We start from the raw sequence: 144,179 nt of genomic DNA, 5'->3' as shown, positions 1-144,179 counted from the left end.
ACTCAAAAGAAGAGGGATATATTATATTTCAATCTGGAAGATATGCAAGAGGCAAAGAAATCTATGAAGGAAACAAGTATTAAAGCTGAAGATGTTAAAAATTTACCTCCTATTGACGAAATACATGGGCTTGATACACTACCACTACCTAAGGTGGTAGAGGTAAATTCTCTTATGAAATTCAATGATAATGACAATCCTCATAATATGCATCGTAGTCAATGCCTTTATGAGTTTTAAAATTATATTAGAAAACAAGATCACTTCAATGCAAATGTTATGAAACAATTGAAATACAACTCTGATATGATTGCTCGTTTGAGTGACTTGTTATTTAGAATATCAAATGATGTTAGAGGTGTTGGAAAGCATGCTTCTATGGTTCAAACTCAGTTAGAACAAGTTGCTAAATCTCAAAGTGAATTGCTTGATGAAATGAATAATAATATTCATGACTTTGCTGTTAGAGTTGCAACTAGAAGAGGTAAAATGACTCGGGAACCACTTTGTCCTGAGGGACACCCAAAAAGAATTGAACAAGATTCACAAAGAGCCAAAACTAGTGCACCTAGTTCTTCTAAATAGAAAAGGAAGAATAAAAGTGATAGGACTTTGCATGCTCCTAGTGAACCTGAAATAGAGAAACCTCTTGATAATGATAATGAAACTTCTATCTCAGATGCTGAAACTCAATCTGGTAATGAACACTCACCTAGTGATAATGAAAAACATAATGTTGATTTTCATGAAGACTCTCAACCAAATAATAAAGAACCAAACAATTATGTTGAGATAGAACCACCTATTGATCTTTATAACCCACAACCTAAGAATAAAAGGTATAATAAAAGAGACTTCATTGATAGAAAACACGGTAAAGAAAGAGAACCGTGGGTTCAAAAACCTATGCCTTTTCCACCTAAGTCAACTAAAAAGAATGATGATGAAGAATTTGAACGCTTTGCTGAAATGCTGAGGCCAGTCTTTTTGCGTACTCGCTTCACTGGTATCTTGAAAATGCCTCCTTATGCAAAGTATATGGAAGACATCATCACAAATAAGAGAAAAAAATACCAGAAGCTGAAATCTCCACTATGCTAGCTAATTATACTTTTAAAGAAGGAATACCTAAAAAACTTGGAGATCCGAGAATTCCAACTATAACTTGCTCCATCAAAAAGAATTATTTGAAAACTGCTTTGTGTGATTTAGGAGCTTGTGTTAGTGTTATGCCTTTCTTTTTATATAAAACACTTGATTTGAATAAACTCACACCTACTGAAATATCTTTGCAAATGGCTGACAAATCAACTGCCATACCTATCGGTGTCTGTGAGGATGTACCGTTTTGCTGCTAATGTTACTATTTTGACTGATTTTATTATACTTTAGATGCCCGAGGACGACAACATGTCGATTATCCTTGGTAGACCCTTCTTGAATACTGCAGGGGCTGTTATTGATTGCAATAAAAGCAATATCACTTTTCATAGCAATGGTAATGAGCATACAGTGCACTTTCTAAAGAAATAATTCCAAGTGAATGGTATTAATGTTATTGGAAAATCTTCGACAATCACTGTTGGAAGCTTTCAAATACCTCTACCTACTATCAAAAATAAATATGAAATTCTTATTGTTGGGGACATTCATATCCCCATTGAGGTAACTTAGTGACATACGAAAGTTCTTCGGTTTCATGCTAATCGAAAGTGGTTGTTAGTAAGACTTGATCAACCTTATTAATGGATCATTTTTGAACGGTATGAAGTTGATGAATTTAGTAAGCACTATCTTCTGTCCCTACTTTTTATTCTTTGTTTTAATTAGTTAATAAAATAAAATGCCATGTTTTGCCTGTTTTCTGATTTTTCCCGTGCAATAAAAAATGACCCAAAAATAAAAGTTCTTAGAATGCTCTAAAAATTTAATACGATTTTTTCTGAATATTTCTAAATCTTTGGTGCAATAAACATCAGAGGGAGGTGCACCAGGTGGGCACAACCCACCTGGGCGCACCAGGACCCCCAGGCGCGCCGTGGTGGGTTGTGATCCCCACGTGGACCCCTCACTTATCACTTTACACCACATCATCACCTACCTCCAGAAAAAAATCTCCATTACTCTCTCTCCCGTGTTCTTGATCTCAAACCCGTGGATTTCCATCTCTTTGCTCGAAGCTTCGTTTCCGAAACTGTTTTGGGGGATTGTTGCTTGGTATGTGACTCCACCTTTTGTCCAATTAGTTTTTGTTTTAATGGTTTATATTTTGAATGATTAGCTACTCTTGGTGCTATTATAGATGAGCTTGCATGTTGAATTCTTAGTGTTCTAAGTAGTTCGAATGATTGCTATGGCCTCTATGTATCCCTATGAGTAGTTGCTATCAATCTTATAAAGTTTTGTTGACAAATTTTTGTCACCCAAAATTTTTCAGAAAATTGTACGCGGACATGATGAACCTCTTTGGAAGGAGTTCTTCGAGAAAGCGATCCTCGGAGGCATCTTCTAGTGACAGCTCCGCTCGCCGGTCATATGTTGAACCAAGTGAAAGTTCTACTCGAGATGCCGCCACCAAAAGATGCTTATGGCCTTGTGATGAGTATATGATGCATGTGGGCATTAAAGAAGAATTTGAGTAATATGTTCACAATGCTGGTCTCGGTCACTACCTTTTAGAAAATTGTGAACAACGCCACCTTCTCACCGAATCATTGGTCAAAGGATTTAAATTCTTTCCCCATGAGTGTACGGTGTCATTTATGCTTTATGATAACCCATTTACCATATCACTAGAGAATTTTGCTTACCACTGCGAACTCCCGTATTGGGGTTCGCTTGACGAACCACCAAGGACTGAGTATCAAACATTCTTGTCTAGTCTTTGTTACAGTGAGACGAGGGAAGTGACACAAGGTAGAATAAAGAGCATTCATTTTCCCACAATTCACTACTTTGCATTATTTAACGGTAAACACTACTAGGAAAAGGGGTATAGATGATATGGACATTAATGGCGCACCATGTATGTGGTGTGCCATTGCTATATAGCAGTGGCGCACCAGATACAGGTGCACTATTATTGACATATTACTAATGGCGCACCTGGTGTGTGGTGCGCCATTAGTAGTTTTGAAAAAAAATGTTAGTAATGGCGCACCATGGGATAGTGCGCCATTATTAGTTGACATAGTAATGGCGCACCACACCCACTGTGCGCCATTAGTAGTTTTGAAAAAAAACTAGTAATGGCGCACTGTCCACTGGTGCGCCATTACTAACAATTTTTTTTTCAAAACTACTAATGGCGCACCACACACCCCGTGGACCGCCTTTTCAGTTAGAAAAAATAAAAGAAAATGCTAGAAATGTCAAAAAAATAAAAGAAAATAAGTTTCCCATGTGATATGTGGTCTAGTTGTTGGGAAAATTTACAAATATGAATTTCGACTTTATTTTCAAAATCTCTCTTGAATTTAGTAAAATGGGCACAACTTTTGCATATGAACTCGGATTAAAAAGTTTTTTATATGAAAAATCATCTACTCGAAAAGTTACATACGAATTGAATCGGGGGATCCTTGTTCAACCTCTTCAAAATCCCCAAAAACCTAACAGAACAAAAGATACAAGGCTTTTAAGATCTAGAGGGGGGGAATGAAAAAAAATTCAAACTTACTAGTGGCGCACCATTTGCTAAGTGTGCCACTAGTAACAGAAAAAAATGATTTAAAAAAAATTGGAATTTTTTTGCAAAATATTATACGTAATATGACCGGGAAATTTGAAATATTTTTTCAAAATTTCATCACACTCATGAACATGAACAAAGTCCTAAACATCCACAAGGTTTAATAGGATTGATATGATATATATATCAACAAGTGCGTGTGAAGTGAGCTGGTGCTGGGGTTGGATAGAACTGCGAAGTTAAGCGTGCTCAGGCTGGAGTAGTGTGAGGATGGGTGACCTTTCAGGAAGTTTGACCACAAAGTGCGATTTGACTTGAGATTAAGCATATTGACCCAAGATTAAGCCATAGTGACTCGAGATTAAGAAAAAAAGAAAAAAAATTGAAAAAAAAATTCTGAAAAAAAATTGAAAAAAGTTGTTAGTAATGGCACACATCTATGTGGTGCGCCATTACTAAGCCAGATAGTAATGGCGCACCGTGGGATATACTAATGGCGCACTGCATGGTGCGCCATCAGAATACCAGATACTAATGGTGCACCTGTGGTGCGCCATTAGTAAAAAATTCTAATGGCGTGATGCTAGTGGCGCAAATGTAGTGCGCCATTAGTAGCCAAAACAGGTTCGCCACTAGCAGACATTTTCCTAGTAGTGAAATGTATATTAGGCAAGCAAGATTGTAGTACACTCTATGCTCCAGACTTGAGCCTCATCCACACCGCTCTCACCGGTGAAAGGAATTATAACCTTGGAGCGATTGTTGCACGCGGACTTCAGCACAACGCTAACAGTGGCTATTTCTATGGTGGAATATATGCCACACATCTAGCACGAGGGCTGGGTGTTTCACCTTTGCCATTTGATCCTATCCTACCCACGCAGTATTTAGATTTTGGCACTTTAAAAGAACATAAGAATCTCAAGGGAAAGGTTGACAACTTCACTTATAATCTATTGTTTAACCAAAAATATGTTGCACACACATATTTGCCTGCGCCTACTGTTTTTGATTATCACAGCAAAGGAAGATGTTTTGTTCTTGAGAGCGAGGCCCGATCTCACAACGCAGCAGTGGAGGTAGCACGACATGCTGAGGCATCCGCACCGAGAGCCTCCGTGAGCTACCACGCCAACTACTATCCAGACTACTGATCGACTACCAAGTTAGGCCAAAAGCCTAAGCTTTGGGGAGTACGTGTTTCTCACCGACATTACATTCATGTTCACTTATTCATCTTGTTGGTGTTCACACTTTTTCATTGTATCATCCATGTTTAAATTTTATTTTTCTTGCATTCTTCTTGTGTGTTTGAAAAACTTTAGAAAAACAGAAAATTCATTAGTTGTAGTTAGTTTATTTTCCATGCATGCTTAGCTACAGTATTAAAACAGTACTCCTACTCGTTTCTTCTCGCATTCCCATCACAGTCAGTATTCTGTGGTGCCACGTTTACGATGTGCAGCCCATCACAAACGGTTCACTATTATAGAACGTGTATGATGCGCGGCCCATCACAAACGGTTCACTGTTAAGAAGATTAGCTAATCATCGTACGATTGTCCAACGGGATTACGAAATGTCGGACCGTCGTAACGTCATCGTACACGACAACTATCGAACATGCTATCTTGTGGTGCAACGTTTACGGTGCATACTTCATCAGAAACAGTTCATGGTTGCGAATCATATATGATAAGGCAACTAACACAAACGTTTAGTTTGCCCGCACCGTTTGTGATATTGTCTGACATCACATACGGTTCGCAAACGACAACTGTGTGCATGCTTGCACATGTTTCCTCTTTGTGGACCGTCTCATATTATGGTGCATATCACAAACATTTGTGTTTTACCAACCGTGTGTGCCGTAGCAACCTGGAGAGCGTAATTTGACCCCAATTTAATTGCTGCTTTTCCAAATTGTACCGGATTTGGATTTGAATTTGAATGTATGCTACAGCTTTACTCATATCCATCAGGTTCAAACAACCAATGCATTATTCGATTCATAGGTACATATGTTCAAGAATTACATAAGAACCAAATAAAGAATGATGAACAACAGTTGTATACTTGTACTATTAAAGACGGTAAAGAAAGATGCGAAATATATTCTGGTTGCTGAACAACGTGAAGTAGAATGCCCATGTTGTGCCCTCCTCCATGCAGGAGGCACGCACGACTCTAATCCAACCCATGGTGATGGCCGACCACCCATCCTTCACGGTCTTCATGAAAACATCTAGATAATCACCGTGTTCTGGTAGAAATACTTTAACCTTTACATGCCCACCAATCATGTAGTTTGAGAGGTAATCTTGAGTAAACTGCTTTGGCAACCACTTCAAAGGAAAATGATTCCGACATTGTCATCTAACACAACTCATTATTGGCAGTAAAAAAACACGATGCAGGTGTGTGAATTGACAGAGGCGTGCTTGCTGCATAGTGTCATCGGGAGGTGTGCGAGTAGCTGTGTGAAACTTTGGTAGGCATGCCAGTAGTCCTGTGTGCAGGCTCACCAGGAGACGAGCCATCGATTTGACCGCCACCCGCCTCTCTCCCACAACTCCATATTAATGGTGCGCCTGAGCAGCCACACCCCATCCCCGCTACGCACACACAATCATCTCTCTCCGCTTGCATTCTTGACGCCGCTCTCAGTCCTCAAAGTCGTTGGTGTATGAGGATGCCGCCGAAGCGCCTCATCGAACGGAGTGGCGACTCCGGGGCTGCTAATGGACCGGAGCACGGCATGGAGATGGAGACAGAGGTTGCCGTCATCACCGGCGACTTATCGCTGCACCCTGATATCGTCGAGATTCCATAGCCGGAGGCGGAGTTCCACACCGACTCTGACGACCACTCCGATGACCACTCCGGCGACGACTCCGACAACGACGAACAGCTGGTTAGTCATCTATACCCATTTATGTGTCAAATAAATCATAGGGTATCTCTCGTTACTCCTGCCTCCCCCTTTTTGGAATAGAAATACTATGGTTATGTTCTCCCAATCCATGAAATCTGAGTAAGTTTCGTTAGATCCGCGTAGTGTATTGATTGTTTGAATGGTATAGGTGATAAGTGATTAATTGTTTCATTTGTGCAAATGATTTCTTCTAGTAATCCGACTAGGGTTAATGTTTGCGCTAATAATTCCTAACCAAGGCTTGACAATTGATTTTCAATGACCTACATATGTTTGTGCCATTATTATATTCAAGATTGGTCTGTACATAGACGACTGTGCTTAAAAATCGAACCACAATATCTGGATATGTGTAAATAAATAGCCATAAATTCCTAATCCTACTTCACGGCATGTCATCATTGATTTGATGCCAAATTTGTTTTACTATTTGTATAGGTGATGTCTGATGATGTGGACAGCGAGGATGAAGATGTCCAGAGGAGGTACAACAGGCATGTCCTGAGGGAGCTTTATGCGGGAATGCATAACAGGCGTATTAGAACCTGGAACGGTGGCTATGGATGCCCATTTTACAACCAGAAGCTTCATGACATGTATCTAAGTGTTCTAGCGCATGCAAGAGGACGGGCCGTTGGCTCCTTCAAGCAAAAGTATTCAAGCAGTGTGGCGCACGACGCGTACACCGAGTACTTAGAGAAGCTTTAGGATCGTGTCGTCCTATGAGATGAGATGTGGGATGGATGGAACTATATATGTACGCTTGAGTATGCTTAATACTGTTGAACAATGTACTACATATGGTTGAACTATGATTATCTACATGTACGCTTATTATATATGTCTGAGTATGTTAAATATTTCTCCAAATTTTGGTAAAAATTACAACAGGGGACCAATAAACCAGGACGGAGGTAGTACGTAAATCACACACGGTTCCCAAAATTGGAACCGTGTGCAATGACTTCCATTTTTCCTGCTTTGTCAATCACACACGGTTCGCTCTAGCAGACCGTCGCCCCCAAAATTCTTTATGGGACAGAAAACCCTCACCACACAAATTAAAAAAGAAAAAAGGAAACCCTCACCATCCCCACATCACAAAAACCATCACCCCGCCTGCCACTCCCTTAGCCCCTCCGGTACATTCCCCATTAACACCTGCACAAGCTCCTCCGCGTCTATGCCATGGCACCGCCTATCGCGGCGGTAAACACTTAGGCTGCCGCCTGCCGCCGCTGCCAGGCTGCCGGCAAAGCCCATCGCATTTCACCACTTCCGCTTGTCGCCGCCTATCGCCATCAACTTTCTCGACGCTGCTCGCGGTCGACCCAGCTCGGCTCGGTTGGGGAATCTGCCTTACTAAGAGTTCTTTCTCATGGACGACAAGGTAACTAGTTTAACGAGATATTATCTCATCTCTTATCCTAGTTCACCTGCCTCCTTTAATCACTCGGCGGAAATCACCGTTAATTCATTTTTATTCGAGCTGATTTGAGGGTTTTCTTTCATCCATAGAATGTATAGTGCGCTGACACTTCAGGACCGCTGCCAGAGATTCCATCTCTCCGTACCAGATAACTTGAGCACGCGCGTAGTATGTTCAATCTCACCCTATATCGGTTGTCATGGCCTACTTTCCTAAACATATTCTCAATATTGCTACATTCGGATAGAAGGTGCCACATGCACCATATACGTCAAAAGGTGTCTTTCCCCTCATCTTTCTATATTAGGTAAATTAATAATGTATTGTTATTTCGATTACTCTCATTTTTTCATGACATCATGTTTACCCTATCTATTTAATTATAGATTTTTGTCCTTCGGTTTCAACTGCTGTACAGTTCTTTCAATTTGGGCCCATATTTGCATGTTACCACATTTTCTTTAACAATCCTACCATTTTCTGTAGAACATCCCTCGCTATGCAACAGAATATGTAGTGCACACTTTTTCCCTTTAAATACATCAAGGCTCCATGGATGTCATACTGCACACAAACCATGGATCTATAATCGTTGCTACAATAAGACTTGATGAATGTGGTGACTCCTATTTTGGCACTGGCTTTTGGAATGAAATTGCAAAGTTTTATGTACTGAAAGCTGGCACTAAAATTGCACTTCACATAAAAGGGCCTGGTCATGAGGTATATGCTAGCTTCCCCGACAAAATCATCTGTCCAGACTTTGTTCGAAGTAAGTTTTCTTTTCAACTATCTGCATATGTTGACTTACCCCGCAATGTCAAATAAATTGTGTCGTATTTAAGCAACCAATTTTTATTCCCTTTTCTTACTATATTCCTACCTAATAACTTCTAGTTACCAACACACTTTTCTATTGACCTGTTTTAACTAAATATTTCCTGTACTCCCATTTCTATCAGAAAGTGCCGCTGACAAGGAGACTCCAGAGGTGGAGAATGGGGCTGCCAACAAGCGGAGGCAGGGCGAGCTAGAACCGCAAGTGACTCCAGCAGGCCTAGACTTAATTAGCAACCTCCGTGACACACTTAGCAAATATGGGGCACGTACAACCCTCCTTTCCTGGTGGTGGCGCCCCCTATGGAACTCCAGCACTCTCGACCTCATCGACACCGATGAGCTCTGCCATGGCTATCGCAAAAGCTTGGATGCATTCTCCAAGATCCTCGGTAGTCACCTTGGCCCAACCAAAGGCCTTAGAATGGGCAAGTTCCGTTCCAACGGCTAGGACCGAGCCAAGCTTGACGAATGGTTCCGATCCCCCGCCATAGATTAGCTCGAGGAGCTCACTTTTGATGATGGGCATATGCGGTCATTGCCAACGTCCCCACTCTGCCTCCCGCCCACGCTGCATGTTGCCAAGTTCTGGAACGGCCATTTCCCGCCCTTAATGACGCGCCCGCTCTTATTCTACCACGACTAAAGCACCTCGAGCTCATCGTCGTCTGCCTCTCAAAGGGTGACATGGAGCGCCTGCTCCATGGCTGTACTACACTCGAGTACCTTCGTCTTCAGGTGATCAATGGGTTGAGTACCTTCCACATCACCTCCATGACTCTCCGGACTATTTGCGTGTGTTGCTGGTGCGGCAGGAAGACATAACAAGATCTGTACCACAGTATGGTCATCCAGGACACACCTGCACTTGACAGATTACTTGTAGTTGATCAAGAAGACCACGATGAAAATGTTGAGTGGCTCTCATATGAATAATTGTTGAACTAATAAAGAACCCATTTTACCTTGTCTTCTCCTGTTGAATAAAATGTTTTGCGTATTCCAGCTTAGTCCATGGCACTCTTGCACTATTATTGTTTTCATATCGTTCGGTCGTGCAAGTGAAAGGCAATAATGACGATATTCGATGAACTGGTCGTGGCAGAGTGAAATTGGTATGAGCTCGACTTGTTTTGTTTGTGTAAATATGTTTAACCTAGTATCCATGATTCAGCCCATTATGATTAAACATGTTTGCAATGACAATAAGAGATTATAGTTTCTCATGCCATGTATAAGTAGCTGGGAGTGGATAATAATTTATCTTGGATATCAACATTGCATTAAAATGATTGTGATGTAGTATGATGATATGGTATCTGATACATCTCCAATGTATATATAAGTTTTGATTGTTCCACGCTGTTTTATTATCAATCTTGGATGTTCTATAATCATTTTATAGTCATTTTATATCATTTTTTGGTACTAATCTATTGACATAGTGCCAAGTGTCGGTTGCTATTTTTTCCATGTTTTTTACATCACAGAAAATCACTATCAAACGGAGTCCAAATGCCACAAAACTTTACGGAGATTTTTTATGGACCAGAAGGAAGATGTTGGGCCCTGGTTCACCTGGGGGAGTCCCGAGGAGGAGACAAGCCACCAGGGCGCGCCAGGAAGCCCAGGCGCCTTGGTGGGTTGTGCCCACCTCGGGCGCCCCCCGGACCGTCTCTTTGCTCTATAAATACCCCAATATTCCCAAAACCCTAGGGGACTGGACGAAATATTCATCCAGCCACCGTAGAGTCCATAACCACCAGATCCAATCTAGACACCATCATGGAGGGGTTCACCACTTCCATTGGTGCCTCTCCGATGATGCGTGAGTAGTTCTTTGTAGACCTTCGGGTCCGTAGTTAGTAGCTAAATGGCTTCCACTCTCTCTCTCTCTCTCTCGCTGAATTCTCAATACAATGGTCCCTTGGGGATCCATATGATGTAACTCTTTTGTGGTGCGTTTGTTGGGATCGATGAACTTTGAGTTTATGATCAGATCTATCTTTTTATATCGATGAAAGTAATTGAGTTACTTTGATATATTTTATGCATGATCTCTTATAGCCTCGTATTTCTTCTCCGATAATTGGGTTTTCTATTTATCTTGCAATGGGAAGAGGTGCCCGCTAGTGGGTTCGATCTTACAGTGCTTGATCCCAGTGACAGAAAGGGAACCGACACGTATGTATCGTTGCTACTAAGGATATAAAAATGGGATCTATATCTACCACCATAGATAAATGGATCTCGTCTACATCATGTCATTGTTCTTATTGCATTACTTCGTTTTCCATGAACTTAATACAGATGCATGCTGGATAGCGGTCGATGTGTGGACCAATAGTAGTAGATGCAGGCAGGAGTCGGTCTAGTGATCTTGGATGTGATGAATATGTAATGATCATTGCCTGGATATCGTCATAATTATTTGAGGTTCTATCAATTGCCCAATAGTAATTTGTTTACCCACCGTTTGCTATTTTTCTCAAGAGAAGCCACTAGTGAAAGCTACGGCCCCCGGGTCTTCTTTCTCATATATTTGCCTTTGTGATCTACATTTTATTTTCTTTTATTTTCAGATCTATTGAACCAAAAATACAAAAATACTTTTCTGCACTTTATTTTATTTGTGATCTATTTATTCAATCTATTCACAACTTTCTCCCGTCCATGCACCATTTGAGGCGCCATTACCCGAAAGGGATTGGCAACCCCTTTAACACGTCGGGTTGCGAGGATTTGTTATCTGTGTGCCGGGGTTGTTTATGTTGTGTTGCTTGGTTCTCCTACTGGTTCGATAACCTTGGTTTCATATCTGAGGGAAATAGCTACCGCCTCTATGGTGCACCATCCCATCCTCTTCGGGGAAATACCGACGTAGCTTCGAGCAACATCAAAAGTAGTTTCTGGCACCGTTGTCGGGGAAGATCTTCAACATAACCAGGTTCCTAATCACAAATTTCATCTCCTCGCAAGTTACATTATTCATCATTTGCCTCTCGTGTTCCTCTCCCCCACTTCACAAAAAATGCCGTTTTATTCGCCTCCCTTTTTCCGTTCGCCGTTTTCTTCTCGGATCTGTTTTTGTGTGTGAGATCTTGTTTGCTGTTATGGATAATTCCTCCTTTATTGCTTCCACTCCCGAGAATGAGGTTCTAAACTTTAAACAAAGGGTAGGAGAAAGTTTAAAATATGCTTGGTATAGAATTTGCAATGCTTATAATAGATCTACCTGTAAGCAATCTACCATTGTGCTTCTGCGTTGTTTTTATGTTGGCATCACTACTTGGTATAGATTCGTCCTTGATACGATTACCGGTGGAAATTTCTTAATGAGTCCTCCTTTTGATGCTCTTAATGCTATGGGAAATTTAGTGGGCTCACCACCTCTTATGGTTAATGAAACAATTTTGACTTTTGAGCATTCTATGGAAAGACTAGATGCTATCGAAAGGAAAATACTCACTAAAGATCATATGGAAATTATACATAAAAAGATGCATAATTTTGCTAGTAATATTGGGTCAAAAGTAGGCAATATTTTTAAGTTGATAAAAGAGAGGGATACCTTAATCCATGAAAGAATAGAAGAAAGTCCGTCTCAGATCGATAAATTGGAAGAAATCTTTAGTATCTAAGCACGGCTTTTACTACCACTAAAATTATTGAGGAAACTCCCGTAAAGAGTAGGAGATCTAGAAACAAGGGTGCAACTTCTAGTGATAGCAATAAAGGATATCTTAAGATGATTAGTATCCATCCTGATTTTGTTGAAGTGATAAGAGATCCTTTTTGCAGGAATGAAATCTTTAAATTAACTCCTAGAAGTATTGCTATTCAAAATCTTTATGTTGAATCTTTGAAGGATTCTAAGTGTTTGATTGAAGAGTTGGACAAAGATGACAAAACTTAGATCCTTGCTTTATGCCTAGCTAAGGCGTAAAACTATAACGCTTGTTGGGAGGCAATCCAATGAATAAAATTTATTTTTCCTTTTTGCTTCCTATTTTTGAGTGTTAGCACAATTATGATACTGTTATGATTTTTGTTTTTTTGTGTTTTAGTTAGTGTTTGTGCCAAGTAAAGCCTTTAGGATCTTCTTGGGCAATAGTTGTTTGATCTTGCTGAAAAAACAGAAACTTTTATGCTCATGAAATTAATTTTCATTTTTACCAGAGAGCGATAAATTACCCATTCCAATTGCAGTAGATCAATATACAAATTTCTCAGGTCGTCCTATTTTATAGAGTTTTTTGAGTTACAGAAGTATTCGAAATAGTCAGATTTCTATAGACTGTTCTGTTTTGACAGATTCTGTTTTCTTTGTGTTGTGTGTTTACTTTGATGGCTCTATGGTTTTCTTTGATGAGTTTTTGCCATAGAAAATTTGGAATATAGTAGATATAATACAAAAACAAAATATGAATTGGTTTGATACATCACTTATAGTAGCTATATATTATTCTTATACTAACGGATCTAACGAAGGCTTTGTTGAGTTTTGTGTGATTGAAGTTTTCAAGTTTTGGGTCATCTTATGATGGATGAAGGAAGGATGTAAGAGCCTAAGCTTGGGGATGACCCAGAATCCCAAGATATTATCCAAGTATGAGCAACCAACTAAGCTCGGGGATGCCCACGAATGGCATCCCCGCTTTCTTCCAACAACTATCGGTATTTTACTCAAGACTATATTTTTATTCGTCACATGATATGTGTTTTTCTTGGATCGTCTTGTATGATATGTGTCTTTGCTTGTTTTATTTTGTGTTTTAAGTCATCAATCCTTTCTAGACACACCTATTTGAGAGAGCCAAAATTATATCTTGACTTGTTAGAATTGCTCTCTATGCTTCACTTCAATTTTTATGAGAAATGGACTTTCTCTAGTGCTTCACTTATATATTTTTGAGCACGGTGTGCTTGTTATTTTTGAAGAAATGCTCTCTTTCTTCACTTAGATTAATTTGAGAGTTACTAAAATTTTGAAGAAATTCTCTCTTGCTTCACTTAAATTATTTTGAGAGAAAGAAAATTTGTTATGCTCATGATCTTCACTTACATTTGTTTGAGCTTATGAAAAGCAACACATTAAAATTATTCCCTAAGTGATAGATATCCAAGAAGGATAAATAAAAAAAGTGTCATGAAGATCATTGGACAAAATAAACTTGATTCTAAGCAATAGTTTTGAGATATGATGATGTGATATGTGAGTCATGTTGATGAGTAATTATGCTTTAGTAAGAATATTGGTGTTAAGGTTTGTGATTCCCTATGCATGCACGAAAGTCAATAATCATCCAATGAAAAGTATATTCTACTTGTGGTGTATTATTCGGTGTTAATTATGCTTAATGCTTGCTTATGAGATTATTCATTTCTTGGTTGGTTGCTTCCCAATCTTTTGCTAGCCTTCATTTTGCACTAAGTATGACCTCTACTTGTGCATCCAAAATCCATTAAACTAGTTTTGCCACATGAGTCCACTATATCTACCTATGTGCGATTTTCTTGTGCCGTTCTAAGAAAATTTACATATGCCACCTCTAATTTTTAAAATAAATTTCTCTTTTGTGTGTTTGTTTCTCTCGCAGAGCAGTGAGGGGTGGCTAATTTTTTCCATGCTAGATGTGTTATTCTCAAGATGAGTGTTTATTCACTTGTCATTGCACGAGAGTAAGGAAAATGTATTAGGGATGCCCAGTCCCGAAATGCCAAAACAAATGAATTTACATTATGTTGTCAAACAATAAATTCCTTAGGAAGTGTTGGTATGGAGGGCAACCGTGGATATGGCTAGCCTTGAAAAGTGAAAGTTATGATGGAAAAAGGAATAATATTTATTTTCTGTTTGGGAACCGCCTATGATATATCTATGCATGGAAAGTATTGGGAACTCTAAGTCGTTTTCGTTGGTGTGATGGATAAACCTCCCAAAATGTTTTTATCTCAAATTTTTCACTTTGAGCTTGAGCACCTCTACAAATCCCTACTTCTCTCTGCATAGGGCCTATATTTTACTTTATGCAATTTTTATTTTGAGTCTCCATATTCTCTTATAAAAGCACCAACTAGCAGGCAATATAATCATTCTTAACTATTGGCTGTAGTGAATATTCAAGTGTGTTGGTGGGTTGTGCCCACCTCGGGTGCCCCCCGGACCGCCTCTTTGCTCTATAAATACCCCAATATTCCCAAAACCCTAGGGGATTCGACGAAATATTCATCCAGCCGCCGCAGAGTCCAGAACCACCATATCCAATCTAGACACCATCACGGAGGGGTTCACCACTTCCATTGGTGCCTCTCCGATGATGCATGAGTAGTTCTTTGTAGACCTTCGGGTCCGTAGTTAGTAGTTAGATGGCTTCCTCTCTCTCTCTCTCTCGCTGAATTCTCAATACAATGGTCTCCTGGAGATCCATGTGATGTAACTCTTTTGCGGTGTGTTTGTTGGGATCGATGAACTTTGAGTTTATGATCAGATCTATCTTTTTATATCCATGAAAGTATTTGAGTTACTTTGATCTCTTTTATGCATGATCTCTTATGGCCTCGTATTTCCACTCTGATATTTGGGTTTTGTTTGGCCAACTTGATCTATTTATCTTGCAATGGGAAGAGGTGCCCGGTAGTGGGTTCGATCTTACGATGCTTGATCCGAGTGATAGAAAGGGAACCGACACGTATGTTTCGTTGCTACTAAGGATAAAAAGATGGGATCTATATCTACCGCCATAGATAAATGGATTTCGTCTACATCATGTCATTGTTCTTATTGTACTACTCCGTTTTCCATGAACTTAATACACTAGATGAATGCTGGATAGTGATTGATGTGTGAAGTAATAGTAGTAGATGCAGGCAGGAGTCGGTCTACTAATCTTGGACGTGATGCCTATGTAATGATCATTGCCTGGATATCGTCATAATTAGTTGAGGTTTTATCAATTGCCCAACAGTAATTTGTTTACCCACTGTTTGCTATTTTTCTCAAGAGAAGCCACTAGTCAAACCTACGGCCCCCGGGTCTTCTTTCTCATATATTTGCCTTTGCGATCTACCTTTTATTTGCTTTTATTTTCAGTTCTGTTAAACCAAAAATACAAAAATACTTTCCTGCAATTTATTTGATTTGCGATCTATTTATTCAATCTATTCACAACTTTCTCCCGTCCAAGCACCGTTTGGGGCGCCATTACCCGAAAGGGATTGACAACCCCTTTAACACACCGGGTTGTGAGGATTTGTTATCCGTGGGCAGGGGCTATTTACGTTGTGTTGCTTGGTTCTTCTACTAGTTTGATAACCTTGGTTTCATATCTGAGGGAAATACCTACCGCTGCTATGCTGCATCATCCCTTCCTCTTTGGGGAAATACCGACGTAGCTTCAAGCGACATCAGTATCCTCCTCTGAATGTTCTAGTGGCTTGACTTGGCACATGTTCATGCATGTAGTTGAATCAAAACCAACATAGCTGTGACTCCCCGAGACCGATGCTCTAGTTACCTTCCTTTTATTTCGTCGAGGTTGGGTGTTCCAATTGTTTGTTGCCGTGATCTTGATGGTGCCTTTGTCATATTTTGTTTATTTCATCATGGTCATCTTTGGTTATATTGCATTGACATGCTCACCATTGTCACATTGCATTTGTGCCTCTTGTCATTTTTCATTCATCATGTGCATTGTGGTATCCATCTCGTTTTGCTTGCATTATGTTTGTAATGTTGTTTGGCTTTGCATTTGACCCATGCATCATCACCTCCCCCATTACTTCTTTTTCCTTCCTTGGTGCAAGTGCCATTTCTCCCTTCTCCATTAATGTTCAATCTTTGTCAATGAGTCATGCACCATGCCTTATACCGCTATGTCAAGATTCAGCCTTTTTGGAGTTGTTTTGGTTAGGTTCAAAAATGCCTCAAGTTTCAATTTTATTCAAACTTGTTTTATTTTTCTACCTCTAAAAATTCCCAAACCAATTTTATAAAATGGTGCTTAATTCCAGGAGTCCATATGTATCCTTACTTCTTTCTATTTCTTACCCAATATCCCTGGCCTTTCCCTTTTGTTGGCTGTTTATTTAATAGGTAGATAGATATAAAAAGGAAATAAGGGAGCCCAACAGGCCATTTAAGCCCAGCTGCACCTAAACCTAGCCGGCTCTAAGGCCCATCTATCCGTTCCTAGCCCAGCCGGCACCCCTTCTCAACCCTAGCCTCGACCTACCTCCTCCTCTCGATCCCTTCCTCGTCCCCTCGCGCCGCCACATGCACGCATCGAGCGAGGAGGCCGTGCTCGATCCTCCCCTCCTCTCTCTTCGATCTCCTAGCACTGCCACAGAGGCACACACATACACCGTCGCTAGGAAGTGCACCCGATCGGCCAGCCTCGGCTCCCCATGTCAGCACCTCCCCGTCCTCTCCTTCTCCTTGCCTCACCGTCTGAGCTACTGCTCAGCCCCGCTGCTCATGGATCCCGTGCCTCCTTGCACCGCTCGAACCAGACCCCGCACCGTGGGCTGAAGCCGGCCATGGAGCCATCATGCTTCTCATCCCCTCTGCTCCGCCCCCCTCCTCTGCTTTGCCTCCGTCGTGCCAGGCCGAAGTCATCCACTTCGCCTCTCACCGAGGCTCGACCTCGACCCCGCCAGCTACGCTCTTCGCAATGACACGACCTTGCGGATTGGTCACCGGAGAAGTCCCGCTGGAGCAGCTCTTCTCCCGCGCGCTTCTCCTCCCGTTTCTCCTAGTCGCCACCAAGTACCTCGCCACCGGTAGCAGCAGCAGCTACTGCACCCTCTCGACACGCCCTTGGTCCTACTTCTCCTCTGGACGCCATGGCCTTGGCCCCACTACTCCGCCCGTCGCCTCTGCTGCCCTCCTCGACGTCCAGCTCGACCTCTCCGTGGTCCACAATTGTGTGATGTAGCCTGCCTTGCTGCTGCCCACCCGAGGCCTCTTTGGTCTGGTTTCAATTTGGCTTTGACCAGCAAGTTCGTCTTCACTGAATGTCCACACGACCGCAACCGGGGCCTTGTTCTGCTACGTTTTGGACAGGCCGAGTTCCTCGAAGGCACCGATGCCTAGTATGTCTCAAGACCTGGATCGACAAGTACCACGACGTCCGGAGCCCTCGGATCCGTCAAGTTCGTCTACCCTCGTGTGTACCACTACCGTTGCCCCGAAGACGTTGGAGTCATCAAGTACCTCTTCGAACGAACGGGACCGGCAAGTCCGAAGACCCCAAGTACCACGACACCGATGACATGAACATCTATGGAATATGTCCGTCTACGCGTTGTGATGCCAAGTTCGATGACGACCGTGTACCACTACCACTCCTCGAACATGAACGACCATTTCCTCTTCGACTCGTGAACCACTACTTCCACTACCATCGAGGACCGATAGTACCACTACTTCTACTACCGTCGCGGAACGCCTACCTCCTTTACTTCCCTCGACGAACTCAAACCGCCTTGGAAATGCATGCTTCGCAGGTATAACCACCGAGACGACTCCCGTGAAAGAACACATGTGTGTTGTATGATATGCTCGCGTTCGCACCATGCCCGACATGTTTCTTGCATGTTCCCCGTTCCCATACCGTCGTCTCGTGGGAACCCGGTAACCGGGAGCACCCCACCATTCATCGCATGACACACTCCCGCCACACTTGTTCTTTTCCACCGGCATCTCAATCGAGTTTCTGGAACCAGAACGTTGTCGTGGCACCGTTTCCGTTATCGTCGCCGTGGCACCCTTTTTTCCGCCACGATGACAAATGCTCCATTTTATGCTCATGTCAACTTTTAATAAAAACTGCATAAAACTTGCACATGTCATTCGCATCATGATAATAAAATTTAAATGTTTAAAATTGTTGTTGCACCTAATTGCTAATGCATACGGGGAGTTACCGGAATTGTTGTTGTTTCCGGACTCATTTAAAATGTCTAACTATGTATTCTACTCATGTTTCACCTCTTGCCATGTTTAACAACATTTAATATTGTTGAGTACTTAAACGGGAGAGAACTAAATAATTGATGTGGTGTTTTGTCAATATGCATCCCGATGCATATTGAGCTCCACTTAACTTGTAGTTTTGTTCGTGCTCTTGCTTTGCCATGTCATGCATCATTAAACCGGACATGCATCATATTTGATTGTGGATCATGCCAAGTTTATGTGATGTTTGTTTACTATGTGCTTGCTTCTTTCCGGTGTTGCTTCTTCGGGTTAGTTCCGATAACGTCACGTTTGTGAGGACCCGTTCGACTACGTTTGTTTGTTTCTTCTTCATGGTCTCGTTCTTCTTCCTTACGGGATCTCAGGCAAGATGACCATACCCTCGAAATCACTTCTATCTTTGCTTGCTAGTTGCTCGCTCTTTTGCTATGCCTATGATGCGATACCTACCACTTCCTTATCATGCCTCCCATTTTGTTAAGCTAAGCCTCTAACCCACCTTGTCCTAGCAAACCGTTGTTTGGCTATGTTACCGCTTTGCTCAGCCCCTCTTATAGCGTTGTTAGTTGCAGGTGAAGATTGGAGCTTGTTCCATGTTTGGAACATGGATATTTTGTTGGGATATCACAATATCTCTTATTTAATTAATGCATCTATATACTTGGTAAAGGGTGGAAGGCTCGGCCTTATGCCTGGTGTTTTGTTCCACTCTTGCCGCCCTAGTTTCCGTCATATCGGTGTTATGTTCCCGGATTTTGCGTTCCTTACGTGGTTGGGTTATAATGGGAACCCCTTGACAGTTCGCCTTGAATAAAACTCCTCCAGCAAGGCCCAACATTGGTTTTACCATTCGCCACCTAGCCTTTTCTTTCCCTTGGGTTCTGCAGACTCAAGGGTCATCTTTATTTAAACCCCCGGGCCAGTGCTCCTCTGAGTGTTGGTCCAACCTGTCAGCTGTCGGTGGCCACCAGGGGCAACTCTGGGCTGGCCTACTGGAACCTTGGACAATTCGGTGTGCCCTGAGAATGAGATATGTGCAGCTCCGATCGGGATTTTTTGGCACATTCAGGTGGCTTTGCTGGACTTGTTTTACCATTGTCGAGGATGTCTTGTAACCGGGATTCCGAGCCTGGTCGGGTCTTCCCGCTAGAAGGAATATCCTTCGTTGACCGTGAGAGCTTGTGATGGGCTAAGTTGGGACACCCCTGCAGGGATTTGAACTTTTGAAAGCCGTGCCCGCGGTTATGGGAAGATGGGAATTTGTTAATGTCCGGTTGTAGAAAACCTGAAGTTGATCTTAATTAAAATGCATCAACCGCATGTGTAACCATGATGGTCCCTTTCCGGCGGTGTCCGGGAAGTGAACACGGTGTTGGAGTTATGTTTGACGTAGGTTGTTCTAGGATCACTTCTTGATCATAGTTTCTCGACCGTGCTTTGCCTTCTCTTCTCGCTCTCATTTGCGTATGTTAGCCACCAAATATGCTAGTCGATTGCTGCAACTCCACCTCATACTTTAACCCTTCCTATAAGCTTAAATAGTCTTGATCGCGAGGGTGTGAGATTGCTGAGTCCCCGTGACTCACAGATACTTCCAAAACCAGTTTGCAGGTGCCGATGATACCGTGCAGGTGACACAATCAAGCTCATGGAGGAGCTCGATGAAGATCTTGTCCTTTGCGTTGTTTAATTCTAGTTGATCAGTAGTTGAGCCCAGTTGGGGTCGATCGGGGATCTGTGTAGCATTTGGGGTAGTCTTCTTTTATTTTGGTTCCGTAGTCGGACCTTGTTTGTATCTGGATGATGTAATGCTTTATTCACGTATTGTGGGAAGTGGCGATTGTAAGCCAACTATGTATCTCTTTCCCTTATGTATTACATCGGTTGTTGCGAAGATTACCTCACTTGAGACATTGCTTTCAATGCGGTTATGCCTCTAAGTCGTGCTTCGACACGTGGGAGATATAGCCGCATCGAGAGGGTTAGAAGTTGGTAATCAGAGCAATCCCCGACCTTAGGAGCCCCCTGCTTGATCGAATCATTGGCGTTGTTGAGTCTAGAAAAATGTTTTGAGTCATTTAGGATTATATATATCAGAGAGTTAGGAATTATTTTTACTCCTCAGTTCCTTCGTCGCTCTAGTGAGGCATCCTGACGTAGAGTTTTGACTCTTCTCTTCTCAAATTTCACTAGAAGTTTTTTTAGGATCACGCGGGTATCTTGGAATCGTTTCGATGGTTTTGTGACGAGAACATTGTTCTTGGTGCCTCCTGATATTTTGGGGTTGGCACAGTGTCCCGGGGAGTTGAGCTCCGAGGTGTTGTCGTCACAATTTTATCGTTGCAGTTCTGGAATACCTGAGATTAGTTTCGCCGACATCGAAAATCTCTTTTATGCAGTTGTTGGTGAGATAACCTCGACGCCACCCAGTACTGGGGCGGGAGTTCGGGAGTATTTCCATAACTTGTATAACAAATGCTTTTCGAAGGTTGAGGTAAACGATTTCCGAAGGTTTCTTGGTTATGTGTTGAAGGATGGATACAGCTGAATGTAGGATTTGCAAGTTTTGGGTTGAGATATTATGCTTCCCCTGTATCCCCAACACCTGATTGCATAACCGGAAAGTTTTGGGAGTTTATAAGTGGAAATTCAAGTAGCTCTTAGGATATCTTTCCGACGGATGTATGATATGAAATTGGGGTTCGACGTCTAGTGGTCCGCCTATTCACGGTTGGTTTTACAGTGGTCTGGTTGTGTCTTAAAGAGTCCTTGGCTATGCCGACTCGGGGACGCTTCGTATGTCATGTGCACTGCCTTGTACATGATGGTGCTGTATGATAGAGCCCGTGTAGGCCCCACCACGAAAACTTCAGACGAAATCTCTATCATATGTTTGTTCCGGCTTATTCTGCAAGCCAATCCTTTGTTTTGTTTTCAGTTGTGGTATTCGAGTTTCTTCGAAGTCAAATGTTGATTCCATACCTTGCCTAAGCGGTGTTCTCATGTTCCAATGTGAATACAAACCCTTCATGATAATCGAGATTGTCATGTCAATCCTTTTCAACCGGTATGTCTCTCGTCAAGCGGATCCGTTCATTTTCAAAATCCGCAAGATTCAATCTCAGCTTTCTAAGCGGTGTTCGTTTCATCCATCCCAAGTTGTCTTTGTTGTCCCTCCCTCCCACCCTTGTTTCTTCAAGGACTCATATTTCTTAATCAAGTATCCATCTTATGGATGTGAAGTCTCTCCATTCTTTTCCGTCAATATTCTTACCCGGTGGTTCACATGAAGATGCTCTTCTAGTTCGTCATTCCTCATTCCTTTTTCTTCTCCGGTGGATTCAATTCAAACTTTTTGGATCATATCCCTTTTAACTCGTTTCAAATACCTTCTCATGCCGGTGCTCATCATATTCATTCATTTATCGCTATTCAATTATTCCGGAGTGCTAAAGATATCTCGGAAGGCTCGTCTTTTCCTTCAAGATCCGTTCAAACCTATTCCAAGGTTGTTATCTCATTCAAGCCATTTTATTCAACCGGCGCTATCTATCTCTCTTCAAATCTTTTCAACGGTGTTCCTTTTGAGTGGGCCCTAACCCACAGGTTTTTTTCCCAGGATCTTACCTGACTCTTCTTATTTTTCTGGAGCATCTCAAATTCTTTTCTAAAGTTTGACTTAAGAATGTTTTATCACCAGTCAAATGTCTTTCTCCAAGATCTTTCAAATTCTTTTCACCATTGGCTCAAACTTTCCATTCTTCATTCCGGAGTGTCTCAACAATTTATGGTGGTGTTTCTTCTCGTAATTCTCAGATTTTGAAGATCGAAGAAGAATTTTCTCTCAATCTTGCTCCATTCTCTTCAAGATTCGTGGTTCTAGTTCAAGGCCATCCTCTCATAATTGTTTTGATTGTGATAATTCCTTTCACCTATTTGGAGTCCATCAATTCAGGTTTATTCATTCTCAGCTTTCAGTTATCATTCTCCAATCTTACTGGTGCTTTGTTCAAGTGATATCTAATCGGCTCGTGATCTCTTTGTTCTCATGTATCTAAATCCTCTCAAGCATCTTCATTCATTTTATAATTCTTCTCGGTGTTTCTTTATCTTCTCTTCGTTCATTTTCAATTCTTACGGTGGTTCGTTCAAGAGTTCCTCTTCCTTCGTTTATCATATTAATTCATTCGTTGTTTCAATCCTACCGGCGGTTCATTGAAGACCTTCCCATGTTTACGCTATATCTCTCTTAATCCTTCCTACGAGAATAAGTAGTATGCCAAATCCTTTGGTTGTCATCAATTTCATTGATGAAGGATAAGCACAATGTAATTATTATTCTTGTTTCATCGACTAAATTCAACTCCCTATTCCGGAGGTTCTTCAAATTCTCAGTTTCACTTGATTCATCTTTTCTTTTCCAGAGTTCCAAGTTTCAACTTATCTCGTCGCAGAGCTTCATGCAATCATCGCAAGGCTTCACCTTGTGTTCTCTACTTATCTTTCCTTTCATTTGATCATCCTTTCATTATCGGAGTTCTTCGAGAGTTTCTTCATGATGGCTCATCAAAGATTTAATTCCTTCTCAAAGGGTTCATCAACATTCTTTTCAGAGGAGCTCAAGCATTCTTCATCTTGCAATCCGGAGTGCAATTCTTTCTACCGTATCATCGGAGGTGTTGTTATGTCATTATTGATAATTTTCCTTCGTGTTTCATGATTCACAAGTTATCAAGTATTAGATATTTTAAATCCATCAACCTCTTCGATGGAATTATCTTGGGTTATACTTCACCTAAAGCTTATCCTAAGGATTGTTGCTATTTATGGTGCTTTATAAAGGACCCAAGCTCTTCTTTATAATCCCGGTGAAATACTTTCTCATCTCCTTGTTCATATCATTCCCATCTATCATTTCCGTTAGTGGCAGGTTGTCACCTCATATTCTGAGATGTTTCCATAAGCCCACATCAAGCTTACTATTTTCGTTGTTGGTTTTCCAACAACTCCGTTCTAGCATTTGTTGTAAGCGCGCTCTCTCAAGATCCTGTTTCCCTTTGTTCATTCCATTCCATTCTTACTTTTGTTCCGGAGGCATTGTGATGTTGCTCTCTTCAACCCATCTTCTTGTTTTGTCAGGATCGTGTTCTTTTCTTGGTTTCTCCATTTAACCGGAGTGTTGTGTCCTTTGCTCAAGTTCTTTCCATCTTATCAAGTTTCATATCACTTTTCAACCGGAGTGTTGTCCGAATTTGTTCTTCCTTGTTACTCTTCCCTACCGGAGTGCTTTCAACTTTGTTCTTCTTCGTTGCATTCTTTCTTTCAATTTGTTCAACCTCTCAAGGTTCGTGGTTTCACTCGTTTGTCGAAGAAGCAACTTAGTTTTACCTGTTCTCTTCCTCTTCCGTTTCCCTCCGGTGCCATCCTAGATCTCGGGACGAGATCCTCTCGTAGTGGTGGAGTTTTGTGACGCCCCGAGACCGATGCTCTAGTTACCTTCCTTTTATTTTGTCGAGGTTGGGTGTTCCAATTGTTTGTTGCCATGATCTTGATGGTGCCTTTGTCATATGTTGTTTCTTGCATCATGGTCATCTTTGGTTATATTGCATTGACATGCTCACCATTGTCACATTGCATTTGTGCCTCTTGTCATTTTGCATTCATCATGTGCATTGTGGTATCCATCTCGTTGTGCTTGCATTATGTTTGTAATGTTGTTTGGCTTTGCATTTGACCCATGTATCATCACCTCCCCCATTACTTCTTTTTCCTTCCTTGGTGCAAGTGCCATTTCTCCCTTCTCCATTAATGTTCAATCTTTGTCAATGAGTGATGCACCATGCCCTATACCTCTATGTCAAGATTCAGCCTTTTTGGAGTTGTTTTGGTTAGGTTCAAAAATGCCTCAAATTTGAATTTTATTCAAACTTGTTTTATTTTTCTACATCTAAAATGCCCAAACCAATTTTATAAAATGGTGCTTAATTCCAGGAGTCCATATGTATCCTTACTTCTTTCTATTTCTTACCCAATATCCATGGCCTTTCCCTTTTGTTGGCTGTTTATTTAATAGGCAGATAGATATAAAAAGGAAATAAGGGAGCCCAACAGGCCATTTAGGCCCAGCCGCACCTAAACCTAGCCGGCTCTAAGGCCCATATATCCCTTCCTAGCCCAGCCGGCACCCCTTCTCAACCCTATCCTCGACCTACCTCCTCCTCTCGATCCCTTCCTCGTCCCCTCGCGCCGCCACACGCACGCATCGAGCCAGGAGGCCGTGCTGGATCCTCCCCTCCTCTCTCTTCGATCTCCCAGCACTGCCACACACGCACACGCATACACCATCGCCAGGAAGCGCCCCCGATCCGCCAGCCTCGGCTCCCCACGCCAGCACCTCCCCGTCCTCTGCTTCTCCTCGCCTCGCCGTCTGAGCTACTGCTCAGCCCCTCTGCTCACGGATCCCGTGCCTCCTTGCACCGCTCGAACCAGACCCCGCGCCGTGGGCTGAAGCCAGCCATGGAGCCACCATGCTTCTCATTCCCTCTGCTTCGCCGCCTCCTCTGCTTTGCCTCCGTCGTGCCAGGCCGAAGTCGTCCACTTCGCCTCTCACCATCGCTCGACCTCGACCTCGCCAGCTACGCTCTTCGCAGCGACACGACCTTGCAGACTGGTCACCGGAGCAGTCCCGCCGGAGCAGCTCTTCTCCCGTGCGCTTCTCCTCCCGTTTCTCCTCGTCGCCACCAAGTACCTCGCCGCCATTAGCAGCAGTAGCTACTGCACCCTCTCGACGCGCCCCTGGCCCTACTTCTCCACCGCACGCCATGGCCTTGGCCCCTCTGCTCTGCCCGTCGCCTCTGCTGCCCTCCTCGATGTCCAGCTCGATCTCTCCATGGTCCACAGTTGTGTGTTGTAGCCTGCCTTGCTACTGCCCACCCGAGGCCTCCTTGGCTGGTTTCAATTTGGCTTTGATCGGCAAGTTCGTCTTCATTGAACGTCCACACGACCGCAACCGGGTCCTTGTTCTGCTACGTTTTGGACACGCCGAGTTCCCCGAACGCACCGATGCCTAGTATGTCTCAAGACTCGGATCGACAAGTACCACGACGTCCGGACCCCTCGGATCCGTTAAGTTCGTCTACCCTCGTGTGTACCACTACCGTCGCCCCGAAGACGTTGGAGTCATCAAGTACCTCTCCGAACGAATGGACCGGCAAGTCCGAAGACCCCAAGTACCACGACACCGATGACATGAACATCTATGGAATATGTACGTCTACGCGTTGTGATGCCAAGTTCGATGACGACCATGTACCACTACCGCTCCTTGAACATGAACGACCATTTCCTCGTCGACTCATGGACCACTACTTCCACTACCATCGAGGACCGATAGTACCACTACTTCTACTACCGTCGCGGAACGCCTACTTCCTTTACTTCCCTCAACGAACTAGAACCGCCTCGGAAATGCACGCTTCACAGGTATAACCACCGAGACGATGCCCGTGAAAGAACGCATGTGTGTTGTATGATATGCTCGCGTTTGCACCGTGCCCGACATGTTTCTTGCATGTTCCCCGTTGCCATACCGTCTTCTCGTGGGAACCCGGTAACCGGGAGCACCACACCGTTCATCGCATGACACACTCCCGCCACACTTGTTCTTTTCCACCGGCATCTCAATCGAGTTTCTGGAACTGGAACATTGCCGTGGCACCGTTTCCGTAATCGTTGCTGTGGCACCCTTTTTTCTGCCACGATGACAAATGCTCCATTTTATGGTCATGTCAACTTTTAATAAAAACTGCATAAAACTTGCACATGTCATTCGCATCATGATAATAACATTTAAATGTTTAAAATTGTTGTTGCACCTGATTGCTAATGCATACGGGGAGTTACCGGAATTGTTGTTGTTTCCGGCCTCATTTAAATTGTCTAACTATGTATTCTACTCATGTTTCACCTCTTGCCATGTTTAACAACATTTAATATTGTTGAGTACTTAAACGGGAGAGAACTAAATAATTGATGTGGTGTTTTGTCAATATGCATCCCGATGCATATTGAGCTCCACTTAACTTGTAGTTTTGTTCGTGCTCTTGCTTTGCCATGTCATGCATCATTAAACCGGACATGCATCATACTTGATTGTGCATCATGCCAATTTTATGTGATGTTTGTTTACTATGTGTTTGCTTCTTTCTAGTGTTGCTTCTTCGGGTTAGTTCCGATAATGTCGCGTTTGTGAGGACCCGTTCGACTACGTTCGTTTGTTTATTCTTCATGGTCTCGTTCTTCTTCCTTACGGGATCTCAGGCAAGATGACCATACCCTCAAAATCACTTCTATCTTTGCTTGCTAGTTGCTCGCTTTTTGCTATGCCTATGCTGCGATACCTACCACTTCCTTATCATGCCTCCCATTTTGTTAAGCCAAGCCTCTAACCCACCTTGTCCTAGCAAACCGTTGTTTGGCTATGTTACCGCTTTGCTCAGCCCCTCTTATAGCGTTGTTAGTTGCAGGTGAAGATTGGAGCTTGTTCCATGTTTGGAACATGGATATTTTGTTGGGATTTCACAATATCTCTTATTTAATTAATGAATCTATATACTTGGTAAAGGATGGAAGGCTCGGCCTTATGCCTAGTGTTTTGTTCCACTCTTGCCGCCCTAGTTTTCGTCATATCGGTGTTATGTTCCCGGATTTTGCGTTCCTTACGCGGTTGGGTTATAATGGGAACCCCTTGACAGTTCGCCTTGAATAAAACTCCTCCAGTAAGGCCCAACATTGGTTTTACCATTCTCCACCTAGCCTTTTCTTTCCCTTGGGTTCTGTAGACTCAAGGATCATATTTATTTAAACCCCCGGGCTAGTGCTCCTCTGAGTGTTGATCCATCATGTCAGCTGCCGGTGGCCACCAGGGGCAACTCTGGGCTGGCCTACCGGAACCTTGGATAATCCGGTGTGCCCTGAGAACGAGATATGTGCAGCTCCTATCGGGATTTGTCGGCACATTCGGGTGGCTTTGCTGGACTTGTTTTACCATTGTCAAGGATGTCTTGTAACCGGGATTCCGAGCCTGATCGGGTCTTCCCGCTAGAAGGAATATCCTTCGTTGACCGTGAGAGCTTGTGATGGGCTAAGTTGGGACACCCCTGCAGGGATTTGAACTTTCGAAAGCCGTGCCCGCGGTTATGGGAAGATGGGAATTTGTTAATGTCCGGTTGTAGAAAACCTAAAGTTGATCTTAATTAAAATGCATCAACCGCATGTGTAACCGTGATGGTCCCTTTCCGGCGGTGTCCGGGAAGTGAACACGGTGTTGGAGTTATGCTTGACGTAGGTTGTTCTAGGATCACTTCTTGATCATAGTTTCTCGACCGTGCTTTGCCTTCTCTTCTCGCTCTCATTTGCGTATGTTAGCCACCAAATATGCTAGTCGATTGCTGCAGCTCCACCTCATACTTTTACCCTTCCTATAAGCTTAAATAGTCTTGATTGCGAGGGTGTGAGATTGCTGAGTCCCCGTGACTCACGAATACTTCCAAAACCAGTTTGCAGGTGCCGATGATATCGTGCAGGTAACACAATCAAGCTCATGGAGGAGCTCGATGAAGATCTTGTCCTTTGCGTTGTTTCATTCTAGTTGATCAGTAGTTGAGCCGAGTTGGGGTCGATCGGGGATCTGTGTAGCATTTGGGGTAGTCTTCTTTTATTTTGGTTCCGTAGTCGGACCTTGATTGTATCTGGATGATGTAATGCTTTATTCATGTATTGTGTGAAGTGGCGATTGTAAGCCAACTATGTATCTCTTTCCCTTATGTATTACATGGGTTGTTGCGAAGATTACCTCACTTGCGACATTGCTTTCAATGCGGTTATGCCTCTAAGTCGTGCTTCGACACGTGGGAGATATAGCCGCATCGAGGGCGTTACAATAGCCTCTATGATATTTATGTTCATGGTGTTCATATCCTACTCATGCTAGTGTCCAATGTTACTTATGCATAATGCATGATCATGATGGTTGTTGCTCTCTAGCTGGTCGCTTCTCAATATAATTGCTAGCCTTCGCCTGTACTGAGTGGGGATTCTGCTTGTACATAAAAAACCCAGAACCCAAAGGTACTCCAGATAAGTCCACCATATATAGCTATACGTGGTATTACCCTGCCGTCCTAAGTAAATTTGCATGTGCCACCTCTAAAAATTCTAAAAAAATATCTGTGTTGTGTGACTGGATCGTTCATGGAATGACAGGAGGTAGACGATATCTTCCATGCTAAGCGGGTTATTCTCAGGTCGAGTGTTTATTCACTCGCCATCGCATGAGAAAAGGGCGATAATAGGGATGCCTAGTCCCAAAATGCAAAACACAAAAAGAGTTAATTGCTCAAATAATCAAACAAAAACTCCCCATGGAGTCAAAACATTTACTTTTTATCGCTTGGGAACTGCCACTAGCTTGTTTAGCATGGGAGATATTGATAACTGATAGTCATGAAGTAAATGAGAAGGGTGCATGTCTCAAAATATCATTTATCACTGTTTTAAAAACTTGAGCTTTGGCACCTCTGCAAATCAATGCTTCCCTCTGTGAAGGGACTATCTATTTACTTTTATGTTGTGTCATCACCTTCTAAAAAAGCGCCAGAACCTGAGAGCACAGCTGTCATGACTTATGCATTGTGTGTAGCTAATGTTGGGTGCATCATGACTTGATCTTTTCTACCATGAATTACAATGTTTAGTCGCTGCTTGGACTTTGGAGGTGCTCTACATTTATGTTTTGCGGTCTTAGAAAGTGCTAGCGAGATACCACTATTGTCATATTATATCATGGTTGTTTTGACACCGTGTTGCCGTTTGAGATGTCTTATTATTGCTTGCTAGCTGATTATGTCATTGATACGAGTTAATATAATCTTTAAGAGTTATTGTCGACATGGTTAGTTATAATGTTGGCTGAAAAACTGGGTGCTGTTTAAGCTTATTTATGCAATCAAGATCAAAAGAGTTCGTAAAGTTTTTCTTTTTCACTTTCAATTTATTAACTGAATTGCTTGGGGACAAGCAAAGGTTTAAGCTTGGGAGAGTTGATACGTCTCCAACGTATGTACTTCTCCTCACGCTTTTCCTCTTGTTTTGGACTCTAATTTGCATGATTTGAATGAAACTAACTCCGGACTGACATTGTTTTCAGCAGAACTACCATGGTGTTGTTTTTTGTGCAGAAATAAAATTTCTCGAAATGGAACGAAGCTTTGTGGGGAATTTTTATATAATATATAAGAATTTCTGGAGCCAAGACCTATCGAAGGGGTGGCACCTAGGTGGGCACAACCCACCAGGGTGCGCCCCCCTCACTAGGCACGCCCAAGTGTGTTGTCCCCACCTGGTGGCCCTACAGACCCTGAAACCAATGCTATAAAATCCTGTTTTTCCAGAAAAAATCAGGGAAAAAGAGTTATCGTGATCCATAAGACAGAGCCGCCGCCAAGCCCTATTCTTCCTCGGGAGGGTAGATCTGGAGTCCGTTTGGAGCTACGGAGAGGGGGGTCTTCATTCTTCATCATCACCAACCCTTCTCCATCGCCAATTCCATGATGCTCCCCACCGAGAGTGACTAATTCCTTCATAGGCTCGCTGGTCGGTGAGGAGTTGGATGAGATTCATCATGTAATCGAGTTAGTTTTCTTAGGGCTTGATCCCTAGTATCCATTATGTTCTTAGATTGATGTTGTTATGACTTTGACATGCTTAATGCTTGTCACTCTGGGCCCGGATTCCATGATTTCAGATCTGAACTGTTTATTTTATCGCCATTATATCCATGTTCTAGATCCGACCTTGCAAGTTATAGTCACCTACTACGTGTTATGATCCGACAACCCCGGAGTGACAATAGCCAGGCCCACTCCCGGTGATTACCGTAGTTTGATGAGTTCATGTATTCACTATGTGTTAATGCTTTGTTCCGGTTCTCTACTAAAAGGAGGCCTTAATATCCCTTAGTTTCCAATATGGACCCCGCTGCCACAGGAGGGTAGGACAAAAGATGTCATGCAAGTTATTTCCATAAGCACGTATGACTATTTACCGAATACATGCCTACATTATATCGATGAACTGGAGCTAGTGTCGTATCGCCCTAGGTTATAACTGTCTCATGATGAATATCATCGAACAAGTCATCGATCCAATACCTACGAATTTATCCTATATTGTTCTTGATAAGTTACTACTTCTATAATCACTGTTACACTGGCTACCAAATTACTGATATCATTGTTACCGTTACCGTTACTGCTGCTATTATCAAAACTATCATACTACTTTGCTACTGATCACTTTGTTGCAGATAATTAATCTCTAGGTGTGGTTCAATTGACAACTCAGCTTCTAATACCTTAAAATATTCTTTGGCTCCCCTTGTTACGAATTTATAAATTTGGGTTGAATACTCTACCCTCGAAAACTGTTGCGATCCCCTATACTTGTTGGTTATCATGCCGCTGCTGCCTGGCATCTTGACGATGTTGTAGCTCGGATGGGTCACTGCCATGAACTTGGCGAGGGCCGGATACCCCAGGATGGCGTTGTACCAGAGGACAATGTGCGTGACATCGAAGTCGATGAGCTTGTGCCAGGGGGTGGCCAAGCCCTTGACCACCCCTGAGAAGGGCTTGGTGGGAGCGAGTTGGTCATAAGGCACCTGGAGCAGGTGGAAAGTCTCCACGGAGGGGACGTTAAGGCTGGCGCCACCGTCGATGAGGCTCTCGGTGACTGTGACATTGTTGATGCAGGCATGCATAGCATGTGAAGCGTTCCTGCAGCGACCGTGGTCTTGGGATGATCCCTGAAGTCGAAGGTGATGTCGACCTCAGGCGCCACGTGGCCTCGAGGAGAGTCATGCCGCGGACGAGTAGCATTCGCTCGACGAAAGAGCTGCTTGATGTGTTGGCCAGAAGTAGGCGCCTACGGCCTACCGATGATGCATGTGACTACATGGGGCACCAGAGCCACGAAGCGCGCAATAAACTGGTCGTAGAGCTCCTCCCAGGAAGAGATCGAGGCGTCCGGGAGGCCGCGAAGCCAAGATTGGGGGGCCTCTGTGAGGGCCAGGGGGAGCCAGTTTGTCATGGCCTTGTCATTGCCCCCCGCCACATGGATGGTCTGCGCATACAATCGGAGGAACTCCTCGGGGTCCACAACACCATCTTACCGCGGGGGCAATGCTGGCCTGAACCGCATGGGCTAGTGCACCCGGCGTAGGCCGGGGGTGAAGGCCGGGAAACCCACAGCGCTCCCGTACACCTCGGTGGGCCATGCCTGCAGGGTGGCACGCGCCATGGGGACGATGGAGCAAGGGTGGAGCCTAGTCAGTGAAGAGGCGAAGCTTCGACACACTCCTACCTGACGCACCAAATGTCGCATTCAGGGCTCCCAGACCCAGGAAGGTTGGAACTCTGGGGCATGTGCAAATATCCCCTCCAACGCTAATCTCAAGCTCACCACCTTATGGCCTAGACTTGTCGAGTACGCGCAAGCGGGAAATAAGATGAACACAATAGTTTACCCAGGTTCGAGCCACCTTGTGATGTAAAACCCTAGTCCTACTTTGTGGTGGATTGGCCTCACAAGGAGGCTGAAGATGAACTATTATAGTGGATGAGCAGCCCCATGAGGGCTCAGGAAGTGAGGGTGCAATGGATCCAATCCCCTCCTATGGTGGAGGCTAGTCTCTCTTTATTGTGGCCTTGGTCGTCTTCCCTCATAACTTAGGCGGGAAGGGACCCCACAACGGCCAATTTGAAAGAGGACAAGTAGTACATCTTATTCTAACAAAAGGTGGTCTTCCCCCGCAACGCTTCTGGCCATGACGCAGCAGTAGGCTCGGCGATGACATCCGTCCTGCCGAGATCATGGTGTTGGTCTTGTTGCACCGGAATGGAAACCTTTGGGGGATTCCTTGCGAACCCCCGTTCGTCCTTGTCTCCTTAGCACCAAAAAGGAAATTGTCTCCTCTGCACCCGCTGGTGCCCGCCTGGCCTTGGTAGTCATGGCTCACGTCATCGCAGCCTCGTGAGGCTGGGTGCCTGCATAGAAATCTCCACTCCTCGGGAGGCAGGCTTGGAGAGGTCTTGGTGTCACCCACCTCGCGAGGCTAGGGGGGCTCATGACGGTCTTGTCTTGGGGGGTCTTGCAGCTAGGCCAAACCAGGCCGTCGAAGGAGGCACACCATGGGCCGCAGGCAGGCAGATCTGGGTACCCCCGATCCCATAATGCCGACACGTTGAGACGACACCATATGTACTCTGGTTTGGCAAGAAACCTAAGTTGTCGTTTCTTAAAGTTTGGGGATGCGACGCTTATTTCAAAAGGCTTCAACCTAATAAGCTCGAATCAAAATCAGAGAAGTGCATCTTCATAGGATACCCTAAGGAAACTATTGGGTACACCTTCTATGAAATATCCGAAGGCAAGATCTTTGTTGCTAAAAATGGGTCATTTCTAGAGAAGGAGTTTCTCTCGAAAGAAGTGAGTGGGAGGAACTGTTGCCGTGATGCCTACACCAACTAGAGAGGAAACTAATGATGACGATCATGAAACTTAAGATCAAGTTACTACTGAACCTCGTAGGTCGACCATAACACATTCCGCACCAAAGTGATATGGTAATCATGTCTGGAGGTCATGTTGTTAGACAACGGTGAACCTACGAACTATGAAGAAGCTATGATGAGCCCAAATTCTGGTAAATGGCTTGAGGCCATGAAATATGAGATAGGCTCCATGCATGAGAACAAAGTGTGGACTTTGGTGGACTTTCCTGATGATCAGCAGGCCATTCAAAATAAATGGATCTTCTAGAGGAAGGCGGACATTGATGGTAATATCACTGTCTACAAAGCTCAACTTGTTGTGAACGGTTTTTAACAAGTTCAAGGGGTTGACTATGATGAGACTTTCTCACTCGTAGTGATGCTTAAGTCTTTCCATATCATGTTAGCAATTGCCGCATTTTATGATTATGAAATCCGGCAAATGGAAATCAAAACTACATTCCTTAATGGAAATTTTAAAGAAGAGTTGTATATGATGCAACCAGAAGGTTTTGTCGATCCTAAAGGTACTAACAACGTGTGCATGCTCCGGCGATCCATTTATGGACTGGTGCAAGCATCTCAGAGTTGGAATATACACTTTGATAATGTGATCAAAGCATATGGTTTTATACAGACTTATTGAGAAGCCTGTATTTTCAAGGATGTGAGTGGGAGCTTTGTTGCATTTTTGATATTATATGTGGATGGCATATTGCTAATTGTAAATGATATAGAATTTCTGGATAGCACAAACGGATACATGAATAAGAATTTTTCAATGAAAAACCTCGGTGAGGCTGCTTATATATTGGGCATCTAGATCTATAGGGATAGATCAAGAATCTTAATAGGACATTCACAAAGAACATACCTTGACAAAGTTTTGAAGAAATTCAAAATGGGTCAGTCAAAGAAAGGGTTCTTGCCTATGTTGCAAGGTGTGAAGTTGAGTAAGACTCAAAGCCTGACCACCGTAGAAGATAGAGAGAGAATGAAGTCATTCACTATACCTCAACCATAGGTTCTATAAAGTATGCCATGCTATGTATCAAACATGTTGTGTGCCTTGCCATGTGTGTGGCAAGGGGGTACAATTGTGATCCAGGAGTGGATCATTGGACAATGGTCGAAATTATCCTTAAAGAGGACTAAGGAAATGATTCTCGGTTATGGAGGTGATGAAGAGTTCGTCGTAAAGGGTTACATCGACGCAAGCTTTGACACTGATCTGGATGACTCCGAGTCTCAATCTGGATACGTATTGAACATGGGAGCAATTAGCTAGAGTAGCTAAATGCAGAGCATTGTAGACATAGAAATTTGCAAAATACATACGGATCTAAATGTGGCAGACTAAACCTCTTTCACAAGCAAAACATGATCACACCTTAGTACTCTTTGGGTGTTAATCACATGACGATGTGAACTAGGTTACTGACTCTAGTAAACTCTTTGGGTGTTAGTCACATGGCCATGTGAACTATGGGTGCTAATCACATGGCGATGTGAACTATATTATTGACCCTAGTGCAAATGGGAGACTGGTGGAAATACGCCCTAGAGCCAATAATAAAGTTGTTATTATTATATTTCCTTATTAATGATAAAGGTTTATTATTCATGCTCGAATCGTATTGACCGAAAACTTAAATACATGTGTGAATACATAAACAAATACCATGTCCCTAGTGAACCTCTACTAGACTAGCTCATTGATCAAAAGATGGTTAAGGTTTCATAACCATAGACATGTGCTGTCACTTGATAACTGGATCACATCATTAGGAGATGGATGTGATGGACAAGACCAAACCGTTAGCATAGAATATGATCGTTCAGTTTATTGCTATTGCTTTCTTGATGTCAAATACATGTTTCTTCGACCATGAGATCGTGCAACTCCTGGATTCCGGAGGAATACCTTGTGTTCTATCAAATGTCACAACATAACTGTGTGATCATAAAGATGCTCTACAGGTATCTCCGAAGGTGTCTATTGAGTTGGCATGAATCGAGATTGGGATTTATCACTGCGTGTATCGGAGAGGTATCTCTGGGCCCTCTCAGTAATACAACATCACAAGAAGCTTGCAAGAAAAGTCACTAAGGAGTTAGTTGCAAGATGATGTCTTACGGAATGAGTAAAGAGACTTACCTGTAACGAGATTGAACTAGGTATGAAGATACCGATGATCGAATCTTGGGCAAGTAACATACTGACAGAAAAAGGGAATTATGTATGTTGTCATAAAGGTTCAACCGATAAAGATCTTCGTAGAATATGTAGGAACCAATATGGGCATCCAGGTCCCACTATTAGTTATTTTCCGGAGAGGTGTCTCGATCATGTCTACATCATTCTCGAACCCATAGGGTCCGCACGCTTAATGTTCGTTGACGATATGGTACTATGAGTTATGTGAGTTGATGACCGAATGTTGTTCGGAGGCCCGGATGAGATCACAGACATGACGAGGAGCTCCGGAATGCTTCGGAGGTAAAGATTGATATATAGGATGATAGTATTTGGTCACCGGAAAGGTTTCAGAAGAATCATGTATTTAATAGAGTGCTAGAAGGGGTTCCGGGAGGCCACCAGTAAGCAGCGGGCCTTATGGGCCAACGGGGGAGCACACCAGCCCACTAGGTAGCTGGCAGGCCCCTCCGCTCCTACCCACGCACCAAGGAGGGAGGGAAAGGAAGGGGGACGCGCCATAAGGCAGCCAACCCCCTTTCCCGTCCCCCATGTCCAAATATGGAGGGGGGGTGGCGCTGCTAGGCATGCCTCTAGGGTAGCCGCCGGCCACTTGGGGCGCCCTAGGGATGCGTCCTCTCCTCACTCCACCTATATATATGAGAGGAGGGAGAGGGGCAACACATACCATGATTCCAAGGCCGTGTGCAACACCCCTCTCCCTGTAGTTCATCCTCGGTCATATTTTCGTAGTGCTCGGCGAAGCCCTGCGGAGATAGTTTGCATCACCACCGTTACCATATTGTCTTGTTGCTGGAACTCATCTACTACTTTGCCCATCTCACGGGATCAAGAAGGCAAGGGTGTCATCGAACTGAACGTGTGCTGAACGCAGAGGTGTCGTGCGTTCGGTACTTGATCGGTTGGATCATGAAGGTGTACGACTACATCAACCACGTTGATAAACACTTCCGCTAAACGGTCTAGGTACGTAGACATACTCTCCCACCTCATAGTTATGCATATCCATGGATAGATCTTGCGTGTGCGTAGAATCTTTTTGTTTTCCATGCAACGTTCCCCAACACATCGTCCACATCTATGTTGTCTACAAGGCCGAATCACCCCGGATCGCTGCTGCATCGACACCATCGGGTCGTTTTCTCCCCTTCGACCGCCACCACCATCACCATAGATCTGCACACCTCCGGCTTAACCCCGGCCTCATCGGGCCCTCAAGCTTCATTGTGAGCTCACGCACTTCCCCCATCTTCCCGTTTTTTTGCACGCGTCCCCTAGCATCTTGCCGTCCGTCCCATGATCCGGTCACCGCTGGTCATCATCGTTCCCATCGAACCCAACCATCGTGACTCGCGGTAGTGCAACTAATGGACGTGGCGCAACATGCTCGTTCAGTAGGGCCTTGCACCATCCGTTTAGGTCATCGAAGACGGCCGTGCGAAGACCAATGCTGACCCACAAGTATAGGGGATTGATCGTAGTCCTTTTGATAAGTAAGAGTCGAACCCAACGAGAAGTAGAAGAAAATGACAAGCGGTTTTTTGCAAGGTATTCTCTGCAAGTGCTGAAAGCAATAGTGATAGATAGTTTTTATAGCAAGATAATTCGTAACAAGTAGCAATAGTAACAAAGGTCCAGCAAGGTGGCCCAATCCTTTTTATAGCAAAGGATAAGACTGGAAGTTCTCTTATAAAAAGCAAAGTGTTCTTCAGGACACATGGGAGCTATTGTCTAGTCACTTTTATCATGTCTAATTGATTCATGTTCCTTACTTTGATAATTTGATATGTGGGTGGACCGGTGCTTGGGTGCTATTCTTACTTGAACAAGCAACCCACTTATGATTACCCCCTCTGACAAGCATCCACAACTATGAAAGAAGAATTAAGATAAATCTAACCATAGCATGTAACATATGGATCCAAATCAGCCCCTTACGGAATAACACATAAACGAGGGTTTAAGCTTCTGTCACTCTAGAAACCCATCATCTACTTATTACTCCACAATTCCTTCCCTTAGGCCCATGTATGGTGAAGTGTCATGTATTTGATGTTCACATGACACCACTAAAGGAAGCAACAACATACATGTCATCAAAAATATCGAATGAATACCAACATCACAAGATTACTTATGACAAGACTTCTCCCATGTCCTCAAGAACAAAAGTAACTACTCAAAAATCATATTCATGTTCAAGATTAGAGGTGTATTGAATATGCTTGAGGATCTGAACATTTAATCTTCCACCAATAAACCAACTAGCATCAACTACATGATTTAATCAACACCACTAGCAACCCACATGTACCAATCTGAGGTTTTGGGACAAAGATTTAATACAACAGATGAATTAGGGTTTGAGATGAGATGGTGCTGGTGAAGATGCTGATGAAGATTGGTCCTCCCATGACGAGAGGATCGTTGGTCATGTCGATGGCTTCGATTTCCCTCTCTCGGAGGGAAGTATCCCCGGTGGAGTCGCTGCACCGGAGAGCAAATGTGCCCCTGCCCAGGTTCTACCTCGAGACGGCGCTTCACCCCGAAAGTCTTCTACTTATTGTTTCTAGGTCAAAACCCCTCATATAGCAAAATATGGGCACCGGAGGCCAGCTGTGGGACCCATAAGGCATCAGGGCGTGCTTAGGGGGTGGCCGCACCCTGTTGCCTGGTGAGCAGCTGGTGCCCCCCTCTTGTATTTCTTTACTCTGGTATTTTTATATATTCAATAAAAAATCTCAGTAAAATTTCAGGTCATTTGGAGTTCTGTATATAGGTATCTCTGTTGTAGCTTTTTCAAGTTCAAAATTCCAGCTGGAGGTAATCTCCCTCTCAATGTAAAGCTTGCAAATTAAGAGAGGAAAGGCATTAGAATTGCATCAGAAGGTGAAATAATGACCAAAAACAATATAAATAATAGTAGGAAATCATGATGCAAAATGGACATATCAACTCCCCCATGCTTAGACCTCGCTTGTCCTCAAGTGAAAGCCAAACTCGATAATCATGACCACATGTTTAGAGAGAGAGAGGTGTCAATAAACACAAAATTCGAATATAATAGCATGCTGATCTTTATCATAGCAACAACTATTTGCCATATAGCTTCTCATAAAAAACAATTCATCGATACTTTAAAGTATGAAGTATAAACGTTCTTGAAAACAAACAAACTATGTTCTCGTTCATTGAAACAATCACAATTCATCATATTTCGAGGAAGATTCTATGTAAGATCTTTTCTTTTAGCAAGTCCACATACTCAACCATCATTTAGTCTTGTATGATTGCTAACACTGAATGTAAATATTTGCGAACAAACATTTCTATCAGACACATAGGAAGATACATGCTTATTGTTTTCTCCTCCCAACTTGTTTACCTCAAGGTTAATGTCAACAATAATAACTCATGATCACCTACATCCGACTGGACATATGTGCTTGGATCTTTCCCCACCACATGATGCTTGCCAACTAGAGAATAAATAGAGCGGTATGGGGATGAATATTATTGACTCTTGCATAAAAGAAAATACAGAAAAATAAAAGATATATGCCCTTCGCAGAGGGAAGCACATGTTGTTGTGTGCTTTTTATTTTTGAATGTGCAAGCTTTAAATGGAAAGGAATGTCACTTTATATAGCCCCTTATGATAGTGACTTTTATTATGAAGTCCATCGCTTTTATTTCATCGCCATGAAAAGTTCGTAAAATCTTAGTTTCCCTTCCAATAAAAGATCATACATATTTAGGAGCAATTTTTATTGCCTTATGCAGCGATGACAACTTACTTGAAGGATCTTATTCAATCCATAGGTAGATATGGTGGACTCAACAAGAGACTGGGTTTAAGGGTTTTGGATGCACAAATAGTATCTCTACTTAGTGTGGATTTTGTCTAGGAAAAGGTTCTAAACAAGCACCACATGTTAGGGGATCCATGAAAATATAACTTCTATGTGAATGTAAACAAACATAACTCATTATGTTGTCTTCCTTGTCCAACATCAACTATTTTGACCATGCGGAAAATATTTGATGGGGGCTCACAATCATAAAACATCCAAGATAGTATATTTATATGTGAATCTCCTCTCCCCTTACTAATTTTTCATCAATTGAATCCATGACCAACTATGTTTGTTAATTTCCAATAACTTTTATCAACAATACTCTTTCTATGTGAAGTTATTATTCCCCTTGGGATTAGCATATGATCTTTTATTCCTTTTTATTATTGACATTGGAACAAGAATGTAAAGAAGAAAAAACTCAAACTACTCTTTATTATATAACTCCCACACTCAGTTACATACATAGGACACAAAGCAAGCACTCGAAGCAAAAACTTTACTAAACCTTTATTCTTCTAAATCATGAAATAACTAAGGATCGAACTAATATATATAAAGATGGTAAAAAGCTGATGATGATACAATACCAGGGCACCTCCCCCAAGCTTGGAACAAGCATGGGTGGTGCCCATACCCATGTACTTATGTGTCATTCTTTGGTGATGTTGGAGATGAGGTAGTGGGCTTGTCCTGCCACTTAAGAATGCGATTTTTCGTCCTTCGGCCTATTGATTTCCTGCTCCACTTCCCACATTTTGTGGTGCAATTTGTCCTCTTCTCCCTGCACATGACGGAAAGGAGTAAATTGAAACTTAGAATATTCATTGTGTTTGGCAGGCTTGACTTTTTGAACCCCATTTGCGTGTCCCATGGTTGAGGTAGAGGGACATCTTCTTCTTCTCTGCTCGAGCAATCTGCCTATTCAAAATCGGCCTCTAGTTCCTCATCTGTGGACCACCCATAAGGATCTACATCACCATAGATCCTTGGGTTGGCAACATAATGGGAAACATAGCTCTCTCCATCCGAGTCTTGGGATGACATGCTGTTAGATCTGCTAGAAAAACAGCCCGAAACAAGAACAAAGGAGAAACTTGCGATGCGGTGGTCAAAACATATGGGAGTATATATAAATAAATTTTATCTCGCGAAACTAGTATTCTGGAAGAAAAGGAGTTGGGAAGGCACACGAGGGGAAGGCAACCCGACATGCCTAGGTGGTAAGGCGCGCCCTGTTGCCTTGTGACCTCCTCGTGGGTCCCCTCTGCTGGTTATTCTTATTGTAATTTTTTCTCATATTCCAAAATGGACATGAATATTTCTTATGGAATTTTTGGAGTCGGTTTACTTACCGTATTACATACATACTTCTTTTCAGGGTTCTGGAGTGTTCCAGAAGGTCCCTCTTATGTGCTCCCCCGGTGTCATAGTTTGAATAATATTAGTTTCAACATTAACGGGCATCTCTGAGATATAATGTTTAATGCTTTGCCCATTAACCACCCTCGGATTAGTGCCTTTGCCATTCTTGATTTTGATAGCTCCAGAGTGATAAACTTATCTATAGTGTAAGGTCCTTCTCATTTGGAGAGAAGTTTTCCCGCAAAAATCTCAAACGAGAATTGTACAATAGAGCATGCACACGTACTTTAAATTTCCGTTTTTGGATTATTTCGTCATGCGAGCTTTTAACTTTTTCTTTGAACAACTTGGGATTTTCATAAGATTGTGCCCTCCATTCATGTAGCGAACTAATATGAAATAACCTCTTTTCACTGGAAAGTTTGAAATCATAATTAAGTTCTTTAATTGCCCAATAAGCTTTATGTTCTAACTCAAGAGGTAAATGACATGCTTTTCCATAGACCATTTTATATGGAGACATACCATAGGATTTTTATAAGCAGTTCTATATGCCCATAATGCATCGTCAAGTTTCATAGACCAAGTATTTTTAGATCTATTAACGGTCTTTTGCAAAATCAATTTTGTTTCTCAATTTCTTAATTCAACTTGACCACTATACTGGGATGATAAGGTGATACAATTCTATGGTTGACATCATATTTAGCAAGAAGTTTACAAAATGCACCATGAATAAATTGTGAACCACTACTACCTCTTGAGCATGTGTTGGTTTTCCCTTGAAGAGGAAAGGGTGATGCAGCAAAGTAGTGTAAGTATTTCCCTCAGTTTTTGAGAACCAAGGTATCAATGCAGTAGGAGACAGCGCACAAGTCACCTAGTACCCGCACAAACAATCAAGAACCTTGCAACCAATGCAATAAAGGGGTTGTCAGTCCCTTCATGGTCACTCGCAAAAGTGAGATCTGATACAGATAGTAAAATAAATATTTTTGGTATTTTTGTTGTATAGATTGGAAAGTAAAGATTGCAAAATAGTAAACGAGATGTGATGTAAATAAAAGAGATGCAATATAATAAGAAAGAGACCCGGGGGCCATAGGTTTCACTAGTGGCTTCTCTCAAGATAGCATGTATTACAGTGGGTGAACAAATTATTGCCGAGCAATTGATAGAAAAGTGCATAGTTTTGAGAATATCTAGGCAATGATCATGAATATAGGCATCATGTCTGTGTCAAGTAGATTGAAACGATTCTACATCTACTACTATCACTCCACACATCGACCGTTATCCAGCATGCATCTAGGGTATTAAGTTCATAAGAACAGAGTAACGCATTAAGCAATATGACATGATGTAGAGGGATAAACTAAAGCAATATGATATAAACCCCCTCTTTTTATCCTCGATGGCAACAATACAATACATGCCTTGCTGCCCCTACTGTCACTGGGAAAGGACACCGCAAGATTGAACCCAAAGCTAAGCACTTCTCCCATTGCAAGAAAGATCAATCTAGTTGGCTAAACTAAACCGATAATTCTAAGAGACTTGCAAAGATATCAAATCATGCATATAATAATTCACAGAAGAACCAAATAATATTCATAGATAATCTTGTTCATAAACCCACAATTCATCGGATCTCGGCAAACACACTGAAAAAGAGTATTACATCGAACAGATCTCCAAGAACATCAAGGATAACTTTGTATTGAGAATCAAGGAGAGAGAAGAAGCCATCTAACTAATAACTATGGACCCAAAGGTCTGTGGTAAACTACTCATGCTTCATCAGAGAGGCAATGGTGTTGATGTAGAAGCCCTCCATGATCGATTCCCTCTCCGGCAGATCGCCGGAAGAGGCCCCAAGATGGGATGTCAAGGGTACAAAAGGTTGCGGCGGTGGAAAAGTGGTTTCGTGGCTCTCTGCGATCGACTTAGGGTATAAGAGTACATATAGGCGAAAGAAGTACGTCGGTAGAGCTACGAGGGGCCCATGAGGGTGGAGGCGCGCCTACCTCCCTGTGCGCACCCTCCAGCCTCGTGCCTGCCTCGCGGAATTCCAGACTTCCACTCCAAGTCTCATGGTTTGCTTTCGGTCCAAGAAAAATCATCGTGAAGGTTTCATTCCATTTGGACTCCATTTGGTATTCCTTTTTCGTGAAACTCTAAAATAGGCAAAAAAACAGAAACTGGCACTAGGCCTCCGGTTAACAGGTTAGTCCTAAAAATAATATAAAAGAGCATATTAAAGCCCATTAAACATCCAAAACAGGTAATATAATAGCATGGAACAATCAAAAATTATATATACGTTGGAGACATATCAAGCATCCCCAAGCTTAATTCCTGCTCGTCCTCGAGTAGGTAAATGATAAAAATAGAATTTTCGATGTGGAATGCTACCTATCATAATTATCAATTTAATTTTCTTTATTGTGGCATGAATGTTCAAATCCGAAAGATTCAAAACAAAAGTTTTACACTGACATAAAAATAATAATACTTCAAGCATACTAACAAAGTAATCATGTCTTCTCAAAATAACATGGCCAGAGAAAGCTATCCCGACAAAATAATATAGTCTGGCTATGCTCTATCTTCATCACAAAAAATATTTAAATCATGCACAACCCCGATGACAAGCGAACCAATTGTTTCATACTTTTGATGTTCTCAAACTTTTTCAATCTTCACGCAATACATGAGCATGAGCCATGGACATACCACTATAGGTGGAATAGAATGGTGGTTGTGGAGAAGACAAAAAGGAGAAGATAGTCTCACATCAACTAGGCGTATCGATGGCTATGGAGATGCCCATCAATAGATATCAATGTGAGTGAGTAGGGATTGCCATGCAACGGATGCACTAGAGCTATAAGTATATGAGAGCTCAAAAAGAAACTAAGTGGGTGTGCATCTAACTCGCTTGCTCACGAAGACCTAGCGCATTTTGAGGAAGCCCATCATTGGAATATACAAGCCAAGTGCCATAATGAAAGATTCCCACTTGTATTTGACAGTGACAACATACGAGACTCTCTATCATGAAGATCATGGTGCTATTTTGAAGCACAAGTGTGGAAAAAGGATAGTAGCTTTGTCCCTTCTCTCTTTTTCTCTCTTTTTTATAATTTTTTTATTTGGTCCTTTTCTCTTATTTATGGCCTCTTTTCCCCCTTTTTTCATCTGGAGTCTCATCCCGACTTGTGGGGGAATCATAGTCTCCATCATCCTTTCCTCACTGGGACAATGCTCTAATAGTGATGATCATCACACTTTTATTTACTTACAACTCAAGAATTACAACACGATACTTAGAACAAAATATGACTATGTGAGTGCCTCCGGCGGTGTACAGGGATGTGTAATGAATCAAGAGTGACATGTATGAAAGAATTATGAAGGTGGCTTTTCCACAAATACGATGTCAACTACATGATCATGCAAAGCAATATGACAATGATGAAACATGTCATAATAAACGGAACGGTGGAAAGTTGCATGGCAATATATCTCGGAATGGAAATGGAAATGCCATAATAGGTAGGTATGGTGGCTGTTTTGAGGAAAGTAAATGGTGGGTTTATGGTACCGGCAAAAGTTGCGCGGTACTAGAGAGGCTAGCAAGGGTGGAAGGGTGAGACTGTGTATAATCCATGGACTCAACATTAGTCATAAAGAACTCACATACTTATTGCAAAAATCTACAAGTAATCATAACCAAGCACTACGGCATGCTCCTAGGGGGATAGATTGGTAGGAAAAGACCATCGCTCGTCCCCGACCGCCACTCATAAGGAAGACAATCAAAGAAACACCTCATGCTTCAATTTTGTTACACAAGGTTACCATACGTGCATGCTACGGGACTTGCAAACCTCAACACAAGTATTTCTCAAATTCACAACTACTCAACTAGCATGACTCTAATATCACCATCCTCATGTCTCAAAACAATCGTCAAGCATCAAACTTCTCATAGTATTCAAGGCACTTTGTATAAAAGTTTTTATTATACCCATCTTGGATGCCCATCATATTAGGACTAGTTTTATAGCCAAAGGAAATTACCATGCTGTTCTAAAAGACTCTCAACATAATATAAGTGAAGCATGAGAGATCAATAATTTCTATAAAATAAAACCACTACCGTGCTTTAAAAGATATAAGTGAAGCACTGGAGCAAAATTATCTAGCTCAAAAGATATAAGTGAAGCACATAGAGTATTCTATTAAATTCCGATTCATGTGTGTCTCTCCCAAAAGGTGTGTACAGCAAGTATGATTGTGGTAGAATAAAAATCAAAGACTCAAATCATACAAGATGCTCCAAGCAAAACACATATCATGTGGTGAATAAAAATATAGCCTCAAGTAAAGTTACTAATAGACGAAGACGAAAGAGGGGACGCCTTCCGGGGCATCCCCAAGCTTAGGACTTTTGTTGTCCTTGAATTTTACCTTGGGGTGCCTTGGGCATCCCCAAGCTTAGGCTCTTGCCACTCCTTATGCCAAAATCCATCAAATATTTACTCAAAAACTTGAAAACTTCACAACACAAACTTCAAAAAATCTCATGAGCTCCATTACTATAAGAAAATAAACTACCACTTTAAGGTACTATAATGAACTCATTCTTTATTTATATTTGTGTTAAACCTACTATATTCCAACTTCTCTATGGTTCATACCCCCCGATACTACTCATAGATTCATCAAAATAAGCAAACAACACACGAAAAATAGAATCTGTCAAAAACAGAACAGTCTATAGCAATCCGGAGGTTTCGAATACTTTTGTAACTCCAAAAATTCGGAAAAATTAGGATGACCAGGATAAAAAGTATATTGATCTACTGCAGTTTGAATTAGTATTTTATCACTTTGGTAAAAAAATGATAATTATTTTTGTGAGCGCATACTTTCTGTTTTTATCAGTAAGATCAAACAACAATCACCCAAGAAGATCCTAAAGGCTTTACTTGGCACAAACCCTAATTAAAACATAAAAAACACAATTATAATAGAAGCTAGATGAATTATTTATTACTAAACAGGAACAAAAAGCAAAGAACAAAAATAAAATTGGGTTGACTCCCAACAAGCGCTATCGTTTAACGCCCCTAGATAGGCATTGAGATTTCAACGACGCTCACATGAAAGACAAGAATTAAATCACAAAGAGAGCATCATAAAACATATGGCAAACAAGTTTAAGTCTAACATGCTTCCTATGCATAGGGATTTCATAAGCAAACAAATTATCAAGACAAGCAAAAACCACCATATGCAAGGAAGAAGAAAGAAACAATAGCAATCTCAACCTAACGAGACAAGCAAAAACCACCATATGCAAGGAAGAAGAAAGAAACAATACCAATCTCAACCTAACGAGAGGTAATTTTGTAACATGAAAATTTCTACAACCATATTTTCCTCTCTCATAATAATTACATGTAGGATCAAAATCAACTTCAACAATATAACTATCACATAAATTTTTCTCTTCATGATCCACATGCATTCAAAGTTGACACTCTTCCGAAATTGTGGGATTATCATAAAATAAAGTCATGACCTCTCCGAACCCACTTTTATCAAAAACTTCATAAGATTGATCATTATACAAATATGTGGGACCTAAAGTTAACACTCTTCCAAACCCACTTTCAGTATTATTGCAAGCATTATTATCAATCTCATATTCATCATGGGGCTCAAATAAATTTTCAAGACCATAAGAAGAATCACCTCAATCATGATTATTGCAACAAGTAGTAGACATAGCAAATTAGCATCCCCAAGCTTAGGGTTTTGCGTATTATTAGCACAATTGACATTAATAGAATTTATAGTAACATCATTGCAATCATGCTTTTTATTCAAAGATCTATCGTGAATCACTTTTCAGATTCACGGATTTCAAGTAAAACTCCATAAAGATAATCTAGTGCACTCAACAAACTAGCAATAGGTTCATCATAATTGGTTCCTTTAAAAAGGATAGCAAGAGGATGGGGATCCATAAACTCTTAGCAAGCGAAGATGCAAGCAAAAAGAAGGCACATGGTAACACAAGATCGAATGGAAGAAGGGCGAAAGAAAAGGGAAAATCTTTGTGAAATGGGGGAGAGGAAAATGGCAAATAATGTAATGCGAGGGAGAAGAGTTTATGATGGGTACTTGGTATGTCTTGACTTGGCATAGATCTCCCCGGCAACGGCGCCAGAAATCCTTCTTGCTACCTCTAGAGCATGCGTTAGTTTTCCCTTAAAGAGGAAAGGATGATGCAGCAAAGTAGCGTAAGTATTTCCCTCCATTTTTGAGAACCAAGGTATCAATCTAGTAGGAGACAACGCACAAGTCACCTAGTACCTACACAAACAATCAAGAACCTTGCAACCAACGTGATAAAGGGGTTGTCAGTCCCTTCACGGTCACTCACAAAAGTGAGATCTGATACATATAGTAAAATAAATATTTTTAGTATTTTTGTTGTATAGATTAGAAAGTAAATATTGCAAAATAGTAAACGATATGCGATGTAAATAAATGAGATGCAATATAATAAGAAAGAGACCCGGGGGCCATAGGTCTCACTAGCGGCTTCTCTCAAGATAGCATGTATTACGGTGGGTGAATAAATTACCACCGAGCAATAGATAGAAAAGCGTATAGTTATGAGAATATCTAGGCAATGATCATGAATATAGGCATCACATCCGTGTCAAGTAGATCAAAACGATTCTACATCTACTACTATTACTCCACACATCGATCGTTATCCAGCATGCATCTAGAGTATTAAGTTCATAAGAATGGAGTAACGCATTAAGCAAGATGACATGACATAGAGGGATAAACTCAAGCAATATGATATAAACACCCTATTTTTATCCTCGATGGCAACAATACAATGCGTGCCTTGTTTCCCCTACTGTCACAGGGAAAGTACACCGCATGATTGAACCCAAAGCTAAGCACTTCTCCCATTGCAAGAAAGATCAATCTAGTAGGCCAAACTAAACCGATAATTCAAAGAGACTTGCAAAGATAACAAATCATGCATATAAGAATTCAGAGAAGAACCAAATAATATTCATTGATAATTTTGTTCATAAACCCACAATTCATCGGATCTGGCCAAACAAACCGCAAAAGAGTATTACATCGAATAGATCTCCAAGAATATCGAGGAGAACTTTGTATTGAGAATCAAAGAGAGAGAAGAAGCCATCTAACAAATAACTATGGAACTGAAGGTCTGTGGTAAACTACTGATGCTTCATCGGAGAGGCAATGGTGTTGATGTAGAAGCCCTCCGTGATCGATTCCCCCTCTGACAGATAGCCGAAAGAGGCCCCAAGATGGGATCCCATGGGTACAGAAGGTTGCGGCGGTGGAAAAGTGGTTTTGTGGCTCTCTGTGATCGATCTAGGGTACAAGAGTATATATAGGTGAAAGAAGTATGTTGGTGGAGCTACGAGGGGCCCATGAGGGTGGGGGCGTGCCTACCCCCTGGGCATGCCCTCCTACCTCTTGGCCGCCTCGCGGAGTTCTAGACTTCCACTCCAAATCTCCTGGTTTGCTTTCGGTCCAAGAAAGATCATCGCAAAGGTTCCATTCCATTTGGACTCCGTTTGGTATTCCTTTTCTGCGAAACTCTAAAATAGGCAAAAAAAACAGAAACTGGCACTGGGCCTCCGGTTAATAGGTTAGTGCCAAAAAAAATATAAAATAGCATATTAAAGCCCATTAAACATCAAAAACAGATAATATAATAGCATGGAACAATAAAAAATTATAGATACGTTGGAGACGTTTCAGCCACCATGAGCCATTAAATATATAGGGACTCCAAACCTCATTAAAATAATTTCCTTAAGCATTTTAATATAAGTGTTATCATCAACACTACTATTTGGAATAGTTTCTACCCACTTAGTAATGTAATGAACAACAACTAAAAAGATGAGTATACCCATTAGAGGAAGGAAAAGGTCCCGTACAATAAAAACCCCATACATCAAATGGTTCAATAACAAGTGCATACTTCATAGACATTCCCCGATGTCTTCCAATATTGCCAATTCTTTGACATTCATCACATGGAAGGACAAACTTACAAGCCTCTTTGAAGAGAGCAGGCCAGTAAAAACCAGACTGTAATACCTTATGTGCAGTTCTATCTCCAGCGTGGTGCCCTTTGTATGCCTCAAAATGACACTTCCGTAGGATTGTTCTGTTCATCCGCAGGCACACAATGTCTAATTACACCATCTACTCCTTCTTTATATAAATGTGGGTCATCCCAAAATTTATATCATAAATCAAAGAAGAACTTTTTCTTTTGTTGGTATGTGAAACTAGGTGGTATATATTTTGCAACAATGTAACTAGCATAGTCTGCATACCAAGGATTATTATGGGAAAGCATTTATAACAGCTAATTGCTCATCAGGAAAACTATCATCAATAGGCAGTGGGTCATCAAGAACATTTTCCATCCTAGACAAATTATCTGCTACGGGATTCTCTACTCCTTTTCTATCAATAATTTGTAGGTCAAACTCTTGTAATAATAAAACCCATCTAATTAATCTAGGTTTAGCATCTTTCTTTTGCATAAGGTATTTAATAATAGCATGATCAGTGTGAATAGTAACTTTAGAATCAATGACATAAGGTCTGAATTTATCACATGCAAACAAAACTGATAACAATTCTTTCTTAGTAGTAGCATAATTTCTTTGAGTATTGTCTAGAGTTTTACTAGCATAATGAATAACATTCAATTTCTTATCAACTCTTTGTCTAGGATAGCACAAATAGCATAATCACTAGCATCACATGTAATTTCAAAAGGCAAGTTCCAGTCAGGTGGATGAACAATGGGTGCAGAAATTAAGGCTTTCTTAAGTAATCCAAAGGATTCTACACAATCCTCATCAAGAACAAAAGGAACATATTTTTGAAGCAGATTAGTTAGACGACTAGAAATTTTATAGAAATATTTAATTAACCTTCTATAGAAACCAGCATGACCAAGGGAACTTATTATATCTTTAATATATTTAGGGCATGCACTACAAAAAAACACTTCCATGATGATACATTTTTGTCACAGTAGGTCAAGTTTTTTGTCATGCATGTACATCCATGACGATTTTCTGACAGAATCAAGATAGTCATAATTGTGCTGTCGTAGAAGTGTTCCATGACAATATTGAAATTATCATCATGGAAGTGCCACTTCCATGACGATAAATGCCACGTCATGGAAGTGTTTTCGTCAAGGGTAATCGACACGTGGCAGCCGCTATAACGGGTCACCATTAAGCTATCGGGTCCGATTTTGGATCCGAGAACCCGCTAACAGCTCGGACAAATGGCAATTTTCCATGTGTAAATTTGCCATTTGCTGGAGAATCCACATCTCAGCTCAGCGTTGGGAGAGATGTCATCCTTACAATTGACCAAACGAGCCTATGATACGTTGACACGTGGCATGGCCCAACAGTAGCCCATTTAAGGTAAAAGGGTTGGCCCAGCCAAAGGCCCACAAGATTTTGTCATACAGTACTAGGTCGGCCCATTAACAGCATGCCATGATTTGGACCAAACTGCAGCCCACATCATATCCGACCCATTAGATGTTTGCCATGTTTTGGGCCAAATAAGAACCCATATCAGATCCGACCCATTGATAGTATGCCCTGTTTTGGGCCAAATGATGGCCCATATCAGATCCGCCCCGTTAACTACCTGACATATTTTCGGCCAAATTACGACGCATATAAGATCCGGCCCGTTAACAGGCACTGTGCTTTTGGCCCCATTAGGGGTCCATTTGAAATACGACCTCCTAAAGGCCCATGTAATATTTTGGCCCGATAGTAATTTCAGCCTATTAGTGGCCCTTCATACACATGTGCCATTGTCGGCCCAGTTTTACTTTCGGCCATTTGGTGACCTATCTTGCATGTGGGCCTATTTCTAGTCCGAAGCGACTTTTGGCCTCTTAATGGCCCATAGTCTTCGTGGATACATTTTAGCCCAACCTGACTATTGGCCGGTTAAAGACCCATTATATAACTGGGTCTAATTATGGCCCGCTTTGCATCGTGCCTGCTTATGACCCATCATGTTATTGGGCCAACTATGGCCCGACACATATTTTCCGATGTTAACGAACCGTCTTGTGGTTGGGCCAATCATGGGCCGACGTCACAATTCAGGCCCAACCTACTTTTCAGGCTATTAAAAGCCCATTTAATTTTTCGACCCAACTTAGGCAACTGGTTTACTGAGCCTCTTAAAGGCTCGAAACTAATAGTTGGTGAGTTTACATCTAGGCCTGCTATGGCTGGAGATGGTTGTAGGCCCACATTTTGGCCCATTTAGAGCGATTGGCGGGCCGACCAGTTTTCGTACCATAATTTCTTTATATAAACTGAATGTTCAGGCTCATTATGATTTGTTAATGTTTACGGATTTTTCAGAGAGCGAAGAAAACATATACAGAAAATATATTACAGCATCATGGTGAAGAATAAATCTATACTATACAATAAAGAAATTACTACATAATACATGCACTGGGCATAAAAGTTTAGCACTAGTGATAATAAAGCGCAACCAGACAACATATTACATTTACTAGGCATTAAAGGTCACACCAATGAAAATAAACACACCATGAAAATTAATATACAGAATCGACAACACTTCAACGCAGTTCAAGAAAGGTTAGCCCTGCATGGGAGCTGCAGTGCAAGCAGCTGAGCAAGATGATGAGACTACGCTTGTTTGATGCTTATATCCAATTCTAGCTGCATAGCATCAATAGACGTCCTATAATTATGCTTAGTTCTTCCATATAGATGGGATTTCCAGTAGGAGTTGAGCTTAATCATGTCATTCTGCTTGATTTCGAGACTCAAGAAGTCAAACAGATTCAGGTGGCAACTTTGTCGAGCTTGTGTCACTACTATTAGCGAGTACCTTCTACACTACATCAAGACATGACTTTGGCATTGTATAGCTATCCCCAAGATGTGTTCTTCCCCACAATATATGTTAGAGGGACAAGCAATGGGTTTGTCTCACTATCATTGTGGTAGTTCCTCTTGGTGTTAGTGATATCACCCTAAAAGAGAAGAAAGCAGACTGGTAACAGGCTTTGCATGTATAAGCATCATTGTTGTCGATTCATCCCATTCCTTAGTGGAAAATAAAGAGATCTAGCTGAAAATAGCATTAACATTGTTCATAGTTAAGACATGGCAGGAAATGGCATTGTGCAGGAGTGGCCAGCTTCACCACACCACTATATTACAGATCAAGAACACCAGCATACATGCAGTGCTAAAGAATGTATAAGCATCGATGGTGAGTGTACTGTCAATTTACCCCATTTGAGATTGGTAAATAAAGAGACATGATTTAAATAACATGAACATAATATCCATTATTCATAGTTAAGACATAGCAGGGTATGACATATTCCTGGAGTTGGTAGTTTGACCACACCACTTGATTACAGATCAACAACACAAGCATACATGAAGTGCTAAAGAAGAGCACTTGCTTTGTTTAGTTTAATTTACATGGTATGAATAAGGAACTAGGTTGTGCAACTAAAAACTGAAATTGAGGAGGAGAAACTTATGTTTATGAACTTCTACATAATAAACTTTAAACATGCAATTTGATGCAAATGGCAAAGATAAATAGTAGCGGGAGTCATTGCTATCCAAATATACACATCAACATTTGAAGACTCGAGAAAGACAAACTTACGTTAGTAATGAAGACTAGCTCTATAAAGCCCGTTTCCATGTTGATGGGGCGGCAATTCCAGAAGTTTACCACAAAGTCGTCTTCATAAGCATTGGCTTTATTCTTCATTTTTAAGAGTAAATATTGGTGTGATAATATAGGAACAAATGAAGATTATTTAAGCTAAGATGCAGAGTGATGCTACATAATCAACTAGATATAGATGTAGGTACATGATACATGCAAAAGGCACTAACAAGAGTAATGCAGAGCTAACCATCTTCAGTAGCATTAGTTTTATTCAACATTTTGCTAAGAGTAAACATAGATATGATGTGTAGAAAATGGAGGCCACGGGAAAATAAGCTGCAAAGTTATGGTACATGAACAACTAGCTGACAATATAAGCACAGTGATAAAGGACAAAGTTACTTACAAGAACAATGTAGAGCTAAACTTCTTCATAAGCATTGGGTTTATTCTACATTAATGTAAGCATTAATATAGATATGATAATTAGGAGCAAACAGTGGATGCAGGTTATCATGCACACTGATGTCACATAATCAACCAGGTATGAATGTAAGGACAATGATACAAGACAATATGTACTAACAAGATCAAAGCAGCGACCATCATAGTTGTGATATCCTCACTACTAGGGAAATGCCTATACACAGGAGCTTAGTAGTAGCGCTTTTTATCAGAAACTGCTACTACTAATTATCAGTAGCGCTTGCACACAGTAAGCGCTGCTACTATGCACTTACCAGGAGCGCTTTGTTCATAAAACACGCTACTACTACAATTACAAGACTGTTGCCGCTAGGCCAGGCATAGTAGTAGCGCTTGTGTGTAGGAAGCGCTACTGCTATTGAACGTGGAAGTAGCGCTTTCTACATACAAGAGCCACTACTATGGGCTCCTTATCCACACTCCAGCCCGCGCTCGACCTCACTCTCCCCCTCACACACTCTCACTCGCGCGCCTCCGCAGCACGCCGTCGCTGCCGCCGTCCACCATGCCGGTCTTCTCCTGCCGGCCACCCTTGCCCACGCCGGCTCTCCTCCCCGCCGGCTGACCACGGGCCAGCAGTCCTACACCGAGAGGTACTCCTCCTCCCTCATCCCTGTATGTTAATTAACTTAGGTGAATTTAGTTCATTTGGTCAACTAAGTTCACTAAGTGAACTAGCTAGGTTAATTTAGGTAAACTAGCTAGGTTAGGTAACTAAGTAGGTGTTAATTAGGTTAGGGTAGTAGTGGTACTGTTAATTAGATGTTTTTTAGTTAGGGAAGTAGGTTAGGTAACTAAGTAGATGTTAATTAGGTTAGGTAACTAAGTAGATGTTAATTTAGGGCAATAGTTTTTAGTTTAGAGAAAAAAATTCAATATAGTTTTTTTACTGTTTTTAGTAAGTGTTTAATAGAATAGTAAGAAAATTAATAGAACTAGTTGAACTAATTTATTTTTAGTAAGTACTAATTTATTTGTATTTATAGTAAGTGCTTAGTTGAACTAGTTGAATTAATAGAACTAGATTATTTTTAGTAAGAAAATTAAGGTATATGAGATTTGATGATCTAATTACAATTTTACTATAGAACTAGTTTATTTTTAGTAAGAAACTTAATAGAACTAGTTTATTTTTTAGTTAAAGAAATTATTCTTGCATCAATGTCGATGATGCCTATCCCGCATCGTCTTCGTTGACACGACGAAGGAGGCCTGCTTGATTAGAAGGGCAATGTCCGGGACTGGGCTCCGTCGGGCTGGTACTAGGAGGTGCTACCTTCCGGGGGGTGCAGCTTGGTGAGGAGACAGCCCGTCGTTGATTCGAACCTTCTTTGGTGGCGGTCGCGTGGGCAGTGACGGTGTAGAGGCTTGAGGAACCCGCGGAGGTGGTACGCCACCATGTCAGCGAGGAGAATGAGCACGCCCGTCGCTACATGGTTGCGTTGTAGGGAAGGTTCTCCAATACCTGGCTGGTTCTTCAGGGATCTCACTGGAGCTATGATCCTATGATGGTTCCTTCTCTTTGGGTGTCCATCGCCTGCGCCAATACCCATCGTTCGCTAGGGTTTTAGCTGTATTAGTGATGTTATATGTATGTTACTATTCAAGATGTATTAGTGATAATATTCGACAATGTACGAACGTAAGAGATGATTTAGTTTTGCTTATTGAATGCATGCTAATTTGAATACTAACTTATTTTATCATTTGGTTTTGCTTATTGAATGCTCAAATTGGAGAACTACTTCTATTTTGAATGCTCAAATTAGAGAGTACTATGCAAGGCATGTGCATTTGATGATTTGATAGCTTATAGGGTTTTTGTTTTTGCAAAAATCAAGGAGCCCCTCCATCATCCCCGCCGTCATCCCCGTCACCGACCCCCTCCAACCTCGAGGTGAGACCAGCCAAATCTCCATGTCAATATGAGTCCTATGTTTTTGTTCATATTTTCAACCATTGAAATGCAATGACCATCAACTTTGAATGTGCATATGATGTAGATATAAACATGTATATCTTGTGTTGCTCAAATAGGATATGTTCTTGCCCAAGTTGCTAGCCATGTTTACAGGTTACACCTCTGAGTGGTCTATGTTTTGCCAAAGTGTTGATTAATTTCCATTTCAGCAAATTTCAGGCGCTCGATATGTCCTTTTATAGCAAAGGTCATGCCAGACTTTTCCATGAATTTTGGCATGACTTGTGCTAGAATATGTAAGAAATATCGAGTCGCCTGGATTTTCTAGAAAGATCATTAAACGACATTTCGGGTTGACTTTAAGTCTGTCGAGGCTCCATACATGACAGTCAACAAATGAGTGAGGGAGAAAGTCTGCACCATATATGAGAGAAGAAGAATCCCGACTGTTGTCGTGTGGGTCTGTTTTCCTTCATCTCCTTGCGGTAGACCTCTGTTACGCACTAGGGGAAGGAGGAATTACGACCATCACTGACCGTCGAAAAATCAGTGGGGGAGTGTATCCACCATATATGAGAGAGGACGAAGAATCCCGATTGTTGTCGTGGGGGTCGTTTCCCCTTCTTCTCCTTATGCTAGACCTTTGTTATGAACTAGGGGAAGGAGGACTAACGACCATCACCGACGGTCGCAAATGTCAGAGAGGAACCAGTGAGGGAGAGTCTCCACCATATATGAGAGGACGAAGAATCCTGACTGTTGTCGTGGGGGTCGCTTCTCCTTCATTCCCGTGTGCTTGACATTTTGGTGTAATGCACTCGGGGACGAAGGGAGGAGCGACCATCACTGTCGGTCGAATATATACACCACTTGAGCTGAGTGTTTTCAAGAAAAGACTCAGCAGACCGATAGTTAACCCGTGATGAATAATAATGATCTAATTTAGTTTTTTAGTACATATATTTAATTGTACAAGTTTAATATTTGAATTATGAACCTAGGAAATGTCGTCATCGGACAACGGAAGTCTCCCGGGGGAGTGCGACTGGTGAAATGAAGACCGGGGTCTGTGCGACAGGCCACACCTGGGCGAAGGTCGGCGCTTCAGCATTAAGCTCCAGGACACCTTCGATGTTGAAACGGTACGCAACAACGACAAGTATTTTTTTCGTAATTAAGCACAACTTCAACTACTTCAACGTGTAATTTTCGTCTTTTGCAATTCAACTAGCTTATCCCATGCCATGCAAGACGCTATGTCTTGGAGAGGATGGAAACAAAGAAAATTCGCCTAAGGAACCGTCATGGTATGGATTTTGATTTAAATCTATACAATTCTAAGAGCATATCCCATTTTGGTTGCCCGAATTGGGAAGCACTTTGCAAGATGTACGATTTTCATAAGGGTATGCTTGTCACCATGGATCTTGGTGATCCTAACATCGCCCAAGATAATATGGACATTTGGATCCTTGTTGATACGCTTCCAATTCTACCGCTATGTGAGTTTCTCAAACATAGTTATTAAGTAATTTATATAGTTTATTTCGAAATAGTTGACAGCTTATTTCCATTGATAGCTTATTTTCATTCTTCAAAGAATGTGCGAAAGATGGTAGACAGAACCTACTACACCGATGGCTCAGAATTAACTTATCAGGAGAAAAATCATATGATCTCATTTATTACTAATCTTGAGAAGTACAATCTATTATCAAACTCCTCCACATTATGGTCAATACGTGCCACTAGTGCACGTGTTGAACTATGGTAACATCCATCGAGTTGCCATGGTAAGATTTTTACTATTACGACATCCATGTATCTTTTGCATAAATTCTTCTAAAACTCAACTACATTGCTAACTACGTAGTCATTACTTTGTTTTCCAACAGAAAATCCCGAAGGATTGTGTGCCTCATCTGATGTTTTGGAAAGGTCGCCTTGATGTTTTGAACTTATGGCTAAGTCACCCTATGAATCACTCCTATCTATTCTAGATTTCTAAAACCGATGAAGACATGACAATCAAAGATTGGAAAAAATGTATGGTAAATCATAGGGAGCTACTTGGAAGTAACATTGTGCGAAGGGCAAGAATTGGAGACAGGATAATCTCCGTTCTCCATAATGGAAAGCCAGGGCCTATCTTGTTTTGTGCTATTTTACCTTAGAGTGGGTATTTAGGTCCTAGCTAATACTCATGATCATGTGTTAAGAACAATTAAGTGGGATTGGTTAGATGACTATGATGATGATCAGTATGACTTGTTATTATGATAACGAGTAGAAGTTGTATGATCGATGATGATGAATAGGACTTGTTATTATGATACCAATGATGAGTTATTTATTATTATAATCGATGGTGCATGATGCTAAGTTGTTATATGAGCATGGTGAGTTATTATATATATATATATCAGTAGGTGAAGTAAACATGGATTAGATTCAAGTGGAGGCAACATGTGGTGAACATCGAAAGTACTACTAATCTAGTAGTACTTTCGGTGTGCACTTGAATCTACTCCACGTTCATTTCACCCACTGTTATATATAATAACTAATCATGGTCTTAAAATCATATGATGAAAGTACTGTATATAAAAAGACAACGAAAATAAGCTTTATTTTAAAAAATATAGGAAAAGTTAGTAGCAGCGCTTTTCAAAAGAAATGCTACTGCTACTTACTGTTAGCAGTACTGCTTTTTTGGGGGAAACGCTACTGCTAACTAGGTGTAGCAGTAGCGCTGGCTAACCAGCGCTACTGCGACCAGTTAGCTATAGCGCCTTAGTGGTAGCGCTTGTACAAGCGCTACTACTAGCTATAAAACAAGCGCTACTACTAGGGTTTTCCCTAGTAGTGCATAGGTTTTGTAGCACTGGTTCTATCGCCAATATAAGTGGGGTCCTATCTGATATCTCCGGTACCACCACCTTTGTCGACATAACAAATATGTGTACTTGTTGACCAGACTTATACAGAGGCATGCTAGCATTGCATGTACATCACAAGCATATGAAGCAAGGCCAAGCCAGAGAAACCGCTCTCGTGAGATCAAGGAGCGGATCAGGAAGACCAAGTTAACATGCAAGACAGCAAGGTATCACCTTGGGAAGTCCTCCCTTGCTGGGCAGGTGAGGCCGGTCAGGTCGATGCCACCTCGAGGACAAGTCCAAGATTGGCTCGGCAAGCTTGCCGGGACCGACAAAAGCAGGAAATCTAGCCAAGACACCACCGCTCCACCGCCCGACGATGGAGGTCACTTATCAATGCAATGTCGAGCCTCCAAGATGATTAAGTGGCTTCCAGTAAGCACATGGCGGCCTGTTGGAAGAAAGATTATCCTCACATGACACCCGTCCAATGGGCATGTCAAACAGAGAAACAGAAGATGACTAAGAGGAACGGTAGGCTTGCCGGGCTTCACCTTCAGAATGACACCTAGCAGTGCATTTAATACACTTTGTACTAACTGCCAGAGTTAGGTATGATAGCATTGTTAGCTATCTAATCACTAGATAATGACTGTTTTGCCATTGTGGTTACCCCTTGAGCTTTAAAAGGAGGTCCAAGGCAAAATAGAAAGGGATTCGGACCCCCTCGCACTTGTACGCGTGAAGTTGCTTCCCCCTGAGGCTACCTTGACGGGCTCAAGCATTGCGTGCTGTTGTGTTCCACCATCCAGTCCACCAAAGGCAGGAGTAGGGTTTTACGCCTCATGGCGGCCCGAACATGGGTAAAACCCTCTAGTGTCATTGCTGTCGTGTTGCACCCATGGCTTCTGCTCTTTGTGCAACATGATCTCCCCGTTGCCGAACCAAAAGGGACCCGTGGACCCATAGGTGATCATGAAGTGTCATCGACAAACTGATATATACTGGCCCTCCGGGCTACTCTTTCAGCTACATATTGTTTTCCAGGGAATTCTCTGGTTTGGAGGAAGTGCACAATGTGCCTTGCCCAAGTTGGTGCCTGGGGCTCGGCAACGAGGACTAGCGGCACCTCCTCTACTGCGGGAGCACCAGCCTCGTTCGCGGGGTCCATAGGCCCGGCTGGAGGGGGTGGTCCGGCAGGCTGTGAGGAGTTGTTTCCAGCAGGGCCTCTGCAGGGAGAGGCTTACCGTAGTCCAGGTTTCTTCTCTTCTGGGCCATTGTGGCGGGTGATACGGAGGGTTGATAGTGATGGAGAACAAAATTTCCTGGTTCTACAGGAAGCTTCTGCACAGCACACTTTCACAGGTGATCAACTATGCTATTTTCGGCACGGGGTACATGCTCTGTTTGCAACCCATCAAAGAGCTCCTCCAATATCCTTACTTCCTCGACGTATGCTTCCATCAATGGGCTTTGGTAATCCTTGTTGACTTGTCTCACCACAAGCTGTGAATCTCCTCAAATAATCAGCTTCTTAATTCGCAATTGTGCTACAATCCTGAACCCAGCAAGGAGCCCTTCATACTCTGCTGTATTTTTGGTGGCTTCTTCCCAGGAAAAGTGCGTCTAGACGACGTACTTCAATTGCTCCCTGGAGGGGGCAACAAGAAGCATGCCAGCCCCTACACCTTGTAGGCAAAAAGCACCATCAAAATACATGATCCATTCTTGGGGTGATTCCTTGCCCGAGATGGTTGTCTTTGTCCTTTCCTCATCAGGGGTTGGCGTCCATTCTGCAATACACTCTGCCAATGCCCTGCTGTGAATAGTTAAAGTGCTCTCAAACTTCAAAAAAAAGATGGATAACTCCAAAGCCCATTCTACTATTCTGCTAGTTGCCTCAGGGTTTCAAATGTAACCTTTGTAACGGAAAACGAGTAACAACCGTGATCTCATGGTCTTGGAAGTAGTGGCGTAGTTTCCTTGAGGCCATAATGAGACAAAAGCTCAACTTTTGCACACCAGAGTACGTCGATCTAGCCCCCTGTAACAAGGAGCTAATGAAGTACACTTGCGCTGCACCACTTTCTTCCTTGCCGTGTCACTGGGGTTGTTTTCATTATCGTGCTCACTTTTGTCCTGATCCTTATCTGACTGTGTTTTCCTCTATTCAAACACCCTACTGTAGTGGTGCGATTAGGGTGATCCTCTTCGTCAAAGATGAAGGGTGTGCGGAACCATTTGAGCGATTTCCGGGCCTCTGGCGCTGGTTCCACAACATTGACCTCTCGTGCCCATCACAATATCTTGATCTAGTAGCATAAAGTTTTAGTATGATCTAGTTGTGAGTTTTGCTTTACGATCCTTCTATGTAATCGAGTCCATGAGCTATATATAATAAAGATTAGTGTTGAGTCAAGGGCTTGATTATTTTGCCATAATCTTGAGTGAATAAAAGAAAAGAGAAAGAATAAAAAGAAACAAAGAGATCATCTGGATCTTATGGAGAGTAATGAGCTCACATCGAAAGAGTATGATGAATAAAAGTTGTTCAGAGTTGACAAACATAGTTTTGGTCATCTTTGCAATTAATAGGAAGTAATAAAGAAAGAGAGGTCTTCACATATAAATACACTATCTTGGACATCTTTTATGATTGTGAGCACTCAGTAAAATATGACATGCTAAAGAGTTGACATTGGACAAGGAAGACAACATAATGGGTTATGTTTTCTTACATCTAAGATAAATTATATTGTCATGGATCATCCAACATGATTGAGCTTGCCTTTCCCCCTCATTCTAGCCAAATTCCTTGCACCAAGTAGAGATAGTATGTGTGCTTCCAAACACCCATAAACCAGTTTTCCATGAGAGTCCACCATACCTACCTATGGATTGTGTAAGACCCCTCAAGTAAGTTGTCGTCGATGCAAGCAATAAAAACTTCCCTCTAAATATGTATGACTTATTAGTGTGGGAGAAAATAAGCTTTATACGATCGTGTGATACGGAAGAAATAAAAGCGACGGACTGCATAATAAAGGTCCATATCACAAGTGGCAATATAAGTGACATTCTTCTGCATTAAGATTTTGTGCATCCAACCATAAAAGCGCATGACAACCTCTGCTTCCCTCTGCGAAGGGCCTATCTTTTACTTTTATCTCCTACCTTACATAAAAGTCATGGTGATATTCACCCTTCCTTTTTACATTTTATCTTTTGGCAAGCATAACATGTTGGAAAGATCCTGGTATATATGGCTAATTTGATGTGAGTTTTCATGAACTATTATTGTTGACATTACCCTTGAGGTAAAACGTTGGGAGGCAAAACTATAAGCCCCTATCTTTCTCTATGTCCAATTAAAACTCCATACCCATAAGTATTGCGTGAGTGTTAGCAATTGTGAAAGACTATATGATAGTTGAGTATGTGGACTTGCTGAAAAGCTCTTATATTGACTCTTTCCTATGTTATGATAAATTACAATTGCTCCAATGACTGAGATTATAGTTTGTTAGTTTTCAATGAAGTTTATGATTCATACTTGAAATTGTGATTGAATTGTTACTCTAGAATAAGAGATCATATGACAAGAATTATATAAGTTGCTGTTCTAAGAATGATCATGATGCCCTCATGTCTGTATTTTATTTTTGTCGACACCTCTATCTCTAAACATGTTTTCATATTTTTCGATTTCGGCTTTCGCTTGAGGAGAAGCGAGGTCTAAGCTTGGGGGAGTTGATACATCCATTTTGCATCACACTTTTATATTGATATTCATTGCATTATGGGATGTTATTACACATTATGTCGCAATACTTATGCCTATTCTCTCCTATTTTACAAGGTTTACATAAAGAGGGAGAATGCCGGCAGCTGGGATTCTGGGCTGGAAAAGGAGCAAACATTAGAGACCTATTCTGCACAGCTCCAAAAGTCCTGAAACTTCACGGAAGTCATTTTCACAAATATATAAAAAATACTGAGCGCATGAAGTTCCAGAGGGGGGCCACACCCTGGCCACGAGGGTGGAGGCGCGCTCTACCCCCTTGGGTGCGCCCCCCTACCTCGTGGGCCCCCTGGTGGCCCTCCGATGCCCATCTTCTGCTATACGGAGTCTTTCATTGAGGAAAAAATCATAAGCAAGCTTTCGGGACGAGACTCCGCCGCCACGAGGCGAAACCTTGGCGGAACCAATCTAGGGCTCTGGCGGAGCAGTTTTGCCGGGGACACTTCCCTCCGGGAGGGGGAAATCATCACCATCGTCATCACCAACGATCCTCTCATTGGGAGGGGGTCAATCTCCATCAACATCTTCACCAGAACCATTTGCTCTCATACCCTAGTTCATCTCTTGTATCCAATTCTTGTCTCTAAGTCTGGGATTGGTACCTGTGGGTTGCTAGTAGTGTTAATTACTCCTTGTATTTGATGCTAGTTGGTTTATTTGGTGGAAGATCATATGTTCAGATCCTATATGCATATTAATACTCTCTGATTTTGAACATGAATATGCTTTGTGAGTAGTTATGTTTGTTCCTAAGGACATGGGAGAAGTCTTGCTATTAGTAGTCATGTGAATTTGGTATTCGTATGATATTTTGATGAGATGTATGTTGTCTCTCCTCTAGTGGTGTTATGTGAACGTCGACTACATGACACTTCACCATTATTTGGGCCTAGAGGAAGGCATTGGGAAGTAATAAGTAGATGATGGGTTGCTAAAGTGACAGAAGCTTAAACCCTAGTTTATGTGTTGCTTCATAAGGGGCTGATTTGGATCCACATGTTTCATCCTATGGTTAGGTTTACCTTAATACTTTTGTTGTAGTTGCGGATGCTTGCAATAGAGGTTAATCATAAGTGGGATGCTTGTCCAAGTAAGGACAACACCCAAGCATCGGTCCACCCACATACCAAATTATCAAAGTACCAAACGCGAATCATATGATCGTGATGAAACCTAGCTTGGCGATAATTCCCATGTGTCCTCGGGAGCGCTTTTCTCTATATAAGAATTTGTCCAGGCTTGTACTTTGCTACAAAAAGGATTGGGCCACCTTGCTGCACTATATTTACTTTTGTTACTTGTTGATCGTTACAAATTATCTTATCACAAAACTATCCGTTAGATATAGTTTCAGTGCTTGCAGAGAATACCTTACTAAAAACCGCTTATCATTTCCTTCTGCTCCTCGTTGGGTTCGACACTCTTACTTATCGAAAGGACTACAATAGATCCCCTATACTTGTGGGTCATCACCGACGCCTACCCGCCGGTTTCCGTCGCCAGAACCTCCCCGGCACCTGCATCGTCGTGAACCTGCCGCTGCTTCTGTTGCTCGTTCTTCAGTAACGAGCAGCAGCAACTCGCTCGGTGCAGCCGCGTGTTGACCGTGCCCGAGTCAGCCTCGACTTGAACCAGCGAGCGAGCCTGCTCGGCCTCCTTTGTAGCTGGGATTGGCCCATGGGTGAGCTGCCCCTCCAGCGCCCCTCCTATTGTTTTTTTCTCCAGTTGGGCCAGCATATTTGGGCCCGTTGATGTTTTTTCCACTGACTGCTAATTTAGCATTATCCGTAGAATTTCAGATTTGCAGAAAAAACCCTAAGCTTCATGCATATCATAACTCACCAACCGTGCATCATATGTAAAAACTTTAAATATGTAAAGTGCTTCGAATTTTGTGTAGATTAATAATTTACAACTTTCATGGATGGTTAAAATGTTTAAAAATGATGTTTGTTTAAATTTGCTTAAATGCCATGTTAAAATGATTTATTTCATAATTAATTAGCCGTAGCTTCGAATTAAATAAACTTTATATGTAAATGGGGTAGAAAAATGCCTAGTTTAACTTTGTGCACTCATATTGCATGTTTAACAACTCTAAAATATGGTTTAGGGCAGAACAGTACCAAATCCACATTTTGCACATGAGGATTTTTTTGGACTTGTTGCTTGTTGTTCCGGCCTCATTTAAACTTGCTAGATAGATAGTTTTATTATGTTTCACATATTTCCATGTTTAATAACATTTAATATTATTGGGTACATAAACGAGAGTGAATTAAATGATTGAATGTGGTGTTTCGTCTATATGCAACTCGTTGCATATTGAGCTCCACATAACTTGTGGTTTCGTTTGTGCACTTTGCTATGCCATGCCTCATTAAACCGGACATGCATCATACTTGATTGTGCATCATGCCATGTTTTGTTATGGTTGTTTAATATGTTGTGTAACACCCCGAATGTAACTTTCCCAATTTGTACTCCAACTCTTGCCGTTTCCGGCGTTAAGTTATATTTTTTTATCTCGGGTTCGGGTTTTTGTCTCCGTGTGTTGTTGTCGTTGTCATGCATCCCATATCATGTCATCATGTGCATTGCATTTGCATACGTGTTCATCTCATGCATTCGAGCATTTTCCCCGTTGTCCGTTTTGCATTCCGGCGCTTCGTTCTCCTCCAGTGGTCATTTCTAGCTTTCTTTTGTGAGTGGGGATTAAACATTTCCGGATTGGACCGAGACTTGTCATGCGGCCTTGGTTTACTACCGGTAGACCGCCTGTCAAGTTTCGTATCATTTGGACTTTGTTTGATACTCCAACGGTTAACCGAGGGACCGAAAAGACCTCGTGTGTGTTGCAGCCCAACACCCCTCCAATTTGGCCCAAAACCCACCTAACTCTGCTCCATCATCTAGAGCGTTCGATCATGATCGTGTGGCCGAAAACCGCACCTCATTTGGACTCTCCTAGCTCCCTCTATGCCTACTTAAACCCCCCCCCCCCGATTTTCGAATCTCCTTCCTCCTCGAAACCCTAGAAATCGTCCCCGCGCCACGCCGGACAAAAACCTGCCGATGGACACGTCCGGTCTGCCGCCACGTGGCGCCCCGGGATTCGTCTGCCCGGGCGCCCACATCGCCGCGCCTCCCCGCCGCGCGGGCCTGCCGCAGCCCATCGCCGGCCCTCCCGAGGCCCGAGCCGGGCCGAGCCGCAGCGCCCCGCTCCTTAGTTCCCCGTCGCCGTCGTCCTCGGCGCCGGCGCGCACCACTGCCGCCGCGCCATTGCCGGTCATCGTCGCCTCGCTCGGTCGCCGACCCGACCCGGCTGCCTCGCTCGACGCCCGAGGCCGTGCCTCGTCGCCGTAGCTACCCCGCCGTCCGGCCTCCTCCGCCCACGCGCCGGCGAGCGCCTCCAAGTCCGGCGAGCGCCCTTCTTCCTCCGGCCACCAAGGCGCCATTTCTGGCGAGGAGCTACAGTGCCCGATCCGGAGCTACAGTAACCGCCAGATCTAGATCCATCCGGAGGTTGATTTTTTTTCTCTAAGTCCTGAAATTGCAGATCCAAGTGCTCCTGTTCGAGACCCCGTAACTTTGCATCCGTAGCTCTGATTCATGCATATAGCATATCAAAATCTTCATCTCAGAGAGTACATCATTTCATCATTTTCTTTTGAGTTCATCTTGATGCCCGAAATGCTGTTAGAAGAGGGCAACTTGAGTTAATTGTCAGATCTGCTACCCCGTTTAGCACTTTTGTCATTTTTGCCATGATTAATGTGTGCATGCTATGCCCGTGTGCTCTACATATGTTTTGTTAAGGGTTTTGTCATCTTTCCAGAGGTGCAACCCATGTATTTTTAGGATGTGTGTGGTGACTTGTGCAAGCTTGCAAAGTGGTGCACTTGCTAATTCTGTTTTCAGGGACTTAGTAATTTCACTAAGTCCTGGAGCTGTTTATCTCATGATGCCATATGTTCAAGTTGTTTCCTAGTGATCCGTGCCTCTTTTGAGGATGATCAGTAAGGATGTTTTGTTAATCTTATAGTGCTCTATCCATCCATGCATTTGTTTGCAATTATGGAGCAGCCTAGCTTGAGTCAATCGAGCTCTACTTTTGCTACTTTGTGAATCTGGGCAGATTGTCAACTTGTTTGCAATTTTGCCGGTGATGTTGTAGTTGAACCGTGCATGCTATGCTATTGTTATTGCCATTTCTAGTTTGCATTTTGTGCCTTCTCTATGGGTGTATGCTTGTCTTGTCATGAATTGCACCGTAGTGAGTGCATCGAGCTCGTAAACATGCCTACTTGAGTTATATTTCAGCATGTGTCAGTTTTTCACTAAGTCTGAAAACTGATTATGTTTTTGCTATGTTCACATGCTTGCAATTGTATTTTCTGGTCCTTTTTGGCTCAAGGTTACTAAGGGACTTTTGTTAAGCTCTTTGACTAGCTCAATGCCATGCTTTACTTTGCCATGATCAGGTCCTGTAGCATTTAGTTTTGTTGCTCCGAAGAGGGCTACCTGATCTGAAATTCCAGACAAGTGTTAATTTCACTAAGTCTGAAATCTGTTTGTCATTTGCATTTTTGCCATGCTTGTTTGAACCTGTTAATGGATGAATTGGCCGTAGCTCAGTGCTAGACTTTTGTTAAGCATCTTGTGTGCATCCCTTCCATGTATTGTTTTGTCATGTTTGGGTGCTGTAGCATGTTCATATCATTGCATTTAGATGCCTACTTGCTGTAAATCGCAGACCGGTGTCATTTTTGAATCGCTTGCCATTTCCAAACCGTAACTCCGATTCCGGCATTCTTTATATCGTTTTCAAGCGATTTCATCTCATCTTTCCAGTGGCACACTTGGTTTTCCAATTTGAGGCCAGGTTCATGCATTTCCTGTCATATCTTGCATTTTGCATCCCGCATCGCATCCCGCATAGCATATCATCCTTGCATCGTGTTGTTTTAGTTTGCACGTGGTTGATTGTATCATTGTTGCTTGTTTGTCTTGTTTTGGTAGAGCCAGGAGACGAGTTCGCTAATGAGGAGCCCGTTGAGTTTGCTTTCGAGGATCCAGTCAACTCTGACAACTGTGCAGGCAAGATGATGATACCCTCGAAATCACTACTATCTTTGCTATGCTAGTTTGCTCGCTCTTTTGCTATGCCAATGCTACGATGCCTACCACTTGCTTGGAAGCCTCCCAAATTGCCATGTCAAACCTCTAACCCACCTTGTCCTAGCAAACCGTTGATTGGCTATGTTACCGCTTTGCTCAGCCCCTCTTATAGCGTTGCTAGTTGTAGGTGAAGATTGAAGGCCGTTCCTTGTTGGAATATTTATTTACTTGTTGGGATATCATTATGTTATCTTGCTACCTTAATGCATCTATATACTTGGTAAAGGGTGGAAGGCTCGGCCTCTCACCTAGTGTTTTGTTCCATTCTTGCCGCCCTAGTTCCCGTCATATCGGTGTTATGTTCCCGGATTTTGCGTTCCTTACGCGGTTGGGTTATAATGGGAACCCCTTGATAGTTTGCCTTGATTAAAGCTTTTCCAGCAATGCCCAACCTTGGTTTTACCATTTGCCACCTAGCCTTTTCTTTCCCTTGGGTTCTGCAGACTCAAGGGTCATCATTATTTTAACCCCCCCGGGCCAGTGCTCCTCTGAGTGTTGGTCCAAACTAGAGTCCTGTGCAGCGCCCCCTTGGGGAAACTCGAGGTTTGGTTTTAGTTGTATGGAGAGCTCATCTGAGTGTGCCTTGAGAACGAGATATGTGCAGCTCCTATCGGGATTTGTCGGCACATTCGGGCGGTGTTGCTGGTCTTGTTTTAACCTGTCGAAGTGTCTTGAATTACCGAGATACCGAGTCTGATTGGAATGTCTTGGGAGGAGGTCTATTCCTTCGTTGACCGTGAGAGCTTGTCATGGGATAAGTTGGGACTCCCCTGCAGGGATTGAACTTTCGAAAGCCGTGCCCGCGGTTATGGGCAGATGGGAATTTGTTAATGTCCGGTTGTAGATAACTTGAACCTTAACTTAATTAAAATGAATCAACTGAGTGTGTTACCGTGATGGCCTCTTCTCGGCAGAGTCCAGGAAGTGGACACGGTGTTGGAGTAATGTTTGCGCAGGTTGCTCTCTAGTTTCTCGCTCGCGCTTTGCCTCCTCTTCTCGCTCTCTTTTGCGGATAAGTTAGCCACCATACTTGCTAGTCGCTTGCTGCAGCTCCACCTATATTTTACCTTTCCTTACCTACAAGCTTAAATAGTCTTGATCGCGAGGGTGCGAGATTGCTGAGTCCCTGTGGCTCATAGATAACTATTACACCAGATGCAGGGCCTGATGATTCCACTCGAGGAGAAGCGTATGAGCTCAAGTGGGAGTTCGACGAAGACTCTCAACGTTACTATGTTTCCTTTCCCGATGATCGGTAGTGGTGCCCAGTTGGGGGTGATTGGGACCGTGTCGCTTGTTGGGTTATCTTTTATTTTGGCGCCGTAGTCGGGCCATGAGTGTTTGGATGATGTAATGTTATTTATGTACTTGATTGACGTGGCGAGTGTAAGCCAACTACGTTATCTCCCCTTTTATTATTATATTACATGGGATGTTTGTGAAGATTGCCTAACTTGCGACATATGCCTTCAATGCGATTATGTCTCTAAGTCGTGCCTCGACACGTGGGAGCTATAGTCGCATCGAGGGTGTTACATGTTGCTCGCTTCTTTTCGGGTTGCTTCTCTCATTAGCTTCGGTTCCGTTCCAGAGTTGTGAGGATTCGTTCGACTATGCTCGTTTGCCTTCTTCATGGACTCGTTCTTCTTCCTTGTGGGATCTCATGCAAGATGACCATACCCTCAAAATCACTTCTATCTTTGCTTGCTAGTTGTTCGCTCTATCTCTATGTCGCGCTACCTACCACTTGTTATGTCATGCCTCCCATATTGCCGTGTCAATCCTCTAACCCACCTTTCCTAGCAAACCGTTGTTTGGCTATGTTACCGCTTTTGCTCGGCTCCTCTTATAGTGTTGCTAGTTGCAGGTGAAGATGAAGCTTGTTCCATGTTGGAACATGGATATTGTTGGGATATCATTATTATATATTATTTACTTTAATGCACCTATATACTTGGTAAAGGGTGGAAGGCTTGGCCTGATGCCTGGTGTTTTGTTCCACTCTTGCCGCCCTAGTTTCCGTCATACCGGTGTTATGTTCCTTGATTTTGCGTTCCTTACACGGTTTGGTGTTATGGGAACCCCTTCACAGTTCGCTTTGAATGAAACTCCTCCAGCAAGGCCCAACCTTGGTTTTACCATTTGCCTCACCACCACCTATACTTTTCCCTTAGGAGTCGCGCTCTCGAAGGTCATCTTTATTTTAACCCCCCGGGCCAGTACTTCTCTAAGTGTTGGTCCAGACCAGATCCACTTGCAGTGCCACCTCGGGGAAATTTGAGGGCTGGTTTCAGCTGTACGTAGTGTTCATCCGGTGTTTCCCTGAGAACGAGATATGCGGATCTCCTATCGTGATGTCGGCACATCGGGCGGTCTTGTTGGTCTTGTTTTACCATTGTCGAAATGACTTGTAACCGGGATTCTGATACTGATCGGGTCTTCCCGGGTGAAGGAATATCCTTCGTTGACCGTGAGAGCTTGTGATGGGCTAAGTTGGGACACCCTTGCAGGGTATAAATTTTTTAAAACCATGCTCGCGGTTATGTGGCAGATGGGAATTTGTTAATGTCTGGTTGTAGAGAACTTGACACTTAACTTAATTGAAATGCATCAATTGTGTGTGTAGCCGTGATGGTCTCTTTCCGGCGGAGTCCGGAAAGTGAACACGGTTCTTGTGTTATTTTTGTGCATAAGTAGTTTCAGGATCACTTCTTGATCACTTCTAGCTTCTCGACCATTTTGTTGCTTCTCTTCTCGTTCTTATTTGCGTATGTTTAGCCACCATATATGCTTAGTGCTTGCTGCAGCTGCACCTCATTACCCTATCCTACCCATAAGCTTAAATAGTCTTGATCTCACGGGTGTGAGATTGTTGAGTCCTCGTGACTCACAGATACTTCCAAACAGTTGCAGGCACCGATGATACCAGTGCAGATGACGCAACCAAGCTCAAGTGGGAGCTCGAGGAAGATCTTGTTCGTTGTGTTGTTTCGTTTCCTGTTGATCAATAGTGGAGCCCAGTTGGGATGATCGGGGATCTAGCTTTTGGGGTTGTCTTCTTTTATTTTGGTTCCGTAGTCGGACCTTGATTGTACTCTGAATGATGTCCATATAACTTGTTTTTTGTGTGAAGTGGCGATTGTAAGCCAACTCTTTATCCCTTTCTTATTTAGTACATGGGATGTGTGAAGATTACCCCTCTTGCGACAGGCCTACCATGTGGCTATGCCTCTAAGTTGTACCCTGACACGTGGGATATATAGCCCCATTGTGGGTATTGCAAAGCTGCCGAGTGCGCTAGTTGCCGGTAGGTAGCGTCTGCCGAGAAGGCTGGGAAAGGTGATGGGCCGTATTGCAAGATTCATTGGACCAAAGGCCACGACCTTCAAGACTGTTATCAGGTTGAGCATCTTGTTAAGAGACAAAGAGCGGAGTATGAGAAGCGTGACAAGGAAAAGGGTCAGAATGCCGCTGGCGGCAAGGGCCAAGGCGGTGAAGTAAATCGCCCCGGCAAACCCTTTAGGATCTAAGGAAAACCCGCAAGAGGTCGAGAGAAGGAAAACTGTGATGATGAGAGTGATGGGAGGATGAAGAGGAAACCAGTGAGCAGGAGTGTCAAAAGGCCACTGCGCCCTGTCCATTGATGGGGGTGCATCTTTGCACACCTCTCAACACCAGCTCAAGCGATTGGCATGATAAGTCAATGCCGTGGAAGCAGCGCCAGAGGCCCAGAAGCCGCTCAAGTGTTCATGCACGCCCATCATCTTTTACCAAGAGGATCATTCTAACCGTACTACTGCGGTAGGATGTTTGCCATTGTTGGTCTCTCCAACAATTCACAACCTCAGGATCACAGAAATGTTGGTGGACAGCGGGGCCAGGTTGAATCTAATTTCCCCGACAGTCATCAGCAAACTTCAGATAGCGGAAGATGAGTTGAAGACCACCGGTAGGTTTCAAGGAGTTAATCCCGGCAGGAGTCATCCTAAGGGAAAGATCACGTTGCTGGTGATGTTTGGAGGAGAGCTGAATTACCGGACTGAGAAGATTGTGTTTGATGTGGTTGATCTCCCCCTGCCATACAATGGGATTCTTGGACGCCCAGCCCTAGCTAAATTCATGGTGGCATCCCACTATGCCTTTAACACCTTGAAAATACCTGGGTCTGTGGGAGTAATTACCAACCCATCAGATAAGAACGATGCTATCATTTGTGTGGACAAGATGTACTAGGACGTAGACACGGCAGAGGCAGCAATAGTAGTAGTTCTTGCCAAGGAGGATAGAGAAAGAAGAAGGGTAGCAAGGATGTTGGCAAGGAATCCGGGAAGTGTACCTCTTCAAAGTGCACTGCGTCTATTGATGACTTGTTGGAGAGCTCCAACAATAAGAGATCCAAGGTCGCTGCACCCCAAGTGAAAAAGGTCCCGACAGGGCTGGCTGGTGTTGATGGTACTTTCACTATCAGCGCCACCCTTGATGACAAATAGGAAAGCTCGCTCATTGCCTTGCCACGGGCGAATATCAATGTGTTTACTTGGCAACCATCGGATATCCCCGGTGTTCCCAGGGAGGTAATCGAGCACCACCTTGATGTCTGCCCACATGCCCGACCTTCAACCCGAAAGTCCGGAAGTAGGCCTTAGCGAGGTGGCAGTTCATTGCGGAAGAGATCAAGAAACTTGAAGCAGCTAGTTTGGTCAGAGGAGTGCTACACCCCACGTGGTTGGCAAATCCAATGGTAGTCCGGAAGGCTAACAGGAAGTGGAGGCTTTGCATAGATTTCACACATCTCAACAAAGCCTGCCCGAAGGACCCATTCCCCTTGCCATGTATCGATCAGATTGTCAATTCCACTTTAGGCTGTGATTTTCTCTTGTTTTTGGGTGCATATTCTGGGTATCACCAAATCTTCAGGTCCAAGGAAGACGAAGAGAAGACATTGTTCATCACTCCATGTGGTATGTACGGTTTTGTCCGCATGCCATTTAGATTGAGAAGTGCTGGGTCCACTTTTGCAACGGCAATCCAGATTGGTTTCGAACCACGGCTACACAGAAATAGTGAATCTTATATGTATGATAGTGTCAACAATACCAAGGATAGAGCCACCCTTATTCTGGATTTGGAGGAGACATTTGCTAATCTATGCAAGATCAACTTGAAGCTCAACCCAGAGAAGTGTGTGTTTGGTGTTCCCTCTGGCAAGCTGCTTGGGTTCTTTCTATCCCATCGGGTGGTCGAAACCAACCCCGACAAGATTAAAGCTATCAAGCAGATCCAGGCGCCAAGGATAGTTAAGGATGTGAGGCATCTGATAGGATGTGTTCCGTGCTAAGCAGATTCATCTCCAAGTCTGCCGAGCGCGCCCTGCCGTTCTTCAAAATTTTGAAGAAGGCAGGGCCCATGAAGTGGACCCCAAAAGCAGATGCAGCTTTGCAAGAGTTGAAGACCTACTTGTCCTCTGTGCCTCCCCTGGTTGCTCCTAAACCACAAGAGCCATTGCTGCTGTACTTAGCGGCAACCAACCAAGTGGTTAGTGCAGTCTTGGTGGTGCAGCGGGAAGTGGATAAGGCAGAGAGTGAGCAACGGCCGATAGAGCAAGAGAAGGATCAGGACAGTAATGAGCACGACAGTGAGAGGAACCCCAAGGACATGGCAAGGAAGAAAGTGGTGCATCAACCAGTGTACTTCGTCAGCTCCTTGTTACATGGGGCTAGACCGAGCGCTTGATCTTTGGTCTTATCATGGCGTTAAGGAAACTACACCGCTACTTCCAAGCCTATGAGATCATGGTTGTCACTCGTTTCCCGTTGCAAAGGATACTTCGAAACCTTGAGGCTACCAACAGAATAGTGGAGTGGGCTTTGGAGTTATCCAGCTTTGGTTTGAAGTTTGAGAGTGCATCAACTATCCAAAGCAGGGCATTGGTAGAGTTTATTGCGGAATGGACACCAACCCCTGATGAGGAGGTACCAGAGACAGTTATCCTCGACAAGAAATCCCTGCAAGAATGGATTATGTATTTCGATGGTGCCTTTTCTCTACAAGGTGCGGGGGCTAGCATGCTTCTTGTTGCCCCATCTGGGGAGCACTTGAAGTACATCATCCAGATGCATTTTTCCTGGGAAGAGGCAACTAACAATACAACGGAGTATGAAGGGCTCCTTGCCGGGCTCAAGATTGCTGCAGTATTGGGAATTAAGAAGCTGATCATTCGAGGAGATTCACAACTTGTCGTGAGACAGGTTAATAAGGATTACCAAAGCCCATTGATGGAGGCATACATTGAGGAAGTGAGGAGATTAGAGGAGCGCTTGATGTATTATAAATAGAGCACGTACCCCGTGCGGGAAACATCATAGCTGATCATCTATGAATGTGTGATGCGCAGAAGCTTCCTGTGGAACCAGGGACTTTTGTTCTCCATCTTACTCAGCCCTCCGTATCCCCAGTAACAATGGCCCAGAAAAGGAGAAAGTTGGATTCTGGTAAGCCTCTCCCGGTAAAGCCGTTCGCTCCTGGAAGAGACCCTCCCGGATACAACTCCTCGCCACCTGCCGGACCGGACCCTCTAGCCGGGCCCATGGTCCCCGTGGACAAGGAATGTGCCCCCGTAGTAGAGGAAGTGCCTCTAGTCCTCGTTGCTGAGCCGCAGGCTCCAACCTGGGCACATAGTCCACTTCCTCAAAACCAAAGAGCTTCGCGGTGACCAAGATGAGGCTGAAAGTGTAGCCCGGAAGGCTAGTGTGTATCAGTTTGTCGATGACACTCTGTATAGAAGGAGGCCCAACAGTGTGAAATTGAAGTGCATCTACCGAGAAGAAGGAAATGAACTGCTGGCTGAGATACACAAAGGCATGTGCAGCTCCCACATTGGATCGAGGGCATTAGTTGGGAAAGCATTCCGGCAAGGATTCTATTGGCCCACAACCCTTCAAGGTGCGGTCGAGCTAGTCACCAAATGTGAAGCCTGCCAGTTCCATTCTAAGAACATCCACCTGCCTGCCAAAGCTCTTTAGACGATCCCTTTATCATGGCCATTTTTGGTTGGAGGCTCAAGATCCTTGGCACCTTCCCCCGAGCAATCAGGGGCTTTGAATTCTTGTTTGTTGCTATCGACAAGTTTACAAAGTGGCCGGAAATGACTGCCATGAGAAAGGTGACTTCTCAGTCAGCTATCAAGTTCTTGAAAGAATTGGTGTGCCGTTTTGGAGACCCGGCAAGGATCATTACCGACAATGGGACACAGTTCACGAGCCGCGCCTTCATGCAATATGTTTATGCCCTCGGATGCAAGATCTCATTTGCCTCTGTTGCACATCCCAGAAGCAATGGACAAGCTAACAGGGCGAACGCTGAAGTGTTGCGAGGACTCAAGACAAGAACCTTTGATACGCTGCACAAGCATGGCAGGCGGTGGATCGATGAGCTGCCGGTAGTTCTCTGATACCTCAAAACGAAACCAAATCGAGCTACCGGGCAGAGTCCCTTCTCCCTGGTCTACGTGGCAGAAGCAGTTATCCCACGGAACTCATTTACGGGTTGCCTTGAGTGCTTGCCTACGATGAAGTAGCACAAGATCAGCACTGGCGTGACGACGTTGTGCTACTCGAGGAGAACCGTCTCCGGGCTACTACACGTGTTGCACGCTATCGGCAAGCCCTGCATCGCTATCATAGCCACACAGTTCATGCCCGGTGTTTAGAGGAAGGCGGCCTTGTCCTTAGGCGCGTTCAGTACACCAAGGGTGCAAACAAGTTGACGCCAAAGTGCGAAGTCCCTTACCGGGTAGTACGAGTCACAAGACCTGGCGCAGTCCGTCTGGACATCGGAGTTCGAATTCAATTGCAAAACTCATAGAATATTGAGCATCTCCGCAAGTTCTACCCGTAAGGCGCAGCTGTCGGGCCCTGCCTGGCAGCCACCATTTTGTACAGGCCTTCCTCAGCTGCATGTAACCCCTTGTTCAAAGCCAGGGCGATGAACCTGTGCTAGAGAAAATAAACGAAGCACTGGGTGGCCCTCGACAAAGTTGCATGCATGCATGAGCATTCCAAGAGAACTTCATAAGGATGTCATGAGCATTTGTATATGCATATAGATAGGATCGCATCTTGCATCATTCTAATCTGCATAAAGTTGCAGGTTCCTGCCGTGAACTTGGCTTCAATAAGGAGTTGAGAAGATTGCCTGGCACTGCAATCCCTGGCAAGCCAAAAAGATAGGTTCTACCTCTCCTCCATTAGTGTTCTGTAAACTATAACTTGTGCGTGAGAAAACCTCACCATTCTATTGAAACTTAGGTGCTCCTATCCTTGACCGAATGTTGTTTCGGTCAGAATGGTCGCAGTGGCCTTTGGTAAAAGGAAGTTGGCGGGGGGTTGGTCCCTTTGTTTTCGCCCTGTAGACATAGTTCTCCGACAAGCAAAAGGGTGTCGGCAAGATAGCCTATGGGGGAAACTCTATTATTTACACGAAGGGGCCATCCCACCATTGCATGGACATATACATGCATGGGTTCCCACCTTTATATAGAAGGCATCCCATTTTTCATTAATACGCTGGTAATACAAGTACAAGCATTACAGAACACAAATATGGACTCGAGAGATTACATTATTTGAATTAAAATTTGGCAAGTCCCTACAGATTTAAGATTGAAAAAAGATAAGTGCCCCATAATCCCCTCTTTTCACTTTCCCTCCAGCACGCACTACGGTGGAAGGAGGAAAAGACAAGAAAAGGGCACCAAAGCAGGAGCCCATCCCGGTCCCATCGTGACCCACCCGGCGCGTCCTGACAGGACCGGGAGTGGCAAGGCTGCGAAGGAGGAGTGCAGGAGCATAGTGACATTCCCCTGGTCGCCACCTTCAGGACCAGCACGAAGCCCCATCTTGAGCCGTGGTTGGGTCATCCACCAAAGCTCAGCTGGAAGACTGTTGGAGGGGAGGCAAAGGCACCCAGGGAACATCCCTCCCCGGCCATCACCCTAGGAGGCTGGTGATGATGGTGTCGGGGAGGGAAGGGAAAGGTGGAAAGATGAGGCGGCAGGTCGCTAGTCGGAGGCGAGGGCATCCACGCCATTGTACTCCGACCTGACCCCCTGCCACCCGCCTTCTCCGTCTTCCCTCGTTTTCTCCTCACCACCGTTGCTCCCGAGAAGCACTAAGACTCCAACCCAGCACCTTCCCTGGAGAGACGGCGAGCGACCAAGACGACCAGGGGGCTCGAGGCACTCTGCTCCCCACCTTGGCGGGCAGGAGGGCGCACCTCTCATTGACATTAGCCCCAAGACCTCCGGGAGGGGCAGTGCTGTGATTACCAATGATCTCCAGTCCTGCCTCCCGGGCGAGCCTCGAAGACGCCAAGTGTTGGTGTCAAAACCGGCGGATCTCGGGTAGGGGGTCCCGAACTGTGCGTCTAAGGCAGATGGTAACAGGAGGTAGGGGACACGATGTTTTCCCAAGTTCGGGCCCTCTTGATGGAGGTAATACCCTACGTCCTGCTTGATTGTTCTTGATGATATGAGTATTACAAGAGTTGATCTACCATGAGTTCCTAGAGGCTGAACCCTAGAAGCTAGCCTATGATATGATTGTATGTTTTCCTATGGACTAAACCCTCTGGTTTATATAGACACTGGAGGGGGCTAGGGTTACACAAGGTCGGTTACAAGGGAGGAGATATACATATCTGTATTGCCTAGCTTGCCTTCCACACCAAGTAGAGTCCCATCCGGACACGGGACGAAGTCTTCAATCTTGTATCTTCATAGTCCAACAGTCCGGCCAAAGGATATAGTCCGACTGTCCGGAGACCCCCTAATCCAGGACTCCCTCAGTAGCCCCCGAACCAGGCTTCAATGACGTTGAGTCCAGTGTGCAGTATTGTGTTCGACATTGCAAGGCGGGTTCTTCTCCAAATCTTGAATATCTGTTAAGTAGTGTCCGGCTCCCATAAATGTTGGACTTCTTGGCTTCTGCGCCCAATAAGGGCTATCTTCCACATGTTGAGTGAATGCGAGGAGCCAGGGTGTTTTTACATTCACCCACCTAGCCAAGTAAATAAATCGTCTATTAAAGGGATGGGGATTCTTAGATCCAATTCACACCATCTTCCCACAGTGAGAATCCACCGGAGCACGCTCGAAAAAATCCATTCCATCATGGCCAGCCACCGCAGCTCCTCCTCTCGCTCCCGTAGCCCGACGCCCGGCGATTGGGAGAAGTGTTCCGTCCCGCATGGCCGATTAGTACAGTTGCAGACCCTGGGATTTCTCCCTCCGATGTATATGGTCCCCGTCTGAGCCGGGCTCGCCACTTATAATGGCGGGGAGCAAGCAGAGAGCTTCCCCAATCCCTCCATGGGGGAGCGGGTATGCCTTGTCCCTTACTTACTAAGGGGACTTGGATTTCCAATTCATCCGTTCCTCCGCAGACTCCTGGAGTTTTACGGCCTCCAGTTGCATAATTTCACCCCTGCTTCCATATTACACACCGCCATCTATGTTGCCATTTGCGAGTTGTTTTGGGCTGCGATGCTCATTTCGAGCTGTGGAAAAGGCTATTCTGCCTTGTGCCCCACACACAGAAGGGGTCACTTTATCAAGTGGGCGGAGCCGAAATATTGCGCATCGCTGAGACCGGATATCCATCCGGTACTCCAAAGAAGACGTCCGAAGACAGGCCTTCGAAGTGGTTTTACATGGAGGACGTCCCTCTTCCAGACCCTGTTCGGCGGGGTCTTCCTGAGTTCGACAATGCTCCTCTAAAGAAACGCCAAAGTTGGCGCCCACGGAGCTCCCAGGAGGAAGATACCAGAGAAGTCCTTTATCTGATGAACCGGATAAAAGCACTGGCTCAATCAGGGTTGACAATAATCGAGGTTATGTCAATATGCATAATGCGGGGGGTGCAACCACTTCAATATTGAGGGAACCCCCTGTGGTGTTTTAACGGGGAAGACGATGCCACCCGTTGCGGGCGCAAGGGACCGGACTCACCTGCTGCTTTAGCAAAAGTTCTGTCCGAGTTGTTCAAGGGAGAGGAAGAGGAATTCATCCACATTAAACCACGGGACGGATTCTCCATGTGCAACCCTCCAAGGTGGGTGAGTTGTACCCTTTTCGCTCTCAACCTTCCCGCACTCTTCATCGTAGGTACTCACCTTGCCATTTCATGGCAGGAACTGCAAAAAGCGATAAAAGGAGGTCAACAACCCAGCTCCACAACCTGAGGACCCTGACCGGGCCCTCGATCCCGGACTCGAGGAGGATCCGGACATATTCGTGGAACTAATAGACATGCAATTCTATCAATTGAGCTGCGATGACGCCATGGTGGCAATAATGGTCGACTATCCGGGACTACTCCCTGCATCACACGTTAGAAAAACCCAAGTCCCAACTCCCAAAAAGGATCCCCTTTTATGCACTTCACCTACCAAACACGTATGGTGTCTTACAGGCAAGGCCTTCGGGACGCCGTGCCGAACCTACGACAACTCGCCAACAAGAGGCACCGAAGCCGGGTAGGCAAAAAGGAAGGCGGTCAGGATGGAGACACCAACACTGGGGTATAACACAAAACCTCATTTCGTGGTTGTCATCTTGCTTAAAATATAACGACATCCGTGTTTCCTAGAAAAAACACCCGCCGGACTATATCCGGAGAGGCTGCCGATCACGCCTCGACCAATCGGGCTCCAGGGCTGGACATAGAGGCGGAAGCTAATGCGGGGCAGATGTCGGATGTTCCTCCTACAGAGGATGCATACAGACTATCCACTACGAATTCCGAAGTGGAGAGCGCCATGAATCACAGGCGTCGCCGGGCCGTACCCCGTGACGCTTGTTTCTCACCAGAGGCATTTGATGCCTTCAATTCCGGAGACGCGTACATCCGTGCTTCTCAAAATGGTCTAGCCAGAGCCACGGATCAGTATGTAAGGGATATACAGGTAATTAAATCTGACGATTATATGTATTAGTAGCCCCTGAGACTTGAAACAGTTGACACAACTGATTTAAGGATCATTTATTTTAGTAGGTTCTTACGGAGAAGAATTCGCAATTGTCTCAAGAGCTGGAAGAGTGCAAGGCCCAGCTAGGGGCCGCTGTTGCCACGTTGAGGGAGTCCGAGAAGGGTCCCTCTAGTAACACATGTTTCCCTTGCAAAGAAGATAGGTACCAGGTAGTATGCGGCATGTATGCAAATCTAACAATAGATGTTGCAGGTGACCTCGGAGTGAGTCCGGAGGCCATAGTGGTGAATGCAGTACGTGCGGATCGACAACTAAATACTGGTGAGTGCGTGCTTACATGATTCAAGCAGGAGAAAAAAAATCTCCAAGATGCCAATACCCGGTTGGGCGAGGAATTGAAAGATGTCTGGGCCCAGCTGGCGGACTCCGTAAAGGAGAATAAGTGGCTTCGGCGCGGCATTTTTAGTAAGTGCTTGAACATAATTTTAAAGGAGTTCGGCGACGAAGTCGACTAACAGAGTTGTGTCTACAGGTATGCTGACGGGTCGTCCCGCAGAAGAGATGCCCGGGTCTTCGGGTGATCTTCTACCAGAGCTCTCACAACTGCACGAGCAAGTTCGGCAGGTGATGCAGGGTATTTCCCAAGCCTTGTGGCCATCCGCATCCCTACCATTTGGCATTGGAGAGCTTGTAGAGAAGCTCAAGGGGGCACGGTGGCGCTTCCAATTATGGAAGATATCAGCTTGCTGACAAGGTGTGAGGGAAGCCTGGGCTATGGTGAAGACGCGATACACCAAAGCGGACCCAAACCACATGGCCGAGGTCGGACCTGTGGGGCCTGATGGGAAGGAGATCCCCGTCAGTTTAGTGTATGATCAAGTAGAATTAGCCGCAAAGTATTCGCAACACGATTGTAGGCTAGACAGCCTATTGGATGGTATAGAAGAAGAGTTGAATCAGTCTTAGAGGCTCTGTACTTCAAGTGACATATGTAATGTCCCTAGCCGGATTATAAATCATTTGTCATGGCGCACCTTTTCGCTTCGACCTCTGGGCCCGATAGTATGGAGTGTATCCGAATACCTGCTAGATTATATAAAAACTGGGGTATGCATGGAAACCAGGCGTAGGGGTCATAAGTGCTTGAAAAGACAAGTACCCAACTAGCTATGTTATATTACATGGGTAGTAAGAAACATCTTCTAGGGAGAATAGTTCCGTTAAGGGCTCCTATCCCTGGGTACGCATGCCCTAATGTGCATGTCCGAATTGCGAAAACAAATGCAGGATGTAAACATCTGGGGGCATTTTTTCAAAATAGAAGTCATCTTTTTTTTGCCGACCGAATATTCTCTTAAGAACGCTAGCTTTCAGGTTCACCCAGTCTGAGGTACACATCCGACTGACCCGGCAGTAACAATCGCAAAGGTGCTCCCCTTATGCCCTAGCTGAATTAACGGGAACATAGGGCATAAATACAAGAGCCAGGCAACCCAGTTTGGCCAAAACTTAAGTCATATCGATGCATATAATGGCGAAAAAAGGTACATGTGGAAGAATGACACATGTGCGGGACATAAAGCCCAGAAAAATAATTATATCAAGCTTTTGTATAAGAAGCCCCCAGGTATAATGAGCGCGGCAAGAGCGGCGCGATTGTGCAATCAAGACACAAGTTTAGCCTTTTAGGGCCGGGATGAGAAAAAAAAGAGGAAGAGAGAAAAAAGACAGATATGCAAAAAAAATTAACGGTGGTGAGGAGACGAACATATAGTCCGGCGCTAGGCATAGAATCTTCGGAGTCTGGCTGCGTTCCATGGGTTTGGCTCGATTCGATTATCTGATGCATCCCGCAGACGGTACGCTCCACCGGTCAGAACGTGGTCAATAATGAAGGGACCTTCCCATTTGGGCTTGATCTTGTTCTTTTTCTTCTGCGGCAGGCGTAGAACTAGTTCGCCAACGTTCTAGTTTTTGGCCCGTACTTTTCTGCTGTGATACCTTCGAGCCTGTTGCTGATAAAATGCTGAACGAACCTTTGCCATGTCGCGCTCCTCCTCCAGGGCGTCCAAACTGTCCTGCTGATCGAGCTTGGCCTCTTTTTCTTCGTACATGCGCACTCGAGGTGAGTCATGAATTATGTCGCAAGGCAGAACCGCCTCTACGCCATACACCATAAAGAACGGTGTGTATCCGGTAGTGCGATTTGGCATGGTCCCCTGCCCCCATAGTACAGAGTCGAGCTCCTCTACCCAGTGCGTGTTTGATTTCGTTAAGGACTGCACTAGTCTGGCTTTAATACCGCTCATGATAAGACCATTTGCTCGCTCAACTTGACTGTTAGTTTGCGGGTGATAGACAGAAGCATAGTCAAGCTTGATGCCCATATTGCTGCACCAGAGTTTCACCTTGTTGGCTGTAAATTTCGTGTCGTTGTCAGTGATGATATTGTGGGGGACACCATAACGGTGTACAACCCCAGATATGAAGTCTATCACCGGTCCGGATTCAGCCGTTTTGACAGGTTTGGCTTCTATCCATTTGGTGAATTTATCCACCATGACCAGTAAGTATTTTTTCTTATGGGTTCCCCCTTTAAGGGGTCCGACCATATCAAGCCCCTAGACCGTGAAGGGCCAAGTGATGGGGATTGTTTGGAGGGAGGTGGGCGGCATATGGCTTTTGTTTGCAAAAGCGTGGCAACCGACGCAATGTTGGACCAGATGTTGTGCATCTGCCCGGGTAGTCGGCCAGTAAAAACCTGTACGGAAGGCCTTGCTTACAAGGGCCCGGGCTACGGCGTGGTGGCCGCCGAGTCCGGCATGGATTTCTGCCAAAAGATTCCGCCCTTCCTGTTCGGAGATGCACCTTTGAAGGACTCCGGTAGTGCTTTTCTTATAAAGCTCTCCCGCGGGGACCTTGTAGGATTTAGATCGCCGCACTATGCAGCGTGCCTCATTTTGGTCTTCGGGTAGTTCCTGCCTGGTTAGGTAGGCCAGGAATGGCTCTGTCCAGGGGGCGATGACAGCCATTATTACTTGGGATGAAGGTGTTATTTCAATGGCAGAGCCTCCGATTGTATCAGAGTGTTCGGTATCCGGTGTTGTGACCGGGTCTGGGCTCTTATTGCCGGTGTCCCCATCCCATACCACGAATGGCTTAAATAGTTTTTCCAGGAAGATGTTAGGTGGGAACAGGGTCGCGCTGAGCGCCGAGATGGGCGACGATATCCGCCGCCTGATTATTTTCCCGGACCACATGGTGGAATTCAAGCCCCTCGAAACGAGCTGACATTTTGAGAACGGCGTTGCGATATGCCGCCATTTTTGGATCCTTGGCATCGAAGTCTCCATTTATTTGGGATATTGCTAGGTTTGAATCCCCACGCACCTCCAGGCGTTGAATGCCCATCGAAACTGCCATCCGGAGACCGTGCAATAGGGCCTCATATTCGGCTTCGTTATTGGAGTCTGTGTATAGTATTTGGAGTACATATTGAACTGTATATCCGGTGGTGGACATCAGGAGGACGCCAGCCCCCAGACCAGCCAGCATTTTAGAGTCGTCGAAGTGCATTATACAATTGGAGTACGCGCCATACTCTTTAGGGAGTTCGGTTTCTGTCCATTCGGCGATGAAATCAGCCAGCACTTGCGACTTGATGGCTTGTCGTGGTTTGTATGTTATGTCGAACAGGAGGAGCTTGATGGCCCATTTGGCAATCCAGCCCGTGGCATCGCGGTTGTTTATTATGTCATTGAGTGGTACTTCAGAGGCCACCGTGATTGAACACTCTTGAAAGTAGTGTCGTAATTTCCGGGATGACATGAATACCGTGTATGCTATCTTTTGGTAATGTGGGTACCGTGATTTGCATGGATTGAGGACGGTAGATACATAGTATACCGGCTTTTGAAGCAGGAATTTATGTCCATCTGTCTCTCGTTCGATGACGAGCACTGCACTTACAACTTGGTGCATTGCCGCTATATATAATAGCATTGGTTCGCCGACATTTGGCACGGCCAAGATTGGGTTAGTGGCCAGGATGGCTTTTATGTCTTCCAGTCCGGTCGTGGCTGCGTCCGTCCCACTCAAAGTGTTCGGTGCACCGAAGAAGGCGATAAAGGGGGAGTGCCTTTTCTCCTAATCGGGATATAAAGTGGCTTAAGGCCGCCACACATCCAGTTAACTTCTATATTTGCTTGAGGTCGGTTGGGATAGCCAACTGTGACAGGGCTCGGATTTTAGCCGGATTTGCTTCAATTCCTCTACTGGAGACGATGAAGCCCAGGAGCTTTCCGGCGGGTACGCCAAAAATGCATTTTTCCGGATTGAGCTTAATGTCGTATGTTCGGAGATTGGTGAACATGAGCCTCAAGTCGTCTATTAAGGAGTCGACGTGTCTGGTTTTAATGACCACATCATCTACGTATGCCTCCACTGTCTTGCCGATCTGCTTTTCCGGACATGCCTGAATCATGCGCTGATATGTTGTGCCAGCGTTTTTGAGCCCGAAGGGCATTGTGTTAAAACAGACGGGGTCGTATGGAGTGATAAATGCCGTTACTGCTTGATCGGACTCTGCCATCTTAATCTGGTGGTAACCGGTGTATGCATCGAGGAAGCACAATGATTTGTGTCATGCAGTAGCGCCGATGATTTGACCGATGCGAGGGAGGGGAAGGGATCCTTTGGGCAAGCCTTATTAAGGTCTTTGAAGTCCACGCATAGGCGCCAGGATTTGTCCTTCTTTGGTACCATCACCAGGTTTGCTAGCCAGTCCGGATGTTTTATTTCTCTAATGAATCCGGCCTCCAGTAGCTTGGCTAGCTCCTCTCCCATGGCTTGTCACTTAGGTTCAGAGAAAAGCCGAAGAGTCTGCTTGACCGGCTTGAATCGTTTTAGAACATTAACGCTATGCTCGGCCAATCTGCGTGGGATTCCTGACATGTCTGAAGGATGCCAGGTGAATATGTCCCAATTCTCGCACAGAAACTCCCGTAGTGCGGCGTCTACAGCGGGGTTTAACTGTGCCCCGGTGGATGATGTTTTTGTGTGATCCGTTGGATGGACTTGGATTTTGACTATTTCATCCGCTGGTTTAAAGGAGGTGGACTTGGATCTTTTGTCTAGTATCACGTTGTCCCTGTCCATTGTGGAGCGCAGCGCGGTTAACTCCTCCGCCACAAGGGCTTCGGATAATGCCTCGAGGGCCAGTGCGACTGTTTTGTTCTCGGCACGGAGTGCTATGTCCGGATCACTAGCTAGAGTGATGATTCCATTGGGTCCAGGCATTTTGAGCTTCATGTACCCGTAATGGGGTATGGCTCGGAAAATCGTGAATGCCTCCCGCCCTAGAAGGGCGCGGTATCCGCTGAACGGGGCCACTTGGAATGTGATTTCTTCGGACCTATAATTCTCCTGAGTGACGAATACCACATCTAGTGTGATTTTCCCAGTGCAATGTTCCTCCCGACTAGGGATAATTCCTCGGAAGGTCGTGCTGCTTTGCTCTATACGGTTGCTGTCTATTCCCATTTTTTGAAGGGTCTCCTCATAAATGAGGTTTAATCCACTGCCGCCGTCCATGAGCACTTTAGTGAGCCGAAAGCCGTCCACAATTGGACTAAGGACCAAAGCAGCTGGTGCTCGGGTTGTTCGGAATTGAGGTTCGTCACTGGCATTGAAGGTTATAGCCGTGTCGCTCCATGGATTTGTTGCTGCTACGTGGCAAATGTTGTCAAGGCTGCGGAGTACTCGCTTACGCCTATTATTTGAGGCGAAGGTCTCGAAGACTGTCAGTACTGTATTGTGATCCCCTGGGAGGTGTTCTAGGGTGTTTTGAATGAGGAGATCCTCACTGCTTTTGGCCACCTGCCGGAGTACCCAACATGCTCGAAGGCTATGTGTTGGTATGGCATCCGCTGTACTATGAATTTTGCAGGGCCCGTTAAGCCATCCCTCCAATACGGTTCCATGCCCTGTAGTGGCCTTTTGTTTCTTTATAATTGAGTCAGGCGACTTATGAGAGTGCACCCTTTTAGTTCGGACTGGGGGTTTTGACAGGGCTGGATTATCCCAGAATTGTGTTTGGGTTTTCCAGGCGCTTTCCATCGCACAATATTTCTGTACTATGGCCGCCAAGTCGGCGAAGTGTGTAATGTCGCGGCGACTTATGGCATTGAGGATCCCCTTGTCTGTGCAATTGTTACAAAAGAACGAAATTGCGTCTTCCTCACGGCAGTCCTTGACCTTGTTCATTACAAGGAGGAATCTGGCCCAATAGTGATGTACTGTTTGTTGGGGCACTTGCCTAATGTGGGAAAGATCGTTTGTATCTGGGTGGGTTGGTGGATTTAAGTCCAGACCTTGACCCAATCTGAGATCCCGGGGCGGGGGAGTTTCCGATCATGGAAGTTCGGACTCCGGGATGTTGCTCCGTGGGTTCGGTATGCGACCTAATTCCAGGTTCAGGGTTAGGGAGGTGTCCTCCCGTGAGCGAGTATCCGGCTCGGAGAGCTCGGGAATCTGGACATAGTTCGTCCTCAGGATAGAGGGAGAAACACTGCATTGTTCCTCCACCACCGCTATTTGATGGGTGACCGGCGGAGAGCTAATCTCCGTTTGGTCGGGTTTAAGCCCGATCCGATCGTAGTCCATAGCGTCTCCCAGAGCGGCGATGTGATCCAAGAGCTCGTTCAGAGAGGAGAGCTCCATTAGATCCATCTGCTCGGCGAATTTTGAGCCGATGTGGAGGTTGTTTTCGATGACCCGAGAAGTCATCGTTGGCGCAGCGGTCGAGCAGGCGGTCATGACGAAGCCGCCTAGTTGGAGAGTTTGGCCTATAACCAGGGCTCCCCCAGAAGTGATGTTGTTTTTTACGATGACGACACAGTGGAACTCTCAATGAAAGCACCAATGTCAGTGTCAAAACCAGCGGATCTCGGGTAGGGGGTCCCGAACTGTGCGTCTAAGGTGGATGGTAACTGGAGGCAGGGGACACGATGTTACCCAGGTTCGGGCCCTCTTGATGGAGGTAATATCCTACGTCATACTTGATTGTTCTTAATGATATGAGTATTAGAAGAGTTAATCTACCACGAGATCGTAGAGGCTAAACCCTAGAAGGTGGCCTATGGTATGATTGTATGTTGTCCTACGGACTAAACCCTCCGGTTTATATAGGCACCGGAGGGGGCTAGGGTTACACAAGGTCAGTTACAATGGAGGAGATATACATATCCATATTGCCTAGCTTTCCTTCCATGCCAAGTAGAGTCCCATCCGGACACGGGACGACGTCTTCAATCTTGTATCTTCATAGTCCAACAGTCCGGCTAAAGGATATAGTCCGGCTGTCCGGAGACCCCCTAATCGAGGACTCCCTCACCAAGAGATTCACCACAGCAGGGACCTGGTTCAGTCCACGGACACTAGCACCAACAGCTGGCAATACCAGCCTCAACCAAGATCCCGGAGGCTGGTCCCAGGCTCTTTTCTTCAACCTAACCCACGAGAAGCAGAAAGTAGAGGAGGGAGAGCACAAGTATGGATGGCTCCGACCTCCCTTCGCCCCTCCTTTTATAGGCAGGCGAGGAAGGGGAGCCACTCCCTCAACGGGCGGCCACCGTCCTCCTCCACCAATTCAAGAAGGCCAGGCCCTCGCCCTTGATGCTCTCCTGCGCCATGCGCCTCCGTTACCTACCATGCACGATGCATGCAACATACGTGGCTGAGGATAAGAGCATGGTGGGAAGAGTGAATTGGCAGTTTCTATGACGTGCGTTAAAGTCATTCACGGGCCATTACAAGAGCGGTCCCACCACCATTGGCTTTACACGATGTGCGGGGAAATCCGAAACTGACCCAAGCTCAAGATCAACGAAGAAGCAAAAAAACACCAAGAGGCCAGCCTCATCAGCACCCCTGCCTGTGCACTTAATAGGGCCACCCTGATGATGCTCGGTAGCGCCATTAGGGCAGGCCCGGGGGCATCTATCGGTGCAACAAACCATGGGTCTGTTGCCCAGACTATGCACAGGCATGGGAACAGGATTGAACCACCAATCGAAGTCAGAGTACGAGAGACCAAGATCATCGAAGGACCAAAATGCAGATCAAAAAGACCAAAGTCGAGCCAGAGAAACAAGATACCATCAGGAGAAGGGCATCCCTTGTCGGGCAGACGAGCTAGACAGTGGTGGGGCCATCCTAAGAAGAAGGCGCCCAAGACGCCCCTGCAGGCCCTGCCGGGGCTCATGGAGGCAAAACCACCTCACCCAACCACTCCGCCACGACCCACGTCATCAGTCAGTGCGGTGTCAAGGCGAAAAGTGACTAAGTGGGGGCCATTTGGCAAATGGCGACCTATTACTACAAGAAATGCCTACGGATAACACCTGTCCTACGACATGTCAAGCAAGCAGGTGTGGAGCTGGCAAGATAGCCCAGCAAGGCTTGCCGGACAACCTGTGACGTCACGTTAAGCGGTGCATTTAATGCACCCCGTCAGCCTGCAGAGTTAGGTACGATAGCAATTTTTGCTATCTTATCAGTGCATAATGACTACTTTGCCATTGTGGTAACCCCTTAATCTATAAAAGGAGGCCCACGAGAACCGTAGAAATGGTTGGAAAGTTGGATAAGACACACCCATACGCGCGTAGCCACTGTCGCCCTGAAGCAACCCCTGCCAGGCAGTGTACTACTCCTCACCACCAGTTTTTCTACCATCAGTCCACCAAAGAGGGAGTAGACTTTTACGCCTCATGGTGACCGGAACCTGGGTAAAATTGCATGTGTGATTGCTACTGCGCTACCCCACCCTCGTCTTCTCTTTGTGCAACGCGACATCCCCTTGCCAAACCAGCAAGGGGCCCTCTGATCCCATAGGTGACCATGGTTTCCCACGACACACACGCAACTAAAATATGAACCATGTTTGATGGCTCCGCCATTGCAAACGTTTTCCACCTTTTTGACGGTTTTTTTACATCCCCGTTTGCGATTAATGCATCGCACATAGTTTGGTCAAAGGGTCTCTAGTCATAGTGTCATGTTAGTAGCATCCTGCAGTAGTGCCTCCACCTATATATATATATATATATGAGAGGAGGGAGAGGGGCAACACATACCACGATTCCCAAGCCGTGTACGGTGCCCCTCTCCCTCTAGTTCATCCTCAGTCATATTTTCGTAGTTCTAGGCGAAGCCCTGCGAAGATAGTTTGCATCACCATCATCACCACACCGTCGTGCTGTCGGAAATCATCTACTGCTTCGCTCGTCCTGCTGGATCAAGAAGGAGAGGACGTCATCAAACAGAACATGTGCTTAATGCGGAGGTGCCGTGTGTTTGGTACTTGATCGGTTGGATCGTGGAGGTGTACGACTACATCAACCGCGTTGATAATGCTTTCCCTAAACGGTATGTGAGGGTAAGTAGACATACCCTCCCCTCATATAGCTATGCATCTACATGGATAGATCTTGCGTGTGCATAGAAAATATTTTGTTTTCCATGCAACGATCCCCAACAGTGGCATCCGAGCCAGGTCTATGCATAGATGACCTGCACGAGTGGAACACAAAGGAGTTGTGGGCGGTGATGGTCATACTGCTTACCACCAATGTCTTATTTTGATTCGGCGGTCTCGTGGGATGAAGCGGCCCGGACCAACCTTACATATCCACTCATATGAGACCGGTTCCATCGACGGGCATGCAACTTGTTTTGCATAAAGGTGGCTGGTGGGTGTCTGTTTCTCCTACTTTAGTTGAATCGAATTTGACTACGACCGTTACTTGAAGATGGTTAAAACAACAAACTTGATAATCACCGTTGTGGTTTTGCATAGTGAAGAACGGTTTTTGCTAGAAGCCCATAGCAGCCACGTAAAACATGCAACAATGAAGTAGAGGATGTCTAACTTGTTTTTGCAGGGCATGTTGTGATGTGATATGGTCAATATATGTTGTGATATACATTGTTTTATGAGATGATCATGTTCTGTAATATCGACAACCGGCAGGTGCCTTAAGGTTGTCTCTTAATTATTGTATGAAATGCAAGTGCCATGTAATTGGTTTACTTTATCGCTATGCATTAGCAATAGTTGTAGAAGCAATAGTTGGCGAGATGACCCAAACGCAACAATGGAGATCAAGGTGTCGAGCCGGTGATGATCGAGATCATGATGATGCTTTGGAGATGGAGATCAAAAGCACAAGATGATGATGGTCATATCATGTCACATGTTTTTAATTGCATGTGATGTTTATCCTTTCTGCATCTTATTTTGCTTAGAATGGTGGTAGCATTATAAGGTGATCCCTTCACTAAATTTCAAGATAAAAGTGTTCTCCTTGAGTATGCACAGTTGCCAAAGTTTGTCGCTTCAAAGCACCTCGTGATGATCGGGTGTGATAGACTCTATGTTCACATACAATGGGTGTAAGACAGTTTTGCACATGCATAATACTTGGGTTAAACTTGATGATCCTACCATGTATAGACATGGTCTCGGAACACTGGAGACCGAAGGGTGGAACATGAGTCATATAGTAGATATGATCAACATAGAGATGTTCACCATTGATGAGTACCCCATCTCACGTGATGATCAGACATGGGTTAGTTGATTTGGATCATGTATCACTTAGATAACTTGTGGGATGTTAATTTAAGTGGGAGTTCATTAGTAATTTGACTAATTGAACTTAATTTATCATGAACTTAGTCTTAATAGTTTTTGCATATCTATGTTGTAGATCAGTGGCCCGTGCTACCGTCCCCCTGAATTTTAATGAGTTCCTAGAGAAAATTAAGTTGAAAGATGTTGGTAGAAATAATGTGGACTGGGTCCATGATCCGAGGAATATCATCATTGCTGCACACAAGAATTATGTCCTTGATGCACTGCTACATGACAGACCTGTTGCAGGAGCTGATGCAGATGTTATGAATGATTGACAAGCTGGACCTATGACTACTAGATAATTTAGTGCTCCATGGTTTACGTCTTAGAATTGGGGATCCAAAGACGTTTTGAATGCCATGTGAGATATGAGATGTTCCTAGAGCTGAAATTGGTATTTTAGGCTCATGCCCGTGTTGAGAGGTATAAGACCTCAGACAAGTACTTTGCCTACAAGATGGAGGAGAATAGCTCAGCCAGTGAGCATGTGCTCAGAATGTCTGGGTACTACAATCGCTTGAATCAAGTGGGAGTTAATCTTCCAGATAAAATAGTGATTGACAGAGATCTCCAGTCACTATTACCAAGCTACTAGAGCTTCATGGTGAACTATAATATGCAAGGAATAACTAAAACAATTTCCGAGCTCTTCGCGATACTTAAATCAAGAAAGAGCATCAAGTGTTGATGGTTAATAAGAATACTAGTTTCAAGAAAAAATACAAGGGAAATAAAGGGAACTTCAAGAAGAAGGTCAAGCAAGATGCCACTCCCATGAAGAAAGCCCAAAGCTGGACCCAAGCCTGAAACTAAGTGCTTCTACTGCAAAGGGAATTGTCACTGGAAGCGGAACCGCCCCAAATACTTGGCAGATAAGAAGGATGGCAAAGTGAACAAAGGTATATTTGATATACATGTCATTGAGGTGTTCCTTACTAATGCTCGTAGTAGCACCTGGGTATTTTATACCGGTTTGGTTGCTCTTATTTGTAACTCGAAATAGGAGCTATGGAATAAACGAAGATTGCCTAAGGACGAGGTGACGATGCACGTCGGGAATGGTTCCAAGGTCGATGTGATCGCTGTCGGCACGCTACCTCTACATCTACCTTTGGGATTAGTTTTAGACCTTAGTAATTGTTATTTAGTGCCAACGTTAAGCATGAACATTATACCTGGATATTTTTTATTGCGAGACGATTATTCATTTAAGTCAGAGAATAATGGTTGTTCTATTTATATGAGTAATATCTTCTATGGTCATGCACCTTTGATGATTGGTCTATTCTTGTTGAATCTCGATTGTAGTGATACACATATTCATAATATTCATGCAAAAAGATGCAAATTTGATAATGATAGTGCAACATACTTGTGGCACTACCGTTTAGGTCAAATTGGTATAAAGCATATGAAGAAACTCCATGCGGATGGACTTTTGGAATCACTTGATTATGAATCATTTGATACTTGCGAACCATGCTTCATGGGTAAGATAACTAAAACTCCGTTCTCCGAAAAAATGGAGCGAGCTAATGACTTATTCAAAATAATACATACCGATGTATGATGTCCAATGAGTATTGAAGCATGCAGCGGGAGGGTTATTTTCTAGCCTTCACAGATGATTTGAGTAGGTATGGGTATATCTATTTGATGAAACACACGTCTGAAATATTTGAAAAGTTTAAAGAATTTTAGACTGAAGTGGAGAATCATCGTAACAAGAAAATAAAGTTTCTACGATCTGATCGCGGAGGAAAATATTTGAGTTACGAGTTTGGCCTTCATTTAAAGCAATGTGGAATTGTCTCACAACTCACACCACCTGGAACACCACAGCGTAATGGTGTGTCCAAAAGTCGTAACCGTACTTTATTAGATATGGTGCGTTCTATGGTGTCTCTTACCATTTTGCCTTTATCATTTTGGGGTTATGCATTAGAGACAACCGCATTCATGTTAAATAGGGAACCGTATAAATCCATTGTGTCATATGATGACCCACAAGTATAGGGGATCTATCGTAGTCCTTTCGATAAGTAAGAGTGTCGAACCCAACAAGGAGTAGAAGGAAATGATAAGCAGTTTTAAGTAAGGTATTCTCTACAAGCACAGAAATTATCGATAACAGATAGTTTTGTGATAAGGTAATTTGTAACGGATAACAAGTAATACAAGTAAATAAGGTGCAAAAAGATGGCCCAATCCTTTTTGTAGCAGAGGACAAGACTGGACAAACTCTTATAGAAAGGACACATGGGAATTATCGTCAAGCTAGTTTTCATCACGTTCATATGATTCACGTTCGGTACTTTGATGATTTCATATGTGGGTGGACTGGTGCTTGGGTACTTCCCTTCCTTGGACAAGCATCCCACTTATGATTAACCCCTCTTGCAAGCATCCGCAACTACAAAAGAAGTATTAAGGTAAACCTAACCATAGCCAGAAACATATGGATCCATATCAGCCTCTTAGGAAGCAACTCATAAACTAGGGTTTAATCTTCTGTCACTCTAGCAACCCATCATCTACTTACTACTTCCCAATGCCTTCCTCTAGGCCCAAACAATGGTGAAGTTTCATGTAGTCGACATTCACATGACACCACTAGAGGAAAGACAACATACATCTCATAAAAATATTGAATGAATACCAAATTCACATGACTACTTATAGCAAGACTTCTCCCATGTCCTCAGGAACAAACTTAACTACTCACAAATCACATTCATGTTCATAATCAGAGGGGTATTAATATGTATAAATGATCTAAACATATGATCTTCCACCGAATAAACCAACTAGCGTCAACTACAAGGAGTAATCAACACTACTAGCAACCCAAAGGTACCAATCTGAGGCTTTGGGAAAAAGACTGGATACAAGAGATGAAATAGGGGTTTGAGATGAGATGGTGCTGGTGAAGATGGTGATGGAGGTTGACCCCCTCTCGATGAGAGGATCGATGGTGATGACGATGGTGATGATTTCCCCTTCCCGGAGGGAAGTTTCCCCGCCAAAACAGCTCCGTCGGAGCCCTAGATTGGTTCTACCAAGGTTCCGCCTCGTGGTGGCGGAGTTTCGTCCCGTGAGCTTGCTTATGATTTTTTCTTGGACAAAAAACCTCATATAGTAGATGGGCATCAGAGGGCTACCAGAGGGCCCACGAGGCAGGGGGCGCGCCCCCACCCTGGTGGATGGTGGGTGGCCCCCCTCTGGTACTTCCTTCACCCAATATTTTTCATATATTCTAAAACGTGCTCCCGTGATGTTTCAGGACTTTTGGAGTTGTGCAGAATAGGTCTCTAATGTTTGCTCCTTATCCAGCCCAGAATTCCAACTGCCGGCACTCTCCCTCTTCATGTAAACCTTGTAAAATAAGAGAGAATAGGCATAAGTATTGTGACATAATGTGTAATAACAACCCATAATGCAATAAATATCGATATAAATGCATGATGCAAAATCGATGTATCATCGGATTCAGGGCTCCGCAGACCCAAGAAGGTTCGAACTCTGAGGCATGTGTGAAGATCCCCTCCTACGCTAATCTCAAGCTGACCACCTTATGGCCTAGACTCGTTGAGTAGGCGCAAGAGAGAAAGAAGATGAACACAATAGTTTACCCATGTTCGGGCCACCTTGCGGTGTAAAACAATACTCCTGCTTTGTTGTGGATTGGCCTCATGAGGAGGCTGAAGATGAACTACTATAGTAGATGAGCATCCTTGTGAGGGCTCATGAAGTGAGGGTGGAATAGATCCGATCCCCTCCTACGGTGGAGGCTGGTCTCTCTTTACAGTGGCATTGGTCCTCTTCCCTCATAAATTAGGCGGGAAGGGATCCCACCACGACCATTTGAAAGGGGACAAGTAGTACATCTTATCTTGATGAAAGGTGGTCTTCTCCTCTAAAGCTTCTAGCCATGACACAACAGTGGGCACGGCGATGACACCCGTCCTGCCGAGCTCGTGGTCTTGGTCTTGTCGGACCCGAACGAAAACCTTTGGGGGATTCCATGGGAACCCATGTTTGTCCTTGTATCCTTAGCACCAAAGAGAAATTGTCTCCTCTGCGCCCGCTGGTGCCCGCCTGTCCTTGGTCATCATGGCTCACGTTATCGCAGCCTTAGGAGGCAGGCTCAGAGAGCACCCCCTCGGGAGGTCTTGGTGTTGTCCGCCTCATGAGGGTCTTGTACTGGGGGGTCTTGTAGCTGGGCCATACCAGGCCGTCGAAGGACCCACACCATAGGCCACACGCAGACAGATCTGGGTACCCCCGATCCCAGAACGCCGATAGTAGCCCCCGGGCCGAAGGCACGCTCGAGCTATCTTTGAGGCGAAGACAAGGGGCGAGGAACAAGCATCGCGGGCCCCAACCGGCCGCGGGCCAAGGCTGACGCGTGGCGCACGCAGACGCCTCCACTTACCCACATCACCTCGGTAACTGCCCAGGCTGACAACTGACTTGTGCACGCCCGCAGGGCTATCTTTGCCTGAATTCGAAGGGACGACTGTTGGCCTCTGCTCGCCTATAAGAGGGCGAGGGGAGCATAGCCCCCTAGCCCATCCTCCATCTTCTTGCTCCTCCAATCCACACTCTTGATGTAGCACCCGTGGAGCTGGTGAGGAGGTTTTCATCCATTGAGAAAGGGCAAGCCCCCAGGAGGGGCCAGGATCGCTGTCGCCCAAGAGGGAGTGTGGCCATCCCCGCAAGTCCACCACGACCCCGGTGGTGGTTCCCTGGGGCCGTGGGTGCACCCCCACGGGTGGACGCATTGCGTTGGACGGCCACGGGAAGGGTCCCTCCCATGGGGGCGGTAGCGGAAGCCGCGGCAGCGCGGTCGAGGTGGAGGGGGTCACAGTGGTCGCCCGACCATCGCGCCCGTGATACCACACGGCCGACGTGGCCTGGGAGTTTGTGGTGTGGGTGGAGAGGCCGGAAGGCATCTAGATCCACTGCCTACACTTCTTCACGGAGGAGTTGCCGGTCGGAGGGCCCGGTGCCCTGTGGCTGCAAGCCGATGGCTGTTCCAGCAAGGCCTCATGGGTGGAGGTCGAGGTCACCCCCGCATGCAAGGTGTTCCTGAACCGTGGGTGGCAGACATTCGCCCGCGCCCGTGGGGGCAGCGGTGACGCTCTTCATCAAGGTCTTCGGGGAAGACGACAGGCTTTGGGGGTGCTGCCCAGAGGGCGATGGCAGTGATAGCGACTACCTCTTCAACGAGGAGGACCATAGTGGCGGCGACACCCTCCGTGGTGACCTTGCCCTTGGCGACGGCCGCAGCACCTCCAGCAACAGCGGCGCCTCCCTCAGGAGAAGCACGAGCGACGACGACTACGACGAGATGCCACGTTGCTGCGCCCGGACCCAGGAGGGGGTGAGGTGTCACGCCGACGAGCACACATCAAGGAGGAGGAGGACTCCGACTGATTGCTGAGGCGTCGGAGCCGGGTTTGAGGAACAGCGACCCTCAGGAGGCCGCTTCTTTTGTTTGTTTTTCGTTTCCTACATTAAGAACCAAGAAGGGCCCCACGGGGCTTGTGCTGAACTGCGGCGCCTGCGCCTTTATATAATCGTTTCTTGCTCTTATTATAGTATCTATATAGTTATTAATTGAAAGGTTTCTTCCTGGCGCGATTAGGATAAGTTAGCTTGGTGTGCTTGTGACCCTTGTCGGGTCCCTCCATCATGGGGGCGCGCCCCTCCGGATCCTTGATCCCAGGTACGCCCCTATGGCCCCGAGGAGGCTCCCTCCTCGTTGGCTGGATTGCTCTAGCGTCTCAAGAGGCTCACAGCTCGTGAGGTCCCTAGAGGACTCATGAGGTTTCGGGGCCTCCGGAGATGCCTCCGCTAGGTGTCGGACCTCTCGTAGGCGTAGGCAGCACTTGCATGAGGTTCCTTAACAATGAGCTGAGCCGCGACTGCATTTTTTAGCCACCCTTTCTTGGTGCCCATCCTACATCGAAAGCCCCCGAGCGAGGGTCGATCGCCGCTGGCGTGCGGGGTCGTGATTCCTAACAAGGCCAAGAGATGGACGCTCCTGAGGCTAGGGGCCGGGAACCACACTCGCCTATTGGCTCGCTCAGGAGCATAGTGCGAGGATCTGGGTGCCAAGGCCTTGGCGAGGTGTGCATGCGGGCGGACCGTGGCTGTTGTGGCCTAGGATTCCAACATCACTGGGTCTGGTCCAGGTGTAACACCGTGCCCAACCCCAGCTCGCGGGACGTGCGGGAGGGAGTAATGGGCCACTACCACTTCCTTAAAAAAGGAGGTTCAAGAGATAAAACACTTCAAGAAGAAAAATCCTGACCCCCCATTCAAATAAAGATGCGGAAGCTTCAAACTTCATTCCAAGAAGTGGTAAATTTGTTTACAAGAGAAAGCAAGCAACATCCACGTCCGGCACCTAAGCTAGTATTCCCACCAGCGCGGAGCACGGGGCCTCCACTTGGCATTGGCATAGTTGTTGTTTGACCATTCCACCAGCGCGAAGCATGGGGCTTCCACTTGGGCGTGTGTGGGAGTCCCGTGAGGTCGAGGAGCAGCTCTCAGGGAGACTCCGGGGCCTGTACATCCCCACTCATTATTATGTGAGAGTGTCACGGTAGAACTTGCAGAGATGCTAGATGTTCCACGTATTCTGGATGGGGACCCCGTCCTGCATCTCGAGGCATATGGCGCCAGGCCTGGAGACGCGGGCAATCCCGAACGGGCCCTCCCACATGGGCGAGAGCTTGTGAAGGCCCTCCCTAGAGAGAACCCGCATCAGGACGAGGTCTCAAAACTCGAGAGTCCGAGAGCGGATGCTACGACAGTGGTAACACGTTAGCACTGCTGGTATCTCGATGTGCGGACTGAGGCTTGGCGACGGGCCTCCTACCCGAGCACGAGATCCGTTCTCGTGAGGCATCCTGACGCCCCTAGTTGAATGCCAGGACCGCCTCAGCCCTGTAGATGAGGAAGAACGGGGTCACGCTGATGGGCTTAGTCGCGATGGTGCGGATGGACCACAACACGAACTGAAGCTCACCGAGCCAACCCCTGTCGTAGGCCTCAACCTTCTTCTTGAAGCTCCTTACCTTGAAGCCCCTCAGGACCTCCATGTTATCGCGCTCAGCCTGCCGTTGCTCTGTGGGTGCGCCATCGAAGCGTAGCATATCTGTGTTCCAAGGTTAGCACAATATGTCCTGAATAGGTTGCTTGTGAATTTGGAGCCATTGTTAGTAATGATACCGTTGGGGACACTGAAACGGCTCACGGGGCCCTTGATAAACTTGATGGCTGAGCCAGCGGGGATGGTGCACATGGGCTCCACCTCCGCCAACTTGGTGAACTTGTCAATGGCGACGTAGAGGTAGCGGTATCCGACGGCTGCCTGAGGAAATGGGCCTAGGATATCCAGCCCCCAGACTACAAAGGGCCATGAGAGCGGGTTGGTCTGGAGACCTTGTGCGGGCTGGTGAATCTGCTTGGCGTGGAACTAGCAGGCCTCGCACGATCGCACCAGATAGGTCGCATCGTTGAGCGTCGTAGGCTAGTAGAACCCGCTGCAGAACACCTTGCCCATGAGGGTGCGCGACGAGGAGTGGTGTCTACAATCCCCGCCATGGCTGTCGGCCAGCAGCTCGCGCCCCTATTCTTTGAATGTGCATTGCAACGAGACATTGTTGGGGCGTCTTCGGTACAGCTCGTCGCCCTGCAAGCAATAAGCAGTGGCCTGGCAGACCGCGCGCTCCGAGTCTTCCTCTTTCTCAAGTAAGACTCCACGGAGCAGGTACGCCTTGAACTTCTCGGTCCAGCAGCCTGCCTGAGGTTCCATGGCCAAGAGTAGGCAGGCTCCTGAGGTCGGGCCACAGGCCAGGGCCCCTAAGGATGGGGCTGGTGGCGGCTCCTCCCGGAGCAGCGCCGGGCCTGCGTTCAGAGATGCTGCCGATGGCTTGATGAGCCTTTCCTCAAAGACGCCAGGCCTCTGAGGCTCGCGGCGGGATGCCCTCACTACAAAAAAAAGACACACCCATGGCATTTTGGGCCGAACGATTTTTTTTCTGTCATGCCTATGACATTTCTATGACGATAATTGTGACAAAACCCGGTATCATCCTAGATGTGGTGGGCTCCTACTTCTATGAAAAAATCATGACAGAAAATGGGCTTTTCTTCCTGGGCGGGCCGGAGACATGGCTGCATGACATTCTTTGGGCCTTCCATGACGGAAAAAACCATGGTGGAAGCGAGGGCGAGGAAAATATCGAGGAGTTCCCGGTTACGGTGGGTGATTGGGGCCAAGCGATGCATGGAGGTTTGCATGTTTCTCTCATACACGTACACGCATGTGTGCAAGGCATCACGCTCTAACTGAACCCGAGTGAGGCATTGGGCTCTAACCGAACCGGAGTGATTGCACTGGCTACGTTACTAAACCCCGATCGATCCCTTGCTGTTAACTGAACTCGAGTGATTCCTTCTCTACTGCTGCTAACTGAAGCTAATCGATGTTGCTTCTTGATGAACAGTGAGCATTGCTGGGGGGGTGGGTGAACAGTTCCCGGTGGGTGGGGGAGGGGTTGGATGGGAAGGACCCCGTGGTACTAGAGGCCGTTGCCGCTAGATTAATAGGACCCCGATCGAGCCTGTAGGGGTGGATGAACAGGACCCCATGGAGGGATGGATGAACAGGACCCCGTGGAGGGCTGGTCGAACAGTAGCTGGTGGAGGGCTGGATGAACAATAGCCCATGGAGGGGTGGTTGAACAGGACCCCGTGAAGAGGGCTGGTTGAACAGTAGCTGGTGGAGGAGCGGTGGAGGCTGGATGAACAGGAGACCATGGATGAATAGTGGCTGGGGGAGGCAGGGGGGGGGACGTCGTGGATGAATAGTCACATGTGGAGGCTGGAGGAGGTCGCCGGTGGATGAACAGTAGCCCGTGGAGGCTAGAGGAGGTCGACGATGGAGCTGAACAGTATCCCGTGGAGTCCATTTTGCAGTATGCCACACCCCTCCCGATGAACAGGACCCCCGTTTCAACCTTAGCTCTCCAACACAAGTCCATTTCCTACGTTTTGCGGTACTCCACACCCCTCCCAATCAATAGGACCCCGTTTCGACCGTAGGAGGTCCAAGAGAAGTTCGTTTCCTCCGTTTGCGGTACGCCAGACCCCTCTCGATGAACAGGATCCTTTTTTGACCGTGGTCGGTCAAACACAAGTCCATTTCCTCCATTCTACGGTACGCCGGGCCTCGTTTCGATCGGCTATTCCGTCCAAGTCGGTTGGCTCCCAATGAACATGACCCGGAGATGGGGAAGACACGACAGTCGAGTCGCAGATGGAGAGAAGTGGGAACCTTGACTAGTTCGGGTGCGCGGCAGCACTGCCGCAGTGCCACCCACGGGTGACAGGAGCAAGAACAAAGGCTGAAGAAGGAGCACAACTGTTGGATTAACATCTAACGGTCCAGCTGCTAGAATCATTTGTTGATAAAGTTGACAAAGCCCTGCGTACACGTCCGCTTAGTAGGCCCACAAGTAAGCCACCAAATCTGATGGGTCCCAGCTGTCAACGGGAGAAATAGTTTTTTTCGCATAACAAGGAGGCACTTCCTTTCGTGCAAAGATACAGTTGGTGGATCCCAGCTGTCAGGGGGAGGGAACATTTTTTCCAGATTAATAAGGTGGAACTTTCCTTGGGTGCGACCATGGACCTCGTGGGTCCCGGTCATCAGGCTCTCCACGTACAGTCCTCTTCCGACGACTCTCATTTGTTTACAACGCCGTGCCGAGCGTGGCGAGGCGGTGGATGACGGCGAGGCCCCAGAAGGGAACGTCCCGGAGATGGGAAGACGTGGCAGTGGAGTCGCAGATTGAGAGGAGTACAAGGGTTATAACTAGTTCTGGTGCAGCGTGGGGCTGCAGTCGTTGGAGAATAACAGGAGGTGTGGAGGGGTGGAGGGATAGCCTGGTCAGCGGTGGGGTAGCGTTTCGCAGCAGTGCGTGCTAAGAAGAGCCACTAGCCGCCGGAGGCCGGACCAGGCGGTCCCGGCGATGCTGGAGAATGAAGACGAGAGATTAAAGGTGCATGTCGGCCGTTGGATATAAATCCAATGGCTATGGATGTCATAATCATTTGTTGACCAAGTTGACAATGCCTTACGTACGTTTCGACCTATTGGCCCACATCTCAGCCTGCAAAAATGTGGCATATATTTAACCCATATTTTCTAGAATTTACAGTCCATTTGCGTCAATGCAGCCCATTTAATATTTCTATGAAATCTCAGACCATTTGCACTTTCTTGAAATACATTAATTAGCTGGGCTCGTTCCATATATAATGTTAGGTTAGAAGGAGCAATTAATATCAAAAAATAAACTGGAGCGACACATTTATATATATAAAATTAACAAATTAGCAAGTTATTGCTCAAATCCAAAATGAGTGCGTTATTATTACATTGGTCCTTAAAATCACCAAGCTTTTGTACGCAATCACCAGGATTTTCCTTGCCTGTGAGTCAAAAACAACCAGGATTTTCCTTGCCAACTTCTGTTAAACATCTACTTTTATAAGTTAATGACACGTGGGATGTTTTTATAATGTATATATAAGTCTCTATAAAATATACGATAATAGTAATAATATAAATATATATAATGTGGTTAGAAGGGAAAACATAAATTGGACACAACATTATTATTCTTATGTATAGATAAATAGAACAGAGATCTTCGTTTTATTAAAAAACATTAGGTTGCCAATCTTTAAGAAAAAGTAAAACCTACACTGGGAGGCCCATAGGCCGGTATGGACCTCAAAAAATAAGTTGAAACCACTGTCTTCCTATGTCGTGGGCTACGCATATTAAAAAACAAAACCTACGCCTAGCTGATACTTGTTCACCCTCTTGAAAAAATTGATACCAGCTAGATCCAAGATATCCCTTTCGCACAACCAAAAAAAAGATCCTCGATACCCCTAGAAAAAACCCCCCCCGATGATAGTCATCGTTGGAATTTTATTTCGTTTATTGACTAAGGTTGACAAACCCGTGGGCCCCAACGTCAGTATACAATTAGGAGGAAGCTTTTTTTCCAATGGGGCACTTGCTTGCGTACGGCTTGGACCTGGTGAGTCCCCACTGTCAGTTTCTTGGTGTACAGTCCTCTCCGGATTCCTCTCGTTTGTTGAGCATGTTGACAACGACATACGGTGGTGCCACGGCGAGTGCACAAGGACGGGAAAGAAGCAGAGACGGGAAAGCCGCCTTCATTCTTTCGAACATACCGCACTAGCCCGATGGCTGCAACCCTCTCACCCAAAAGCTGTACTGCCCGGGTTCGATTCCAACTGGTGCAGTTGAAAAATATCTAACACTTGCCAAAATTCCGTCCCTAGTTTACCCAGTTTCTCACACACTCAACATTGTCTTGCCATTCCCAGTTTAAAAAAAACATTGTCTTGCCATTTTGAAAATAGCATATCTTTTTGACTTTGCATCATATGAAGATGTGCTATACATGAATGTTGGTCAGCATGATGTTAACTTGTTGTTAGTTCCATTTTTACCATGAATAAAATTTCCAACATTCTGTTATCCATGTTTGAAAAGTGCATGTTGATTTAATTGCTCTACCTCTGAAACATGCAGTTTCTTATCTGAAAATCACATGGACAAGCAGCCATCACCGGTGTTGGATTCGATGCCGCGCTTCTTCAATCCCTTGACAGGCGCGAGGGGGTAATAAACTTTCGTCCCATGGTGCCAGTTGGGGAATGGAGCGAACTGGATGAAAGAGGGGGCCGGCGGCGCGATGGAGAAACACATCAGATGCGATTTTTCTTCTTCAGTGGATGGCTCTCGATGGCAATTTTTTACTTGCCCCTGCACCATACAACTTGTATTTTTAGCCTCCCATTCCCCGGTGGACCTGCAGCCCATTCGTTGGGCGGGACAACCTACAGAAACCAGCACTCGATTTTTCATCAAGCCCCAAAGACAATGCAGTACTATGTCTGTTTTGAGGCCGAAAACATTACGGTAGGATTTGAGCGGGGGAGGGGGTAAGACAGAGCAAAAAGATTAAAAAGAGTTGATGCGCCGTTCCTACCCTAACAAAGTAGGTGCAATTCTTCTTGGGAAGAAGGTGTGCCGTTGACACCCACACGTCACAAATCCCACAATAGACATACTAACAAGTTCACACACAAGTACAACAGAAAAGTTAAAACATTCGTATCAAACTCAGGTTTGTAGGACACGTACATATTCATAGCCAACATTCACAATCAAAAACTTAAAAGATTCATATATACACAAGTTCAGCATGTCTATGCATCCAAATGATTGATAGACCACACGACAATATGCATAGATAATTCACAAAAAGATTCAGATATACACATGTTCAGTATGTTTATGCATCCAAATGATTTAGATCATAGACAATATCATCCATGGACGAACTTTAATTACCTAGAGTGGTAAATGGTGTTCAGTCAGAGGTACTTCTTGCTAAAATTAATGCTTATACGAGTAAACTTTCGAGTACATAAGAGGTAGCACAAACAATATGAAGTTTGCTTGTAGGTTTATCCTCAAATAGTGGCCTCATGCCGAGGGAGGTTTGAGCAACTTGGCGACTACTTTCATCCAACTAGTTTACTGGCTCAACTTGGTCCTGTACCTCGCCAAAATTCTACATTGCAGACAAGAAAGGAGGCGGTTGAGAAAATAAACCATCCAAATTTTTTGTGCAGTTCAACTGAAATGGAGCATCCCTTGCGTGCAGACTGATTAAGTGCCAGATGAATATATGCGTCAACCAACTTCTTTGGAATCTTTAGACTCCATGCCATACAGTTCGCTACCATATGTGCCGATAACCAAAAGGCACAAGTTGGGACCAAAGACTGGGCTATGCACCAAGCAATATTTTTGACGTTCACTCTCCTAATACTTGGAGTTTGACAACTGGTTTACGCTAGTTAATACTCGAATAAATATAGGTACTTTTTCTTGTCAACATCGATGCTTGTCTGAGTGAACTTTGAAGTACATAGCAGCAGCATAAGTATATATCCATCTAATCTTTTTGTGAAGTTCTACTGAAATCGCCCAATATAATGATTTCCCTGCAAGTTTAGTCTCCAAGTTACTCCTTTATGAAATCAGCAAATAGTAGCACAATACCAAATTACCAATACATATGACAAGCACAATAATGAGGATAAAGACCAGTACAACCTGTGTGAGGTAGCTTATCAATTACTATTTCCTTTGAAGCCGAGATAAGCGAAGCTACTGATAGCAAAGGAAGGAAGCAAGCCGAGATAAGTGACTAACAGGAAAGGAAGGAAGTAGTCAAGGCAATGAAGCACCCAAAGTTTTCGTGCAGTTCCACCAAAATCGAGCATCCCTGTTGGTACATATATTGAGGGAGTGAGATTACTGTAATAGTGGGACTAGTTGATGAAACATACACTAACAAATAGAAGCACCCGCATTATCTTAATGGGTGAAGTTAGCAACATAGTAGTCTTCCTTAAATAGAGGTATTAGTTTATTTAATCAGTGTAACACCCACGATGCGACTATATCTCCCACGTGTCGGAGCATGACTTAGAGGCATAACCGCATAGTAGGCATGTCGCAAGAGGGGTAATCTTTACACATCCCATGTACTGAATAAGAAAGAGATAAAGAGTTGGCTTACAATCGCCACTTCATACAATACATATATATATCATTACGTCATCCAGAATACAATCAAGGTCCGACTACGGAACCAAAGTAAAGAAAGACCACCCCGAATGCTAGGTCCCCGATTGCCCCGACTGGGCTCCACTACTGATCAACTGGAAACGAAACAAGACTACGATCAAGATCTTCATCGAGCTCCCACTTGAGCTGGGTTGCGTCACCTGCACTGGTATCATCGGCACCTGCAATTGTTTGGTAGTATCTGTGTCACGAGGACTCAGCAATCTCACACCCACGAGATCAAGACTATTTAAGCTTATGGGTAGGAAAAGGTAGTGAGGTGGAGCTGCAGCAAGCACTAGCATATATGGTGGCTAACTTAGGCAAATGAGAGCGAGAAGAGAAGCAAAGCACGGTCGTGAACTAGAAGTGATCAAGAAGTGATCCTAAAACTACTTACGATCAAGCATAACACAAGAACCGTGTTCACTTCCCGGACTCCGCCGAAAAGATACCATGACGGCTACACACATGGTTGATTCATTTTAATTAAGTTAAGTGTCAGGTTCTCTACAACCGGACATTAACAAATTCCCATCTGCCGATAACCACGGGCATGGATTTCGAAAGTTCAAAACCCAGCAGGGGTGTCCCAACTTAGCCCATCACAAGCTCTCACGGTCAACGAAGGATATTCCTTCTCCCAGGAAGACCCGACAATACTCGGAATCCCGGTTACAAGACATCTCGACAATGGTAAAACAAGACCAGCAAAGCCGCCCGATGTGCCGACAAATCCCGATAGGAGTCGCATGTATCTCGTTCTCAAGGCACACCGGATGAGTGCTCTGTACAACTAAAACCAAATCTCGAGTTTCCCCGAGGTGGCGCTGCAAAGGACTCTAGTTTGGACCAACACTCAGCGGAGCACTAGCCCGAGGGGTTTAAAATAAAGATGACCCTTGAGTCTGCAAAACCAAAGGGAAAAGGCTTAGGTCGCAAATGGTAAAACCAAGGTTGGGCCTTGCTGGAGGAGTTTTATTCAAATCTAACTGTCAAGGGGTTCCCATTATAACCCAACCGCGTAAGGAACGCAAAATCAAGGAACATAACACCGGTATGAAGGAAACTAGGGCGGCAAGAGTGCAACAAAACACCAGGCATAAGGCCGAGCCTTCCACCCTTTACCAAATATATATAGGTGCATTAAAGTAAACAAGATATACTAATGATATCCCAACAATATCCATGTTCCAACATGGAACAAACTTCATCTTCACCTGCAACTAGCAACGCTATAAGAGGGGCTGAGCAAAGCGGTAACATAGCCAAACAACGGTTTGCTAGGAAAGGTGGGTTAGAGGCTTGACATGGCAATATGGGAGGCATGATATATCAAGTGGTAGCTATCGCGGCCTAGCAAAAGAGAGAGCAAGTAGCAAGCAAAGATAGAAGTGATTTCGAGGGTATGGCCATCTTGCCTGCAAAGTTCTCCGAGTTGACACAAGGTTGATCCTCGTAAGCGTACTCAACATGTTCCTCGATCACGTAATCGTCTCCCGGCTCTACCCAAGCAAGAACACAAGTGAAGGAAACAACAATCAACCATGATGCAATGCGCAAGCAACATGATGCAAAACATGACGTGATATGCGGGATGAGATATGCAATGCATATGCGTGCTCTGGAAGGAAAAGATTGAACCAGACCTCAACTTGGTAAATCATGCATGCCACTGGAAAGATGAGTTGATTTCGGTCGAAATCGATATAAAGACCACCGGAATCGGATGCACGGTTTGCAAATGGCAAGCAAAACAATAATGGCACAATTCTGCGATTAACAGCACGATGCCATCTAGAATGCAACGAGAAACTAAGCTACTGCAATCCAACATAGCAACAAAGCACATGGCAGTGATCTTCGCAAGATTCTTAAAAAAATATGAACAGTGAGATATGGCTAAAACACACAAGAGAAGGTTCAAACAAGCATGGCAAAAGGGCAAAATATATCAGCTTCACAGACTTAGTGAAAATAGTAACATGGCAGGAATTAACATCAGGAAGCAATGTTTAGATCAAGATAACAACATGCTATAGGAACATGACATAGCAAAACAAGGCATGGCATGCATCTACTCAAAGCATATAACAAAAGTCCCTTACTGACCATAAGCGAAACAGGATCAGAAGATATGATGGCACCCATGTAAACATAGCAAGTTTCGTTAACAAATTCAGACTTTGCAGAAAACTGGGCATGGCATAAACAGAATTATGAAGGCATGTTTGCGAGCTCGATTCACTCAACACAAGGCATTGCATGACAAAATAATCATACTACCAGCAAGAAGACATGATTAAGAAGCTAACCATGGGAAGAACAATCTCATAGCATGCATGGATCAACTACAACAACCTTTGCAAAATTGATTAACACGTAAACAACCTGCCAGGAACATTTTATAGCAAAAGTAGAGCATGATTGAGTCATGCTAGGGCACTCCATAAATACAAACAGGGACATGGATGGATAGAGCACAACCATATGTACAAATCATCCTTACGGAACATACTCAAAAGAAGCATGGATATCACTGTAGCAACATGAATACATGGCATAAAAATAATAGTAGGGAAATGACTTAGTGAAATTATAAGTCCCTGAAATCAGCAATATAACGAGATCTACTTTGCATGCTTGTGCTAGTCATCACATTGATAAAAAAATACATGGAATACACCCCTGTAAAGATGCCATGGCATAGTCCAAAACACATGTAGTGCTCATGCCCATAAGATGCACACATCAAATGCAACAAAAATGACAAATGCTCATACTCTACTAAGAAACAGCACCTAACATTTTATAGCACTCTTGCATCAACGATTTGGGCATCAAGATGGACTCAAACAAGCATGGCACAATGGAACAAAATGAAGAGCATATCCATATGAACATTTTGATATATCATGCATGCAAAACAGATCTATGGATGAGGAGTTATGGCATGTTGAACAGGTGCATAAAACATTCCAAATCTGGGACATAGTGGAAAATATACCCTCTGAAAAGTTGGACGAAGGGGATTGGGATGGAGCGGTCCAAGGCGCGGGGGTGTTTGGTTGGAGGAGGTGGTGGATCTAGTCCACCTCCAGATCCAGGCGGCGGGGACCTCCGGCGAGGTATGGCGGCGCCGGTGGCGAGGTTCGCCGGCGGGAGGAGCGGGGCGCACCGGCGAGGCGCGCGACGGGGACGGGCAGCGCGGCGCCGGCGGAGCGCCTGGCGGAGCGGCGAGGCGGGCATCGGCCGGCAGGGTGATACGGGCGCGCGGCAGGAGGTGCGGCGAGTTACGCCGGCGAAGGGCGGCGGTGAAGACGACGCCGGCGGGCGGGGACGCGGTGAGGGTCGCCGGGCACGGGCGGTGGCGCGCAGATCCGGGCCCGAGCTGGCCCGCGATGGGATTCCCCGGGCCATGCGGTGGTAGGGCGGCGGCGGGACAGGTGGCGGTCTCTGGTTGGACACGGACGGCGGCGCGGACTTGTCCAGCGCGTGATTTTTGTCCAGCGGCGCAAGGAGGAATAAGGTTAGGGTTTCGTCCGTGAATTTTTGGGGGAAGGTGCAAATATATAGGTAGAGGGAGCTAGGTGAGTCCAAATGAGGAGTGGTTTTCGGCACACGATCGTGATCGAACGACCGAGAGGATGGAGGGGGTTTGGATGGGTTTGGGCCACTTTGGAGGGGTGTTGGGCTACAACACACACGAGGCCTTTACGGTTCCCCGGTTAACCGTTGGAGTATCAAACGAACTCCAAATGGCATGAAACTTGACAGGCGGTCTACCGGCGGTGTACCAAGGCCGCTTGGAAAATCTCGGTCCATTACGAGAATGTTTAACACCCACACACGAAAAGAGGCAAGAGGGGCGCCGGAGGACATAGGAGTGTCAGATTGCAAAACGGACAACGGGGAAAATGCTCGGATGCATGCGACGAACACGTATGCAAATGTGATGCACATGATGACATGAGATGAAATGCATGACACGCAAACAAATGACAAGGCAACAACATCGAAAAACTAGAAGACACCTGGTGCAACAGTCTCGGGGCGTTACAACACTCCACCACTACGAGAGGATCTCATCCCGAGATCTAGGATGGCACCGGAGGGAAAAGGAAGAGGAAGATAAGAGGTAAGCTAAGTTGCTTCTTTGCCAAACGAGTGAAACCAAAGAACCTTGAGAGGTTGAACAACTTCGAGAAAAGAATACAACGGAGATGAGAAAAGATGAAAATAATCCGTTAGAAAAGAGGAACAAGGAAGAACAAATTTGGACATCACTCCGGTTAAGATGAAAAGAACTTGAAGAGATGACACAACACTCCGAATAAATGGATAAGCATGAAAAGAACACGATCCTCACAACTCGAGATGATGAGAGGAGAGAGCAACAACACAATGCCTCCAGAAGAAATGAATGAACGGAATGGAATGAACGGAAGGAAACAAGATCTTGAGAGAGCATGCTTACAACATATGCTAGAACGAAGTTGTTGGATTATCAACAACGAAAGGATAAGCTTGATGTGGCTTGTGGAAGACATCTCAAATTTATGAGGTGAAATTCTACCACTAACGGAAAACAAAAGATGGGATTGATATGAACAAGAAGACGAGAAGCTTATTTTCACCGGGAGTGTAACTGAAGAACTTGGTTCATTGATAAGCACCATAAATAGTAACAATCCTTAGGGAAAGCTTTAGGTGAAATATAACCCAAGATAACTCCAAGGAGGAAAGTGATGGGTTTAAATATCTCATTCCCGATAACTTTTGAATCATGAAAAATGAAGGGAAAATTGTCAAGAAAGACATACCACCACCTGAAAAAATAAGATAGAAAGAATTGCACTTTGGGATGCAGGATGAAGAATGCTTGAACTCCTGTGGAAAGAATCTCGATGAACACTCCGAGAAGAAATTAAATCCTTGCGGAACCATCATGTAGAACCTCCATGAAGAACTCGGGTAATAAAAGATTGATCAAACGAAAGGAAAAAGAAACTGAAAACGCAAGCTGAAGCCTTGCGATGATTTAGATGGTGCTTCACGACGAGATAACTGATAGAGGTTGGAACTCCGGGAAAAGAAAAAGATGAAACAATTGAAATCAAGAATTTTGATGAACCTCTGGAATAAGGAATTAATCACTTGAATGAAACAAGAATAAGAATTACATTATGCGTATCCTTCACCAATTAAATTGATGAAAAGCAATGGGTTTGCCAAACTACTTATTCTCGTTGAAAGGATTAAGAGAGATAGAGCATAAACTCAATGGACCACCGGTAGGATTGAGACAACGAATAAATTAATATTATAAAGAAGGAAGAGAAATCTTGAACGAACAAACGTAAGAATTGAAAAACGATTGAAGAAAAGATAAAGGAACACCTGGAAGTATTAGAGAACGAATGAAGATACTTTAGGGAATTTAGATACAAGTGAACGAAGAGATCCCGAGATGATTAGTGAATACTTGAATGATGCACCGGTAAGATTTGGAGAATGATATCCGAAAGCTGAGAAAGAATAAATATTCTGAAATGATGGGCTTCGGAGAATCAAACCGAAAAGTCTCCTGAACTGCTCCGGATGGGTGAAAAGAATTCTCACAATCGAAAACAATTATGAGAGGATGGCAACAAGCTAGAATCACGAATGTTGAGAATGACGCTGAGAAACACCACCATGAATTGTTGAGATACTCCGGGATAATGAAGAATATAATGTTGAATCAACAACGAAAAGAATTTTAAAGTTCATGGAGAAAGGCATTTGACTGATGATAATTCATTCTTACGTCAAACTTTAGAAGATTTGAGAATAGCTCCGGTAAAATTACAAGAGTTAGGTAAGATCCTGGGAAAAAGACCTGTGGGTTAGGGCCCACTCAAAAGAAACACCGTTGAATGATTACTTGAAAAGGAGATTGCACCGGTTAAATTAAATGGCTTGAATGAGATAACATCCTCAAAAAGAGCTTTAATGGATCTTGAATGACAAGACGAGCCTTCTAAGATATCTTCAGCACTCAGGAACAATAGAATAGCAAGAGTGGATGATTAAGAGGTGCACCGGCATGGGAAAGCATTTGAAGCGATGAAGGGAATATGGTCAACACCGAAAACTTGACTTATCCCATCAGAGAAGAAAGAACGAAAATTGATAAACTTGAAGCTTCGTTAGTATCTTCCTTAGAATCTCCAGATAAGAATATTGGCGGAAAAGAATGGAGAGACTTCACATCAATAAGATGGATACTTGATTACGAAATCTGAGTCCTTGAAGAAAAAGGGATGGGAGGGCGGGAAAAACAAAGACAACTTGGGACGAATGAAACGAACACCGTTGAGAATACTTAGAGTTGATCTTGCAGATGAAAAAGATCGGATCCACTTGAAGAGAAACACGCCGTTTGAAAAAGGATGGACATGACAATCTCGATTATCATGAAGGATTGGTATTCACATAGGAGTATGAGAACACGGCTTAGGAAAGGTATGGAATCAAAACTTGACATTGAAGCAACTCGAATACCACAATTCAAAATAAAACAAAGGATTGGCTTGCAAAATAAGCCGAAAACAAACGTATGATAGATCCCATATTGTATCATGTGTCTGTCGGAAAGAATTCCTATGAGCTACTTGAATTCCCACTTATAAACTCCCGAAACTTTCTGGTTATGCAATCGGGTGTTGGGGATATAGGGGAAGCATAATATCTCACCGAAACTAACAAATCCTACATCCAGCTGTATCCATCCTTCAACACATAACCAAGAAACCTTCGGAAATAGTTTACCTCAACCTTCGAAAAGCATCCATTATATGAGTTATGGAAATACTCCTGAACTCCTGCCCCAGTACTGGGTGGCGTCGAGGTTATCTCACCAACAACTGCATAAAGGAGATTTTCGATGTCGGTGAAACTCAGGTATTCCAGAATCACAACGATAAAATTGTGACGACAACACCTCAGAGCTCAAATCCCCGGGACACTGCCACAACCCCTAAATGTCAGGAGGCACCGAGAACAATGTTCTCGTCACAAGAATATCGGAACGATTCCAAGATACCCGCGTGATCCTAAAAAAATTCGTGAAATTTGAGAAGAGAAGAGTCAAAACTCTACGTCAGGAGGCCTCACTAGAGCGACGAAGGGACTGAGGAGTAAAAAGAATCCTGCTCTTCGATATATATAATCCTATAAGACTCAAAACATTTTTCTGGACTCAAGAACGCCAGCGAGTCGATCAAGCAGGGGCTCCTAAGTCGGGGAAGGCTCTGATTACCAACTTGTAACACCCACTATGTGGCTATATCTCCCACGTGTCGGAGCATGACTTAGAGGCATAACCGCATAGTAGGCATGTTGCAAGAGGGGTAATATTTACACATCCCATGTACTGAATAAGAAAGAGATAAAGAGTTGGCTTACAATCGCCACTTCACACAATACATAGATATAGCATTACATCATCCAGAATACAATCAAGGTCCGACTACAGAACCAAAGTAAAGAAAGACCACCCCTAATGCTAGGTCCCCGATCGCCTCGACTGGCTCCACTACTGATCAACTTGAAACGAAACAAGACTACGATCAAGATCTTCATCGAGCTCCCACTTGAGCTGGGTTGCGTCACCTGAACTAGTATCATCGGCACCTGCAACTGTTTGGAAGTATCTGTGAGTCGCGAGGACTCAGCAATCTCACACCCACGAGATCAAGACTATTTAAGCTTATGGGTAGGAAAAGGTAGTGAGGTGGAGCTGCAGCAAGCACTAGCATATATGGTGGCTAACTTACGCAAATGAGAGCGAGAAGAGAAGCAAAGCACGGTCGTGAACTAGAAATTTTCAAGAAGTGATCCTGAAACTACTTACGATCAAGCATAAAACAAGAACAATGTTCACTTCCCATATTCCGCCGAAAAGAGTCCATCACGACTACACACGCGGTTGATTCATTTTAATTTAGTTAAGTGCCAGGTTCTCTACAACCGGACATTAACAAATTCCCATCTGCCCATAACCGCGGGAACGACTTTCGAAAGTTCAAAACCCTGCAGGGGTGTCCCAACTTAGCCCATCACAAGCTCTCATGGTCAACGAAGGATATTCCTTCTCCCAGAAACACCCGATCAGACTCGGACTCCCGGTTAAAAGACATCTCGACAATGGTAAAACAAGAACAGCAAAGCCGCCCGATGTGCCGACAAATCCCGATAGGAGTCGCATGTATCTCGTTCACAGGGCACACCGGATGAGCGCTTCGTACAAATAAAACCAAACCTCAAGTTTCCTCGAGGTGGCGCTACAAAGGACTCTAGTTTGGACCAACACTCAGAGGAGCACTGGCCCGGGGGGTTTAAAATAAATATGACCCTTGAGTCTGCAGAACCCAAGGGAAAAAGGCTTAGGTGGCAAATGGTAAAACCAAGGTTGGGCCTTGCTGGAGGAGTTTTATTCAAAGCGAACTTTCAAGGGGTTCCCATTATAACCCAACCACGTAAGGAACCCAAAATCAAGGAACATAACACCGGTATGACGGAAACTAGGGCGGAAAATGTGGAACAAAACACCAAGCATAAGGTCGAGCCTTCCACCCTTTACCAAGTATATAGGTGCATTAAAGTAAACATGATATAATAATGATATCCCAACAATATCCATGTTCCAACATGGAACAAACTTCATCTTCACCTGCAACTTGCAACGCTATAATAGGGGCTGAGCAAAGTGGTAACATAGCCAAACAACGGTTTGCTAGGAAAGGTGGGTTAGAAGCTTGACATGGCAATATGGGAGGCATGATATAGCAAGTGGTAGGTATCGCGGCGTAGCGAAAGAGCAAGCAACTAGCAAGCAAAGATAGAAGTGATTTCAAGGGTATGGTCATCTTGCCTGCAAAGTTCTCCGAGTTGACGTAAGCTTGATCCTCATAAGCGTACTCAACGGGTTCCTCGATCACGTAATCATGTCCCAGCTCTACCCAAGCAAGAACACAAGCGAAGGAAACAACAATCAACCACGGTGCAATGCGCAAGCAACATGATGCAAAACATGACATGATATGCGGGATGAGATATGCAATGCATATGCGTGCTCCAGAAGGAAAAGATTTAACCAGGCCTCAACTTGGCATGTCAAGCGTGCCACTGGAAAGATGAGTTGATTTTGGTCAAAATCGATATAAAGATCACCGGAATCGGATGCACGGTTTGCAAATGGCAAGCAAAACAATAATGGCACAATTCCGCGATTAACAGCACAATGCCATATATAATGCAACAAGAAACTAAGCTACTGCACTCCAACATATCAACAAAGCACATGGCAGTGATCTACTAGAGATGCTTGACAAAAGATGAACACTGAGTTACGGCTAAAATACACAAGAGCAGGTTCAAACAAGAATGGCAAAAGGGCAAAAGATATCAGCTTTGGTAGGATCATTTGGTAGGCCAGGGCGGTCAGACGCTGGCGTGACGGTAAAATGTGAACTCATGGATGACGAGCCTTTGAAGCGTATGCAAAACGTATTGACAACCAGGCGTCCATGCAACCTCTCTTGTCGCCAGCTAGCCTTCGACGACCACCATTAGAAACCACACAACCATGCATAACTTACAAATAATGGATGAATCGATCAGACACACACTATGATCGGTCGCTCACGATACATATATAGGTACCATAGTACCCTCTCTAGCTAGGCTGTTTTATAGATTGTCATTGTTATGGATGATATACATGAGCAAGGCACCAAGTCACGAGTATGACCGTGGGTGTTGAGCCAGGTGATTACATGCTCGGTGTTCGCGGAGGCCTCCAGCAAACACATAAACAGTAATGTCAGGCATTGCCAAGGGGCGCAGGTGACAGGCTCGCCGTTTGCATTGCGCCATGAGCAGGACTTTGATTGAGAGGGCGATGTGCATGCATTAGCATGGTTTGACGGCGTGAGTGTGAGTGTCTTCACGCGTACATGCTACTTGCCTCTATGGAAGGTGTGCGCTAATGTGTGCATCACGTATAATATAAAAAAATCGGTTTGTGCATTTAACGCAATGTATTTCATTTTCATTTGGCTGACGAGTGTGCGTTGAAGTGACGAGTCTGTGGTTTGATTCTTCACATACGCATAATTTTCGTTTTTATTTCTTTCGCCACTAATAGGTAGGCCCATATAGATAGATAGATAAAGAACATGAGCTGATGAGGTGCATGTGGACTATTTGACTGGTCAACCAGACAAATACAGAGTTATACGCTGAGCCATTGACTGTATAATCACCATATCTTGTATACAATGATCAAAGTGAGCTATCAAGACAAGTTCGATGACCGCCAATGCATTTTACTTGGTAACAAATGAGCAGGATTGAAGGGGAATCCAAATTTCGTTCGTTTTCTGTCCTTGAGCTCTTGACAAACCAATGCACTATACGGTTGTCTAGCCATTCCACCCCATAGTTCTCACCAACCGTCATTTATGCCACCGCGCCGCACACTAATCGGTAAGGAAGCGATGGCATCCCACCGCGCCGAGATCCTCGCCGCCCACGATCGAACACAAAATGGTAGGGAAGCGATGGCATCCCGCAGTGTCGCTGCTCACGACCTCACACCTACGTGGGAGGAATTTGAAGCTGCCAAGGCTGAATGGGTGGTAGAGCAAGAGGCGGCCAAAGCCGCATAGAGGGAGCGGAAAAGTTAGAAAGCACTCAAGAAAAGGGAGGCCCGCCGCCACAAGAAAGAAGAGGATGCACGCGCTGCTGCGGAGAGGTCGGCGAAGATCCAAGCATGGTGGGGTGTCGCCGACAAAGCCGGGAAGGAGAATGACGGTGTCTGACCATCATGTAAGTAGTAGTACTAGTAGTTAGTGTGTGTGTCTGTGTCACCCGTATGTTTGTTTAATTAATTATGAGCATGTACCTGTACGAGTTACTACTATAGGTTTTAGAGGAAATTACCAGTACATTAGCCTAGACTCAATGGAAAAATTCCTATCCTATGCATCAAATGGCATCTCTTTCTCTATAGGAATTGAGATACATGTCATCTCACTTCCTATGATTTTCATATTCCTATAAAATTCCTATCCTATGGACCAAAGGAGGCCTCTGTTGGAGTAACTACTGTACCTAGCAGTACTGCTGGTATAGTAGTTTTCTTCAAGAAGCTAAATTCAATGATGTCAAGATGGTTCCTTCGTCCGAGCAACTTCACAGTGGGAAAGGTTGGGCCTGTGATTTGACGGCTCATTAGTCATTATTACTGCAGCGCGACGACCGGGGTGACTCTCCCTTGGAGTTCTACGTGCATGGCAAGTGGACCAGGATGGTCGACGTCCCACATGTCGACGTCCCACAGGATGGTCGACGTCCCACATGACGTCCCACATGTCAAGGAGCAAGGAAACCGCGTGGTATAGTATCATTGTTGATTTATATTTATTTTTTATTTTTGATGAATGCTAGCGTTTCAACTCTTACAATGAAGGAGTGCCAAACACAGCACGTGCTGGATGTCCCACATGTCAACGAAAGAAGTGGGACATGAACAACGTGGTAGGGTGTCTCCACTTCTTCCGCTTCTGGGTCGGAGACCACAGGTAGTAGTACTAGTGGTATGAACTATACAAAGTGCGACCCAGAGAGAAAGACACGTCTAGTAGGAATGTCTCGGGGCATACACGTAAACAAATATAAAACCTAATATATGCCTACAATTAATATAGTACTAGTATAGTACTTAGGCACGTACTCCATAACATCACCGTGCATTGCACGTACAACATTTAGTGGTAGTAAGAGACAAATGCCTATATGCCACGCATGTTCATACTACTAGATGATTCCCCGCGCGTTGCTGCGGGTATTTGAGGACGAATTTTAGAGAACCAATCTGTTAACGATTCAAAGATTAAAATATCATGATATTCGTAGAGAACCATAGTAAGTTGGCAATGCAATTACACGTGGTTTGAGTTGAGGGAAAATTTTAAGAAGTGTATAGTAACAAAAGTTATATTGAATCCAAGTACTTAGTACAGTATATTTATAAATGTGGTTATATGTAGAATAAATATATTGTTTATAAATGTGTGTTAATTAGCAGAGGAGCAAATATGTATCAAATTCCTTTTGCCGGGTCCTCGTTGCTGGAAATGTCTTGGATGTGTCATTCACTTTTTTTATGCAGCCAATAGTGATAATGTGATGTTCATGTGACAGTTGGTTACTATAGTCTTCACCCTGAGATTTCCTTGTGATAGTTACACATACTTTTCGTTTTGTAGAATCCTTGAGCAGATTCATTCCGTGCATGTATCTACTGTGCCTTTTTGGCAGAACTAATGGAAGAGTGACGTGAGGATTTCAGAGGCGTTCATCCTGGAGTGCGGACGATGGAAATACAAAGGTAGAGCATTCGGCATCTCAGCAAATTCTGTGTGGTGAGATTGTGCATACTATTGATCACACTGTTGATAGCTAAAGAATTTGTATTGGCAGCTAGCATTTTCTGCGGAGTTAATGGCTCGCAATGGGCTCTTAAGATATATTCTCATGTGCAAAAACAAGACTCTGAAGATGTATAATCTATGGAGTTCTGCTAGCATTGAGAAAACATAGTTTGAACAAAAAGAAAAATATAAGTTCACAAACAGATAACCCAACCTGCAGTGACCTATTGGTATATAAAAATAAGCATGTGTAGAATTGCATGGGTGTAAAAGGAGTGAGCAAAAGTTAAGTGCACATGTTATTTTGCAATGACACAAAATTGGTACAATGTTGCGACACAGGTACCAGTTAACTCAGATGAATAAGATTAAGTTAAGTACCTGCCTAAAAGTGACTGAATTTTTTCAATGATCAAGATTACAGTACAGGAAAATCTTTTGTCAGTCGTATTTGACATCCTTATTCAAGTGTAGAGAGGTTATCAGGGTCAGTGTTTGTGTCATATTGATATGGGTTAATATAAAAATGTGTAGAATGCATTGTATACATGCAAGCACAAATGAATAAATCATTTTCTTGCTAGAACACCCCGATCATAGGATAATACAGAGATAATGTTGAAGCCAATCTTTACTTCAGTGTTACATAATTGATGAATGATATGTTTGAAAATTAAAACAATTTATAAATTAAAACAAATTACAGGTGTGAGAAGTCCAAGCAACAAACATGAAAGTGAGCAAAGTTTTGCAGTTATAAATACTAGCCCCAATCAAGATTAGAGAAAAAATTGTCAATCATTCACATGTGAGATTATGATTCAATAGCAGTCCACTGTTATGTGAGGTCATATTGCTTTGGGTAAAATATAACAGAAAGTGTAGACTCGACTGTATACCTGCAAGCATACACAAACAAACCAAGTTATTGCTAGTACATCCGGACAGTAGCAGTGTAGTACAGAGATAATTACGAAGTAGCTACATTAGCCGTAAGAAATCTACATCGAATTATCTCGTCACAAAATGCAAAGAGTTAATATGTGTACAAGAATACAAATGCAGCAAATATCTAGCAACAGTGCTGAATTGCTGGCAGTAGGAAGGTTGAACATGAATCAAGAGAGGCAGCTAGATGGGCCATCCCGGAGAACAAAAATAAAGGAAGGAGAAGGAAATAGAATGCAACATTAAGGGTCTGAATGCTCAGACATCGAAGAAACATGCATGATTACCTCGTTGGGTTCAATGGAGTAAGAACTACCGTATTGCCAGCAGCGTGCGGCCGGCCTGCATCTAAAGCAAAGAGAGGCGGGGGCACAGGGGCATCCCAAACAACAATACTACAGGAAGGGAATGGATCCAGATGCTTTGGAGGGAGATAGAAACTAAGGCGTGCTGCGCCATGAGGTTGCAGCGAGGCGGCCGCACTTACGTCAATGGAGGAGCGCCACTTTAGACATTGGTGGCCGGCGGTTGTGCGGCCGGCTTGGCTAGCACGGACGGACGGTTAAGGCAGGCACCACCTGTGTGGACGCATGAAGATAATACCTCCATCTTGGGTGGCACAGAGGAAGAGATTGCCGCTGGCTTGGGCGGTGCGGATGGCTGATGGAGGTTATTAAAGATTTCGATTGGAGTGAGGAGATGTGCATACCAAACAGGGGGTTGAGGATAAGAAGATGTTGCGTCCTTTATGAAAGATGGAAGACGATGTGTATCGTCGGCTACAGAAGATGGAAGAGGAGCGATACACACTAAATCGAACATTTTATTGATAAAGAAAAGATCTATTTTTCCAGGATAAAGAAAAGATCTATGAGATGGTAACAGTAGGATGACATGGCATCACATGCATGTTAAGCCTCATGTGAACACTGATGTGGCATGCAGCTGATGTGGACGTTGTCCATGTTGACAGAATTGGTAGTGGTGGGGATCAACTTCTTAAGAATGTAAGATTTGTGCCTTTCTACTTCGCTTACTACACTACATTACTCAGGTTCATACGTCCACTCCTGGGTACATGACCGTCTCATAGTTCTAGTCCCATGTGTTCTTCATAGATGGAATGATTCATAACTGTGGGCAGCGGGAGTCCATATCATCACAGCTAGTGTGGTTCCCTATGATGGAGACTCATCCAAACTATGGCTAGCCTTGAAACGGAGCAGTCGCGTGCACCGGGAAGCGGTGCTCTCGCGGCCGTCGCGCTGCTTCAAAGCCGGCACCGATGAGAGGTCCTGGCATTAATGCGACACTGACGATCTATAGCGACGTTGAACGTTTCACGCGGGAATCGTGCGCTGGCAAGGGAGGGGGTTGGGTCGGCTAGGGTGGTCAGACGTAGGCGTGGTGGTGGTATTGGTTTTGAACCGTTTCAGGTGTAGTACTGGTAGTTTGCAAAACTACACTATTATTGCACTCAGTTTCGTAAGAAATTGTGGTAAAAATGTTACACCATAGCTCGCTTCCCTTCTCCTTCCTCTTCCACCACCCGCGCATGTCCGTGGGAAACGACCAGTCGTACTTATATAGGAGTGCTAGCACAAAAAGATGCATGCATGACCACTAAAATTTCCAAATTAAAGCACCGCTCCGGCGGGTGTATGGTGTATGTCATTACCTTCCGCCGGGCCATGGCTACCGGGCGACGCCGACCAGAGAAGAGGCGGTGGGAGGGGAATGAATGCAGCTACTGTTTGGGTTCGCCGTCTAGCTTAGATAAATGCGCACCATCACGTGTATCCACGGGTGCACAAATTGTAACATACGTGTCTTCTTAAGGGGCGGCACGTAACTGGTGTGTGTGTGAGATTCTGAGAGACGGAGTGCGTGTGTGCGACTCTACTCTTCGGTCATGTACTCAACCTTTTGCATCGGGATATAAGTATAATGGTATTACACTTTAGCTAGTGATTTACGTGGCCATGTTAATGTGGTTGTGTAAAAAATGTCAATTCCTGCTCGTGATTTGCGTTATACAATTACTAGCAAGATGCCCGTGCATTGCATGGAACATCAAGATGTATTTTTTTTTACAAAACACCGGTTGTGATTGACCCATGCAGGAGTAATCCCATGTGTAAAAACTAATGATTTCTCGAGAATTTTATCGGAAAAATGGTATCTCGAGAATTTCATCGAAAAAATTAAAGATGAGAGATAAGGTGAGGAGGAGTGGAGCGTGGTGGTGACTGGTGGTCGTACTGGGCGGAGGCATGGGGATGGACGGCGTCGGCAGGTGGCAACGGCCACCATGTTTCTTCTAGAGACTTCTTTTTTAATTGCTCAGCAATGAGGTTGTGGGAGATAAGGATGAACGAGGCAAGGCCTTATCTGGAAATGTGGAGAGAGGTGCGGGTATCTTTTGTAAAATTGTCATAGTTTGCTTGCTACCCATCAGATATAGATCGGAAGGTCTATATTCTAAGATGGTAGGCACACCATCATCACCAACTCGTTTTTTACAAGAGTAGAGATGATAAGTTTGCTAAGTACTAAAGAAAAGTGGAATTTGTCCATGTTATACAAGTAAATTGAGGTGATTGTGTTCGAGTAATGGGCCACGGGTAGGCTAACCCGAGGCCCATAACCTTTCAAGACATCGGGGCTAGGTGCGCCCCTCAAGGCACCAAGATGAAGTGCCACCTTCTGGTGGCTGGCTAAAGGAATAGCCGGCTGCCCGTTGGCGGCTTCTAGAGAAGCTGGCCCCTAGCAGTCGGCCCATGGAGCCAACAAAGCCCGCGCCCTCATCAAGAAAGACAAGACAGGGGTGGCTACAGTGTAGACCATCCTCCCCCCCTATCCAGGGCCGGGCATGGCCACAGTGCACCATACCGGCGGAGATCTCCGCCCGGCGTGGCACTGTTGCCACGCCACTCCTGACATCACCACAAGCAGGCGGAGCACTGCTCCCATGACGGCCTGTCGGTACGACCCAAGGACGACGGGCCCCAGCAATCAGCGAGAGCCCGGAAGATGGCTAGAGCCCGACCAGTTGAACCCGAGGGAGGTCGGCCCCCAGCAATCGGCTCGCCCCTTCCTCGGGTCCCACACGCCACTAACCAAACGAGACGCAGAGTGGCTATAGTAATTGCCCGCCAGGCGGCGGAGCTATAACCACGATCCCCTGACCAAGCCTACGTCATCAGTGTCACGGCTACAGTGATCAGCAGCCGACAAGACCCGAGAGTGGTGAAGGTGTCCTGTCGGCCCCATACCTGACCAGTCGGTGGGGCCCACCAGGCGGCGGAGAAGCCGGCGGATAAAGAGACTGACAGCCGGGCCCTACGCCCGGCTGTATTACCATTGTACCCCTGGGGGGTAGGTCTATATAAACCCCCAGGGCACCCATGCAAAGGGTTCTTAACCTGTTAGGACTAGACTTAGACCTAGGGGACTAGAGAGCCAGCCTTGCCCTCTCCCACCTCTAGCAAACAGCTCGAGGAGCACCATTGTACCACTTGTGTCTTAGTGATCATGCGGAGGCCGCGCAGGGCAGAACTAGGGGTGTTATCTCCTAGGAGAGCCCCGAACCTGGGTGAAGTACGCCGGCGTTCATGTCTATGCCTCATCCCGTTTCCAGGCACTGGCGACGTTCTAATCGCACCCACCATGATAAGTTGTTACACCCACGATGCGGCTATATCTCCCACGTATTGGAGCACGACTTAGAGGCATAACCGCATTGTAGGCATGTCGCAAGAGGGGTAATCTTTACACATCCCATGTACTGAATAAGAAAGAGGTACAGAGTTGGCTTACAATCGCCACTTCACACAATACATGAATAAAGCATTACATCATCCAGAATACAATCAAGGTCCGACTACGGAACCAAAATAAAAGAAGACCACCCCTAATGCTACAGATCCCTGATCGTCCCGACTGGGCTCCACTACTGATCAACTGAAACAAAACAACATAATGAACAAGATCTTCATCGAGCTCCTCCTTGAGCTCGGTTGCGTCACCTGCACGGTATCATCGACACCTGCAAACTGGTTTTGGAAATAATCTGTGAGTCACGGGGACTCAGCAATCTCACACCCTCGCGATCAAGACTATTTAAGCTTAAGGGTAGGAAAAAGGTAGTGAGGTGGAGCTGCAGCAAGTGCTAGCATATGTGGTGGCTAACTTACGCAAATGAGAGCGAGAAGAGAAGGTAAGGCACGGTCGTGAAACTAGAAGTGATCAAGAAGTGATCCTGAAACTACTTACGTTCAAGCATAACTCCAACACCGTGTTCACTTCCCGGACTCCACCGGAAAGAGACCATCATGGCTACACACGCGGTTGATGCATTTTAATTAAGTTAAGTGTCAAGTTCTCTACAACCGGACATTAACAAATTCCCATCTGCCCATAACCGTGGGCACGGCTTTCAAAATTTTAAAACCCTGAAGGGGTGTCCCAACTTCGCCCATCACAAGCTCTCACGGTCAACGAAGGATATTCCTTCTCCCAGGAAGACACGATTAGGCTCGGAATCCCGGTTACAAGACATCAAGGTTGTTAGTGCAAATGGTAAAACCAAGGTTGGGCCTTGCTGGAGGAGTTTTATTCAAGGCGAACTATCAAGGGGTCCCCATTATAACCCGACCGCGTAACGAACGCAAAATCAAGGAACATAACACTGGTATGACGGAAACTAGGGCGGCAAGAGTGGAACAAAACACCAGGCATAAGGCCGAGCCTTCCACCCTTTACCAAGTATATAGATGCATTAATTAAATAAGAGATATTGTGATATCCCAACAAATATCCATGTTCCAATAAGGAAACAACTCCATCTTCACCTGCAACTAACAACGCTATAAGAGGGGCTGAGCAAGGCGATAACATAGCCAAACAACGGTTTGCTAGGACAAGGTGGGTTAGAGGTTTGACATGGCATTATGGGAGGCATGATATAGCAAGTGGTAGGTATCGCAGCATAGGCATATCAAAAGAGCGAGCAACTAGCAAGCAAAGATAGAAGTGATTTCGAGGGTATGGTCATCTTGCCTTCAAAGTTCTCCGAGAAGACGAAAGCTTGATCCTCGTAAGCGTACTCAACGGGTACCTCAAACACAAACTCTTCTCCCGGCTCTACCCAAAGCAAGAACACAAGCAAAGGAAACGGCAATCAACCACGGTGCAATGCGCAAGCAACATGATGCAAAACATGGCTTGATATGTGGGATGTGTTATGCAATGCATATGCGTGCTCCGGAAGGGAAAGATTGAACCAGGCCTCAACTTGGAAACCAAGAGTGCCGCTGGAAAGATGAATCGGATGCACGGTTTGCAAATGGCAAGCAAAACAATAATGGCACAAAGCTGCGATTAACAGCATGATGCCATCTAGAATGCAACAAGAAACTAAGCTACTGCACTCCAACATAGCAACAAAGCACATGTCAGTGAACTACTCAAGATGCTTGACAAAAGATGAACACTGAGCTAAGGCTAAATCACACAATAACAGGTTCAAACAAGCATGGCAAAAGAGCAAAAGATAACAGCATCTCAGACTTAACATCAGGAATCAATGTTTAGAGCAAGATAACAACATGCTACAGGAACATATCATGGGAAAGCAAGGCATGGCATAAATCTACTCAAAGCATATAACAAAAGTCCCTTACTGACTATAAGCCAAAAGGAATTAGAAAATACAATGGAAACCATGTAAACATAGCAAGTTTCGTTAACAGTTTAAGACTTAGCAGAAAACTAGACATGGCATAAACATAATTACGAAGGCATGTTTGCGAGCTCGATGCACTCACCACAAGGCATTGCATGACAAACTAAGAATACACCCAGCAAGAAGACATGATCAATAAGCTAAAAACGGCAAGAACCATCTCATAGCATGCATGGATCAACTACAACAACCTTGGCAAAATTGATTTAACACGTAAACAATCTGCGAGGAACATTTTGTAGCAAACGTAGACCAAGATTGAGTAATTCTAGGGGACTCCATAATTGCAAACAAAGGCACGGATGGATAGAGCATAACAATATCGCAAAATCATCCTTACTTAACATGCTCAAAAGAGACATGGATCACTCTGTAGCAACGTGAATACATGGCATGAAAATAACAGCAGGAAAATGACTTGGAAGAATTCTAAGTCCCTAAAATCAGCAACATCACGAGAGCTACTTTGCATGGTTGTGCTAGTCACCACATTGATCACAAAAATACATGGCATATACCCCTGTAAAGATGGCATGGCATATAACGAAACACATGTAGAGCTCATACTCATAGGAGGCACACATTAATCATGGCAAAAATGACAAATGTCCATAATCTGTTAAGAAACAAACACTAACATTACATAGCACTCTTGCAACAGCATTTAGGGCATCAATATAAACTCAGACAAGCATGGTGCAATGGAATGAAATGAAGAGGACATCGAGACGAACAATTTGATATGCCACACGTACGAATCGGAGGAACAGTGATGAAGTTATGATGCGATGAGCAGGGGCATAAAATTACTGAGATCCTCGGGACTTAGCCGTTTTGAAAAAAAAAACAGGCGGGCGCTGAATATCTAAAGCGTGCATCGGGCGGAGAATAGAGGGGGGCGCTCACCATATGGGCTCGGCCCAGAGAGGAGGAAGTGAGGCAGGCCGGCGAGGAGGTGGGCAACCGGAGCTGGGCTGGGCCCACAAGACGAAGGAGGCAGCCCGAGCGGGTGTTCGTCCTCCTCCTGCTCGAGCAGGGGAGGCGGCCATGGCAGGACGGCGCCGGCACCGGGCGGAAGGGCGGCAAGGAGAAGACCAGAGCAAGGCGGGAACGGGAAGATCCGGCCGGGAACCGGTGGATCTGGCCATCGGCGGGGCCGGGCGGGGTACTAGGCGACCCGAGGCTCCATGGCGGTGGTTGCCCTGCGAAGGAGAGAGACGGCATGAGAGAGCACGGGGAGGAAGGGAGAAGGCCAGGCGGCGGAGAGCTCGCCTGAGAGATGATCCCCGGCGGCGGCACAGCGGGCCCCGGCGAGGCCGGCTACGAGCTACAGGATCGAGGGGCTCCTCCCCTCGAGCGGGAAACTGGAACAGGCGCGGTGGCGGGGATCCGAGCCTGCGCGGGCCGGCCGTGGGCTCACGGTCCCGTGCGGCTGCGGGGAAGCTGGCGAGGTGGAGCAGGACACGTGGCGTGATGCCACTGGCTTGGAGCGGCGGCTCTGCTGAGGTGGCGGCGCGCGATTGGCTGTAGCAACGTGTCTGGCGGACATGTCCGGCGCGGTTGGACATGTCCAGCGGCGTGAGGAGGAAGACGCTAGGGTTTGTACTTCGCAAAATTTCGGAGAGGATCACATATATATAGGTAGAGGGATCTAGGAGAGTCCAAATGAGGAGCGGTTTTCGGCCACGCGATCGTGATCGAAAGACCGAGAGGAAGGAGGAGGCTTGGATGGGTTTTGGGCCACTTTGGAGAGGTGTTGGGCTGCAACACACACGAGGCCTTTACGGTTCCTCAGTTAACCGTTGGAGTATCAAACAAACTCCAAATGGCACGAAACTTGACAGGCGGTCTACTGGTAGCATACCAAGGCCGCTTGGCAAGTCTCGGTCCAGTCAGAGAACGTTTAACACCCGCACACGAAAACAGGCAAAAGGGCGCGCCAGAGGACATAGGAGTGTTGGATTGCGAAACGGACAACGGGGAAAATGCACGGATCCATGAGACAAACATGTATGGAAACGCGATGCACATGATGACATGATATGAAATGCAAGACACGCAAACAAATGACAAGGCAACAACAGCGAATAATTGGAAGACACCTGGCATAAAGGTCTCGGGGCGTTACATAAGCCATCCTTTGCCATATGTCGCACCCAACCCCCAACATTTGGCGCCCATTGTGGGGCGAGGTGCACCGTCGTCCGGAGAACCGTTCTGGACGGGAACCCTTTTCCTCCCTGGCGAGCGTAGCCAGCCCGGCATGCCAGACGGCGTCTGTGTCGACGCGCTGCGTGGCGTGAAGATCGCCTGCACAACGAGCTGCCTCGCCGACCTTGTTGGCGAGGTTCGCCTCTTCGACGAGCCGGCGTCCGATGCGGGCAATGATGGCCCTGAAAGCCGCGACGTCAGACTCCTTAACCACCTCCATGTAGCCAGCGAGCCCGCTGCGGACTTGGAATCCATTGGCTCCATGGACCCGATGCTTGTCGATTCTGACACTGCGTCACTTGACGCATTCCTCACCAACGTGGTGGTCTACGACGAGCCGCCCCCTTGCGTGAAATGCGGCAAAAGCGCCGTCACGGAAGTGCTTGTCATCGGCCACAGCGAACACTCCGGCGGAGGTGCTCATGATCCGCTCAACGCGGCACTACAAGACCTGACGGGGCCCATCGCAGAAGACGTCGACGCCTATATGCTGGAAGCATGCCGCATTCAGCTCGTCGAGGGCGCCAAGAAGCTGGCCAGCATGAGACGCCTGTCCGAAGCCTACCGACGCGAGATGGACCGCGCTGTGGGCGGCACGCCGGCTCCCGCTGGGCCCAGCCGCCTTGGCTCGGTGCAGCAGAAGTGTGTGTGGCCACTGCCAACCTATTCGCCATACAAGACGAGTACCCTAAAGAGCAGGGAGCTTATGTCGTGTTCACTAGCGTGGCCGACGATAAGCACAATAGACGATAACGATAGCAAGAAGTGAATGCAGTGGCATCGGAGACCCCCGAGTTCATGCATTGGTCCGAGAAGCCCATCAGCTGGAGCAGAGCTGACCACCCGGAAGTAATGCCCAACCCTGGCTCCTACGCCCTGGTCCTAGAAGCCACCTTTGCCATTGATAGGCGAGCTGCTCGGTTTTCCTGATTTCTGATAGATGGCGGCAGCAGCATCAACATTCTGTACAAAGATACCATGGAGAAGTTAGGAATCGAACAAAGGCCGCTTCAGCTCAGTCGAACTTTATTCCATGGCATAGTTCCTGGCCTTTCCTGCTCACCAATCGGCAAGATCCAGATAGACATCCTCTTTGGAGACAAGGATCACTTCCGACGAGAGCCAGTCTGGTTTGAGGTGGTGGACCTCGAGAGCCCATACCATGCACTACTTGGCCAGCCTGCACTGGCCAAGTTCATGGCGGTCCCCCACTACGCTTACCTCAAGATGAAGATACCGAGTTCTAAGGGAATTCTGACCATAGCCGTGGACTACAAGAAGTCGTCCGCTTGTGCGGCAGATAGCAGTCGGCTTGCCGAATCCCTCGTGATCGTGGCCGAGAAGCGGCTCCTTGACCGAGTTGTGGCAATGGCAGGCAAGCAACCAGAGATGTCACCCAACCCCAAGGAGTCGGAAGCCGAGAGTTCGTTCAGGCCGGCCAAAGAGACAAAGAAGATACCCTTGGACCGAGAGCACCCGAAGAGGTACGCTGTCATAGGTGCAAACCTTGATAGCAAATAGGAAGGCGAGCTCGTCGATTTCCTCCATGAGAATCGGGACATATTTGCATGGTCACCTAAAGACATGTCGGGTGTTCCGACGGATTTCGCCGAGCACAAGTTACATGTCCCGTATGATGCCAAGCCAGTCAGGCAGCCCTTGCACCGCTTGTTAGAAGAGAAGAGAAGAGTCGTTGGAGAAGAGATAATCTGGCCGTTGGCAGCCGGCTTCATCATGGAAGTGTTCTTTCCAGAATGGCTGGCCAACCCAGTCCTTGTGCTGAAGGAAAACAAGCAGTGGCGCATGTGTATTGATTACACCAGCCTCAGCAAAGCCTGCCCCAAAGACCCATTTGCTTTGCCGAGAATTGACCAAGTGATAGACTCCACAGCCGGATGTGAGCTGTTGAGTTTCTTGGATGCATACTCAGGGTATCACCAGATCAAGTTGAACCCGGCCGACAGACTGAAGACCGCCTTCATCACACAATTTGGAGCCTTCTGCTACTTGACCATGACGTTCGGCTTGAGGAATGTCGGTGCCACATTTTAACGTTGTTTGCAGAAGTGCCTCCTCAAACAGCTCGGCAAAAACGCCCACGTTTATGTGGACGATGTTGTGGTGAACACGGAGAAGCGTGGAACGCTGCTGGAACACCTCAAGGAGACCTTTGAGAACCAACACCGATTTCAAATCAAGCTCAACCCGGAGGAATGCGTCTTCGGAGTACCAGCCGGCCAGCTTCTTGGATTCCTGGTCTCAGAGCGCGGTATAGAGTGCAACCCTATGAAGATCAAGGCCATCGAGAGGATGGAAGTGCCCACCCTACTGCTGGGTGTGCAGAAGTTCACCGGCTGTTTGGCGTCCATCAGCCATTTCATTAGTCGGCTGGGAGAGAAGGCTCTTCCCCTGTACCAGCTCATGAAGAAGACCACTTTTTTCGAGTGGAATGGCAAGGTGGATGAAGCTTTTCTCCAGCTCAAGAAGATGCTGACTACTCCACCTGTCCTAGCGGCTCCGACTCCTAAGGAGCCCATGCTCCTCTACATCGCCGCCACCAGCCGAGTGGTCAGCACAGTCATGGTGGTAGAACGCAAGGAGGAAGGCAAGGCACTACCAGTCCAGAGACCGGTGTATTACCTGAGTGAAGTGATGTCAGCTTCCAAGCAAAACTACCCCCACTACCAGAAGATGTGCTACGGCATGCACTTTGCCGCCAAGAAATTGAAGCCTTATTTTCAAGAGCACCCAACCACTGTGGTGTGCACAGCTCCACTAGCCGAGATCATTTGAAGCCGGGATGCTTCAGGATGAGTGGCCAAATGGGCCATCGATTTGGCCCCCTACACCATCTACTACCAGCCTCGCACCGCCATCAAGTCACATGCGCTGGCCGACTTCCTCGTCGACTGGGCCGAGAACCAGTACCTGCCGTCACCTCCCGACTCCACCCATTGGCGGAAGCATTTTGATGGTTCCAAGATGCGCACCGGTTTGGGAGCCGGCATCATCCTCACCTCTCCCAAAGGCGACAAGCTCAGATACGTGCTGCAAATCCATTTTGCCGCCTCCAACAACGTCACTAAATATGAGGCACTCATTCATGGGCTTCGGCTTGCCAAAGAACTCGGCATTCGCCGGATCCTGTGCTATGGTGACTCTGACTTGGTGGTCCAGCAGTCATTAGGCGACTAGGACGCCAAAGACGCAAACATGGCGAGCTACTGCTTCCTTGTATAGCAACTTAGTGGATATTTTGAGGGGTGCGAGTTTCTCCATGTGCCAAGAAATGACAATGAGCAAGCAGATGCCTTGGCACGAATTGTCTCCACCCGTCAAGCAATACCGACCGGCATCACCCTACAATGCCTCCTCAAGCTGTCTGTCAAGCCATTGCCAGAGTCGGATTCTATCTTCGTGTCGGCTCCTCCTGAAGCAGTCGGATCCGACTTGAGAGCTCCAGCAGCCGGCACGGGAATTCCAGCAAGCCGGCCGGGGGCAGCGGCACTCGCACCCGGCCCAGGGACTTCAGAACCTAGCCAGGGGACTGCAGCGTTTAGCCCGGGGACTTCAGAGCCTGGCCCGGGGACTGCGGCAGTCGGCCCGGGGACTTCATCGACCCAACAAGCGGCAGCCGACTCCAACTCGCTACCTCCCGGCCCAACCGCCCTCGTCCAAGTTGCAGTCCTGGCAGTCGAAGAAATTGCAGCACCTTCATGGGCCGAGCCCATCCTCAACTTCCTGGTAAACAAAGAGCTACCGACTAATGAGATCTCTGCCTGGCGAGTGCAACGCCGGGCAGCAGCATACACCATAGTCAACAGAGAGCTTGTGAGGCGCAGTGTCACCGGTGTCTACAACCACTGCGTCGAGCCGGAGCAAGGCCAAGCAATCCTCAAAGACATCCATCAAGGAGAATGTGGCCACCATGCGGCTTCAAGAGCACTTGTTGCCAAAGCTTTCCACCATGGTTTTTTCTGGCCGACTCCTCTAGAAGACGCCAAAGACTTGGTCCAGAAATGCAAAGGGTGCCAGAAGTTCCATTCCAAGCCAGATCAGTTGGCTTCTGCACTCAAGACTATTCCCATTGCCTGGCCCTTTGCTGTCTGGGGCCTGGACATGGTGGGACCATTCAAAATAGCGTGAGGTGGCATGACTCATCTGCTTGTCGCGGTGGACAATTTCACCAAGTGGAAAGAAGCAAAACCAATCAAGAAGCTGAATGGTCCGACAGCTGTGACTTTCATCACCGACATCACCGTCTGGTATGGCATACCGCAAATTATCATCACCGACAAATGGCACAAACTTTGCCAAAGGCGCCCTGGCCTGATTCTGCGCGACGCAGGGCATCCGATTGGACATAGCATCCGTTGCCCATCCGCAGTCAAACGGCCAGGTGGAGCGAGCAAACGGCCTCATTTTGTCCGGCATCAAGCCCCGACTGGTCGAGCCTATGGAGCGTTCGGCCGGCTACTGGCTCGACGAGCTGCCAGCCGCCCTCTGGAGCCTGCGCACAACTCCGAACAAGTCAACCGGCTTCATGCCTTTCTTCCTCGTCTATGATGCCGAAGCCGTCATCCCAAGGGACATAGAATTCGACTCCCCTCGAGTCACCATGTACACCGAAGAGGAGGCAGAAGAAGCACATCAAGACGGCGTCGATCTGCTGGAAGAGGGCCGGCTATACCAGCAGAGCCTGCGCCGATACTACAACCGGAAGGTCAAGCCGAGATCTTTCCAAGAAGGAGACCTTGTGCTCCGGCTGATAATAAAGCACAAGAAGACGGAAGAAATTACGGCATATTACATAAAGAAATTACGGCATATTACATATACTGGGCATCAAAGTTCACCACTATGATAATAAAGCACAAGAAGACGGAAGATTACATACACTGGGCATCAAAGATCACCACCAGTGCAAATAAACACGCCGACAAAATGATATACAAAACCAAAAGCACTTCAATAGAGTTCAAGAAAGTTTACCCTGCTGGGGAGCTGCAGTGCAAGCAGCTGGGCAATATGATGAGACTGCGCTTGTTCAACACTTATATCTTCCTCACTCTGAAAGATAAACAAGCAGACAGATGACAGGTTTTGCACATAAAAGTATCAGTGCTGACAATTCATCACATTTCTTACTGACGAATAAAGTGACACAGTTTAAATTTGCATTAACACAATATGGTATTGTTCAGGTCAAGACATGGCAGGAAATGACATTGTGAAGGAGTTGGCAGCTTCATGACACCACTCGATTACAGATCAAGAACTCATAAGTATCAATGGTTAGTGTGCTGTCAATTTATACCATTTCACATTGGCAAATAAAGAGACGGTTTAAATAAAAGTAGAATGATATGACATTTTTCATAGTTAAGACATTGCAGAATATGACATTGTGCTGTAGTTGGTAGGTTCACCACACCACTGGATTACAGATGAAGAACAGAAGCATACATGCAGTGCAAAAGAAGATCACTTGCTCTGTATAGTTTAATTTACATGGTATGAAGAAGGAACTTGGTTGTACAACTGAAAACTTAAATTGAGAAAGGACGAACTTTTGTTTATGAACTACATATAATAAACTTCAAACAAGCAATTTGATGCAAACACCAAAAATAAATAGTTGTTGCAGTCATGCCTAACCAAATATATACAACAAAGTTTGAAGGCTTGAGATGGACAAACTTACATTATTGGTGAAGACAGGCTCTATAAAGGCCTTGTCCATGCTTATGGGGGGGGGGGGGCAATTCAAGAAGTTTACCACAGAATCTTCTTCAAAAGCATTGCCTTTATTCTACATTTTGTTAAGAGTAAATATAGATGTGATAATATAAGAAAAAATGGAGAATATTTAAGATAAGATGAAGAGTGATGCTACATAACCAAGTACCTATAAATGTAAGTGCAGCGATACAGGCAAAAGGTACAGCCAAGAGTAATGCACAACTAAGCTTCTTCAGTACCAACCCTATGGTAAGAGTAAATATAGATTTGATGTGTAGAAAATGGAGGGCAAAGGAAAATAAGCTGCAGAGTGATGGTACATGAACAACTACATGTCATTATAAGTACACCGATAAAGGACAACATGTACTTACAAGAACAATGCAGAACTAAAAAACATTGGCATTGGATATATTCTACACTAATGTAACCGTTCATACATATCAGATAATTTGGAGTGAACAGTTGATAAGCAAGCTATCATGCATACTGTTGTCACACAATGAACCAGGTATGTATGCAAGTACAGTGATACAGGACAATAGGTACTAACAAGAGCAAAGCAGCGGGCATCATATTTGCGATATCCCGTCGTTTTTGTCAAACCGAATTTTTTCTTCAAGCAGATTTCCTACAAAAAAGATACGTAAGGCACATGCGGAAAAGTAGAAGTTCAAATTGTCATGTGATTTCATAGACAGTACCTCATCCTGGGAACGAGACCAGTGCATAACAAGGTTTTTCCATTCAATGTCTTCTAAATTTAGCACAGGAGACTTCAACGGAAATTCGTTTATAGACTTGCCATCAAAGTGTGATTTCCTCAGGTAACACCAATACTGCTGTAATGCTTCCTTGAAAAGCACAAGCAAGCTTTGCTCGTCATGACTATCCAGATTGACCCTCGCCTAGTTACAACAATGTAATGTAAATCATTGATGTGTTCAATCAGCAGAAAATAGGAAAATAATAGCCATGAATAATAGCACTTACACGTAAGTTGGACAGGAAGATGTGAAAATGGTGTTTGTCTTCACAATAATCTTCCCATGATGGGAATATATGCACGTAGTCCCTAACAATATTGAAAGCATTGTCTTTTAAACTGGGAATAAATGGAATGGGGTTCCAATCTACAGGAATTGGCCGTCTCTGTAGTTGGGATAGGTCTTCGGCCGGTGGACTTGCTGTACTTTTTGCTGGAGTGGGATTTTTCTGTGGTACAGCTGGTGTTATGGCAAATAAAATCGGTATAGCTTTTGCTGGAGTGCAGGTCATGTGTGGTGGGGCTAGTGGTGTGGCCAGTGAAGTATGGGTACAGTCTGGTAGAGTCAGTCCTACGTTTTGTGTCACTGGTTGTACAGCCAATATAAGTGGGGTGCTATCTGATTTCTCCGGCACCACAATGTTTTTCAAGGACTTTGCTGGTGCTCCTTCAGGTTCGGCAATCACCCTCTTCCTTTTTGATGTCTGATGCACAAGAACAGCATTTGAGTGGAAAAACATGGTATGGTGACAGATGGAATATGTATTGATAATTGATGGGCATGGCATCTCGACATATATGATGAGTAAACTAAGCAGATGGCGGTGCAACAAAGTAGAAGAAATGCAAGACAACATATGCAAGATACCCGCAATCAATAAAACATTGCCGAATTAGAACAGGCACCTTGATGGGTGAACAGGACATGCCATCTACCTTTGACTCCTCGAGGTTAGAATAGTTATTAGGATGATATTCTGAACAAGAATCAACAGGTGGGGAGCGTATGAGTTTCATTGCATCCAGAATGGCACTCAATGCCTTGGTGCCAATTTTGTAAGTCATTGCAGTGTTTAGCTTCAAGAGTGGACTGCTGCTAGTGCGACACAAAGCAGCTACACAGATCATAGTGTAGATATAACGGGAAAACCTTAAGCATCAGAGTAAAATCAGCAAAGTAGAACTTGCTGGAATATATGTGCTAGTATTGCCGGTACGGCTAGAAAGGCTTCGGATACCAGCTCTCTTCAAGTGAAGGTGCGGTACTGTTAATATCAATGTAGCTCTCAAAGGCAACACAGCTCCCCGCATTTCCTTGCTATTCTTATAGGATTCAAGTGGGTAGGCCACTACAAATCCTATTCCTATGTTTACAAGATCCTACGAATCAAAGAGGCTTAAAGTGTCCATAACAACCGACCATATAGATGTCTACACTGCAAATGTCCCTGCTCATCTTCAGTACAAGGAACATACTGTACTACTATCATACTCCCTCCGTTCCAAAATATAAGTCTTGGTAGAGATTTCCACTATGGATCACATACAGATGTATCCATGTACATTTTAGAGTGTAGATTCACTCATTTTTCTCCATATGTAGTCCATGGTGGAATCTATACAAAGACTTGTATTTAGGAACGGAGAGAGTACATATTAAAGAAGAACAGAAGAGGAACATGGTAAAGAAGAGCAAGCAGATTTTGGATAATAAAATGTTGGTTGCGCAGTGCCCACACATGACGAACCAGAGCGCATTAAGAATGCAACTCCTAGCTGTCTCTCGACCATTTCAGGCGGTTGGATGAAGATCCTACGTCTCCTAACCCTTCTTCTTCCTCGTCTCTGATTCTTCCCATACAGAACACCGCACGGGCCGCCGGCCGGACCACCGGCCCCCACCGCCTGTGTTCCTCCACCACCCCCAACCCACCCCCACCCCGACCCCACCCGCGTTGAGTTTTCTTCGTTCGGCGAGGCCCCACAACCACCCGAGCCCCTTCGATCGCATCGGCGAACTCCGGCGAGCTCTGAAAAATCAACTTACCCAATTTTGAAATTTAGTCTACTGTGATTTAACTAATGTGGAACATAAAAGGGGAAAACCATAAGCATTGCGAGTATGGTGTTGAGCGTGCCATGTCGGATCTGAAGGTGCAAACCGGACAAAGGCAACTTCGCAACCAAGACAAGAAATCAGAGTAAAGCAGTGGCGATCTATTTTCTTGCTGCGATAAATAAGTTGAGCAGATACGAAAGAGTACCGCCTCTGGTGCGGCGCCGTGTAGGCATCTGCTGAGAATTTGACGATGTTGTGGTAGCGATGGCTATCGGCAGCGTGGAAGCAGATCTAGGAGGGTAGACGGTGGCGGCGGGGCGCGGTGGACGAGACGGTCGTAGGAGTGGCGCCGACAAGGTGGACGACGGCGGGGATGAACCGAGAGGACGGGATGCAAGGATCGAGGTCCGAAGCCGTGGATGAGAGAGGTCGATCTCTTGTAATGGACAGCGGCGTCGGGGTATCAGTTCCGGCATGGTGGAGGAGAACGGCGGTGGATGGGGTGGCGGACGGCGGCGGACGGAGGAGGGTGGGGTGGAGAGGGTGTTTTGGCGCCCATGGAGTACGAATGGGGAAAAGGGAGGTAGAGACGAAGGGGGGAACCATGTATTCAGGCCGCGCTTGTCTCAAATTCGAGGAAATTTACAAACTTAGCCCCTGTTTCAAATTTCTACTACATCACAGCAACACTAGTCGGTTGGGGATAGGACGGTAATCTCGCATACACCGAATATTTGCCGACAAGAGTTTGTTTTTGGCGCCCACTGTTGGGGATATTACTACTGGGCGTAAACCGGCCTACTTGGGCCGGGTTAACTTCATCAGTAGTTAAGTATGTTAAAGCCCATGAAGGTAGATGAGGGCTTAAAGCCCATGACCGCTTTAAGGCCTGTAGCCGTAAACCGGCGTCGGTAGGTAAACTTGTATTGTAAGTTAGGAATAAGTAGAGACCAAACCGAACACGTATATCAGCCGGTGTTGGGACTCTGTAAACCGACGGGCGTCACCCATGTATATAAGGGGACGACCCAGCGGCGGTTCAAGGACAACAGACAACAACTCGAGACTTAGGCGAAGCTTGTTTGCTCCCTAGTCATCGAAACCCCATCAATTCCATCACAACTAGACGTAGGCTTTTACCTTCATCGAAGGGGCCGAACTAGTATAAACTCTCGTGCGTCCCTGTGTCCTCTTTAACCCCTTCAAGCTAACCCGTTGTGATGGCTCCACGACTATGTCCTTTCTCTAGGACATCTACCGTGGCAAAACCACAACAGTTGGCACCCACCGTGGGGCTATCGCATGATGGTTTCAAGTTCTTGGAGGGCCGCTTTGAAGGACTCGAGGGCGAAGCTATGGCCCGGATGACTAAGAGTCGTCGCAGCAAGCTCTACATCAACGATGCAGGCTGGGGCCCCGACACCGGCTCAGTTGAGTATAGGTACCGGGTCCCCTTTGGTGGCATACACGTTTTCATCGGCAAGATCGGTGAACCGGGCCTAAGCCGGACATCTGCACCGACCTTGTCGAAATGGCTCAGCGTGCACGATCCGCCTGGGTTAAACCGGCCATGAAGCGTGCCTTCGTGGGAGTCATCCATGGAGGAAGTCATGAGGATGGATGGGAATCTCGCGGCAAGACCATCGTTTATTCTGGCGACGATTCATCAACCGGAGAAACTGAATCTCTATATCAGCTACAAGATGGCCGGATTGGGGGCTGTTCCGACGGCGACAGTATTCCGGACCCCTATGATCTACCCAACCGAGTTGGAATATTCATGGCCAGCACACAAGAAGCGCTTCATTCTTCGGCCGCTGCGCCAATGACCTCCGGTTCAGTAGCGGCGACGGCTGCCGGGGCAGGAGGCTCTGTACGCCCACCGGCTCAAGTTCTATCAGATCTATTTGATGCATTGGCTGTGCTTATGGCAGAGGCTAACCCGGCGGATCAGGAAGTCCACAACGCAGAGATTGCAAAGGTGAGGGAACAGATCACCCAGGCCAAGGCGGACCTGGCAGCTGAGAATGCCAGGATGACCGCAGAGCGGGCCGCTTTAGACGCACAAGCCTACAGGCTCATGTTGGATCAGAACGCGTCGCATGAAGTCATGAAGAGGAAGTACCGATCCCGTTTGCCTTCGGGTTTCGAGGCCAGAGACCTTTTCAACACCCCAAGAGCAGGAACCAGTAATCCCCTGGAGGTAAACCGGGCGGAAGCTCCTGGGACCGGCACGCCGGTTCAGCCCCGTCTGATGAATCCGCTTCGTCCAAACACTATTATACCTCAGGCTGTTTCAACACCTCTGGGTCACTACTCCAACCAAATGGACAATCTCATTGCCACTGCTGCATGGCTGGAGGCCATTCCAATTGAAGGTGAATCGCCGTTGGCGGTAGAGACGCGACGGGTCAAGGAACTTCCTAGGACAACTTTGGTCCAACAGGAAGCATACTCGTACAGCCGCGACCGGATTCCCTCGACCCCTCGTCCAAGCCGGAGCTATAGCAGGCATATGGATGAACCGACAGTTTCAAGTAATGAACGACGTGGAGCACCCCGCGGAAACAACCCGGCGGGTGGTGCCGATAACGCTCAGGAAGTGGTGGACCGGGCCCGAGCGCGCAGGGAGGCCGAGTTAGCCGCACAGTATCAGGCTCGGCAGCTTACGCCGGTTTTTCCAACTATCTCGATCGAACCTGGTGTTACTTGTAGTTCTTTAGGGGTGCCTTGCCTTGTCCCCGCTTTACACAATGTGCGCCTGCCCAAGGATTTCAAATGCCCGCGCAAGGTGCCAAACTACACGGCGGATCAACCTCCAGAGACATGGGTGGAGAGCTATGAGATGGCCATGGAGATGCTTGATGTGGATGATGCGGCATGTGCGAAGTACTTCACCATGATGCTCGAAGGAATGGCCCGTACTTGGTTAAAAAGCTTACCAGCCAATTCTATCAGTTCATGGGCTCAATTACGAGCCCGGTTTATTAGTAATTTCAAGGATACATGTAAGCAGCCTATGTTGATAGTGGACTTAGCGGCCTGCATCCAGGAGGAAGGAGAATCGATGACTCATTGGGCGCGCCGGGTCTCACAAGTGTTGCATTCATCAGACCGCATCAATGCTGACACTACAGTCATAACCCTAGAAGGCAACTGCCGGTTTGGGCCCCTAAAGCTGATGTTGGGAAGGATGAAGCGCCATTGCACTGACATGGGGACCCTCATGGCTGCTTTGGTAAAGTATGCTGATTCTGATAGTACCAAGGATCCCGAGTCTGATGATGACAAGGCAGGGAAGGGAAAGAGGAACAACAACTCCAAAGGTAAGCAGCATCACTCGGCAGGTAACGGTAGCGGAGGCAAGCGTAAAGCGGATGGCAACATGGACTTCGTGGCTAATACCAACGCGCAGGACAAGGGTCAGCGACGCAAGGGTAAACCGCCGAATCATGGTGGAGCGCCTAACCCTAACCCGGACCGTCTAAATTATCTATTGAACCAGCCCTGTCCAAAGCATGGGACGAAGGAGGTGCCAGCAAACCACCTTTGGAAGGATTGCTTCATTATGCAGGAGTTCAAAAATTCTAATGCTTTCCGGTATGATCACGGCTCCGGCGGTGGCTCAGGATCCGGGCCGGGTTATGGTGGAGGAAATTCCGGTTCAGGATTTAATGGTAATCCGGGCGGACATAACAATCAAAATAATCAGAACAACCAGGGTGGTTACAACCAGCAGCAGCAACAGTCGGGTTACCAGAGCAACCCAAAGCAGTTGAATAGTGGGCAGTACCATGTCTTCACCACTAGCTTGGACAAGCGAGACCGGAAGGTCCAGAGGCGGGCAGTCAACTCTGTTGAACCGGCCGTGCCCCGTTATCTACGCTGGTCTGAACAGCCAATCATATGGAGCAGAGAGGATCACCCTCCCCAGGTTGATAATCCAGGTCAGTTGGCTCTGGTGGTGGTGCCTTAGGTGGGAGGTTACAAGTTCACCAAGGTGCTCATGGATGGAGGGAGCAGCATTAATATCTTGTACTATGAGACCTTCCGTCGTATGGTACTAACAGATAAAAATCTCAAACCGTCCAATACGATGTTCCATGGTGTGGTACCTGGCAAGTCAGCATATCATGTTGGTAATATAGCTCTGGAAGTGGCTTTCGGAGATGATTATGATTCCAGGTCGGAAACATTGACGTTTGAAGTGGTGAAAATCCAAAGTCCATATCACGCCCTGTTTGGGCGACCGGCCTACGCCAAGTTTATGGCACAACCCTGTTATGTGTATTTGCAGCTCAAAATGCCGGGTCACAAGGGGACAATAACGGTTCACGGAAGCCGTAAAGTTTCTTTGGAATGCGAGGAAGGAGATGCGGCCTACGCAGAGTCGGTTTGTGCCACCGAGGAACTGAAATTTTATAAGGACAATGTTGATCCGGCAGACATGACTTCGTTGAAAAAGCCAATTATGGAGCATGATCCGGCCCTTAAATTCAAATCGGCAGCTGAGACTAAACTTGCTGACTTCATGCCTGGCAATTCGTCCAAGCAATTCAGCATCAGTGCCAACTTGGATCCGAAATAGGAAAGCGCACTCATCGAGTTCATCCGTGAGAATCGGGACATCTTTGCATGGAAGCCCTCTGACATGCCAGGTGTACCGAGGCAACTCGTTGAGCACACCCTTAATGTGGATCCTAAATACAAACCACTGAAACAGTTCCTCCGCCGGTTTAACGAAGAAAGGCGCAAGGCGATCGGAGAAGAGGTAGCCAGGCTCTTAGCAGGTGGCTTTATTATCGAAGTTTTTCACCCTGAGTGGCTTGCCAATCTAGTGCTGGTCCTTAAGAAAAACGGCACCTGGCGCATGTGTGTGGATTACACAGATCTTAATAAGGCTTGTCCAGCAGATCCTTTTGCCCTCCCCCGTATTGATCAAATTATTGATGCTACGGCGGGTTGTGAGCGTTTGAGTTTTTTGGATGCATATTCTGGCTATCATCAGATCAAAATGGCAGTTAAGGACCTGGAGAAGACGGCATTCATAACCCCCTTTGGAGCCTTCTGCTATGTGTCGATGCCCTTCGGGCTCAAGAGTGCCCAGGCAACTTATCAACGGTGTGTACAAAATTGTCTTCACAAGCAGATTGGCCGTAATGTACATGCTTACGTGGATGATATTGTGGTTAAGTCAAGGGAGAAGGAGACTCTGGTTGACGACTTGAAGGAAACCTTTGATAACCTGAGGACGTACAAGATGATGCTTAATCCGGCCAAGTGTGTCTTTGGTGTACCGGCAGGCAAGTTATTGGGTTTTCTGGTGTCCAACAGGGGAATCGAGGCTAATCCAGAGAAGATCACGGCTATCACTTCCCTGGCTAAACCGAAGTGTATCAACGATGTTCAACGCCTGGCAGGCCGGATTGTCGCGTTAAGCCGGTTTATCAGCCGCCTTGGTGATAAGGCAATCCCTTTGTATCAGATGTTGAAGAAGACGGATCAATTTGTCTGGAGTTCTGCTGTTGATAAGTCATTTGAGGACTTAAAGCAGCAATTGGCCAATCCGCCTGTGCTCGCCGCTCCCATTGACAACTGCTATATGTTGCTGCTAATGCTCGTGCGGTCAGTGTGGCTATTGTGGTGGAGCGAAAAGAGGCAGGCAAGGAGCATCCGGTTCAACATTCGGTCTATTATATCAGCGAGGTACTTATTGAGTCCAAGCAAAGGTATCCGCATTGGCAGAAGCTAGTATATGGTGTTTTTATGGCAATCCGGAAGCTTAAACAATACTTCCAAGGGCAACCCATTACGGTAGTCAGTTCTGCTCCCTTGGGCGATATCATCCAGAACCGGGAAGCAACTGGCCGGATTGCCAAGTGGGCTATAGAACTTGGGCCGCACGGGTTAAAGTACATGCCGCGGATGGCGGTTAAGTCTCAAGCACTTGTTGATTTCATCAATGATTGGACGGAACTGCAAGCACCTGAAGACAAACCGGACCACACATATTGGACAATCCATTTTGACGGATCCAGGCAATTGGAGGGCTCGGGGGCTGGGGTCGTATTAACTTCCCCACGAGGTGATAAGTTCTGTTATGTTCTCCGCCTAATGTTCCCTTGTACTAACAATGCAACTGAGTATGAAGCCTTGCTCCATGGTCTCCGGATGGCTAGAGAGATGAATCTAAGTCGAGTTAAGTGCTTCGGTGACTCAGACCTTGTGGCTCAGAAGGTGTCCGGCACTTGGGATTCCAAGGACCCACTCATGGCAGCATATCGTCGTGAGGTGGATACTATTGCAGGTCAATTTAAAGGCTATCAGGTGGACCACGTGGACCGACGGAAGAACGAAGCAGCGGACGCTTTAAGCCGACTAGGTTCTCAGCGCAAACCGGTCCCGCCTAATGTTTTCCTCGATGTGCTGCACAACCCGTCGGTCAAGCTCCCTGGTGAAGCGGATTTGGTTATTCCTGATCCGGAGGCTCAATTGGTGGCAGCTCTTCATGTTATTCCGGATTGGACGCTTCCTTACCTTGCGTACAAGAACCGAGGCAAGTTACCAGAGGATGAGATTCTGGCTCGACAGATAATCCGGCGATACAAGTCCATGACTATTGTCAATGGCGAGTTGCATCATTGCAGTGTGTCAGGGGCGTTTCAACGCTGTGTGTCTCCTGAAGAAGGCTGTGAAATTTTGCGTGAGATCCACGAAGGAGATTGTGGTCACCACGCCGGTTCAAAATCTTTGGTGGCTAAAGCATTTCGCCATGGCTTCTATTGGTTAACTGCTCATGCTGATGCAGAGGATCTAGTCAGATGATGTGACAGTTGCCAAAAGTTTTCAAGACGTGCTCATGTGCCGGCTCAAGAATTGAGAATGATTCCAATTACTTGGCCGTTTGCGACTTGGGGGCTGGATATGGTTGGGCCTTTCAAAAGGTCCAAGGATAAGAAGACCCACCTCCTGGTGGCGGTTGACAAGTTTACAAAGTGGGTGGAAGCAGAACCTGTTAGCAAGTGTGATGCGGCCACGGCGGTTCAGTTCATCAAAAAAGTGATTTTCCGGTTTCTCTTTCCACACAGTATCATCACAGATAATGGTACCAATTTTTCTAAGGGTGCCATGAAGGAGTTCTACGAACGGGAGCACATCCGGCTTGACGTTTCATCAGTGGCACACCCACAGTCCAATGGTCAAGCAGAAAGGGCTAATCAAGAGATCTTGAGAGGCATTAATGTAACGCCCCGAGACCGATGTGCCAGGTGTCCTCTAGTTATTCGTTGTTGTTGCCTTGTCATTGCTTGCGTGTCTTGCATTGCATATCATGTCATCATGTGCATTTCATTTGCATACATGTTCGTCTCATGCATCCGAGCATTTTCCCCATTGTCCGTTTTGTAATCTGGCGCTCCGTTCTCCTCCGGTGGTCATTTCTACCTTTCTTTCATGTGTGGGGATTAAACATTTCCGGATTGGACCGAGACTTGTCATGCGGCCTTGGTTTACTACCGGTAGACCGCCTGTCAAGTTTCGTACCATTTGGACTTCGTTTGATGCTCCAAGGGTTAACCGAGGGACCGAAAAGGCCTCGTGTGTGTTGCAGCCCAACACCCCTCCAATTTGGCCCAAAACCCACCTAAACCCTCTCCATCTTCTAGAGCGTTTGATCACGATCGCGTGGCCGAAAACCGCACCTCATTTGGACTCTCCTAGCTCCCTCTACCTATAAAAGAGCACCCCTCCCCGAAATTTCGGATCATTTCATGGATGAACCCTAGCCATCTCCCTCCTCGCGCCGCCGCACACGTCCATCCCGCACCGGACATGTCCGCCGGACGCGTCACCCTGGCGAATCAGGGCGCGCCACGCCGCCCCTCTCCTCCAACCAGGCCACGCCATGTCACCTCCCTGCCGGCCTCTCTCTCCCCACGGCCCGCCCGGGCCCGCCCGGGCCCAGATCGAGCCCACGGGGCCCAACCGCCGCCGCCGCCCGTGGAGAGCCCGCGCGCGCCGCCTGCCGTCTTCTCAGCTTCCATCCTGCCGGAGCTGCGCCGGCCACCGCCTCCACCACCGGAAGACGCCGGCGCCGCCCATCCCGTCGCCGCCCGGCTCCCGGCCTTCCAGCGCCCGAGCGCTCGCCGCCCACGCCCTCTGTGCACCTCGCCGCCGCCCGGTTCCCGTCGGCGCCCGCCCCTGCCGGAGCTCGCTGCCCCGCCGCGGCGTGCTCCCCGCCGGTGCCTGGAGCTCCCCGTCACCGGCCGCCCCTCACCGGAGTCAACTCCGGCCAGATCCGGTGAGGCTGGACCAGATCCACCAGCCCCTGGATCCAAACAGCCTCCCCGCGCCCCGGATCCTCTCAACCCGCACCACCTCGTCCACCCGTTGACTTTCCCGCGAGGTGAAATTTCACTGTCCCCGAGATTTCCATGTTTCATATGCCCATATTCATCATGTCGTAACTCCGCATCCATAACTCCGATTTGAGCATATAGCATATCAAAATGTTCGTCTCAGAGAGCACATCATTTCATCTCATTGCATCATTTTCATTTGAGTTCATATTGACGCCCGAAATGCTTTTGGAAGAGTGCTACTTGAGTTAATTGTCAGATCTGCTGCGCCAAATAGCTATTTGTCATTTTTCCCATGATTATTGTGTGCATGATATGCTCATGAGCTCTACATGTGTTTTGTTATATGCTTTGCCATCTTTCCAGAGGTGCAACCCATGTATATTTTTGTGATGTGTGTGGTGAGTAGCACAAGCTTGCAAAGTGGTGCATTCGTTAATGCTGATTTCAGGGACTTAGCATTTCCACTAAGTCCTTGAGCTGTTTATCTCATTATGCCATATGTTCATGTTGTTTCCTAGTGATCCGTGCCTCTTTTGAGGATGATCATTAAGGATGTTTTGTTAATCTTGTAGTGCTCTATCCATACATTTCTTTGTTTGCAATTATGGAGCACCCTAGCTTGAATCAATCGAGCTCTACTTTTGCTATTTCGTGAATCTGGGCAGATTGTCTACTTGTTAGCGATTTTGCCGAGGATGTTGTAGTTGATCCGTGCATGGTATGCTATTGTTCTTGCCATGTCTAGCTTGCATAATGTGTATTCTTGATGTTTGTATGCTTAGATTGTCATGCCTTTTTCTGTAGTGAGTGCATCGAGCTCGTTAACACGCCTACTTGATATCTGTTTCAGCATGCTCCAGTTTTCACTAAGTCTGAGAACTGATTATGTTTTTGCCATGTTCACATGTTTGCAAATGTATTTTCTGATCCCTTTTGGCTCAAGTTCACTAAGGGACTTTTGTTAAGCTCTTTGAGTAGCTCCATGCAATGCTTTACTTTGCCATGTTCAGGTCCTGTAGCATATAGTTTTCATGCTCCAAAGAGTGCTATCTGATCTGAAATTCCAGACAAGTGTTAATTTCACAAGTCTGAAATCTGTTTACCAAATGCCTTTTTGCCATGCTTGTTTGAACCTGTTAATGGATGAATTGGCCGTAGCTCAGTGTTCATCTTTTGTTAAGCATTATGAATGGATCCCTTCCATGTATTTTGTTGCTATGATTGAGTGCGGTAGCATGTTCATCTTATTGCATTTAGATGGCTACTTGCTGTATATCGCAGATCGGTGCCATATTTGAATTGCTTGCCATTTCCAAACCGTAACTCCGATTCCGGTGATCTTTATATAGTTTTTAAGCGATTTCATCTCATCTTTCCAGTGGCACACTTGGATTTCCAAGTTGAGGCCAGGTTCATTCATTCCCTTGCAAATCATGCATATGCATCGCATACCGCATCCCGCATATCATATCATGTTCATGTGTTGGTTGTTTACTATGTTGTGTGCTTCTTTCCGGTGTTTGCTTCTTCGGGTTGGTTCCGGTAATGTCGCATTTGTGAGGACCCATTTGTCTACGTCCGTTTGTCTTCTTCATGGACTCGTTCTTCTTCCTTGCGGGATCTCAGGCAAGATGATCATACCCTCGAAATCACTTCTATCTTTGCTTGCTTAGTTGCTCGCTCTTTTGCTATGCCTATGCCGCGATACCTACCACTTGCTTATCATGCCTCCTATATTGTTGAACCAAGCCTCTAACCCACCTTGTCCTAGCAAACCGTTGTTTGGCTATGTTACCGCTTTGCTCAGCCCCTCTTATAGCGTTGTTAGTTGAGGTGAAGATTGAAGTTTGTTCCTTGTTGGAACATGGAGATGTTGTTCCTTGTTGGAACATGTTTTACTTGTTGGGATATCACAATATATCTTATTTAATTAATGCATCTATATACTTGGTAAAGGGTGGAAGGCTCGGCCTTATGCCTAGTGTTTTCTTCCACTCTTGCCGCCCTAGTTTCCGTCATATCGGTGTTATGTTCCCGGATTTTGCGTTCCTTACGCGGTTGGGTTATAATGGGAACCCCTTGATAGTTCGCTTTGAATAAAACTCCTACAGCAAGGCCCAACCTTGGTTTTACCATTTGCCACCTAGCCTTTTCCATTGGGAGTCGCGCATCCCAAGGGTCATCTTATTTTAACCCCCCCCCCCCGGGCCAGTGCTTGTCTAAGTGTTTGGTCCAAACTAGAGCCCCTTGCAGTGCCACCTCGGGGAAACTTGAGGGCTGGTTTTAGTTGTACGGATTGCTTATCCGGTGTTGCCCTGAGAACGAGATATGTGCAGCTCCTATCGGGATGTCGGCGCATCGGGTGGTCTTGCTGGACTTGTTTTACCATTGTCGAGGATGT

Source organism: Triticum urartu, chromosome 2 (assembly GCF_003073215.2).
Source record: "Triticum urartu cultivar G1812 chromosome 2, Tu2.1, whole genome shotgun sequence".
In the NCBI taxonomy this organism is placed as follows: domain Eukaryota; kingdom Viridiplantae; phylum Streptophyta; class Magnoliopsida; order Poales; family Poaceae; genus Triticum; species Triticum urartu.
Note: the sequence above shows the minus strand (reverse complement) of the source record.